This window comes from Melanerpes formicivorus, unplaced genomic scaffold, assembly GCF_026170545.1.
Source record: "Melanerpes formicivorus ecotype bairdi unplaced genomic scaffold, bMelFor1.0.p_v2 SCAF_2, whole genome shotgun sequence".
NCBI lineage: Eukaryota > Metazoa > Chordata > Aves > Piciformes > Picidae > Melanerpes > Melanerpes formicivorus.
In genome coordinates, this window is record NW_027142354.1 from 4,206,821 (window position 1) to 4,350,999 (window position 144,179).

Genomic DNA, 144,179 nt, shown 5'->3' on the forward strand with positions numbered 1-144,179 from the left:
TGGAGTTGACATCCCTGGAGGTGTTTAAGAAGAGACTGGATGAGGCACTTAGTGTCGTGGTCTAATTGATTAGATAGGGTTGGGTGAATGGTTGTACTTGATGATCTTGAAGGTGAGACCCCACCTGGAGTACTGTGTCCAGTTCTGGAGCCACTATTACAAGAGGGATGTGGAGGTGCTGGAACGTGTCCAGAGAAGGGCCATGAGGATGATCAGAGGGCTGGAGCACCTCTCCTATGAGGACAGACTGAAGGAGTTGGGGCTGTTCAATCTGGAGAAGAGAAGGCTGTGAGGTGACCTAATGGTGGCCTTCCAGTATCTGAAGGGGGCCTACAGGAAGGCTGGAGAGGGACTTGTCAGGATCTCAGGTAGTGAGAGGACTAGGGGGAATGGAATGAAGCTGGAGGTGGGGAGATTCAGGCTGGGTGTGAGGAGGAGGTTCTTCCCCATGAGAGTGGTGAAGCCCTGGAATGGGTTGTCCAGGGAGGTGGTTGAGGCTCCGTCCCTGGAGGTATTTAAGCCCAGGCTGGATGAGGCTCTGGCCAGGCTGATGTAGTGTGGGGTGTCCCTGCCCATGGCAGGGGGGTTGGAACTGGATGATCCTTGTGGTCCCTTCCAACCCTGAATGATACTATGATACTATGAAGGTCTCTTCCAACCTGGCTGATTCTGTGATTCTGTGAATGATACAGTCTTTCTTTTGTCCTGCTCCTTGGAGATGGTCTTGTTTCCTTGTCTAATGGCTGAATAACCCTGCCTGCCCTGTTTTGTAGAATAGTAGCTCTCCTGAGATTCTAGATGAAGGAAGTGTTTTTACTTGGAGGCTGCTGCAGCTGCAGTCTGTGCATGGCACTGAAGGTCTCCTCCCAGCCACACCTATAAAAATGTGGCCATAATGCACCTCAATAAGAAAGGTTTAAAATGCCACAGTTGAAATTAATTTGGATGCTAATAAAAATCCAGATAAAAGGGAAGGAGCCAGGAGGCTTGAGAGTTTTACAGCTCTAATGTTCTGTCCCATTTCCCAAAATATATTTGTTCAAGTAATTCAAACTGTCGTTACAATTAACTTACCCTTTCATTTCCCTCTCTGAGTTCCCTCTAAGCTAAACACACAATTTTCTTCTATAAATCTGCATGACAAGTAGAGCAGTAAAATCTCTTCTTTTTTCCTTTCCCCACCTCGTTTATATGCATTTTGCATGGACTGAGTCACTAGGCTCTTTTCCTAAGCTAATTTCTATGGTTGCAAGTGCTCATATCCACGCTCAAAGCCCCCTCTAAAAAACTCCTGGGAGAAGTCCAGTTTGGATAACTGGCCAAAGCAAGTCTTGCATGCTCTCTCAAAGGTAGGAAAGCTTAATAATCAGTCTTCAAATTATCTGCCAAGGGCTTTGTTTCTTGCCCTGAGGAGTGGGCAATGCAGGGCTCTCCTGATTCAGGGGTCTTGGGTGCAATGCAGGCTAATGTCAGAAGATTAGAATAAACCTTTATTAGAATAAACCAAACCAGGTTGGAAGAGACCTTCAAGATCATCACGTCCAACCCATCAACCAATCCAACCCACCCAAACAGCTAACCCATGGCACCAAGCACCCCATCAAGCCTCCTCCTGAACACCTCCAATGATGGTGACTCCACCACCTCCCCAGGCAGCCCATTCCAATGGGCAATCACTCTTTCTGTATAGAACTTCTTCCTAACATCCAACCTGAACCTCCCCTGGTGCAGCCTGAGACTGTGTCCTCTTGTACTGGTACTGGGTGCCTGGGAGAAGAGACCATCATCCGCCTGTCTAAAACCTCCCTTCAGGTAGTTGTAGAGAGTGAAGATGGTGGCATGAGGCACAATTCATGTAAAGAAAGTGTTGTGGATGTCTGGGGGTGCAAATATTGCTTGTCTTTCAAGGTCCCCCATCTCAGACCTGATCTCACAGGCAGCCTAAGCCAAGCCTCCAGCAGAATATGCTTTTTTCTTGCCCAAATCAAAGAGCGCCACATGGTGATGGGTAATGCCCAGGCAGCACCAAATGCCCTGGAAAAGCTGAGTGCTGGGTTCACGCCTGCCTTGCTACAAAAGCCAGAAGTCAAAAGCAGCAGCTTGCCCCTGCTTGTGCCCAGTTCCCCTCTCCATCCTTCTCACTGCACCTGAATTGGTAATTCCTCTGACCAGGAAAGTAATGACCCTGACACATCATTTCTGATATCATTTATACAAGGGAATTAATCAACTTAGTGTGAGACAGGATTACATTTTCATTTTAATTGTGCTAAAGTCTTGCTGGTCTTGCTTCTGTTCCTTGGGGTTTGGAGCACAGCCCTATGAGGAAAGGCTGAGGGAGATGGGGTTGCTTAGCCTGGAGAAGAGGAGGCTCAGGGGAGACCTTATTGCTCTCTACAACTACCTGAAGGGAGGTTGTAGCCAGGAGGGGGTTGGTCTCTTCTCCCAGGCAGCCAACACCAGAACAAGAGGACACAGTCTCAAGCTGCACCAGGGGAGGTTTAGGCTGGATGGTAGGAAGAAGTTCTTCACAGAAAGAGTGATTTGCCATTGGAATGTGCTGCCCAGGGAGGTGGTGGAGTCACCATCATTGGAGATGTTTAGGAGGAGACTTGATGGGGTGCTTGGTGCCATGGTTTAGTTGATTAGATGGTGTTGGATGATAGGTTGGACTCCATGATCTCAAAGGTCTCTTCCAACCTGGTTAGGATAATTCTATTCTATTCTATTCTATTCTATTCTATTCTATTCTATTCTATTCTATTCTATTCTATTCTATTCTATTCTATTCTATTCTATTCTATTCTACTCTACTCTACTCTACTCTACTCTTACATTTCAGCAGGGCAGTATCTGACTTAGACTGTACCTTGCTGTAATCTCTCCATTGTTGAGATGAAGACAGACACAGACAATAGTCAGTGGTCTGGGTATTAGCCTCCCCTATGTGCATTTTCTTTAGTCCTGTTGTCTGCATTAGGGATAATAGCTGAGAATGAGCAGCCAGGACCTCAGAGAGGCTTTATCTTCCATAGGCAAGTATGGAGACAATCTTTCCAAAGGCACAAAGGAGGAATTAAATGACAAGTTCTCATTTACAGCCAAATGGCTGTAGAGACACATACCTGCCATTTGGGTTTTCTAAAACATGCCCTTAAATGTAAAGTAATTACTAACATTTCTCCAGTGAGCTGCAGTTTTCACAAAAGGTCTCTGTAGTTTATGGCTGTAATTAATGACTCAGTTTTTCCACGGAGCTTTGCATACTTCAAAGCACTTGCACACTTCCACTGCGTTTCCTTCACCTTTTGAGATGCTTTTTATTTGAAATCAATTACAGACAAGGTGTTTATTCAAATCCCCTACCCCTGGGCTTATAGGTAGCAGATCTCCAAACAGAATTAAAACCACATTTTGAAGTTCACACTGCTAAATAGACTCTTTCCCACCCTTTCCATCTGTTATTTTATTACCAGATTTGATTACAGCAAGCAGCACAGCGGCTCGCAGCCACTGTACAACAAGTACAACATCAGCCTTTCTTGCAAACTCCTCAACACCTCTTTTTCCAGAAGGAGCATGTAAGAGAACCCATCATTTTTGCCAAGACCTCATTTCTTGGCCCTTGGCTGTAAAGAAAAGCATTTTTTTCCCCCAATTCAACATAGTAAGTCTTCTGGGCACAGTAAATGGCAATTTACACACAATATGTTATCATTTCACATATGTACACTATTTACTGTAGGTACATTGTTCCAGTGTCTTTCCTTTGTTATATGCCACCTGTATCTACATCACACATGTGTACATATCTACATATGCTTTTTTCCAAAGACATGAGTTGGTTAGAAGCAAAAGTACAATGAAGCCAGATGCGGAACGAGCAAGGCCGGCGTGTTCTCTCTTTGCAGTTGGATCATAGAATCACAGAATATCAGAGGTTGGAAGGGACCCCCAGAGATCATCAACTCCAACCCCCTTGCCAAAAGCAGGATCACTTAGGGTAGTCCACACAGGAATGCATCCAGGTGGGTTGGGAAAGTCTCCAGAGAAGGACACTCCACAACCTCTCTGGGCAGCCTCTTCCAGTGCGCTGTCACCCTCACTGGAATGAAGTTTCTCCTCATGCTGAGGTGAAACCTACCTTCAAGTTTGTCCCCATTGTTCCTCGTTTGGAGAACAAAGGAACAGGTTGTTTGGAGAAGGCAAATTCATCACTGGGCTTCTTTTGCCCAAATCCCTCGTGTACTTCTGAAAATCCTGGCCTTCAGTGAGTTATTTGTCGAGACGCTCAGTGCTTCACAGAGTTGGGTTATACCCACCCAACAATATTCAGAGCCTAGCTTCAGGCACTATTTCTCAAGACCAGTTGGGTCTTGCAGTTAAAAGTTAGACAGTGTTCATGGAGTCTCTTGTAATCCAGAGGAGATGAAAAGTAAAATACATTCTCAACACCACTCTTCAAATATCTCTCCCAGCTTCATGCCACTCTCTCCAATAAATACGCAGCAAAATACAATGCATAAGCTGTCTGAGGGAGATGCCTTGGGTTTGTGTGCAGCTGTACTTTCATCTATTGTTTTAATGAATAATAAGTGAAAGTGGTGCCCAAGATAGACCTTTTTTTAATGACTTTTTTTTTCTTTAACAGAAAAAATACCTTCCTCTCTGGTTTTGTAGGCTGTGTAATTGTCCCTGCCAGAAGCAGACATCAATCTCTATCAGCTATGTACACGTGCACATAAAATAACAGTAAATTAGCCTCTCCAAACTCTGTTTATTAGCTGGCATTTAAACTGCAGGCAGTGCTAGGACAAAGACTGTAGGATCTCAGGGACTGTCTCTGTCATCACATAGCTCCTAAGGGAACAGAAGATACAATAAAAGCTTACAGCAAAGTAAAGCTCTAGGACTTTAATTTTTGTGTTCTCAGGAGGCATTATTCATTGACAGTGCTTATTTTTTTTGGCTCTTGGGCTACATTTATGTCTGGTTTAATGTCATTATAATGCAGGGGAGTAATCTGGCTTAATATCATTATAAGGCGGGGGAGATGCCCACTTTCTTCCAGCTGGTCTGATTCAGAGGACACATTTGAAGAGCTCACTGGTAGCTAAGACAAAAAGCCATTTGGATTCCCACTGAGTGACCTGCTCAGAAATCACAACCGTGCCCCACACAGGTGCTGGCTAAGCAAGTTATGCCCTTCGGCACCTCACGAGGTAGATAAATGTTTTGCTCTCCACTTTCCAGATGGAGGAGATGAGGCACTGAGAGGTTGAATGGCACATGCAATGGGTAATGCAGGCAAAACAAGGGGAACAGGTTTCTCACTCCCCACACTGGTGACTTCATGGTGCAGTTCTGCTACTTCTCACAGCAAAGATTCTTTTGTTGCGCTGTCCTGCTGCCAGCCACTCCATTGGTTGCTGGTTTACACTCAAAACTGCTAATGCTGAGGGCTGCACATTCTTTAACCTCTCAAAAGATTCCTTTAATGTTTTTCACATCTTCATTTTAGCCATCTCTGCCTGATGGTGTTAGAACTATGCAGGTTTGAGCTCCAAGAACAGCGATGTGTGGTAAATGCACTGATGTGGTGGCTTAGGAGACAAATGGCAGGCCAGGGTAGAGGGCAATCCTTCCTTTCAGAGACTGCCCTTCCATGGCTCCTCTTCTTGCCAGTGATTGCAGGGCTGTATGTTCTTACATTCATCACAGAATCACCAAGGTTGGAAGAGACCTCAAAGATCATCAAGTCCAACCTGTCACCACAGACCTCATGACTAAACCATGGCACCGTGCCACATCCAATCCCCTCCTGAACACCTCCAGGGATGGTGACTCCACCACCTCCCTGGGCAGCACATTCCAATGGCCAATCACTCTTTCTGTGAAGAACTTCCTCCTCACCTTGAGCCTAAACTTCCCCTTGTGCAGCTTGAGACTGTGTCCTGACACAGCTGACAAAAGAGAAGCACAGCTGTTAATTTTAGTTCCTCTCATCATTTTTTTTCCCCAGTAAATCAGTGCAACCACCAGTGTGACTTAGGCAGCAGTATTTGAGGCACCTGGGTATCATTGGTAGCCTGGAGCTGACACTTTCTTGCCATCCTCTACATCGCTTTAGATTTAGGACACAAGAATTACTGCTATGGTAAGCAGTAATTCTTATGTAACAACAACAGATAGTTAGGATTTTGTTGACATTTTTGTTTGCTCTTCCTTTATTCAGGTGATTTGCCTGAATCTTCTTGGCCCAACCTGACTCAGATGTATAACTTAATCTTATCATTGAGGCAGCTTCCAGCCTCAGCCCTGGGTCTTTACCCTTCAGGATCTGCCCACACTGCTGAGTTTCACTTGGTAACCAAATGTTTTGATTAACATAATTTCTACCACAGTCCAAAAGTCCTTTTTTGCTGTTGTTTTCTTTTTCCTTTCTTTCTAAGAATGAGGAGAACACAAAAGTGGACATCATTGTCTTGTTGTTATCATGTTTCTGCATTTGGGTTTTGTTGTCAGTGTTGTTAGCAAAGGAAAGGGAGGTATCATGGAATGAAAAATGAATTGTCAAGCACAGAAGCTTGTTACAATGCTCTCCAGCAGCTGCAAAGGACTTACATGGACCTTGGATCCAGAGGCCAGACAGGGTCTCATTGAATCCCACTGTACTTTTCCTGGTGATTTAATCTCTGACATGCCTAAGTTTCTTCAAAGTTTCTGGTAGACATCTCTCCCTCTTGATCCAAAATACCTAAACAGAAGGCCAATGTGTGGCCTGGGGGAAGCACATTGGAAGATGCAGTTTTTCTCTATGCTTCACTTTTCTCACATCAGTGAGGAAAACCCTCAAAAGTCACCAGTGCTGCCCTCTACGCTGTTTTCTGCTGCTCAATGAAGTGATGGTCCCAGAGACAAGTGCCATTCACCATGCGCATTCATGTACATGCTACGTGCCAGTTTCCCCTCATTTCAGAGGGCAGGTGATACATATCATGGGCTGTCCTCAAGTTATATGGAGAACTTTCCTGTTTTCAGCATTCTTGTGCCCTGGGAGCCACCTTTTGAGAATCCATGGACTTCTTGGCCCTGCTTCATCCTCACTTCTTACTTCTAGTCTGGAAGAAAAGACCACCAATTCAACCACACCATCTGAACTCTGCAAGTAACCCTGTTGGTCCTGGTCAGTCAACTGTCTTAATGGTATCATGAAGGTCATAAGCAAGAGAAACCAGAATTTAGAATAGAATGGAATCAACCAGGTTGGAAAAGACCTTTGAGATCATCACATCCAACCTATCACCCAATGCCATCTAATCAACTAAACCATGGCACCAAGTGCCTCATCCAGTCTCTTCTTAAACATTTCCAGTGATGGTGACTCTGCAACCTCCCTGGGCAGCATATTCAAGTGGCCAATCACTCTCTCTGTGAGGAGCTTCTTCCTACCATCCAGCCTAAACCACCCCTGGCACAGCCAGGACCCTAAAATGAGGTCTTCATAAACTAATGGAAAGAAACATGATGCTCACATACCAAAGAACAAGGATTTGCTCAAAAGCAGAGATTTTGAAAATCAAAGGCCTCATCCCATCTAGGAGATGCACTGTCCAGACCTCCCCTTGCAAGTTGCAGTTGTCTAATCTCTGACAGCCCATGTGCCCTCTATCTCTGTCCATTGCACAGCAGCCCCCACCAGCCCCCAGCAGCCTCAAATGAACATAGAGCACCTTCTGGGTAAATGGTGAGACCATTTTTTCAAGTACAAGAAACAGCATGCATCATAAAGCCAATGGGAGCTGGGGCATGAGTTGGAGAGCAACTAGCACAGCAGGTTCTTCCACCATGATGCCTCTGGATAGAGTTGTCCCTTGAAGATGTGTCCTCCCCTTTTGCCCTCCAAAGAAGCAATAAATAATCAGTTTTCTGGCTTTGAATCCAGCTTAGGCTGAAAAAGAACTAACAAGAGAGTTTTGTATAAGTCTTCTGCTTCAGTCACTGCTGTGCCAGCGTGCTTAGCTGAAAACAGACCAATATATCAGATTAAAAAATATATAGGTGCCTGGAAATATGAGTCTTGAGTATTTATCAATTGCGTGGCTGTTCTGGATGATGCGCAAGCCCACGTGGCCCTTCAGGCCTCTCCTCCTTGAGGAATTAGATTCGTTGCTCAGAGCTAAGTGCACAACCATCTTTTCTTGTTTTTCTTCCTCTGGGACCATCTGGTTTCTCGTGTACCCTGCCAGGCTGTTGGCATCAGATTCACTGTAGTTTCCATCCAGCATCATAGTTTTCGAGTGAGGTATTCCACACGTACATGGAAACTAGGAACATAAACAAGAAATATAGCTGAGCACTGGAAGAACACATTGGCAGCAGAAATGATGGGTTATTTCTACTCACAGGCAGCTTGTAAACAGCTGAGCTTCATATTTTCATAGTATCATAGTATCAGTCAGGGTTGGAAGGGACCACAAGGAGCATCTAGTTCCAACCCCCCTGCCATGGGCAGGGACACCCCACACTACATCAGGCTGGTCAGAGCCTCGTCCAGCCTGGGCTTAAACACCTCCAGGGACGGGGGCACAACCACCTCCCTGGACAACCCATTCCAGGGCTTCACCACTCTCATGGTGAAGAACTTCCTCCTCACATCCAGCCTGAATCTCCCCACCTCCAGCTTCATTCCATTCCCCCTAGTCCTATCACTACCTGACATCCTGAGAAGTCTCTCCCCAGCCTTCTTCTAGGCCCCCTTCAGATACTGGAAGGCCACAATGAGGTCACCTCGGAGCCTTCTCTTCTCCAGACTGAACAGCCCCAAGTCCTTCAGTCTGTCCTCCTAGGAGAGGTGCTCCAGCCCTCTGATCATCCTCACGGCCCTTCTCTGGACACCTTCCAGCATATCCATATCCCTCTTGTAATAGGGGCTCCAGAACTGGAGGCAGTACTCCAGGTGGGGTCTCAGCAGAGCTGAGTAGAGGGGGAGGATCACCTCCCTCGACCTGCTGGCCACACTTCTCCTGATGCAGCCCAGGATCTGATTGGCTCTAAGATATTGTATGTTTGTCTTGGAACAACAACAAAAATACCACTTGTTTGTTTGTTTCTGTTCCTCAACAAAGAGGCAGGATTTGGCCACAGTTCTTGGGCAGGCATCTTCAGAAAGGATTAAAACAATGCTTTATCAAATATAAAAGCTAACCAAAAGGTTTACTTGGCAAGCTCTGCCCTGCCCTGCTGAATTGAGATTCCTTGGTTTACAGTCTCTCTGTGTTTATAAATATTCAAGGAAAAGATATGATGTTCTCAGTGGAAATGGCTTACTCAGTACATGTTATGGGGGGGAAATGGCCAGTTTCACAGAGAAATACATTTTCTTTGTTGATCTGATTACAAACCAAGGAGAGGAACAGTTAAAAACCTAATGTAAAATCTCAACTGTCTCTGAAGTTAATGTCAAATCTTGCACTGACATCAGCAGCATCAGCAGGCATCCAGCAAGTCTAAAAACCTCAATGAATAGAATTTTGAATATTGAATACTGTCATCTGCTGTTTAAAATCTGTGGCTTTTCTGTCCCCATATGCTGGTATGCAATTTAAATGGACTCCAAAAGCTCATTTCTGCTAGGAGTTCCTGTCTCTGGTTCCTTACTGGCTGCTTTCCTTATCACAGAATTGTCAGGGTTGGAAGGGACCTCAAGGATCATCTAGTTCCAAGCCCCCTGCCATGGGAAGGGACACCCCACACTAGATCAGGTTGCTCAGAGCCACATCCAGCCTGGCCTTAAAAACCTCCAGGGATAAGGCTTCCACCACCTCCCTGGGCAACCTGTTGCAGTGTCTCACCACTCTCATGGTGAAGAACTTCTTCCTACCATCCAATCTGAATCTACCCACTTCCAGGTTTGTTCCATTCCCCCTAGTCCTATCATTACCTGACACCCTAAACAGAATGGCAGGGAATGTTTTACCAGAGACAGTACTAATGCAAGATAGCCACAAACCCTCCCATTTTGCTGGAGGTTCATGACAGTGGCAGTGGAGGTGATATGCTGGCTGTAGCAAAATAGAGGAGTGAGAAGCTTGCTGCCATTCAGTCTGGAGAAGAGAAGGCTCCTTATTCTGTCCTTCCAGTATCTGAAGAGGGCCTACAAGAAAGCTGGTGAGGGACTTCTTAGGGTGTTGGGTAGTGATAGAACTAGGGGGAATGGACAAAAATTAGAAATTATTAGATTCAGATTGGATGTTAGGAAGTTCTTCACCATGAGGGTGGTGAGACACTGGAACAAGTTGCCCAGGAAGGTGGTAGAAGCCCCATGGCTGGAGGTTTTTATAGCCAGGCTGGATGTGGCTCTGAGCAACCTGATGTAGTGTGAGGTGTCCCTGCCCATGGCAGAGGGGTTGGAACTAGATGATCCTTGAGGTCCCTTCCAACCCTGACAATTCTGTGATTCTATGGCTTCATGTACATGTGATGGCAGACAAGGGACAGGGACAAGGGAGCCTAATGTGCTAGAAACCCATCTCCACAGAGTCTTCAATGACACCCATCTTCACACAGACACATACATGCAGAAGCACATTATGTAATTTCACCCTGCAGCAATTTTAGTCTGTGCCTACACCAATAAATTAAACACTGCTAAAGAGCCTCCCTGGGCATGGGGAGTCAGATGATAATACCATTAAAGTGTCAGAAAGCTCTCTGGACTGAATTTTGTCCAGGCCAACAAGCAGCAAAAAGATCCTATGTACAATCTGGGGATAAGCATGGGTCATGGACCATTTGCTACAGGCAGTTCACAGCAAGCACTCTGATTCTAAGGGAAAGAGGGGTTAGTTTTACTACATGCCCATCAGCCTTGGTCCAAGGCACAGTTAGTCTCTTAATGTAGACGTAACATAGATCTCTTCTCTGGGCAGTCAAACATATTTGTATTAGGATTGTTTTGGTCTGTCATAAGGGAGCAGTGTTGGCTGATGTTACAGTTTCAGACTGCATAATTTTGGGTTTTAGAGGTTTCAAAGTTTAGGGATAAACTGTCTTAGGGGTTGGACACAGAATAATGAAAGATGAGTCTATCTAATTCCATTGGCCTGCTGAATATCTTCTGTTTTGTAGCAGAAACTTCTTGTCTCTCTTTCTCTGGGGCTGCTCCTGATTTGCTTCTGGGCTGCTCTATCTCCTCTGACCTTGCATGTGCTTGGCTGATCTTCTGTTCTGACTGTGTATGGTACAAGGGGGAGGGGAGAGGGAGAGACAGCAGGTTGGCTGTTTATGTAGCCCTTTGGGCTGCTCGGGGCAGGAAGAGAACTGAGTTGTTGTCCAAGGGGGTATTTCTGGTGTTGTTGAACTGTGAATATATGTAAACATATACAAGGTGTGTTTGCTGTGTTTTATAATTTCATATTTAGTCCAGACTGTGCAGGGATGCACTAAGACTAAGACCCACCTGGAATTAAATCTGGCAAGAGATGTCAAGGATAGCAAGAAAGGCTTCTTCAAGTACATCAGTAGCAAAAGGAAGACCAGGGAAAACCTGGGCCCACTGTGAAATGAGGTGGGTGCCCTGGTAATGGAGGATACAGAATTACTCAGTGCCTTCTTTGCCTCAGACTTCACTGCTAAGGCCAGGTCTCAAGAATCCCAGTCTCTGGAGTAAAAGAGAATGCCTGGAGAAAATAAGACTTTCCCTTCATCATAGAGGATTGGGTTCCAGACCAATTAGGTAAATTGTGCATCTGCAATTCATGGACCTCAGCACCCACAGGCACTGAAAGATCTGGTAGATGTAACTGCAAAGCCACTCTCCATCATCTCAGAAAGGTCTTGGGGGACAGGAAAGATGCCTGAGGACTGGAGGAAAGCCAATTTCACCCAGTTTTTGAAAAAGGGCAAGAAGGAGGACCCAGGAACCTGCAGAGCAGTCAGACTCACCTCCATCTCTGGAAAGGAAAAGAAAGTTATGAGGAGCAGTCAACATGGAATCACCAAGGAGAAATTATGCTTGACCAATCTGATAGCCTTCCATGATGGTATGCAGTAATAGGTACATACCAGCTGGGTAATGAAGAGAGAGCAGGTGAAGTTGTCTAGCTCAACTTTAGCAATGCTTTTGACACTGCCTTGCATAACATACTCATAGGTAAGCTTAGGAAGTATGAGTTGGGTGAGTGGTCAGAGAACACATCCAGAGAATGATGATCAGAGGGCTGGAGCACCTCTCCTGTGAGGACAGGCTGAAGGAGTTAGGGTTGTTCAGTTCAGAGAAGAGAAGGCTCTGAGGAGACCTTATGATGGCTTTCCAGTATCTGAAGGGGGCCCACAAGAAAGCTGGGGAGGGACTTTTTAGCGACTAGGGGGAATGGATCCAAGCTAGAGGAGGTGAGATTTGGATTAGACATTAGGAAGGAGTTCTTCACCATGAGGGTGGTGAGACACTGGAACAGGTTGCCCAGAGAGGTGGTGGAAGCCTCATCCCTGGAGGTTTTAAGACCAGGCTGGAGGTGGCTCTGGGCAACCTGATGTAGTGTGAGAAATTAGATAATCCTTGAGGTCCCTTCCAACCCTGACAATTCTGTGAATCTGTGATTCTGTGACAGTGAGGTGGATTGGGAAGTGACAGAGTGTTGTGATCAGTGGCACAGAGTCTAGTTGGAGACCTCTAGTTAGTGATTCTCCCCAGGAGATCAGTACTGGGTCCAGTCTTGTTCAATATGTTCATCAATGACCTGGATAAAGGGACAGAGTGTACCCTCAGCAAGTTTGCTGGTGATACAAAACTGGGAGGAGCGGCTGAACACCAGAAGGCTGTGCTGCTATTCAGCAAGACTTGGACAGGCTGGAGAGCTGGGAAGAAAGGAACCTAATGAGGTATAGAAAAGAAAAGGCAAGAGTCCTGCACATGGGGAGGAATAACCCCATCCACAAGTAGAAGTTAAGGGTTGACCTGCTGGAGAGCAGCACTGAAGAGAAGAACCTTGGAGTCTTGGTGGATAACAAGCTAACTGTGAGTCAGTAGTGTGCCCTTGTGGCCAGAAGGGGCAATGGACTCTTGGGGTGTATTAAGAAGAATGTGTCCATCAGGTCAAGGAAGATTTTGCTTCCCCTCTACTCTGCCCTAGTGAGGCCACATCTGGAGTATTGTGTCCAGTTCTGGGCTTCCCAGTTCAAGAGGGACAAGAAACTACTGGAGAGGGCTACAAAGATGGTTACAGGACTGGAGCATTTCTCTTATGATGAAAAGTTGAGAGACCTGTGGCTGTTTAGCCTGGAGAAGACTGAGAGAGGACCTTATCAATGCTTATATATCTAAAGGATAGGTGTCAAGATGATGGGGCCAGACTCTTCTGAGCAGTATCCAGTGACAAGACAAAGGGCAAAGGGCACAAATAGCAACACAGGAAGTTCTGTCTGAACATAAGGGGAAAGTTCTTTACCAGGAGGGCGTCAGAGCACTGGAACAGGTTGTTCAGAGCTGGTGGAGTCTCCTTCTCTGGAGAGATTCAAAACCTGCCTGGATGTGTTCCTGTGTAACCTGCTCTGGGTAATCCTGATTTAGCAGGGATTTTGGGCTAGATGATCCTTCCAACCCCTACCATTCTGTGTTTCTGTGTGGCTTGAAAAGGCCTTGGAGAGAGGTAACATTTTGTCACAAGAGCCTGTTGAACTTACTCCAATTTCTTTACAAACTGTATCTAAGTGAAGGTTTGCTAAGATCATTAGGAAAGGTACTGGGCTGATAGGTGATCTGTTCTGTACTTCAAGGACTTCATAGGAAGAAGTGCAAGGGGCCTCTTAGTGATAGAACAAGAGGGAACGGCTTCAAGCTGTAACTGGGTAGTTTTAGACTGGACATTAGGAAACATTTCTTCATGGCAAGAGTGGTCAGGCATTGGAATGTGCTGCCCAGGGAGGTGGTGGAGTCACCAAGCCTGGATGTGTTTAAAGGTCATTTGGATGTGGTGCTTGGGGATATGGTTTAGGGGTGACCCTTGCAGAGTAGGACTATTGGTTGGACTTGGTGATCCTGAGGGTCTTTTCCAACCTGAATGTTTCTGTGATTCTGGGAAAAAGGACATGCAAAGCCAATAGAGTAGTTCAGAGAGAAATGTCATGGTCAAATCATTAGAAAGATGTCATCTGCACTGACATTCTGAAAGGCTTGCTACAAATTTCTCCTGGAGTTAAAGGCAGTAGAAATGTAGGGACTTCCTAATGAAAAGAAAGAAGATGTAAAACATGGTGGGGTTCTGAGTAGGGGGGTGAAAATTTTTGAACCCAAACTGTGTTCAAAAGGTGTTTTGCTTCATTACAACAAAGGGAGGCTCAGAGGTCTGTAGGATAATTCAGACTGGATTGGATTTCATGAGGTCTTTAGCCCAATCTCCATCTCACAGCAAGGCCAGGCTGGTCAGGGTTGTATCGGATCACGTCTTGAATAAGTATGCAGGATAAGAACTTTCATAGAACATTAAAAAGTACAAGCATAAACCTGGCTGACTGGTGTGTGTGTGTGCATGGTGAGGGGGAACAACTTCACCATTACATCCCTTGGCTCCAGTTTGCTGGATGACTGACTGTAAAGTGAAGAAATAAATATGCTCTGAATGACATCATTAGCTTAAAATATAGCAAATTAGCCTGAGGTGGAGCAGTCTGAATAGATCCAGTTATGCACACATGGATGTCAGTGTCTCCCCATTTACAGACACAAGCCAGCCAATATAAAGACCAGATCAGCTATAAGAAAAAGAGAAAGAAATGGATGAGCAAACCAATTTTTTTTCTCACCCTCTCCTGAAGTTTCCTCTCCTTCCGCTCCTGCACCGTAGTCAGGTAATTCACTGCTGCATATTCCAGTACGGAGAGGAAGACAAACACAAAACTGACCCACAGGTAAATGTCCACTGCTTTGATGTAGGAAACACGAGGCATGGAGGCATTCACCCCAGTGATGATGGTAGACATGGTCAGCACAGTGGTTATCCCTGGAAAGAACCAAGAGAAATGTTACTGACTGATACAGTCCATAAAGCTTTTGTCTCAAGAAAACCAGAAACTACGCTCTACAAGATGCTCTAAGAGATGTTAGATGTGAAAAAAACAAATGTGTTAAGCATCCCTCATGCCAACACAGGACTGTTCCACTGCCTGCACTTTTGTGCACATGAGCAGCTATAGAGCAGCCATCATTTTGCTAGGAATGGCATTTAACTCCCTCCTTAACTTCTCAGCTGTTAGCAGAATTCTTCAAGTTGGGTCTTGTTGTGGGTTTAGGAACTTGGTTGTCTTAAAACCATGTTGTTGTGTAGTGGGTTGGAGGGCAGATCCTCCCTTACCTCCCACCAGGGCAGAAAAATGAGACTCAACACAGAAGCTACAAGCGCAGTGACAAAAGAGATCCCAAAGCATACAGAGTCCCTCACAGCATACCCAGAAGCCTCCCAGCATTCCCCTTCTCCCTACCTGGGGGTATACCCAAAACCCCCAGGGCTCTTTCTTTCCCCCCCTCCACTGATAGGCTAATCTCAATAAGGTCTCCCCTGAGCCTCCTCTTCTCCAGCCATTTCACAGTATCGCCAAGGTTGGAAGAGACCTCAAGGATCAGAGTCCAACCTTCAAAACAGGAAAGACTGTAAACACAGCTACAGGTCACTTTTCATCACCATCTAATTTATTTTCTTTCTAATTACATCCACTGAACACATTCCTTTCAGTGGAGCAGACTCTTGACTGCCTCTAAGCAAGTCAGTAGCTCTCTGACAAACTTGCTTTGGTATTGGAAACCTTATATATTAACATTCACTGATTTCTTTCCTATTACTTTTCTGCCTTCTTCTAACCTGTGCATGGAGTGATAAACAAATGGTCTCTTTCTATGCTCAGCTGGGAGAATTTCTTCAAGTCCCAATGCAGACAAAGCTTCTCTTAATGGGTTTTAGATGTTCAGAGAAGATAAGTGAGTGCAGGATGTTGAAACATCTTCTTCATTGCATTCCCACTATCACAAATGAGGAACTCCCTACCCAATGAGAAGCATTGGTCCCCCAGTGCCATGTACTCATGGGAGAGGAGAAACCCAGCCTCTGCCTCAGCTTGGACTGGTGGCCTCATCCACAGCACTACAGATATGAGAGAAGAACCACATTCACTTCACTGATCTACTGTTGTCTGAGGCCTGATGTTACAGAGCTGCCCTGAGTGTCCCCAAGGAATCACCAGATGGAGGGACACTTAAATCTGCAGGTGCTGACAGGACTAGATCCCTTACTGCCTTTCTCCCACACCTTGGTGAAGGTGTGCCAGGTTGGTGCCCTCCAGGCAGCCTGAAGAAAACAACTGGCCACAGCACCAGTACTGTCTGGGGCACTTGCTGTGGCAGCTGGGACGTGAGGAATCCTGTTCAGGAGAAGCACTCATGAGAACTGTTAGAATGGAATGGAATGGAATGGAATGGAATGGAATGGAATGGAATGGAATGGAATGGAATGGAATGGAATGGAATGGACCAGGTTGGAAGAGACCATCATGAGATCATCATGTCCAACCTATCATCCAACACCACCTAATCAACTAAACCATGCAACCAAGCACCCCATCAAGTCTCCTCCTGAACACCTCCAATGATGGTGACTCCACCACCTGCTCGGGCAGCCCATTCCAATGGGCAATCACTCTTTCTGTGTAAAACTTCCTCCTAACCTCCAGCCTAAACCTCCCCTGGTGCAGCCTGAGACTGTGTCCTCTTGTTCTGGTGCTGTTTGCCTGGGAGAAGAGACTAGAGACCAAAAGAAGCCATTAACTTCCTGTAGGTACTTAAACTCCTGAGAAACTCTACCTTCAGCAGTGGCAATGCGTGCCTCAGAACTGCAGGACTGGACAACAGGGAAAAATCTTGGTTCTCTGACTCAAAAAATACTCTTTTCTCTGCCCAACTTTCTTTTTAAAACCACAGCCCTTTCTGTCCCAAGCTAACCAGGGATTAGAAGGGCTGCACAGTGATGAAGGACTTGAGACAAAGTGCACATTTTACATTATATTACTCATTAGATAAAACAAGCATTTGCCTGCCCAGTATCTTCAACCAGCAAAATGAACAATTTCCTTTCCTGCCAAAACTTTCCCATTCAAAGAGTTTTGCACAGTCATAGCTTGTTGCACTTGTTCTCACCCAAAGAGACTCTGGCAGGAACCGCTCGGTGATCGATCCAGAAGGACACCCAGGAGAGCATGACCATGAGGGTGGCAGGGAAGTAGGTTTGGAGCAAGAAGAAGAAGATGTGTCTGCGTAAAGTGAAGCTTATGTAGAGGCGATTGTACCAACCTTTGAGAGAGGAGAAAAGCCAGAATCAGTGAGAACAGCTTAGATGGTTGTTGTAGGTTAAGGGTTAATTGGTATAACCATGGAGTAGACCTCCAGCGGGGGTGGGGTCCCAAGAGGGAGGCACAGGATATTGTAACATTCGTAGAATCATAGAATCATAGAATCAGTCAGGGTTGGAAGGGACCACAAGGATCATCTAGTTCCAACCCCCCTGCCATGGGCAGGGACACCCCACACTAGATCAGCCTGGCCAGAGCCTCATCCAGCCTGATCTTAAACACCTCCAGGGACGGGGCCTCAACCACCTCCCTGGACAACCCATTCCAGGGCTTCACCACTCTCATGGGGAAGAACTTCCTCTTCACATCCAGCCTGAATCTCCCCACCTCCAGCTTCATTCCATTCCCCCTAGTCCTATCACTACCTGAGATCCTGAGAAGTCCCTCCTCAGCCTTCTTGTAGGCCCCCTTCAGATACTGGAAGGCCACAATTAAGTCACCTTGGAGCCTTCTCTTCTCCACACTGAACAGCCCCAACTCTTTCAATCTGTCCTCATAGGAGAGGTGCTCCAGCCCTCTGATCATCCTCATTGATTTTCCATGCCCATTCCTGCATCTCCCTATATAAGGAGCAGGCTTTCCAGTCAGCTCTCTCTCTGCATGTGGCTTTTGCTTTTGCTTGACGTGTGGGAGGTTTGGTTGGCTGGAGGATATTTTGTGCTGCGTAATTCAGGCCAAGCTTGGGGCCTATATATATCCTTTTACCTTGGTGCCTTTTGTACTTTGTTTCCTTTTTGCAAATATTATTTCTATTTCACTTCCAATTCTATGCGAGTGTTTTTATTTACCCTTTGGGGTAAAATACCTTCTGTCCTCTGTCTGGAGCTATTCCAGCTCAAACCAAGACAATGGTAGGCAGGGAGAGAGATAGAATAGAATAGAATAGAATAGAATAGAATAGAATAGAATAGAATAGAATAGAATAGAATAGAATAGAATAGAATAGAATAGAATAGAATAGAATAGAATAGAATAGAATAGAATAGAATGGACCAGGTTGGAAGAGACCCTCAAGATCATTGTGTCCAACGTATCATTCAACACCACCCAACCAACTAAACCATGCAACCAAGCACCCTATCAAGTGTCCTCCTGAACACCTCCAATGATGGTGACTCTACCACCTCCCCAGGCAGCTCATTCCATGGGCAATCACTCCCTCTGTCTAAAACTTCCTCCTAACCCCCAGCCTAAACCTCCCCGGCACAGCTTGAGACTGTGTCCTCTTGTTCTTGTGCTGTTTGCCTGGAAGAAGAGACCAATCTCAGCCTGTCTACAACCTCCCTTAAGGTAGTTGTAGAGAGCAATAAGGTCACCCCTGAGTCTCCTCTTCTCCAGGCTAAGCAATCCCAGCTCCCTCAGTCTCTCCTCACAGATCCTTGTTTTGATCTTTAATCTCTATAGGGTAGTGAAAAGAGAAAGTTCTCTTTCAAAACATGTATTGTCCAGACCGTGGAGAATACATTGCAGTGAGATATAAACCCAAGAGCTCTCTGACAAGTACTTGATGCAGCATTAAGTTTAGCAGCTGCACTAAATGAGGAAAGGCCAATACCTGTGCTACTGTAGAAAGCCAATCTTGACGTAGTGTGGAACTTCTGTATCAAAAACTGAGACAAAGAAATCTTTTCATCGGTTTTCAGAGACTCATTCCCATTCTTCCAATACAGCATCAGATCTTCATCAGTGTAAGCATCTTAGAGAAAGAGGAAACACAATGTGATGTGACTGCAGCTTGGAAGGGAAACAAAAGTTAATAGAGCCACTCAAAATCAACAAACACAAAGGTATCTTTGGCATGAAGTAACGCCACAAATAAGTTTGCTGTCAACAGTGAGTTTAAAAGTTCTTGCCTTATGATGACAGCAACAAGAGAGACAAAAAAATCCAGGCCATGCCAATTCAGGGGCACACATTCTTATTTTACTCCACACTGGTGAAATTACAGCTAGAATGGTGCTTCTCTGAGCATCACATATCAAAAATCATAGGCAAGGTGATAAGAATAACTCAGGAAGTAGTCATGGGTAAAGCATCTGAGTTTAGAGGAAAGAGGAAACAGAAATACCTCAAACTTCGAATTATAAAAGCAAAAGTGACAGGCTGAAGTTGAAGTAAAAGTCTAGATATAGGTGAAGGCTGTAAATAAAAACCTAAAGAATTAGTTAGCACACTGGGTAGCAGGAATGGGGAAAGAAAAAGCAGTTACCAAGAAGCTCAAGTTGCTGGAGCACATGGCATAAGAGAAGAGGCTGAGGGAGTTGAGTTTGTTCAGCTGGGAGAAGAGCAGTCTATGATGGGCTCCAACTGCTGCCCTACTGGAGGGCACAGAGAAGATGTCTGCAAGCTTTTCTCAGACTCTTCTCCAAGATGCAAAGTGAAAGGACAAGAAACAAGGGATGCAAGTTGCAGCAAAGCATTTTTTCCCAAGCAGGTAAAAGGAACTTTTTTCAGATTTAGGGCTGTCAAACATGTGAACAGGTTGCACAGAAAAAGCTTTGAAGCCTCCATTGCCTTGGAGATGTTCAAAACCCAAGTGGACACAGCCCTGAGCACCTTACTCAACTACAAACCACTCCCTGCTCTGAGCAGGGTATTGGAGCAGCTGACCTCAAGATCAAGTTCAATTACCCTGTGATTCTCTTTTTTTGGTAGAGGAAAATTTAGTTAGGCAGTTTGGAGAACATGAAAGGAACTAGATAGAAACTCATAGAAAGAGTGATTGGCCATTGGAATGGGCTGCCCAGGGAGGTGGTGGAGTCACCGTCACTGGAGGTGTTTGGGAAGAGACTGGATGGGGTGCTTGGTGCCTTGGGTTAGTTGATTAGATAGTGTTGGATGATAGGTTGGGCTTGATGATCTTAAAGGTCTTTTCCAACCTGGTTAATTCTAGTCTAGTCTAGTCTAGTCTAGTCTATTCCTATTCTAGTATTCTATTCTATTCTATTCTATTCTATTCTATTCTATTCTATTCTATTCTATTCTATTCTATTCTATTCTATTCTATTCTATTCTATTCTATTCTATTCTATTCTATTCTATTCTATCCTGTCCTGTCCTGTCCTGTCCTGTCCTGTCCTGTCCTGTCGTTAGTCTTTCAACACCCTGGAGAAAGTTTACAGAACAGCCACCAAAACCTTGCTGTTTACATCACCTTCTCCACTGAACAACTCCTTCCTAAGGAAGCTGAGCCCAGGCCACAGCATCTGCAAGGTCAGAACTGGTGATGAAAGGTGGAGAAAAATCAATGACCATTATAGTTGACCTTTCATTATGACAATTGAAAGCATCACCTTTGCATCAGAAGCCATGCACAGAGCACAGCTTCTCCCCTAGATCTGTCATCCATAAGTTGCTGAGAACCAGTGTATGCTGAACGTTTCAATTGGTGTGGAGTTTTTTTCAGTGTCAGCTACTAAAATCCACGCAAGGATGCTTTCCTTGCAAATTCCCCAGAGTTGCAGCACAAGGGCTAGCTATACCACACAGTCAATCAAAAGACTCCCAGCAACTCTGCTGAACTCCTTTTTCAGACTCTGAAACCAGACTGCATTCTGAAATGTGCCCAGCCTATGTCTGTGCAGCCAGCCATGAAGCACATCTAGCTAGTAACGCAGAGACAACGTACAGCTTTCCAGCTCCAGAGAACATGTCTGGGAGTCCAGGGGGAAACGGCTGAAGTCCATGTTGCACATCGCTGTCACTGTGATCCTAGAAGTCAAAACAAGAGAAAGGCTGGTTTCTATGAGGAGCAATAAAAGGAAAGTATCACAGTATAACTAAGGTTGGAAATGACCTCGAGGACCATCGAGTCCAACCTATCAACACAGACCCCATGACTAGACCATGGCACCAAGTGCCACGTCCAGTCTCCTCTTGAACGCCTCCAGGGACGGTGACTCCACCACCTCCCTGGGCAGCACATTCCAATGACAAATGACTCTCTCTGTGAAGAACTTTCTCCTCACCTTGAGTCTAAACCTCCCCTGGCGCAGCTTGAGACTGTGTCCTCTTGTTCTGGTGCTGGTTGCCTGGGAGAAGAGACCAACCCCTTCCTGGCTACAACCATCTTTCAGGTAGTTGTAGAGGGCAATGAGGTCACCCCTGAGCCTTCTCTTCTCCAGGCTAAACAACCCCAGCTCCCTTAGCCTCTCCTCATAGGGCTTGTGCTCAAGGCCTTTCCCCAGCCTTGTTGCCTTTCTCTGGACATGTTCAAGTGTTTCTTAAACTGAGGAGCCCAGAACTGGACACAGGACTCAAGGTGTGGCCTAACCAAAGCAGAGTACAGGGGCACAATGACTTCCCTGCTTCTGCTGGCTACACTATTCCTAATGCAGGCCAGGATGCCATTGGCCCTATAGGCCACCTGGGCACACTGCTGGCTCATATTCAGACGGCTGTCAATCAGCACCCCCAGGTCCCTCTCTGTTTGGGAGCTCTCAGCCACTCTGACCCCAGCCTGTAGCTCTGCATGGGGTTGCCGTGGCCAAAGTGCAGCACTCGGCACTTGGACTTGTTGAATGCCATCCCATTGGATTCTGCCCGTCTGTCCAGTCGGTCGAGGTCCTTCTGCAGAGCCTTTCTGCCCTCTAGCTGACTAACATCTGCTCCTAACTTGGTGTCATCTGCAAACTTGCTGATGACTGACTTGACCCCCTCATCCAGATCATCAATGAAGATGTTAAAGAGGCTGGGGCCCACTACTGATCCCTGGGGGACTCCACTGGTGCCTGGCCGCCAGCTGGCTGTGGCACCATTCACCACCACTCTCTGGGCTCGGCCCTCCAGCCAGTTCCTAACCCAGCACAGAGTGTAGTCACAGATGACAAATCACAAATGAACCATTTTGCAGCTTTAAAGTCAGAAATTGTGGATAATGTCAGCATAAAATCCCCAGGAAAATGCCTGTCAATTCTCCAAGTCCAATCAAGATGGATTTTACACAGAAATTCAAGAGGAAGCTGTATTTCGGTATCTGTCAAAGAACTGTCTTGGAAGTTACAGTAATCATAATGTCAGTATGGATTCTTCCACTGTGTTTTATAGTCCAGCTATTCACCTACAGGGGAACAACAGAAAGTAGCTTCTCTGTGTACACTTGAACATTCTCTTATGTCCAGTTTAATTAAGGTTTCCTCGGTTTCCACATCACTCATTTCCCTCCACAGACACTCAGTAACCCAAGCCTGAGGAATATGACCATCCTTATTGTATGCCACAAAATTCCTCCAGTACATAAGTCAAAGTGGCTTCTTTCAGTCTTTGATCAAATGCTTTCAATCTGGGGGGTGAGTTTCCGGGGCAGGGGGTGTAAAACAGGTGCAGCTCTTTTTCAGCAGGCGAGATTTGCCGCCGTGAAGTTCATGCCTTAGCTGAAGAGCTGCTGCAATCACAGCTCCAGCTTTTAAACGAGTCCAGTCGTGCACAGCATTACGTAACAAGTTTTCCAGTGGGTCACTGAACTTTCTCTTGTGGACAGATTTGCAGTGGAGCGCCCGATTTACCAGGGGCAGATCAGCTGTGAGTCATCGTTTCAGAGGCCGACTTACGTTGGCTGCGGCCATTTTCTAGATTCATTGCAGATGTTGGTAAAGAACTTCTATTCAAGGGATTGTGAGCCAAATCCCACTCTGACCTACACAGTCATCACTCCTGATAAGCACATGCTGTTCAGTTTTGACTATGAAACTAGAGCAAAATTTTGCCGTATGAGCAAAACGCAAAGAAGCTTTTTGGGGATATGCTCCGGAAGGTGTAGTGTGGCAATGACCTCCCTGAGCTGTGTGTTGGATAGCTCAGTCTCATTGCAATGTGTTCTTTCCTTTGCCCAGGGTCACCTAAACTGCTCCACTGGTCACTAACAATGTGTTAGCCAGGGTCAGCACAAAAACTCTGCTCATCAAGAAGATATTCATAGTATCATAGTATCAGTCAGGGTTGGAAGGGAACACAAGGATCATCTAGTTCCAACCCCCCTGCCATGCCCAGGGACACACCACACTAGAGCAGGCTGGCCAGAGCCACATCCAGCCTGGTCTTAAGTACCTCCAGGGACAGAGCCTCAACCACCTCCCTGGACAACCCATATTCCCCTATTAGAGTGCAGTGTTCAGGTGGCCTTGGAAGTCCAAGGCCCAGGTGAGGAATGAAATGTCCCTCAGCCCAGGGGAAATCCCATGCAGACATTTCAAGACACCTGAGGGCATTTCCAACACAAATAGACACCTATGCTTGGTAAGCCAGATCACATCCCAAGTATCCTAAACACCACCAGGCCTGAATACCATGCAGCTTCTATTTTTCCTTGTGGTTTATGTATCAAATCCTCCATTTAACTCTTGTTCAGCCAGCTGTGGTTAACTCATAACCTTCTTTCTTACTGATAACCTTAGAAAGTCACTTCACCTCCTCCACAGCTTAAAGACACCGTTGAAAGTAAATACTCTGCATATGGGCGAATGAACAGATCTGAACAGAGCCAGGGCTTGCTATTAAAACTACTTGTTCCTTCATTTTGGTCGTTGAGTACTGCTAGTAGGTGGTGTGCAGCTGGTGTCAGCACATGAGAAGTGTGGGGTGGAAACTGATGTTTGGTTACACCGAGCAACACCTGCTCTCCTTCCCTTGGTGCTGACCCAAGCTTACAGCCAACGTCCTTCATCTTGCTTTCTCTTTCCTGTCTCTCCTGCCTCATGTCTCACCTTCATCCTCAACCAGCTCTAACAAAATGCACAGTGTCTCTAGGTGCTTAGTTAAGGCTTGGTTAAGTATGGGTAATCAGATCTTTCATGCAATAAACAGATTTATTAAGTGGATTCAGAATAGGGAAAGTCTTCCTAAGTGTTTGATCAAGATGGGGTTTTCATCACTTAGGCCAGGCAAAATGAAGTGGCCTTATCATGCATATTCTCTTTTAGAAGCTTATATGTTTCTTTAAGGTTTGAGTTGTTTGTCTGGGGAGGAGGGGGGGAAGGGTTAAAATAAGTTCAGTAGATTTCTATTTGGACTATGAGAGAAGTGAACTTTAGAGCTCCCTGGTTTGGTGGGATACTGTCCCTGCTTGGGAAAACATCACCCACTATGCTGACTCTTCAAAGAGAAACAGCCTCCTGAATCAAACTGTAGAGAAAACCTTTCCTAGTTTTTGAGAACTATTTTACCACAGCTGCTGTGAATAACTTCCAGAAAGATCCTAGGGCAGAAATCCTTGGCTACAAAACATCCAAAGGTCACTGTACACTGAAAGCATGTTTTCTGTCCTGGGGGGAAATGTCCTTTTGTCTCTTGAGCTTTCCTTTTCTGACACTGTATTTTTATCCACATCTCTGCATTCTTCTGAAGGCAATGAAATCTGCTGGAATGGTGATGTGAGCAGCCATAAAGGGTGGCCTGGTTTAAAAGGGGAAATTAGTGAGCAAAAAGAAAAGGTCTGCTGAATAATATTGACAGAAAAAATGCCTGCCAGCCTGGGAACCAGGCATGCCCTTCAGAAGCACAGCCAGCCTCTTTAAAGTGCAGAGGCATCTAGAAATTGGAAAAACCCTGAGATGCTATCAATAAGCACAAAATAAACAGGGTGGCAAAGGCAATTTATTGTGTGAAGGGCTGGAAAAGCTCTGGAAAATAAGCATTGTTCTGAAAGAACAGAAAACACTACCCTATATTGTCCACTATCCTACATTGTCCATCACAGGTGAAAAATGGAAATTAATAGCAGGCATGAGGTTGAACACATCCAAATGCCAGGTTCTGCACATCGGCCACAACAACCCCATGCAATGCTACAGGCTGGGGTCAGAGTGGCTGGAGAGCAGCCAGGCAGAGAGGGACCTGGGGGTGCTGGTTGATGGTAAGATGAACATGAGCCAGCAGTGTGCCCAGGTGGCCAGGAGGGCCAATGGCATCTTGGCCTGCATTAGGAATAGTGTGGCCAGCAGGAGCAGGGAAGTCATTGTGCCCCTGTACTCTGCATTGGTTAGGCCACACCTTGAGTCCTGTGTCCAGTTCTGGGCCCCTCAGTTTAGGAAGGAGGTTGACTTGCTGGAACAAGTCCAGAGGAGGGCAATGAAGTTGGTGAGGGGTTTGGAACACAAGCCCTGTGAGGAGAGGCTGAGGGAGCTGGGGCTGCTTAGCCTGGAGCAGAGGAGACTCAGGGGTGACCTTATTGCTCTCTACAACTACCTGAAGGGAGGTTGTAGACAGGCAGAGGTTGGTCTCTCCTCCCAGGCAGTCAGTACCAGAACAAGAGGACACAGTCTCAGGCTGCGCCAGGGGAGGTTTAGGCTGGAGGTTAGGAAGAAGTTCTATACAGAGAGAGTGATTGCCCATTGGAATGGGCTGCCCAGGGAGGTGGTGGAGTCACCATCATTGGAGGTGTTCAGGAGGAGACTTGATGGGGTGCTTGGTTGCATGGGTTAGTTGGTTGGGTGGTGTTGGATGATAGGTTGGACACAATGATCTTGAAGGTCTCTTCCAACCTGGTCTGCTCTATTCTATTCTATTCTATTCTATTCTATTCTATTCGCTACCAAAAGTGGTAGTGTCCTGTAACCTCTTATGTCTCTAAGATAGAAGGTGGTCATAGTTTTTATGGAAAGCAGAGCCTCCTTCTCCAAGGATATCCCATGCTGCCCATACTTTTCCATTCCTAAACAGCTTGAATTCACTGCATGAACTTACTGCCAGCTCTTGGACTCTCACTGAGAAAGCCTGACTGACTCCAGACTCTGTGACATAGAGCATCTCTGAAGTGAAATTCTATCTGTTGGCTCTCTGGCACTATTTCTAGAGTTGTTCCAGTTTGTCTTTCCACCTATGGGATGATTTGTTTCCCTTGATGATGGTATTGCTTGATACCATTATTATACATCCATCCATAAGTATAGCTGCTGTCATATTCCTGATGAGTTGCTCCACTAACAATGTCTGTAGCAACCTGTAATGGTATGTACCTGTTTTGTTATTGGCTGTTCCTGTATGATTAATTGATAATATTGATTGATGGAGCAGGTCCAGAGGAGGGCCATGAAATTTATGAGGGGATTGGAGCACCTCTGCTACAAGGACAGGCTGAGGGAGCTAGGGTTGTTCAGCCTGGAGAAGAGGAGGTTCTGGGGAGACCTAATAGCAGCCTTCCAGTACCTGAAGGGGGCCTACAAGAAGGATGGAGAGAGACTGTTTACAAAGGCCTGTGGTGATAGGACAAGGGGTAACGGCTTCAAACTAGAGAAAAGCAGATTTGGATTGGATGTTAGGAACAGGTTCTTTACTATGAGGGTGGTGGAACACTGGAACAGGTTGCCCAGGGAGGTGGTTGAAGCCCCTTCCCTGGAGATATTCAAAGTGAGACTCAATGAGGCCCTGGGCAACCTGATCTAGTTGGGGATGTCCCTGCTGGTGGCAGGGAGGTCAGACTGGATGACCTTTGGAGGTCCCCACTGGCCCAGACCATTCTATGGTTCTATATATTATTGATTACTGATAGTAATTTGTAACAGGTTAAATATCTACATACTCACTCTGTTTAACTTTGGTATACTTGCTAGTGGTGATCGTGTGGTACTTTACTTGCTAGTGGTGGGGTTTGTGGTATTTTTGGTAATCTATAATAGGGTAGAGAAGTTCTGAGGATTAAGGCCCCATGTCCTTGTGCATTACAGAATCCTGCAAACCCACCATCACGATGTGGCTAACCCTTCAGGTCATAGCAGATGTGCCTCAAGGTTCTGCCAGCCACCAAATCTGCTGGAAAAGCAGCAGAGTCTGTGAGGCACCTTTCATACTGACTTTTCAGTTTCAATGAAAATTCTTAACATCAACATGCAAATGGCAAAAGGAAAACAAAACCAAAAAGTGTTTTCTAGACAAACAGGAAGCAAAATAGGATAATTATAGAGGTCACCATCTGGTATATCAGCAGCTTCCACTTTAATCACACATTGACCCCAGGACGAACATTCCCGCTCAACTAAGCCCTTCTCTGACTGCAAAGAATTAGGGGAATGTTTCCCCTGGGAGGAGATGATCCTGTTACTGCCCACAGCATGTTTGCTTGCAACTTCAAGCATCTTGCACTGGACATGCTGGAAACAGGGCTCTGCATCAGCAGTTGGAGAAGGAGGGTTGGCAGTAGCAGTCCTGGTGGTCGCCAAAGCCATGCTGGGAGTGAAAAATAACAGTGAGGCCCAGGGGTCATTGAGGAGCAGCAGCATTACCTCATGCTGTAGAGGACATGACCATCGGGGAACACTCGCAGCATGATGTTGTCTGTGGTGGTGTCATGAATGAAGGACCGTTTGGAGTGCACGAAGAAGACATCAGGAACCCAGATCTTCTTCACCAGCCTGCCATCAAAGGTCATGCTCTTGTTGGTGGTGCTGGGAAACGAGAGACGCTCGTCCTTCCAGTAGTGCCTTAAGTACAGGGTCATAGTGAAATCCTTCACACACAAAAAAGGGAAGAGAACCAGACAGAACCAGTCAGTGTTGCTTTCTACATCTAGTAAACATCATAAAGAAAACTCTCTCCTACCAGAGAGATGAAATCACAGAAATATTCAGGTTGGAAAAGACCTTCAGGATCACCAAGCCCAAGGTTCACCCTAAACCATATCCACAAGCACCACATCCAAACCACCTTTAAACACATCCTGCATCTGGGTCCTGCATCTGGGTCGAGGCAATCCCAGGCACAAATACAGGCTAGGCAGTGACTGGCTGGAGGATAGCCCTGAGGAGAGAGACTTGGGGGTGCTGGTGGACAAAAAGCTCAACATGAGCTCTCAGTGTGCACTTGCAGCCTGCAAAGCCAATCAGATCCTGGGCTGCATCAGGAGAAGTGTGGCCAGCAGGTCGAGGGAGGTGATCCTCCCCCTCTACTCAGCCCTGGTGAGACCCCACCTGGAGTACTGTGTCCAGTTCTGGAGCCCCTATTACAAGAGGGATGTGGAGGTGCTGGAACGTGTCCAGAGAAGGGCCACGAGGATGATCAGAGGGCTGGAGCACCTCTCCTATGAGGACAGACTGAAGGAGTTGGGGCTGTTCAGTCTGCAGAAGAGAAGGCTCCGAGGTGACCTAATTGTCGCCTTCCAGTATCTGAAGGGGGCCTACAGGAAGGCAGGGGAAGGACTTCTCAGGATCTCAGGTAGTGATAGGACTAGGGGGAATGGAATGAAGCTGGAGGTGGGGAGATTCAGGCTGGATGTGAGGAGGAGGTTCTTCACCATGAGAGTGGTGAAACCCTGGAATGGGTTGTCCAGGGAGGTGGTCGAGGCCCCGTCCCTGGGGGTGTTTAAGAGCAGGCTGGATGAGGCTCTGTCCAGCCTGATCTAGTGTGGGGTGTCCCTGCCCATGGCAGGGGGGTTGGAACTAGATGATCCTTGTGGTCCCTTCCAACCCTGAATGAAACTATGAAACTATGAAACTATGAAACTATGAAACATCCAGGCTTGGGGTCTCAACCACCTCCCTGGGCAGCACATTCTAAGGCCTGACCACTCTTGCCATGAATTTTTTTTTCCTAATGTCCAGTCTAAACCTACCCAGTCACAGCTTGAGGCCTTTCCCTCTTATGCTATCACTAATTACCTGTGAGAAGAAACCAGCACCAGCCTCTCTACAATGTCATGTCAGGTAGTTGTAGAGAGCAATGAGGTCTCCCCTCAGCCTCCTCTTTTCCAAACTAAACAGCCCCAACTCCTTCAGTCACTATTCATCAGATTTCATAGTATCATAGTATCAGTCAGGGTTGGAAGGGACCACAAGGATCATCTAGTTCCAACCCCCCTGCCATGGGCAGGGACACCCCACACTAGATCAGCCTGGCCAGAGCCTCATCCAGCCTGGGCTTAAACACCTCCAGGGACGGGGCCTCAACCACCTCCCTGGACAACCCATTCCAGGGCTTCACCACTCTCATGGTGAAGAACTTCCTCCTCACATCCAGCCCTTCCCCAGCTTCATTGCCCTCCTCTGCACTGGCTCCAGCACCTCCACATCTCTCTTGTACTGAGGTGCCCAAAACTGAACACAATACTCGAAGTGTGGCCTCACCAGAGCTGAGCACAAGGGGACAAAATCCCTCCCCCCTCAACTCCTGTTTCTTCCCTAAACCAATGTTCTTTGTGAATAAAATTGTCCAACAAATATATTTTCGGCCAAAACGAAAACACAAACTCCCACTCAATGTCACCTTTGGTCCTAAAATCCCCAAAGGGATAAAAATATCCCCCCAAGAGAAGCACTGCCCTGTGGAAATGATTCTTCAACCCTGACAAAATTCCCTTGAAGAACTGTGGCATCCACAGGCAAAGAGGAAAAACTTTCAAAGAGAAAGAGGAAAAACTTTCAAACTTAGCTGAAAAGGTCAGGCTGAACACTAAGCAATTTATCCCCAGCCAGTGTTGCAAACAGCAACTGAGGGAACTGTTTTTCCTATTATACAAGGGTATATATAAAGCTCTCTGTGGGGGCAGGAGCTTCAATCACACAAAGGAAAACATCTGTTTGTTGATCCCAACCTGGCAGCTGCTCCTTTCAGAGCTGAATCTACTCTCTCCTGCTGAGAGCCCAAATATATTTGTTTTCCTAATATTCTCAATTAAACAAGTGGTTAGGAGAGCCACAGCTGCCAAGCCCAGGAAGGCAGCAGCACAGGCTGAAATCTCTTCCTAAGCACTCAGCAACTGCTTTCTAAAGCTACCACCACCACCTCATTTTGCTTTGCCAAAGACAAACCATCTGTTAACCTGAATCTCTGTTTCCAAGGGTTGTCCTGGCAACAGGTTTTTCATCAATTTGTTAAAGAAGTCTCCAGTGCAGCCCTCCCCTTACTGCCCTGCATAGGGCAGAGATGCTGGGCACCTCATTCCCCAGAGACCTGCTGGAGGGATGCTTCTGCTCACCCACCTGCAGGTCCCCGCTTTGGTCCCAGCCTTCATCCCTGCTTCCCTGCTCCCCCTAGGGATGCTGCCAGTTCATGTTCCCTGTTGGACACTTCTTACAGCTACAGTCCCAAAGATAACCTTCCAGCAGCTGCTGCTACTGATCAGGCTTAGGCTGCAATCTGGCTGGAGGAGCCTGCTGCAGCCACTGTTCAGAGGGCAGCTGCTGGACACATGCAGAGTGCATGATTCTTTAGCTGACCAATTCCTTAGCATGCTGCCTAGAGCAAAACAATAACATTCCATGTGAGCCAAGAGCAACATCCTCACATTGGCACCCTGGGATTGGAACATGCTGTGGAATGGAATGGAATGGAATGGAAATAGAATAGAATGGAATAGAATAGAATAGAATAGAATAGAATAGAATAGAATAGACCAGACCAGACCAGACCAGACCAGACCAGACCAGGTTGGAAGATACCATCAAGATCATCGTGTCCAACCTATCATCCAACACCACCTAATCAACTAAACTATGCAACCAAGCACCCTGTCAAGTCTCCTCCTGAACACCTCCAGCCACTTCCTGGACATGCTGGCACCTCTTACTGGGAAAATATTTTAGCTTTTATACGTGGTTGGGGTTTTCTGGTTAAGGGATTGACAACAAAGAGTATAAAAACAGCCACTCTGAACTATAAAGTAGATTGGGGGGGTTAGGGCTGCTAGGGACTTCTGCTTCTGTTCGTTCACTACTTCTCCTGGCAAGGGCTTCGGTGTAGGGATGCTGCAAGGGATAGTCTTGGGACTTCTGTTAGCTGCTTCATCTGTTAAGGGCTTCTGGGGGACTCTGAGACACTGTAACGCTGGGGATTCTACAACACAACAATAAAGGACTTCTGGGAGGACTTCTGAGAGTCCCTGTTCTCTGTATTTCTGGAATCTTGTTGCTGTACGGCAGCAGGGTTTGTGCCTTCATTTGTCACCCAATGGCACTCGAATCAGGGGTAGAAAATCAACAGAGCCAGCCTCAGGGGTGGGACATTAAGCTCCTCAGCTTGACCAGAGCTGGGAAAAGGAACTCGAGGAAGAGACATAACGATTTTTTAGGAGTCAGTGCCACTTAGAGTAAAAAGCTAAAAAAGAGTCAGAAAGATCCTGGCTATCCAGGTCATCATGATGAGGCCAGGCAGCCTGAGACTGCAGCTGCAGTATGCATTTGGGCAGCTCCATTATGGGAGCACAGAGGGGACAGGAATCAATGTGACATCAACATGACTTACAGCAGTCATATAGAGGGGACACAGAGACTACCCATGGGGACAGCACAGAAAGAGCCACACTACTTGGGTTGGACACGATGATCTTGAAGGTCTTTTCCAACCTGGTCTGGTCTATTCTATTCTATTCTATTCTATTCTATTCTATTCTATTCTATTCTATTCTATTCTTTCCAACCTTATTGATTCTATGATTCTATGATTCTATTCTATTCTATTCTACTTCCCAGGCTTGGCCTTCCCTATCTCACCTTCAGCACCCTTCTTTCTCCAAACAGGCCTCCAGTGGTCAACATACACAGCACTAAGTGCTGCAAACATCAAGCCCAGGTGGCAGGTGATGGCAGCTTCTAAACACAGTGTTCAACTTCGAGTGTTTCCTCATAGTGTGAGTTAAAGGAGGCAGCTTGCAATCACTGCCAGCTTGCTCCTCTCTGACCAGCACATGCACTAGCTACAAACAAGGGGTTGATTTCACTGCTGGTGAGTAGGAAAATCCCTTGGGGAACAAGTTTCATAACTAACTGAGAGAATGACAGTGGCTGCTGGAGGCACAGCAAATAAGCACAGACAAGTGCCTCCGTTTTGGCAGCACGTTCCACATTTGTGTCAGGCTCTGGGCAGCCTCAAGAGCACCCTGTCAGTGCACACAGCAGCAGCTAGCTTCAGTCTGATGCTTCTCTGGGGCAGCAGATGCCTGATGAAACAGCAGTAGGCAAAGGTTTCCCAGCCAATGGTATCCAACTTCCAAGGCCACTAAAGCCTTCAGAGCAGTTTGAAACAAGTCCTGCCCTGTCTGCAGCTCTCTCTGCCCTGCCTGCAGCAGGGAGCCGAGGAGGGCACCCGGGTGCAGGCACAGCCAGCCTAATTCCCCTGGCTATGCACATAGCTTACTGCCCACTCTCCTCTCTGCTGACACTCACACTGGGACAAACTGCTGAAGAAAACAAACCAGCATGACTCAGACTGACCTGGGAAAGCATTCTTCCGCCCCAGATACAAATCAGCAGCTGCTGTGGAAAGTACTTGTCCCATGTTGGGAAAATAGGACCACGGAGATGGCTACAGCAAAGGGAGAGAGAGCTGCCCTCAAAGCTTTCTGATGGGCAAGATTTTTGTTGAAATCAGATGTTCATGACTAAAAGCACTGCAAGTTACATACTTGCACTAATTAGGTCTTTTTGCTGCCACCATATTATCTTGATATGCTAGAGCCTGAAGCCTCCTTCTGAGGCTCTCTCCCACATGCTTCATTGCACTCATGCCCTCAAACACTCTCTTTCAATACCCAGGCAGGCAAGCTCCCTTCTTTCAATGAAGATGTAATTGCACCACAATAAAAAATGATCAGCCTAAAACTCTTCCTTTAAATTTTCATGTTTTGCCCAGACCACACAAGATGCCCAAAACCAGGAATGCAAAGGCAGAAGGAAAGAATGAAGAACCTTCCTCTTCTCCTCTACATCCCCCTTTCCACCACTCTTTCCTTATTTTTATTCCATTTCCTGCAGTTAAAAAAGAAATAACCCAAACAAAGAGGAAAATGCTTGTGAACACTCCTTTCACTGGGAGCACCTTGAAACCTTTTGAGGGTTAACAACTGCACATGTTTATTCCTCCTTTTTAACTAATTCAAAATTAAAGGTACTAAATCACAGTGGAATTTCATAGTATCACAGTATCAGTCAGGCTTGGAAGGGACGACAAGGATCAGCTAGTTCCAAGCCCCCTGCCATGGGCAGCGACACCCCACACTACATCAGCCTGGCCACAGCCTCATCCAGCCTGCTCTTAAACACCTCCAGGGACTGGGCCTCAACCACCTCCCTGGACAACCCATTCCAGGGTTTCACCACTCTCATGGGGAAGAACCTCCTCCTCACATCTAACCTGAATCTCCCCACCTCCAGCTTCATTCCATTCCCCCTAGTCCTATCACTACCTGAGATCCTGACAAGTCCCTCCCCAGCCTTCCTGTAGGCCCCCTTCAGATACTGGAAGGCCACAATGAGGTCACCTCGCAGCCTTCTCTTCTGCAGACTGAACAGCCCCAACTCCTTCAGTCTGTCCTCATAGGAGAGGTGCTCCAGCCCTCTGATCACCCTCGTGGCCCTTCTCTGGACACGTTCCAGCACCTCCACATCCCTCTTGTAATAGGGGCTCCAGAACTGGAGGCAGTACTCCAGGTGGGGTCTCACCAGGGCTGAGAATGGTGTGAATTTCCTGAACAGTGCCATCAATGACTGTTCTCCCATACCGAATTCCACTTCAGCAGAGACAGCTCAGGCTCTCCCTGGCAGCTGCTACTCCTGTGCCTCAGTGAGGTTTCATAGTTTCATAGTTTCATAGTTTCATTCAGGGTTGGAAGGGACCACACGGATCATCTAGTTCCAACCCCCCTGCCATGGGCAGGGACACCCCACACTAGATCAGGCTGGACAGAGCCTCATCCAGCCTGCTCAGTGATGAGGTTGCTCTCAGTGATGAAGAAGCAGGAGCAGCTCCTTCTCATTTATGTTGCCAAGTTAATTTTCTAATGTGCCTCCCAGAACTGTGCATTTAGAACAAATGGACCCAGTGGTGCGATGGGTTGAAAATTCCCTCCAACATAAAAGTACCACAAAGGAAGAAAACTCATGCAGTGAGTCTGGCTGATGTGAACTTCACCATATGCCTTCAAACCTGTTTCTACTTTTCATCATGATAGATCCTTCATAGCACTGACTACTCTCCCATTTAAGGTCCTTTTTTCCTTCATGTTTTCAGTCTTTATCTGAAGATACAGAGAATAGCCTTTGACCACCTGGTTGTCATCACAGGATCATAGGATCACAGGATGTTAGAGGTTGGAAGGGACCTCCAAACACATCCAGATGGCTCTTGAAAGGCTCCAGAGAAGGAGACTCCACAACCTCTCTGGGCAGCCTGTTCCAGTGCTCTGTGGCCCTCACAGTGAAGAAGTTCCTCCTCACATTGAGGTGGAACCTCCTGTGCTTCAGTTTATGCTCATTACCCCTTGTCCTATCACAGGGTGCAAGTGAGAGAGGCTCCCTCTTGACACCCAGCCCTATCACAGGGTGCAAGTGAGAGAGGCTCCCTCTTGACACTCAACCCTCAGATACTTATGAATATTTATTAAATCCCCTCTCAGTCTTCTCTTCTCCAGACTAAAAAGCCCCAGGGCTCTCAGCCTCTCCTCATAGAGCACATGCCCCAGACCCTTAATCATCCTGGTAGCTCTCTGCTGGACTCTCTTTAGTTCTGAGTATCAGCCTCTTTGAATGTGCCAGATGCTGCCATTACTTTCATCTGACCAATCATTTGAAATCCATAGCTTTCAAGTGTCAGGGATCCTTTTATGACTAGGAATAATTGAGATTTAAAAAGGGGATTACATACCATGTCAACCTCAGAAATACTGTCCAAGCTTTCAACTTGCACATCCACCCCAACAGGAATTGCAGGGCCTGTAGGAGAATCAGATTTAGATGTGTAAACAACTGATCTTTTATATCCTCTGCATTTAATCAGCACTATAAGGTAGCCTGCAAAACATTTCTGAGCTTATGTTATACTTTTTTGCCCATGATTCTTCACAAGGGGGCTGGGGGGAAGAGTCAGTGAATAACCATGCAAGGCCCCTTTTGAAACACTGCATTATCTTCCCCTTAGCATGTGCTGCGATATTGACAGTACCCAGCTAATCCAGGGAGCTTGGATGAAACATTTGCATACATTTCTAAAAGCTAAGCCATCCCATCATCATTTGTAAGGTTTTAGATCGCAAGAATAGGAGACTGAGAAGAAGAAACTACAATCAACAAGCTCTTAGGTTTCTCACTTCTTATCAACCAGGCAAGCTACATCAGGACATGCTGATGGTGACATTATCCACCTTCCTTACAGCTGGCTTCATAGAATTACATAGAATAAACCAGGTTGGAAGAGACCTTCAAGATCATCATGTCCAACCCATCAACCAATCCAACCCACCTAAACAACTAACCCATGGCACCAAGCACCCCATCAAGTCTCCTCCTGAACACCTCCAATGAGAGCGGCTCCACCACCTCCCCAGACAGCCCATTCCAATGGGCAACATCCAGCCTAAACCTCCCCTGGTGCAGCCTGAGACTGTGTCCTCTTGTTCTGGTGCTGGCTGCTTGGGACGCCTCCAGGGACGAGGCCTCAACCACCTCCCTGGACAACCCATTCCAGGGCTTCACGACTCTCATGGGGAAGAACTTCCTCCTCACATCCAGCCTGAATCTCCCCACCTCCACCTTCATTCCATTCTCCCTAGTCCTATCACTACCTGAGATCCTGACAAGTCCCTCCCCAGCCTTCCTGTAGGCCCCCTTCAGATACTGGAAGGCCACAATTAGGTCACCTCGGAGCCTTCTCTTCTCCAGACTGAACAGCTGAAAGAGACAGCATGGTCCCTGCCAGGATGGCTTCACAGCACTATCAGGTTGTGCCAGAAGTGGAAAGCAGTGGTTGCCTGTGGTGCTTCCCACTGTGCCTCCCTGGTGCTGAGGTGCTGCACGCCCAGCACACAGTGGGCAGCCCTCCCCAGATTCTAGACTGCAACAGGCACTGCCTGTGTGTGGATGCTTAATTTAGCCTTGATTCAGGAAATGAGAACCCATCCAAAGTCTATTTACTGCTGCGATTTCCACGCTTGACTGAACACCAAGCACAGATTTTTTGGAAATAGCAACCAAAAACCAAACACAAAAACCCCAAACCCACAAACAGCAGAACACTGCCAAGCTGCTGTTAGTCCTCTCTTCTATTTCTTCCCTCTCTGCTCTTGAAGATAAAATACTACATCCATGTTCTTGCCTTTTTTCCACATTCCTGCACTAAATGCTCCCTTCAGCTCCCAGATAACCTCATTAATGTTTTTAAGTATGGAGAGGGAGAGTGCCAAGAGGATGGAGCCAGGCTCTCCTTGGTGATGCCAAATGACAGGACAGGGGGCAATGGGTGGAAGTTGAGGCATAGGAAGTCCTGTGGAAACAGGAGGAAGAAGTGTTTCACTGTGAGGGTAGCAGAACACTGGAACAGGCTGCCCAGGGGGGTTGTGGAGTCTCACTCTCTGGAGATATTCAGAACCCACCTGGATGCATTCCTGTGTGACCTGGTCTAGGTGAGAAGACTTGACAGGGTGCTTGGTTGCATGGTTTAGTTGATTAGGTGGTGTTGGATGATAGGTTGGACACAATGATCTTGAAGGTCTCTTCCAACCTGGTCTATCCTATCTTATCCTATCCTATCCTATCCTATCCTATCCTATCCTATCCTATCCTATCCTATCCTATCCTATCCTATCCTATCCTATCCTATCCTATCCTGCTCTGGCAGGGGGGTTGGATTGGATGACCTTTCAAGGTCCCTTCCAGCCCCTAACATTCTGTGATTCTGTGAAAAGCCAGTGGGTCCATCCCAAATGTTGCTGGCTGGGAGCTGGTGGCAGGAACTGAACAATCAGCAAGTCCTGCTCTAGGCAGTAAGCATAACTGATAATACAACCATGTATTCACTTGGCCAATAGCTCTTCAATGCTTCTGCTAAGGTCTAGTTTTGCAGAGGCACTTGATGCAAGCAATACTAAATGCATGCAGTGTCTGAAGCAAACCAGAAGTCCTGTAAAGAAATGCCCTCTTTAAACCACAGAAACAAACTCTGGGTGTCCTTAAAGGTTGCCTTGTCCACAGCAAATACCATTGAATGGCTGCTGATCAGTCACAGAAAGATGTCAAGACTTCTTTGGGCTCACTAATCCCTGGAGTAAATTTGGAACTGCGGTCTTTTTAATCTTGGCCCTCTGGAAACTAAACTGATGAACCACTGGGTCTCCAGATGCTTTGCCAAATTCCCCATCAAATGCCACAAGGCATTTGCAAATGCAAACAGAAGAAAAAATCCCTTTGTTGAGAGGGAGCATAATCATAGAATTGTTTTGGTTTGAAAAGACCTTGAAGACCACAGCATCACAGAAACATTCAGGTTGGTGATTCTGAGGGTCTTTTCCAAGTCCAACTGTTAACCCTACTCTACAAGGTTCACCCCTAAACCATATCCCAAGCATCACATCCAAACCACCTTCAAACACATCCAGGCTTGGAGTCTCAACCACCTCCCTGGGCAGCACATTCTAATGCCTGACCACTCTTGCCATGAAAAATTTTCTCCTCATGTTGAGTCTAAACCTGCCCAGTCACAGCTTGAGGCCACTCCCTCTTGTTCTATCACTACGTGTGAGAAGAGATCAGCACCAGCCTCTCCACAATGTCCTTTCAGGTAGTTGTAGACAATGAGGTCCCTCCTCAGCCTTCTCTTTTTCAAACTAAACAGCCTCAGCTCCCTCAATCACTCTTCATAAGATTTATTCTCCAGGCTCTTCCCCAACTTCATTGCCCTCCTCTGCACTGGCTCCAGCACCTCCACATCTCTCCTGTATTGAGGTGCCTAAAACTGGACACAATACTCAAGGTGTGGCCTCACCAGAGCCAACTACAAGGGGACAAACACCTCCCCACTCCTGCTGGACACAGCACTTCTAATACAAGCCAGGATGCCACTGGCTTTCTTGGCCACCTGGGCTCACTGCTTGCTCTTATTCAGCTGCTTGTGATTAGAACCTCCAGCTCCCTTTCTGCCAGACAGCTTTCCAGCCACACTTCCCCCGAGCCTGTAGCATAGGTTGGGGTTGTTGTGACCCAAGAGCAGGACCTGGTATTTGTCCTTATTGAAGCTCATCCCATTAACATTGGCCTATCCATCCAGTCTATCCAAGTCCCTCTGTAGAGCCTCCCTGCCCTCATGAGTCTAGCTCATAGATCATTAACTCCCAAGTCTGGTGATAATTCATGTCCCTTAGTATCACATCTGTGCATGCTTTAAACACCTCCAAGAATACTGATTCAACCACCTCCCTGGGAAGTCTGTTCCAATGTTTGATAACACTTTCAGTGAAGAAGTTTGTTCTAATATCTAACCTAATCCTCCCTGGTGCACCTTGAAGAGGAGGAAAGTGTAAACAGGAAGGGACAACAGCAGCTGAGATGGCACCTGACAGATTGAGCAGGCAGAGAGAGAAGTAACTTATATTATAGAATTAAAAGTAAAAATCAACCAGCTTTTCCTTGTTGTAAACAGTATTTTGTCAGTATTCATTTTGTCTTTAGAGAGAGGGAAAACAGAAGAACCAGCTTGGAGAATTAGAAGCAGGAAAAAAACTTGAGTACTGTGATGCTGGAGAAATCACAAAGCTCAGGCTCCTCTCTAGGATGCTCACTGCTGGAAGAGAAGCTAAACAAATTCATGTGAAGGCTGTGGATTTGGCTGAGAAGAGGAAGCAGTAAGACTGCAGCTCATACTTTAGGGTCTCTGAAAGATGTCAGCCAAATTCATGGAATTATTCAAATTAAACATGAGCTGAAGTATTTATAGATCAAAGTCTAGAGAGAGAGAGATTGTGTAACCTTCCACTGAAGCAGTGCTTCCAGAAACAGCAAACGTGTCAACATCAATTATCTCCATCACTGTCCACATCAGTATCTTGCAGAGCTGAAATCCTCTTCACAGTATCACAGTCTCACCAAGGTTGGAATCATTGAGTCCAATCTGTCACCACAGACCTCATGACTAGACCATGGCACCAAGTGCCACGTTTTGGTCTCTTCTCCCAGGCAACCAGCACCAGAACAAGAGGACACAGTCTCAAGCTGCACCAGGGGAGGTTTAGACTCGAGGTGAGGAGAAAGTTCTTCACCGAGAGAGTCATTCACCATTGGAACGGGTTGCCCAGGGAGGTGGTTGAGTCATCATCCCTGGAGGTGTTCAAGAGGGGATTGGACGTGGCACTTGGTGCCATGGTCTAGTCATGGGGTCTGTGTTGATAGGTTGGACTCGATGATCCTCGAGGTCCTTTCCAACCTACGTTGTACTGTGATACTGTGATACTGTCCAATCCTCTCTTGATCCCCTCCAGGGACGGTGACTCCACCACCTCCCCGGGCAGCACATTCCAATGGCAAATGACTCTCTCAGTGAAGAACCCACTGAGGAGCAGCATGAAAGCTGCAAAGGACCACTCAGTTCCCAGGCACGACTGTGGTTTTTATTTTACAGCAAGCTTTGGAAGATAGAGAGTAGCATGCTACTGTGAAAGTGCCTGGAGTCAGGTTTTCCACTCCAGCTCCAAGACTGAAGCTTTGCAACACCGCTTTAAATTTTTCTCTTTGGCACTGATTTCAAAGGCTCATTGTTCTCCTCTGAGACAGTCTCTCTCTCTGTGTGTCCTCTCTTCTGTCTTTGGAGGAGTGAGGCAGACATAGGCTCTGAGATACAAATGTCTACATGGGAAACAAGCAGGTTTGAGACTTCTGATCTGCCAGATATTTGGTGCATGCCCAGAGAAGCTTGCAAGTGTTCACAAGATACTCCACATCTGCAAGCTGCTAATTGGTCTTCAGTGTTTCTGCACATCTCTCTGTGTGTTTATTGTTTTTAATGGGTGGGTGGACGGATGTTTGGGACCTTGTGGTGGGTTGAAATTTCCCCCCCTCCAACATTAACTTTGCCAGACCAGCTCAGGTGGAAGCAAATGAAAGCTGTATTTACAGGCAAAACTACAATCTACAATGGAATGTGATGGATATGTACAAAATATACAGTGTTTACAATAGTTACAGGTGTTTACAGTTAACAAACAGAACAAGAATTCCCCTTGGTCAAAGACCAGGGGAAACTACTAGCTTCTCCTTCCCTGCCTACCCAGACCCCCCTGTGCAAAAGGGAGAAGAGAAAGGAGCAGAGAAAGATGCTGTTAGACTTAACCAAAACAATGCAGCCAAGGTCAAGCAGAAGCAAGCTAGTATCTCTCCTGAGCAAAGAAGCAAGGAGAGAAGAAGGAATTGTTTTGGTACAACCAATCATATCATAGAATCAATAAGGTTGGAAAAGACCTCAAAGATCATCAAGTCCAACCTGTCACCCTACACCTCATGACTATTAAACCATGGCACCAAGTGCCACGTCCAATCCCTTTTTGAACCCCTCTAGGGATGGTGGCTCCACCACCTCCCTGGGCAGCACATTCCAATGGTAGATATCTCTCCAGTGGGATGGTTTAGAATTACCTTTATTTCCTCTTTTACACCCAAGAGTGATTTGTTTACATTTTACTACTTTTCTGCTCAAGATCTGTGAAAAATTTTAAAGGCATAGCCTGAAACTACCACAGACCTCTAAGGTACAGGCAGCTTCCAGGTGGCCTCTTCCAACCTGGTTGATTCTGTGATTCTTTAATACACTCATCAGCTGCCAGCTGACTGCAGTGAGCTTTGTTCCTCTGCATCTTGCTGATGGTTGGTCATCGAGGGAGAAGCAAGATTTGTTCCAGCCCTTGATGCTAACCCTCAGGGAGGGAGCTGGGGTTGCTTAGCCTGGAGAAGAGGAGGCTCAGGGGAGACCTAATGCTCTCTACAACTACCTGAAGGGAGGTTGTAGCCAGGTGGGGGTTGGTCTCTTCTCCCAGGCAACCAGCACCAGAACAAGAGGACAACAGTCTCAAGCTGCACCAGGGGAGGTTCAGACTGGATGTTAGGAGGAAATTCTACACAGAGAGAGTGATTGCCCATTGGAATGGGCTGCCTGGGGAGGTGGTGGAGTCACCATCATTGGAGGTGTTTAGGAGGAGACTGGATGGGGTGCTCGGTTGCATGGTTTAGTTGATTAGGTGGTGTTGGATGATGGGTTGGATGTGATGATCTTGAAGGTCTCTTCCAACCTGGTCTATTCTATTATTCTATTCTATTCTATTCTATGCTATGCTATGCTATGCCATGCTATGCTATGCTATGCTATGCTATTCTATTCACCCCACTGTTCATTCATCTGAACAAAAACATTGCCCAGAGAGGGCAGTGAGGACCAGCTGACATTTAGCTATTAGGCTATGAAGAAATATAATAAAAGTGCAGCATTAGGCTGTTCCTCAGCAAAGAAAATATAGCTATTTTAAGTCTCAACTAAAGCTGCTTATTTCACAGGCTCCCTCTAAAATAGGAGATGTAATAGATGAAATGCTTAAAATGGATGCTGAAGGAAGGCAGCAAACCCCACATTTACATAATCTTTAAATATTAATATTTGTAAATAATACCTGAACATCTGCTAGCTAGAACAAGGTCACTGACATGGAGCTAACTCCCCAAGGGCCATAATAAACAAGGTCTATTTTAGCTCGTGGAGGCTACTTTCAACATCAGCAAAGCGAAAAATCGTCTTTGTCATCACCACGGTACCCAAGAGCTTGTCTCTAATGGGCTGAGAGCAGGCAAGGCAGCCAGGCTTATTGGGCTGTTAATAACCCAACTTACACAACAGTGGCTTGCTCACTTGCTCATTACAAAGGCACTTTCTTCTTGAAAAACTCTTCACCAGTGCTGCACCTGGGAAAGAACAACCCCACCCCCACCACGGATCAGGAGAGGTTGGGGACTGACCTGCTGGAGGGCAGTGAAGGGGAAAAGGACCTGGGGGTCCTGGTGGATGGAATGTTGACCATGAGCCAGCAGTGTGCTCTTGTGGCCAAGAAGGCCAGTGCCATTCTGGAGTGTATTAGAAGGGGGGTGGTTAGTAGGTCAAGAGAGGTTCTCTTCCCCTTCTACCCTGCCCTGGTGAGGTCTCATTTGGAATATCATGTCCAGTTCTCAGCCCCTCAGTTCAAGAAGGACCTCAGGGAACTGCTTTAGAGAGTCCAGCGCAGAGCCACAATGGGAAAACAAGACAGGAGGGAAATTAAAAGGCAGTAACATTAGGACTGAAAGAGTACCAGGCTAACTCTGTGTGTCTGTCTATTTGGTGTGAAGCATGCACAAAGGTGTTCCTCATAGGTTCTCTGGCACTGATAAAAATAGTAACAACTTGGTCTGTTTACAGAAATACAATGCAGTGGTGACACTGGACACCAAACCCTAAACCATCAGCTCAACAGAATACCATCCCTCAGCTTCCTCAAAAAGCACAGGCATCATGCCCTGACATACATCCAATTAGAATTAAAAACAAAAGAGTCACAGGGGCTCCCCAGATACCTCCAACCAAGCTGAGGGAAGGAGTCCAAATCTTCTCCCAGAGAAGCCCTGTCAACACGGAAGGCAGCAGCTCTTTTGGTGACAGCTGCCCTGGGGAGAGATTAGCACTTCCAGTCTGTCCCCATCAGGCATTCAGAAGTCAGCAGACAAGCTCTAAAAACTAAGGTTGGCCTCAAATATATATATCTACATATTCTGAAAACCAAGCACAGCACCCTAAGGTTTAACAGTTCAAGTTTCTGAGGGTTTTGAGGCATTTGCTTTGAGGCTTTCCTCTGCTACCTGCAAAGATTGCCTCTCCAATGCCGACACTGCTTTTTGGCGGCCAGAGGGACAACTCCAGCTCTTCCCCCTGAGACAGGTAGAATCTCTCACTGACCTCACTGGCTGGGAACAATATTTATCACCAAAACCAACTCTCTGCCACAGAAATAAGGATCTCATATAAGGATCCCATAGCAGCAGTCTCTCCTGAGCTGGCTGGTTTCCTCTGCTTCCTCTATTCCCTTGCATTTTAATATCACAGAACAGAATCACAGAACTGGCCAGGTTAGAAGGGACCTCAATGACCATCCAGTTCAAACCCGCCTGCCATGGGCAGGGATACTTCCCGCTAGATCAGATTGCCCAAAGCCACATCCAGCCTGGCCTTAAAATCCTCGAGCCATGGAGCTTTTACCATCTCCCTGGGCAACCTGTTCCAGTGTCTCACAACCCTCATGGGGAAGAACTTCTTCCTAACATCCAATCTGAATCTACCCATTTCTAGTTTTGTTCCATTCCCCCTAGTCCTCTCACTACCCAACATCTTTAAAAGTCCCTCACCAGCTTTCTCATAGGCCCTCTTCAAATACTGAAAGGTCACAACAAGGTCTCCTCAGAGCTGTTCTCTTATCCAGACTGAGCAACCCCAACTTGCTCAGTCTGTCCTCACAGGAGAGGAGCTCCAGCCCTCTGATCATCCTTGTGGCCCTTCTCTGGCCCTTCTGCTCCAGCATGTCCAGATTCTTTGTGTAATAGGGGCTCCAGAACTGGACACAGTACTCCAGGTGGGGTCTCACCAGAGTGGAGTAGAGGGGGAGGATCACCTGCTGGCTGTACTACTCTTGATGCAGCCCAGGATGTGATTTGCTTTCTGGGTTGCAAGTGCACACTGCTGGCTCATGTTGAGCTTCTCATGCACCAGTACCCCCAAGTCCTTTTCTCCAGGGCTGTTCTCAAGCCAAGCACTGCCCAGCCTATATCAGTGCCTGGGATTGCCCTCACCCAGCTGTTGGAACTTCACATTTTTATTCAGGTACTCTCCTACCTCTGCAGTAATGAGTCTAGAAAGATCAGTACATCTGTGTAACCAGGTATGACAAAAGACAGAAGTGAAGGCCTCTTCTCCTGCTCTGTGGATTGTTTTAGAGAGTTTGAAACAAGATTTCACCTGGACAAAAATACTCCATTTCCTCCTAACAAGAATGGGATGTGATCCACCAAAAGTGTTCTTGACCTTGAAAGCTGATCACATCATCTGGAAAGCTCATCTGAACAATAAAACCTGCAGTGTGTTCATCTTTTCAGCAGAGTGAAACACTTGCTGGGAGAGCCCATCCTGAGCTCTGGGGAACACTAGCCAGGAAAACCAGCCAACTTCAACACCAGGAGGAACTGTAGGAGCTGCTCAGAACTCAGGGGGCTATGAAGTGAAGATGAAGCCTCTCTGAATTGCCTCAAATATCTCCTAAGACCACTCAAGTCCTTTCCTTTCACATCTGCGCAGCTGGCCAGAGGCTTTTTATTTTGTCCTCTTTTTTATTATAATGTTTTTCCTTTTTAAATTTTATTCCCCTTTTTTCATTTTTTTTGCCCTTTTTTCCCCTTTTTCATAGTATCATAGTATCAGTCAGGGTTGGAAAGGACCACAAGGATCATCTAGTTCCAACCCCCCTGCCATGGGCTGGGACACCCCACACTGGATCAGCCTGGCCAGAGCCTCCTCCAGCCTGGGCTTAAACACCTCCAGGGACGGGGCCTCAACCACCTCCCTGGACAACCCATTCCAGGGCTTCACCACTCTCATGCGGAAGAACCTCCTCCTCACATCCAGCCTGAATCTCCCCACCTCCAGCTTCATTCCATTCCCCCTAGTCCTATCACTACCTGAGATCCTGACAAGTCCTTCCCCAGCCTTCCTGTAGGCCCCCTTCAGATACTGGAAGGCCACAATGAGGTCACCTCAGAGCCTTCTCTTCTGCAGACTGAACAGCCCCAACTCCTTCAGTCTGTCCTCACAGGAGAGGTGCTCCAGCCCTCTGATCATCCTCGTGGCCCTTCTCTGGACACGTTCCAGCACCTCCAGATCCCTCTTGTAATAGGGACTCCAGAACTTTTTTCCTTGCTTTCCTTTTCCTTTTTTCTCCCTCTTTTTTCTTTTTTCCCCTCTTTTTTCTTTTTTTCCTCCTTTTAAAAAAACAGATAATTATTTACATAGTTAGACCACTTTTCATGAGACAAGCATGACATCAGGAGAATCAGTTTACTCTCACCTCCAAAAGCTGGCCGCATGGTGAAGTCATGGTCATCCACCCTGAGAAGCTGCTCCGTCTTTCCCTTCCAGGATTTGGTCATGTCACGATTCTTCTTATAGATGTGACTGCAAAGGACAGCAATAGTATTGATCTGAGGCTCAGGGGTGACCTCATTGCCCTCTACAACTACCTGAAAGGTGGTTGTAGCCAGGAAGGGGTTGGTCTCTTCTCCCAGGCAACCAGCACCAGAACAAGGGGACACAGTCTCAAGCTGCGCCAGGGGAGGTTTAGACTCGAGGTGAGGAGAAAGTTCTCCACCGAGCGAATTGTTAGCCATTGGAATGTGCTGCCCAGGGAGGTGGTGGAGTCACCGTCCCTGGAGGTGTTCAAGAGGGGATTGGATGTGGCACTTGGTGCCATGGTCTAGTCATGAGGTCTGTGTTGATAGGTTGGACTCAATGATCCTCGAGGTCTCTCCCAACCTTAGTGATACTGTGATGTCTCTGTGCCCAAGCAGTGCTCTGTGGCTTGCTTCTGCTGACCTGATTCCAGAGCTGCAGAGGCAGCAGCTTTGTGCACACAGCCCCAGGGAGGGAAGCAAGGTTGCTGCTGGCATCATTGCATAGGGCGGAATGGCAGCCCCAGCACTGCTTCTCCATAGCATTAACTCAGACCTGTCCCTCTCTGCAGGCATCTCTGCTATCTCAGCCAACTCCAGGGTGGTCAAAGTGCTCTCTCCACCTTGTACACCATGGCTCCCAGAGCTGCACAAGGTCAACAGCACAACATCTGTTGGAGGAGCCAGGATGAAGCAAAGGTGACAGAGCAAACGACAGCAGAAGGTGACTCTGCCTCCCACGTTACCCAGGCAGGACTTGGCTGGGTCCCAAGGTGACATTATCTCAAGCAAGCTCTTTGCAGGGGTGGTCACGCAATGTCATATGCTATTTGGAGACCATCTGCCCCATGACCATCAGCTGAGTACCAGTGGCTTGTGTGGAGAGAGGGCTCAGTGCCATTTCACTATAACAAAGTCACCAATTTCCCTCGACAGCAGCAGGAAAAGAGAAGGCTCATCTAAAGTCAGCAAGGTCTTCCCTGCAATCCTTCACTTTTCTGATTATTAAAGGGGAAAACTCAAAACTTTTTATTCAAGAGACCATATAACAGTAGAACAAGGGTGGCAACAAACCCCCTGGGGAAAGTGTGAGGGAAGTCACTAAAACGGCCTAAGTGGGTAACTAAACAGCAGAGAGACAGACGCTGCGTGACCAGCACCCCTGCCATTCCTCAGAACTGCAAGGAGGACACCAAGTTAGGGGCAGATGTTAGTCAGTTAGAGGGTGGAAAGGCTCTGCAGAGGGACCTCGACAGACTGGACAGATGGGCAGAGTCCAGTGGGATGGCATTCAACAAGTCCAAGTGCTGAGTGCTGCACTTTGGCTACGGCAATCCCATGCAGAGCTACAGGCTGGGGTCAGAGTGGCTGGAGAGCTCCCAAACAGAGAGGGACTTGGGGGTGCTGATCGACAGCTGCCTAAACATGAGCCAGCAGTGTGCCCAGGTGTCCAAGAAGGCCAATGGCATCCTGGCCTGCATTAGGAATAGTGTGGCCAGCAGGAGCAGGGAAGCCATTGTGCCCCTGTACTCAGCACTGGTTAGGCCACACCTTGAGTCCTGTGTCCAGTTCTGGGCCCCTCAGTTTAAGAAGGACATTGAAACACTTGAACATGTCCAGAGAAGGGCAACAAGGCTGGGGAGAGGCCTTGAGCACAAGCCCTATGAGGAGAGGCTGAGGGAGCTGGGATTGTTTAGCCTGGAGAAGAGGAGGAGTATGAGCAAAGGGAGCTTAAATTACATACCAGAAGAAAGGCCTTTCATCAGAGCATTCTGTTCAGAAAAGAAATGGTAGGACCTAAGGGGGGTTGCTAGCTGCTGCTGCTTACATTGATAACCTGTTTGCTTAAGTAAAGGATGGAAAAAAAGAAGCAACACAATTATTTTTTACTATTAAATTGATGTTTTGAAGTACTACAAGCCCTTGGTCCTCAGGGCACACACTACACAGGAAAACTTGGATCCACCCTCACCTCACCATCATCTCCTATTTAAATCAGAATGTCAGAGCATGCCTCTCTGCCTGCTGGCTGTAAAGAATGAGGCAGCTGGAGCAAATGCACTCCCAACAGGGCTTGCATTCATTTTAACCTAAAAGCAGGGGGATAAATCCAAGCACAACCACGAACGGAAATGATTGGAGGCAAAAGTCTCGTTTTGAGCTGCTTGCTGCAGGGGCAGGTTGTGTTTCTTGGCAAAGTCTGGGTTGCTGACAACAGCATTGCCTCTGTTCCCAAAAAGCTGGCAGTGGAGGTGTGCCAGCCTGACCTTAGCCATCAGGGAAGGGCCTAAGTACCCAGGAGTGTTCAGTTAAACCTCTCTGCTCAGAGAATGGAGGAGAAAAAAGAGAAAATTAAAAATCCAATAAAACTTCATGTTGCATGGGGTCTAAATAGTATGGAACACCCTGATGGTGGTACAAAGTCATCTTGTAAATCAGTGGTACAGCCTCACTGAGTGCCAAGCTCAGATCCATCCATTTGGATAGGATAGGATAGGATAGAATGGGATGGGATGGAATGGAATGGAATTAACCAGGTTGGAAAAGACCTTTGAGATCATCGAGTCCAATCTATCATCCAACACCATCTAAACAACTAAACCATACCACCAAGCACCCCATCAAGTCTCTTCCTAAACACCTCCAGTGATGGTGACTCCACCACTTCCCTGGGCAGCCCATTCCAATGGCCAATCACTCTTTCTATGAAGAACTTCTTCCTAACATCCAGCCTAAACCTCCCCTGGCACAGCTTGAGACTGTGTCCTCTTGTTCTAGTGCTGGTTGCCTGGGAGAAGAGACCAACCCCCACCTGGCTACAATTTGCAAACCATCAAAGAGCAAACAGCACCCAGGAGAGTTGCTAAGAAGTCTGTGAGTGCAGAGGCTTCAGAGGGCTGGCTGGGGACACCGACAATGCCTTTAGACAAAAAAGAGGCTTTCAGGAACTTCCTGAGCCAAGGGATGCATTTCATAGTACCATAGTATCAGTCAGGGTTGGAAGGGACCACAAGGATCATCTAGTTCCAAGCCCCCTGCCATGGGCAGGGACACCCCACACTACATCAGCCTGGCCAGAGCCTCATCCAGCCTGGGCTTAAACACCTCCAGGGACAGGGCCTCAACCACCTCCCTGGACAACCCATTCCAGGGTTTCACCACTCTCATGGGGAAGAACCTCCTCCTCACATCCAGCCTGAATCTCCCCACCTCCAGCTTCATTCCATTCCCCCTAGTCCTCTCACTACCTGAGATCCTGAGAAGTCCTTCCCCAGCCTTCCTATAGGCCCCCTTCAGATACTGGAAGGCCACAATGAGGTCACCTCAGAGCCTTCTCTTCTCCACACCGAGCATTTAGTCAACAGTTCATGCATAATCCTTCAGGTACGTGACAGGCAATACAGAATTGACAGAGAGGGGTCTGACATTTAATTTTTAATCCATTTAATCTATGTACAAAGACTTTGCATGGAGCTATTTTTAATGAGAGGCAGTCCATACAGCCTTTCAAATGTGTGACAATTACTTTTGCCAATTTACTCCAACAGCAAGACTGAGTTTGTTTGAAAAACACCCATCCTTTGCAACAGTGACATCAGGTGTGCTGGTGTCTTCTGATCCCCTCCAGCAGGTGTCTGATGCCACCCCCACCATTTGGTACAGGAGGCATCTCATTATCTGCAGTGAAGGTGGATACAGCCACCCGTGCCTTTGCAGAGTTGAAGGATACAATGACCCCTCCTGCCCATCGGGTGTCTGTGCCCACAATCTGATCATCACTATCCCACAAATCCTCCCTGATATACTTATGGTCTTTAGCACTTCTGATTATAGATTTGTCAGTGTTTCTTTTGGCTTTATGCACTCTCTGAAGCTGACCCCTATTCACTCACAGCCACCCATCTCCTTCTCTCCTTTTCATTTCTTTGTCTTTTTGGTTTTTTGACATGTTTTTCATATATGATTTTCTTGCTGTTTATGCACAAGTGGGATGAGTGTGATCAAACTGTCTTTTCTGAAGACTTGTTCCTCTTTACAGAAAAGAGATGGGGACATCTCACTGAGAATGGAATGGAACGGAACAGAACGGAACAGAACAGAACAGAACAGAACAGAATAGAATAGAATAGAATAGAATAGAATAGAATAGAATAGAATAGAATAGAATAGAACAGAACAGAATAGACTTAACCAGGTTGGAAAAGACCTTCGGCACCATCGAGTCCAACCTGTCACCCAACACCATCTAATCAACTAAACCACAGCACCAAGTGCCTCATCCTGTCTCTTCTTAAACACACACACACAGGGTAGAAAGGCTCTGCAGAGGGACCTCGACCAACTGGATGGATGGGCAGAGTCCAATGGGATGGCATTCAATAAGTCCAAGTGCTGAGTGCTGCACTTTGGCTACAGCAATCCCATGCAGAGCTACAGGCTGGGGTCAGAGTGGCTGGAGAGCTCCCAAACAGAGAGGGAGCTGGGGGTGCTGATCGACAGCCACATGAATATGAGCCAGCAGTGTGCCCAGGTGGCCAAGAGGGCCAATGGCATCCTGGCCTGCATTAGGAATAGTGTGGCCAGCAGGAGCAGGGAGGTCATTGTGCCCCTGTACTCTGCTTTGGTTAGGCCACACCTTGAGTACTGTGTCCAGTTCTGGGCCCCTCAGTTTAAGAAGGTCATTGAGACACTTGAACGTGTCCAGAGAAAGGCAACAAGGCTGGGGAGAGGCTTTGAGCACAAGCCCTATGAGGAGAGGCTGAGGGAGCTGGGATTGTTTAGCCTGGATAAGAGGAGGCTCAGGGGTGACCTCATTGCACTCTACAACTACCTGAAGGGTGGTTGTAGCCAGGAAGGGGTTGGTCTCTTCTCCCAGGCAACCAGCACCAGAACAAGGGGACACAGTCTTAAGCTGCGCCAGGGGAGGTTTAGACTCGAGGTGAGGAGAAAGTTCTTCACTGAGAGAGTCATTCGTCATTGGAATGTGCTGCATGGGGAGGTGGTGGAGTCACCATCCCTGGAGGTGTTCAAGAGGGGATTGGATGTGGCACTTGGTGCCATGGTCTAGTCATGGGGTCTGTGGTGATAGTTTGGACTCGATGATCCTTGAGGTCCTTTCCAACCTAAGTTATATTGTGATACTGTGATACCTCCAGCGATGGTGGTGGAGGGAGTGGGGGGAGGAAGTGAACAGGTCCCCTGGATCTGCCCAGGGGGATCTGAGGAGTTTGTGTTCTTTATAAATTGTAAATAAATAAACAAAGAGAGAGAGAGAGAGAGAGACAGACAGAGACAGAGAGAGAGACAGAGAGACATAGAGACAGAGACAGAGAGTGTACATATACAGTATATTTTGTACATATTCATTGCCTTTCATGTTTCTAGATGGTGGTTTGCTTGTCAAAATAGCTTTGTTTGCTTCCATCCCAAACTGAGCTGGTCTGGCAATTTTATTTTAGGGGTATTTTCTCCAAATTAACTGGGGGTGGGGGAGGTGTAATTTCAACCCACCACAATTACATAAACCAGATCCTTTTTATATCCCAAATAGATCAAAGAAAATTATATTTGGCTAGCATGAGAAATTAGATAACAGCTCAGCAGGACTCAAAAAATAAAGTAAAATAAAACCCCCAGGGATGGTAGAATCATAGAATCAATAAGGTTGGAAAAGACTTCAAAGATCATCAAGTCCAACCTGTCACCCAACACCTCATGACTACTAAACCATGGCACCAAGTGCCATGTCCAATCCCCTCTTGAGCACCTCCAGGGATGGTGACTCCACCACCTCCTGGGCAGCACATTCCAGTGGCAAATCACCCTGTGAAGAACTTTCTCCTCACCTCGAGCCTAAACTTCCCCTGGTGCAGCTTGAGACTGTGTCCTCTTGTTCTGCTGCTGGTTGCCTGGGAGAAGAGACCAACCCCCACCTGGAATTAACCAGGTTGGAAAACACCTTTGAGATCATTGAGTCCAACCCATCATCCAACACCATCTAATCAACCAAACCATGGCACCAAGCACCCCATCCAGTCTCTTCCTAAACACTTCCAGTGATGGTGACTCCACCACCTCCCTGGGCAGCACATTCCAATGGTTAGAGAAAATGGAACACAACACAGTTGCTAATTAAGCAAGTGTTACCCATTCAGCACACTGAGGGAGGTACTGCTCACAGAAAGAGTAATACATTACAGCTCAACATTGATTTAAAATGAGGAGTAATTAAGGGTGCACAGACAACCCTGAACCTGGCATTCCTTAATTTGGGTTCTTAACTCCACAGCCCTAACCTGGCAGTAGTATTTTCCTTTCAATGAAGGCACAGGCTCAGTTTCTCTGGGTACCCTCAGCAGACAGCCAACTTGGCACCTGTAGGACCAGTTCACCTCAGCCCTCACAGCTCTGTGGGCAAGAACCTGTGTGCAACATTTAACCTCTGCGAACAGCTCACTGATGTTCTGTGCTTGCACAACCCAAACTAGCTTCTGGAAAGCAATACAGAAATCTTTAGATCGGGTTGAGGTATCAGCTTAAAAGACACAGGAATAACCTTTCTTGGCCAATGCATTCACTGTAAAATTCACTGTATTTTGTATGGTAAGTCAGCAGGAGAAATGCTAAGCAGCAAGTCTTATGAAATTACTAAGAAGGACAGAAGGACACTGTTTTCATTGCTCTTACATCATTAGCAAACCAGCATAGGGACAGGTCATCATTTCTTTCTCCTACAACAGTCCACTATTCCTTGATGGCTCACAGAGTCACTGAATCATTCAGGTTGGAAAAGACCCTTGGGATCATCCAGCTCAACCACTAACCCTACTCTACAAAGTTCACCCCTAAATCATATGCCCAAGCACCACATCCAAATGACCTTTACACACATCCAGGGTTGGTGACTCCACCACCTCCCTGGGCAGCCTCTGACCACTTTCTGTGAATATTTTTCTCCTCCTATCTGGTCTAAACCTACCCTGTTGCAGTCTGAGGCCTCTCCCTCTTGTTCTATCACTCATTACCTGTGAGAAGAGACCAACCCCAGCCTCTCCACAATGTCCTTTCAGGTAGTTGTAGGCAGCAGTGAGGTCTGCCCTCAGCCTCCTCTTTTTCCAACTAAACTGCCCCAGCTCCTTCAGTCGCTCTGTTCAGCGACAACTACACTTTTTATATGGAACTGGAAAATTCAAATACCCACATTACTGCTCCATAGACTCTTTGCTTTCTTTCAGTATTGCAGAACTCTCTGTGTCTAAATATCTAGATTCTTTGTGTCATTCACATGTGATAGTCATTGGAACTTGATCTTACATGCCTCTTCTATACGTTGCATAGGGAATGCACGTATCTATATATAAAGCACATATCACCAAATCAACCAGGTTGGAAAAGACCTCAGAGATCATCAAGTCCAACCTATCACCTAACACCACCTGACAACTAAACCATGGCTCCAAGTGCCACATCCAATCCTTTTTTGAACACCTCCAGGGACGGCGACTCCACCACCTCCCTGGGCAGCACATTCCAATGGCCAATTCCTCTTTCTGTGAAGAACTTTCTCCTCAACTCGAGCCAAACTATGTAGTTAAAATTCTACCTGGCTGGAAATCTCTTCATTAAAATCATTATTCCATAGCAAACCAAACAGTGTCAGTTACTCTTTACAGTAAATTAATTTCTATAAGTAATTTTAGCAGTACTTTGACTTCCACTCAATCACAGGCTCAGAAAAAGAGCAGCGCTTTAGAAACTGTTCATTATTGTCCCAACAGGCGTTTAACCCAGAGACTGAGACTACTTTTGTGCAAAGACATGCTTGAAATATGGATTAATGTTGTTCTTACAAAGTAGATGATGTCTACTGCATGTGAACAGTTTGCAGGAAAATGCTGCTGTTGAAGCCACCACATTTCCCAGAACTTAGACTTGGAAAACTTGGATTTCAGAGTTAATTGAAAGACCTCACTCAGTAATGCAGATGCCATGGAAATCAGTGGTAAAACTTCAGTTGGCTTTAGGATTCCAGCATCAGGCCCTTGCTGTTTCAGCTTTATAAGCCCTATGAGGAGAGGCTGAGGGAGCTGGGGTTACTTAGCCTGGAGGAGGCTCAGAGGACCTGCAACTACCTGAAGGGAGGTTGCAGCCAGCTGGGAGATGGTCTCTTCTCCAGGGTGATCAGCACCAGAACAAGAGGACACAGTTTCAAGCTGCACCAGGGGAGGTTTAGGCTGGATGGTAGGAAGAAGTACTTCACAAAGATTGCCCATTGGAATGGGCTGCCCAGGGAGGTGGTGGAGTCACCATCAGTGGAGGTGTTCAGGAAGAGACTGGATGGGGTGCTTGGTGCCATGGTTTAGTTGATTAGATGGTGTTGGATGATAGGTTGGACTCGGTCTCAAAGTTTTTTTCCAACCTGGTTAATTCTATTCTATTCTATTCTATTCTATTCTATTCTATTCTATTCTATTCTATTCTATTCTATTCTATTCTATTCTATTTTCCATTCCATTCATTCATTCTATTCTATTCCTAGTCTAGTCTAGTCTAGTCTAGTCTATAACATTTATGTCCCTGAAAGTGTATGCTATTGTATTTTTTTCTATCAGCACACAGCTTTGCTCTTTGCTTTCGATTATTCTATCACAGTATTTCTTTGTAAAGCCTCCAAGTAACAACGCTCCCTAGAAACGCGTTGAGTGTTACACCAAAACCCCAAGAAACTCAATGATAAAATGAAGGTTTCCAGCCACGGTGAAGCCACTTAGTAAGATGGATTAACCCAATTTTCTTTTTGAGCCCTCCAAACAACAAAGATTCTTGTAAGATATAATTGCCACTGGATGACATAACTACAAACAGGGATAACATCCTTTGGACTGCCTGACAGGTTTGGAAGATTATCTTTTCTAATGTAAACCTCTGGTCAAATCTCAGCAACACTAAATCTAATAGGCTCTGCTAAGACCTTTAACTCTTTCCCATGCCTTTGCTTCATATATATTTGTTTTCTTTTCCTAAAGTTTCCATGTGTTTCTTCAAAACAGATGTTAATTCTACAAGCCCTGGGTAACTTCCAGCGATTTGTTACTAATAGGCGTAACACAAGCCAATCCATATCCACACATCACACTTGTAGAGAATAAAATGCAGCTTCAAGTGAACACAAGCAGCACGGATGTTCCAGCAAGCAGGGTAAATAACTCGCTCTTAAAACAGTGCAGAAACAAGGAGATTTAAACCTCTCTATTAACTGTGAATTCTCTGAACTTTCTCAGTAATTCCTACAGAAAGCTAAGATTATTTCTTCCACAATCCATGCTGAAATGGTAAACTTCTCTGCACAATTTGCCTTGTTAAGAATTAATTAACACCAGTGTTAAATGTGCCTTATTTACAGTTAAAACTGATTACACTGCCAGAAAGCGATAGGAAAACCCTACCTGGAAAGCTGTTTGCCCACAGATGATACACAAAGACAATGGCACAGCAGACTTTTATGTCTAACACATCTGTAGAACTCCAGGGAAGCAAATACAGGTGCTTCAGCAACCCTTACCTTGCCCTCTGCACCTCCAGCTGGTTTGTCCACCTCCTCCTCCTGTGTTTTCTGCTTTCCACGAGAAGAACTAAGCAAAAGATTAGCAAAAGGAGTTTTGCAAAATAAGGCATCTCACTGGGCAGAGGAGCCGGGCACTCAGAGCTCCAGTAACCTCCTGTAGCACGAGTCCCCCCGGGTTTGAACATTGAATCAACTCCAGCTCCGCCGGCGGCTGCTCATCAGTGATGGGTGGCAGAAACGCTGCTTTCCCGACGTGGTGTTTGACACAGGCTTTCACCAGCTTCTCACTCAAAAGCTTTTCCCTCATCACCGCTTAATGATTGGCCATTACTCAGGAAGTTTGCCTCACCAAATGATTCTGCTGGCTCCTAAAGGATATTTACTAAAGCCATTATATAAAAAGCCGCAACTCCGCGCGCCGGCTTTCTGCTCAATCCCCTAATCTCAGGGCAGCGCTACCCCTCCTGCCAGACTGTGCAAAACCAGGCTGTCCCTCTTCATTAGGCTTTCCAGATTTTCTCTTCTTTCACAGGGCATCTTTCCCAAGGGGAAAGGGCCCGTGCTGCGTTTTCAGACACGCATGTCATCGTAGAACGCACCTATTTTGATGGCATTACAGCCCTTTTGATTTTCTGGTGTAGCCTGGTTCTTTGTACTCTTGAAGATAAAAGATGAGCTATTCCCTCTGAAATTCATGACTTTATTTACCATTAACCTTTAGAGGAAACATAAAACACAGTCACCCCCCCCAAGCATCCCTATACATGTAACTGACTCTTTACATCAGCTAAAGCCACTGTTCACACTTACTTTTCAAATAGGTATTTGCACAATCAGGCATTTTAACTTTGATTTGAAAAATGCTTTGGGGGTGGGGGAAAGAAAAGCAAAGCTACAAAGGAGATGTTTATTTGATCACAAAGAAGAGCCACTGGAAGCTTATTTTTTCACAGCCTATCCAGAGGGCAGTACAGACTGCCTCTTTGCAAAAGACTCCACTGATTCACCAACAGCCAGCATAGTGTAGAGGTAGGAGAACAAAAGTTTGAGAGTTTCTAGGAAAAGGATAGAACACTCAGAGCAAAGCTTCCAGACCAGCAAGCAGGTCAAAATCCAGCAAAACTGTCTTTTGGGTCGCACCTCTTTCAAAACTCTCTTCTGTGAGCCTGCAACACTGGATGAGAACAAGCATCCAAGCAACGCAGCAGCTAGGAAACACAGCACTTTGGATTGTAGAAACTACAGGATCTGGAAAGGGTTTCTGTGGTTTGGGGATGGGGGTTGTGTGTTTGGGAGCTTTAGTTTTAATTCTTTCTTTTTTGTAAGTTTCTAATGAGTAGAGTAGAGTAGAGTAGAGTAGAATAGAGTAGAATAGAATAGAATAGAATAGAATAGAATAGAATAGAATAGAATAGAATAGAATAGAATAGAATAGAATAGAATAGAATAGAATAGAATAGACCAGACCGGAAGAGATCTTCAAGATCATCGCATCCAACCCATCAACCAATCCAACCCACCTAAATAACTAAACCATGGCACCAAGCACCCCATCAAGTCTCCTCCTGAACACCTCCAATGATGGTGACTCCACCACCTCCCCAGGCAGCCCATTCCAATGGGCAATCACTCTCTCTGTATAGAACTTCTTCCTAACCTCCAGCCTAAACCTCCCCTGGCACAGCCTGAGACTGTGTCCTCTTGTTCTGGTACTGGCTGCCTGGGAGAAGAGACCAACCTCTGCCTGTCTACAACCTCCCTTCAGATTGGATTGGTTGATGGGTTGGATGCGATGATCTTGAAGGTCTCTTCCAACCTGGTCTGGTCTATTCTATTCTACTCTACTCTACTCTATTCTACTCTACTCTGTTCTACTCTACTCTGTTCTATTCTACTCTGTTCTATTCTACTCTACTCTATTCTACTCTACTCTATTCTATTCTACTCTACTCTATTCTACTCTACTCTACTCTATTCTACTCTACTCTCCTCTATTCTACTCTCCTCTATTCTACTCTACTATCAACTGTAGGTCTAATTGCTGGTGTGTGATTCTACAGCTTTCACAGATATTGCCAACATTTTGGTTTTAATAAACTAATAATGCAGGAAGCCTGTGGGACCAATACTGATTGTGGCTTTAAAAAAACCCAACCCCAAAACCATGCCACAAAACCACCAAACAGAAGACCATAGGATACTTCAAAGACAGCTACAGACTGGCTTGGATTTATTACTACCAAGGTTTTAATAAATATTTCTCTTTAAGCACGTTCATACATACAAGAGTTTTAACTATAGTAAGGTTTAAGGTTTTCTGTCGTAAATAAAACCCACCTATGAAACGTTCAGTTTAACACATTACATAGATTTCTGGTATAATTAAAAGACAATAGCTCTGGGTAAATAATTATCTTACATATTTATAACTGCTGCAAGAATATGTTTTATATAACCTTCAAGTTACAAAACAAAGCCCCCAAACAACCAGATATACAATCGAGAGCATGAGAAGACGACATTCAAATCTTGACAAAGATTATCCAATCTCTCTTCCAAAAAAAAACAAAACCCAAATGAATGCAAGTAGTTTTCTGGCCCCTTTTCCCCCTCCCCTACTCCTTTGCCCCTGTCACATACCCCGAGCAGTGTCACAGCCCCTTTGTGTGTGTTCCCCCTCTAAAAACGCAGCACGGTAAAGAAGAAGTGGTTACAAAACCGTAGCCCCTCTAAATTAGAGCTCACTGGACACCAACACATAGCAGTGTTTCAGGTTACAGTTCCTTCTCCAGTGTCAAACCTTACACTAACTTAGAGGGGGTGATTAACTGCATTTATGTTCCATAAAAAAAGTGAGTTGGACACTTATTAAAAAAAGTCTTTTTTCTAGTTGATCAATTACTCAAACTGACTCCCACCCCCTCCCACCCCCACCCCCACCCCCCCATGCCTTATTGTTGCTATTCCACTGCACTGGTTTTCCAAGTATCCAGTGGATACTCAATGAACACTTGTCATAGCTACATGACCAACTTTGATTTTTCTCACAAGTATTCTATGGGTAGGTACATGAACATTCATAGGGATTTGAGCATAAATACAAAAAAGGAATCTTTGTAAACAGTTCTGGTGTCACACCCCATACAGAGCGCTCAGGGAAGCGCTCCGGTCACCGCCGTTACGACTGACAACCTTATAACTCAAAAATGTACTCATTAGCCAAATATATTCTACGGAATATAAGAGCTGCCAATGCAAAAGTCAAAAGGACAATCAGAACAGTTGATCCAGTGTGGTTCATGTTGACTCTGGGCTGCTGTACTCGATTGAAGTCAGCTGAAGAAGGAGCCCGCCTCTGACTCTGCTGCTGGGCACGGCGCTGACGAGGACTCATGGAGGTGTTAGTGGACACGGGCGTAGCATGCTCTTGACCAGCTGCTGCACTGCTAGTCTGAGTCTCAGGCTAAAAAAGAAACATGGAGAATTGTGAGAATAGAATAGAATAGAATAGAATAGAATAGAATAGCACAGCATAGAATAGAATAGCACAGCATACAATAGCATAGAATAGAATAGCACAGCATAGAATAGCATAGCATAGAATAGAATAGCACAGCATAGAATAGAATAGCACAGCACAGAATAGAATAGAATAGCACAGAATAGAATAGCACAGAATAGCATTAACCAGGTTGGAAAAGACCTTCAAAATCATTGAGTTCAACCTATCACCCAACACATCTAATCAACTAAACCATGGCACCCAGCACCCCATCCAGTCTCTTCCTAAACACCCCCACTGATGGTGACTCCACCACCTCCCTGGGCAGCCCATTCCAATGGCCAATCTCTCTTTCTGGGTAGAATTTCTTCCTAACATCCAGCCTAAACCTCCCCTGGTGCAGCTTGAGACTGTATGCTCTTGTTCTGGTGCTGGTTGCCTGGGAGAAGAGAGGATCTAAGATTAGCAGGGAATAAAATGATTAGGACTCAAACACACTCTTCAGGTAATTGTTACTACTTGAAAGCCTGATAAGACAAGTCACAAACAGATAGGAGGTGATTATAGTCATCATTTTTGTCCATACACTGTCTTGAGAAGCCTACTTCAACCTTCAAAACAGCAGTTCTGATGACAAGCAAAGTCTCAAAAAAGGTCCATCAAACAGTATTTGAGTTCTAGATTGGTTCCCAAAGCAAGAGATTTCAAATATCTTTGCTTAACACTTCACAGCTCAAGAAACTTTAATGATCCTCCAGACAGTTAAGTCTCTGAGGATTTGTAATGTTACCTACACCAAAAGGGAAAAAAGTTGGGGAGGGCAAGAAAGAAAGGAGAAGAGTCCAGGGAAGTGTAACTAAGCAATGCTGCACTGCCTCCTGTGGACATCTGGGTCAAAAAATCTACTCTCATCAGTACCAAGCATACTGGAAAACAACAAAATAAAACAAAACCCCTGGATACAAAACCCCTAAGTAACTGCAGCAGGAACGGCCGAGCACCACACTGAAGCCTGCACAGACTTATTGCCCTCTACTGGTCAAACCTTGTTCTGCCATTATAAGTAGTGGAAAAATAAACTTCCACAACACAGGTTCACCTCAGGAGAGTATTATACTGAAGAAAATAATTTTCTAGCTTGTAAGACTGAAACTATGGGTTCTGATACTCCACCAGCCCAATCCTGACTGCAACAGTAAAAGGCTCAAACTTCCAGCATTTAAATATTTTAAAGAGTGGCAGAGCACAGTTGTGGGAAACAAGCGTTCTGACAAGGTTACATGTTAAAGTGGGTTTAAAAGGTAGCTCTGACAAAGTTATTTTCTTTTTGAAGTCATCTTTTCACTTCTTGGCACAGTTTGCAGGCAGTCCCACTTAAAGGAACCTGCAGCTCTTTTCCAGAGTCAGTTTCTCCAGCAGGAGCAGGGAGGTCATTCTGCCCCTGTACACTGCACTGCTTAGGCCGCACCTCGAGTACTGTGTCCAGTTCTGGGCCCCTCAGTTTAGGAAGGAGGTTGACTTGCTGGAACGAGTCCAGAGAAGGGCAACAAAGTTGGTGAGGGGCTTGGAACACAAGCCCTATGAGGAGAGGCTGAGGGAGCTGGGGTTGCTTAGCCTGGAGAAGAGGAGACTCAGGGGTGACCTTATTGCTCTCTACAACTACCTGAAGGGAGGTTGTAGACAGGCAGAGGTTGGTCTCTTCTCCCAGGCAACCAGCACCAGAACAAGAGGACACAGACCCAAGCTGCACCAGGGGAGGTTTAAGCTGGATGTTAGGAAGAAGTTCTTCAAATAAACAGTGATTGGCCATTGGAATGGGCTGCCCAGGGAGGTGGTGGAGTCACCATCACTGGAGGTGTTTAGGAGGAGACTTGATGGGGTGTGCTTGGTTGCATGGTTTAGTTGATTAGATGGTGTTGGATGATAGGTTGGACACGATCTTGAAGGTCTCTTCCAACCCGGTCTGGTCTATTCTATTCTATTCTATTCCATTCCATTCTATTCTATAAGCATGGTTATCATTACAGCAGGTCAAACTACAATTCTGGACATTAATATTTTCTTCCAAGCAAAAGCCTTTTGATGGACACTATATCCATAATCCTAAACACTGTTCTGGCCAGCTACTATATCTACAAAAGATGTCCTTTCCACGTTGCCAGATAGGGAACATCCTGAACTGTGTACCAGGTTTGACCACCTACAAGACAGTAAGTAACAATTTCTCCCATGACTTTTTGGCCACATATTCTGTGCGTGGGAGAAGAATTCCAAGTTCTGACCTAGTGATTTGCCTAGGCTGTGGAAGAGACCCTCCCTTTCTGACCTCCTCATCATTACTGTTTCCCTATTTACTATCAGCAAGGAAGTACTGATGCAACTGCTGACCACATTTGACAGCTTGCCCATTGACATGCATTTCTTGCCCAAGCAAGCAAGCAGCTTGGTTAGCTTCAAAGAAAAAATGTTTGTAAAACATTTATTTCATCAGCAGAGACAGCCAAGAACACCATTAGCAGCTTGCCACAATTCCCATTACACTGCACGAGAAAGTCATTCTGATTCATACTGAACCAACTTGAATGCTCCTCATGCCAACGAAAATAAAAGACTGAGGGAAGCTGAACCTTTGAAAACGAAGTTCCCAGATTCATCTACATTCCCATCTTTCACAGAAGGGGAGAGGAACAGAAGTAAAATCAGGAAGCAAGAACTGCAAACTCAGCAGGCAAAATGCTCTTCTTTTTAAAGTAGCTTTACTTAAAAAAGGGGAAAAGAAACTCTGGACATATTCCTGCTCCTTGGCACTTCCTAAAGTCACTAGCACTAGCTGTCACACCCCCGGGTTTCTTTATGTTCAGATGAACATAATACCTCACATGACTATTTCATAGTTTCATAGTTTCATTCAGGGTTGGAAGGGACCACAAGGATCATCTAGTTCCAACGCCCCTGCCATGGGCAGGGACACCCTACACTAGATCAGGCTGGACAGAGCCTCATCCAGCCTGCTCTTAAACACCTCCAGGGACGGGGCCTCGGCCACCTCCCTGGACAACCCATTCCAGGGTCTCACCACTCTCATGGTGAAGAACCTCCTCCTCACATCTAGCCTGAATCTCCCCACCTCTAGCTTCATTCCATTCCCCCTAGTCCTATCACTACCTGAGATCCTGACAAGTCCTTCCCCAGCCTTCCTGTAGGCCCCCTTCAGATACTGGAAGGCCACAATTAGGTCACCTCGGAGCCTTCTCTTCTGCAGACTGAACAGCCCCAACTCCTTCAGTCTGTCCTCATAGGACACCAATTTTCCACCCAATTTTAAGTCATTTTCTGCCAAACCACACTGGAAATGTTGGGGAAGAGGGTTTAATAGACTAAAAGTATCTACTTAGAGCTGCATTATAACCACCTTTAGCACCTGATCTTTACAGTCATGTAGGACTAGGAACTTCATGTGTCGTATTTCTGAAGCTTCTGAAACTGTGGAGACTGGTAGAAAATTTTGCTCTAAGGCCATGTGAATTTGATCAAGCACAGCATCACAGAATGTTAGGGGTTGGAAGGGACCTTGAAAGATCATCCAGTCCAACCCCCTGCCACAGCAGGATCACCTAGACCTGATCACACAGGAATGCATCCAGGCAGGTCTTGAGTATCTCCAGAGAAGAAGACTCCACACTCCCCCTGGGCAGCCTGTTCCAGTGCTCTGTCACCCTCACAGGGAAAAAAATTTTCCTATGCCTCAACTTCCACCCACTGCCCCTTGTCCTGCCACTGGGCATCACCAAGAAGAGCCTGACTCCACCCTCTTGGCACCCACCCTTTAGATCATTATAAACATGAATCAAGTCACCCCTCAGGCTCCTCCTCTCCAAGCTGAAGAGCCCCAGCTCCCTCAGTCTCTCCTCATAATGAAAATGTTTGTAGCCCGTTAATAATTTGTGTGGCTATGCATTGGACTCTTTCAAGCAGTTCCCTGAGGTCCTTCTTGAACTGAGGGGCTAAGATCTGGACACAACCCTGGAGATGAGGTCTCACCAGGACAGGGTAGAGGACAAGAACCTCTCTTCATCTAATAACCACACTCCTTCTAATACACCCCAGAATGGCAGTGGCCTTCTTGGTCATAAGAGCACATTGCTAGCTTAGTAAATCATACATATATTAGAAGTAACAAAAAGTTCTACTGTGGAACAAAATGCAAGTAAGGAAACTGACACCACGTGCAGCCTACTGAAGGGCAGCATTCACCACATCACATCTCCAAGCTGTTACTCTTGACATTTGTATCAGAATGCTCAAGGTATTTAAAAGAAAAAAAAAACCAAACATCTTGGAAGGGATGTTAAATAATACAGCAATCTCTGGGAACTCAGAATCATATACATGAGCAGGGAGGTCATTCTGCCCCTGTACTCAGCACTGGTTAGGCCACACCTTGAGTACTGTGTCCAGTTCTGGGCCCCTCAGTTTAGAAAAGATGTTGACTTGCTGGGATGTGTCCAGAGAAGGACAACGAAGCTGCTGAGAGGCCTTGAGCACAAGCCCTAAGAGGAAAGGCTGAGGGAGCTGAGGTTGTGTAGCCTGGAGAAAAGAACGCTCAGAGGAGACCTTATTGCTCTTTACAGCTACCTGAAGGGAGCTTGTAGCCAGGTGGGAGTTGGTCTCTTCTCCCAGACAACCAGCAGCAGAACAAGAGGACACAGTCTCAAGCTGCACCAGGGGAAGTTTAGGCTCAAGGTGAGGAGAAAGTTCTTCACAGAAAGAGTGATTGGCCATTGGAATGTGCTGCCCAGGGAGGTGGTGGAGTCACCGTCCCTGGAGGTGTTCAAGAGGAGACTGGACATGGCACTTGGTGCCATGGTCTAGTCATGAGGTCTGTGGTGACAAGTTGGACTCGATGATCCTCGAGGTCTCTTCCAACCTTAGTTATACTGTGATACTATGATGGTCTAAAAGCACAGCTTGTTTGCTCTCTCTTTTTCTTGCTTCTTTCCCTCTGTCTCTGTTTTCTGACCTTGCTTGCTTGGCTTGATCATTTCAGTTTGGGTTATGGTAAGAAACAGTGGCAGGGACAAGATAGTGATAACTTGCTAGCTAGTACACAGCCTTCTGGACTTTGTCCTGGGGGGTCTGTAGAGGGGGCTGGGCTATTGTCTAGTTGTATATGTACCTATGTATTTGTATATGTTTATTACCTTTTATATTTTGCCTACTTCAGTAAATAATACCTTCATTTAATTTCCAGTAGCGTGGTAGGTTAATCCTTGGGGGAAATTCCAATTTGTACAGTGGTGCAAAACCAAACCACCACAGTGTGGCATCAATACACTGGCTGTTGGTCTGGCAAAATGACAAGAGAAGGTTGGGAGGGAAGGAAGTAACTTACAAGATGAGGTTGGGCAGGGAGAGACCAAAAGTCAAGAACATCATTGGAGGTGTTTAGGAAGAGACTTGTGCTTGGTGCCATGGTTTAGTTGTTTAGATAGTGCTGGATGATAGGTTGGATTCAATGATCTCAAAGGTCTTTTCCAACCTGGTTAATTCTCTTCTTATCCTAACACTGACTCTCCAGCAGTACAGACATAACACATGCAACAATTACATCACACATTTAAGTCTCTCCACAGGCAAAAATCTGCAAGATTAAAATAGTGACTAACAGAACAGTTCACATTATGATTGCACTGCTGTTAATAAAACAACTGTCATTACCAAACCACAAACTACTACTTCAAACCTGGAAATGCTTGACTGAAGTGCTGTGCTTCTTTAGTCAGTCAGGCTGCATTTTTTTTCTCTCAATGAGAGCCAACAGAAGGCAAGGTTAATTCAAAATATCTTTTCTTCTGAAGGAAGAAAAAGATCCTTCAGCAATAAGGATCCATGTGGAACAGATGCAAAATGATGTCAGGCCAGAGACCCATTTCATTGTGCTCTTCACAGAAGAGCTCAGATAAACCTATCATGGGAAGGCCATCACTGTGCTCACAAACACCTTGCCATTAATACACTGCAAAAATCTCTGTCCTTTCAAGCAGTGAAAGTCATGGAATGGACAATTGCTGCTGACTAACAAAATCATCCATGAAGCAGTCTGAAGCTTTCTTTTCTCCTCATTGTAAACCATAGCCAACAGACTCCCTCCTCCTCACCTCCAGATGACCCTTTCCTTAGCACTTGTTTGCCATCACGATTCTAATGAAGACTGGTTACAACTGCTCCAACTGGAGGAGGAGAGTAACACTTTGTTCTTTCTGCATGACCACTGCTTTTTTTCTTCCTCTTTACTGAGTAGCAGGACATACAGTCCCATGACTTCAGAGTCAGGTACATTAAATCTGTCATCCCAGAAAGAATTATGCAAGCTAATACAAGGGATTAACACTGAGTCTAGCTAGGCCCTTTTTATTCTCAAAAGGCATAAAGTTCACAACAGCTCATTTTCTAGAAGAGCTTTTAATTGAACACACATTTGTAGGGTAAATGATACACATTTTATCCAAGAGCAGAAAAATCTAGTCTGTTGCCCACATCTAACACCACTTAGTAAGGCAGAATTAAGTCTTTACACAGAGAGAGGGGTTTAGCAACCTCCTCTGCCAGTTCTCTCAGTACCCGTGGGTGTATCCCGTCGGGTCCCATGGACTTGAACACTTTCAGGTTCTTCAGGTGATCACGAACCTGATCTGCACTTACAATGGGCAGTTCTTCCTCCCCGTCCCTGGCATTGTCTTCCATAATAATAATTAATTTTCATCAGGCTGCTGCCATGCAAGATGGGAACTTTCAATGCATGAATGTATGTCCAAATATTTGTGATAAACTGAATGCTGCAGAACAGATTCATGTTTTAGGGGAACAGACTGTCACACACATGATCTCTAGCTGTGAGTTTGAAGCAACACCTCTGTTTCTGAGCTGCCACATTTGGAGTGTTAGGAATTTTCTCAAGCCACTGGGGAGTGAAAACTTACATCCACACAGTGGAAGAAAGAATTGTGTATCAGGAAAAGACTGTGCTAAAGAATCTGAGCTTGTTATTTCTGTGTTCTTATTCATATAAAGTCAATAGAAATCTTTGATGTAGGAGGCTGGAGGCCTTTATCTCCTAATAGGCATGAAAGAGATCCATGCAAACCTCAGATCCTTTCTAATCAACTGATCTTACCACGTGTTAAATCAATTTGTTGTTTCATAGTTTCATAGTTTCATAGTTTCATTCAGGGTTGGAAGGGACCACAAGGATCATCTAGTTCCAACCCCCCTGCCATGGGGGGCCTACAGGAAGGCTGGGGAGGGACTTGTCAGGATCTCAGGTAGTGATAGGACTAGGGGGAATGGAATGAAGCTGGAGGTGGGGAGATTCAGGCTGGAGGTGAGGAGGAAGTTCTTCACCATGAGAGTGGTGAAGCCCTGGAATGGGTTGTCCAGGGAGGTGGTTGAGGCCCCGTCCCTGGAGGTGTTTAAGCCCAGGCTGGCCGAGGCTCTGGCCAGGCTGATGTAGTGTGGGGTGTCCCTGCCCATGGCAGGGGTGTTGGAACTAGATGATCCTTGTGGTCCCTTCCAACCCTGACTGATACTATGATACTATGATTAAAGCAGCATAATTGATTAGAAGAAACAGAACTGTGATTAATAACCAAAATCAGTCTCTTTTTCCTTCCAGAAAATGCCAGCAATGCCTTGGTATCTTGGCTAGTTCTACTCTATTAGCCAGGATTTGTAATAAGAAGAATAAAATAAAATGGTTTATTAAATCCTGAACAATCTGGAGAAATCCTTCATGGGGTTGGGGAGGGGAAGTATGCTATTAGCATGTTTAAATTTCTACATAGCTGGAAAATATGTTGCAAACACGCAACAGATGGTCTGACGTTATCTGACGTGGTTTAGGTTTTTCCAAACCATCTGCAGCCCCATCCCCTCTAAAAAAGAAAAAAAAACACCACAGCTTAGCTGGGATTTGCCTGCAATTTATCAGTGAATTTAGATTGCATTTGCCACAGTCACAGCAGCAGCAGCTGCCTTGGCCCACCACCAGGTCTCGGTCACTTCCGAAACAATTATGTAAGCCCTGTACTAAGAGTATGGAGACAGAAGAGTCACACTTCAAAGGGGAAGAATATTTGAGTCAGAATTACTTAAGTGGTTACAAAGCCCAAGAAGATAGCATTAATTGATATTTAAAAGTAACAAATTACCACTGAAATGTGGAGGGGGGGGAGGGTTGCCTCTGGCTACAAATTCTGTTGCAAAAACCCTGTGATGTTATTATGGGTATGACGAATTGCAGTGCTTCACGTAATGAACTGCTAACCCACGGATTAAAGGAGCTGCTGGAAACAAGAGCTGCTAGAACACATTTATTAGGAGAAGGAAGTGAAAGCAAAGAGATCACTATTTCTCAAAATGATGCAGAACTCTGTTGGCTGAAGTTTACACATTGACTTTATAAAAAAGTATGCAGAAATTCTAGAAGAAATGTAGAACACAGAATTGACCTCTGAGATCACCGAGTCCAACCTATCACCCAACACCATCTAATCAACTAAACCATGGCACTAAGTGCCTCATCCAGTCTCTTTTTAAACACTTCCAGTGATGGTGACTCCACCACCTCCTCGGGCAGCCCATTCCAATGGGCAATCTCTCTTTCTGGGAAGAACTTCTTCCTAACATCCAACCTAAACCTCCCCTGGCGCAGCCTGAGACTGTGTGCTCTTGTTCTGGTACTGGTTGCACGGGAGAAGAGACCAACCCCCACCTGGCTACAACCTCCCTTCAGGTACTTGTAGAGAGCAATAAGGTCTCCCCTGAGCCTCCTCTTCTCTAGGCTAAGCAACCCCAGCTCACTCAGTCTCTCCTCATAGGGCTTGTGTTCCAAACCCCTCACCAGCCTTGTAGCCCTTCTCTGGTCACGTTCCAGTGACTCAACATCCTTCCTAAACTGAGGGGCCCAGAACTGGACACAGTACTCAAGGTGTGGCCTAACCAGTGCAGTGTACAGGGGCAGAATGACCTCCCTGCTCCTGCTGGCCACACTGTTCTTGATGCAGGCCAGGATGCCATTGGCCTTCTTGGCTGCCTGGGCACACTGCAGGCTCACATTCAGCCTACCATCGACCAGCACCCCCAGGTCCCTCTCTGTTTGGCAGCTCTCAGCCACTCTGACCCCAGCCTGTAGCACTGCATGGGGTTGTTGTGGCCAATGTGCAGAACCCGGCACTTGGATGTGTTCAGTCTCATGCCCTTGGACTCTGCCCATCTGTCCAGCCTGTCGAGGTCGCTCTGCAGCGCTCTCCTACCCTCTAACAGATCAACTCCTGCCCCAGCTTGGTGTCATCTGCAAATTTACTGATGATGGACTCAATGCTCTCATCCAGATCATCGATAAAAATATTGAACAGGATGGGGCCCAGCACTGATCCTGGGGGACTCCACTACTTACTGGCCGCCAGCTGGATGTGGCACCATTCACTACCACTCTCTGGGCTCGGCCATCCAGCCAGTTCCTAACCCAGCACAGAGCGCTGCTGTCCAAGCCATGGGCTGACAGCTTGGCCAGCAGTTTGCTGTGGGGGACAGTGTCAAAGGCCTTGCTGAAGTCCAGGTAGACCACATCCACAAGCCTCCCTACATCCACTAGGCAGGTCACCTGATCATAGAAGGAGATCAGGTTGGTCAGGCAGGACCTGCCCTTCCTAAATCCATGCTGGCTGGGCTTGATCCCTTGGCCATCCTGTAAGTGATGTGTGATTGCACTCAAGATGAATTGTTCCATAATCTTGCCTGGCACTGAGGTCAGGCTGACAGATCTGTAATTCCCTGGCTCCACCTTCCGGCCCTTCCTGTGGATGGGCATCACGTTGTCCATGTTCCAGTCATCTGGGACCTCTCAAGTGAGCCAGGACTGCTGAAAAATGATGGAGAGCAGCTTGGCCAGCTCATCTGCCAGCTCTCTCAGCACCCTAGAATGGATTCCATTTGGTCCCAGGGACTTGCGGGGATCCAAGTGTCTGAGCAGGTCTCTAACTGCTTTATCCTGGATCACAGGGGAACTCTACTGCTTCCTGCCTCCATTTGCCAGCTCAGGCAGCCAGTTGTCTGGTAGACAACCTATCTTGCTATTAAAAATTTAGGCAAAGAAGGTATTAAGTACCTCTGCCCTCTCCTCATCTTTTGTTACAATACTCCCCTCCATGTCCACTAAGGAGTGGAGGCTGTCCTTGCCCCTCCTTTTGCCATTAATATATTTACAAAAGCATTTTTCAGTCCTTCACAGCAGAGGCCAGTCTAAGCTCTAAATGGGCTTTTGCCTAACTTTTTTCCTGCATGACCTAGCAACATCCTTCAGCATTTCATGGGTTACCTCTCCTTTCTTCCAAAGATGATACACCCTCTTTACCTGAAATCGTTCAGAAGCTCCTTGCCCATCCAGGCTGGCTGTCTGTCCTGGCACCTCACCTTCCAGCACCTTGGCACAGCCTGTTCCTGCGCCTTCAAGAGTTCTCTCTTGAAGTAGGTCCAGCCCTCCTCGACCCCTTTGTTTTTAAGGGCTGTTTCCCAAGGTACCTTCTGAGTTAGTTCCTTAAGTATGAACTGCAGACTCTGAATGAAGCCTTTAATTGGCTTAACAGCAGAGATTTCATGCTCAGACTGTGCCTGTACCTGCAGTGACAAAGCCCAAAGGCCAACCATACCTTTGTGCTTGCTGGATCCTGCAGTGTTCTAGCCGCACCATCCTGCTGGGGCTCCCGGGAAGTCCCGGAGTGGTTCGATCCTGACACGTTTGAGGGTCCAGCATCAGACTTCCTGGATGAATTGACTTCTGCCTACAAGAAGCAGATATGTAGGCCTCAGAAACATGATCAGAACCGCTCCAAGATTTGGCTTATTTTGGAATGCGAGTTTTTAATGTATGGAGAACGAGAGACTTGCTGAACTATCACCATCAATACGCCAACTGCAGCGCAGTGACACAGCAACAGGCTCAAGAAATTCTCATTCTTCAGAGATAAGATTATAGCTGTGCAAGCATCAGCTCAAACAACAGTTTTGTTTGCACGTCAACAGGTACAACATTCAAAACACACAGATGTAAAGAGCAAAAAGGAACATTCTTCAGGGGATCCAGGACAACAGTATGGCAGGAATAACATCAGAGAGCATTCACTCAAGGACATTAGGAATAGATATTTTTAAGGAGTGGTGTTACAAGTGAACTGATAGGTTTCAGCAGGGATAACCAACCTATGGTGTTAATTTAATGTGGCTAGACCAGGTCTAGTACCAAAGCTGCCTCACAGCCAGAGTGGGCACAGACATGTGGCACTACACTGTCTCAGTCAGTTCCCAGGATTTCAATTTAAGCACAAGCAAAGCAAAAGAAAAATACAGGTCTCAGGATGCTGCTTTTTGTATGCATTTGTAACATGTCTAATGAGAATCAGCTCTCACAATTCAGGTTTCATGCTTTTGGAAACTTAGGATGATAAGTCAGTAGTGACATGTAAGATATGACTAACAAACCTTTTGTTAATATGGTGTATATATACCTGCAATAGTCCCTTGGGAATGGAAGAGGACATAGCCCTGACACGAAACTCTTTAAAGTTTATACATAGATTGAAGCAAAAAGTTATGACCAGATCAATTTTTACCATCATCAAGCAAGTCACCTCCAAAGTCACATATCTTAGATTTCAATTGATTATACATATCATAGTATCATAGTATCAGTCAGGGTTGGAAGGGACCACAAGGATCAGCTAGTTCCAACACCCCTGCCATGGGCAGGGACACCCCACACTACATCAGGCTGGCCAGAGCCTCATCCAGCCTGGGCTTAAACACCTCCAGGGACGGGGCCTCAACCACCTCCCTGGACAACCCATTCCAGGGCTTCACCACTCTCATGGGGAAGAACCTCCTCCTCACATCCAGCCTGAATCTCCCCACCTCCAGCTTCATCCCATTCCCGCTAGTCCTATCACTACCTGAGATTCTGACAAGTCCCTCCCCAGCCTTCCTGTAGGCCCCCTTCAGATACTGGAAGGCCACATATGACAATTTCAAATCCAATACCCATCTTCAAATGCAGTTATAAGTAGTGGTAGTAGGAGTAGTAAAAAATACAAAGCAGTGTCATAGAAACCAACCAGCTATGGTGACAACAAGCTGTAAGATCACAAGATAATAATGAGAAAATTCAGTTCCCTCTTTGTTGATGTATATAATCTCAGGAGAATCCAAAAAAAATGTGTCACTGAAACAACTTGAAGATGAGTTTGAGATTTAAAACCACTTACAATCTGACATCCCTGTACTGGACTATTATGAACCCTAATACTAGATTGGGCAGCTTATGACTCAAATATGAACCAGCAACAAACACAGGATGATTAATAATTTAGGCTGGAATCACAGAGTGGTAGGGGCTGGAAGGGACTTCTGGAGATCATCAAGTCCAACCCTGTGGCAATGCCAGCAACGAGCAGTGTGAGCAATCTGGCAGTGCAGGCCTAGAGCCTGACATGGTGGTAGGCCATGCTCAGCATAAATGCAGAGACAGCTAGCAGTGGAGCAAAACAGTGCTGTGCCTGCAGTATGTAACTAAAACAGGGCACTGGTAGCTATAAACATGGACAGTTATCTTGGGACAACAGGACATGCACCTGCATCAACAAACCTTGCATGTTGTTAGTAGTTGGACCAATAATCTGTAACAGTGCAATGTGTGGTCACTCAGAGGGAACCAATGGAGCTATGCCAACGAGGCACTCTGAGTCTATATAAGTTGTAGCAGTTCCCTTGCTATGCACTTCTGCCTTTCCTGTCTCCTCCTCTTCTACACTTTACTGTGCTATACCTGCACTACAGGCCTCCACCTCAAGTCTGCACCATAGGCCTGCAACACTGGAACAGTAAAGGAACAATACTCGATCATATTGGTCAGCTGTATTGATTCCAATCTCCGTCGCCATTATAACCCCACTGGCCAAGATAGGTTCACCTAGAGAAGGTCACACAGGAACATGTCTAGGTGGGTTTTGAATGTCTCCAGAGATAGAGACCTTTTTGTGCTGGAATGGACCTCTAGATGTTACCTAGTCCAACTCTCTCCTCAAAGCAGAGTCATGTTCAGTCAAGTTTGAAGCATCTCCAAAGCTGGAGATTCCTGAGCCTCTCTGGGTAGCCTACTCCAGCATTTCACAATCCACAGGATGAAATTTCCCTTTCCTGTACCCACTGGTAAGTTCCTTCCCTGGAACCTGTGACCACTGCTTTTCATACTTCTGCTTTTTCCAAAAGGAGCTTCTTTCATCTTTACTATCAGTCTTTACAAAGCACATACACCATGAAATGCACATTTGATTTATTTCACTTTAATCAAGTACTAAGTTTAGTGAGCTAGACTGAAGTCAGACTAACGATCAAAAAAAATTAGAGCACTTCAAAGGTCCCAAACATGAAATATCTTCTTTGTCACCTCGTCTCTCTTCTCCAGCCCTTACCTTTGCTTCCAGGCAAGCAGGTGAGAATACAGACATCAAGGACAGAAGATCACCGTATTTAAATGTAACAGAGAGTGGAGAATTAATTTGACTGCAAAATATCTCTTGTGATGGCAACATGTAGATAAAATCCTTTTTCTTTCCCCTTATATTAATGTATATACTATCAATCATCTATCTCTCCTTTAAGCATTATTACACACAGACACAACCATGTCAACGAGTTGAGATGCAAGATCACAGAATCACAGAATTGCTAGGGTTGGAAGGGACCTCAAGGATCATCCAGTTCCAGCCCCCTTGCCATGGACAGGGACACTTCACACTAGATCAGGTTACCCAGAGTCACATCCAGCCTGGCCTGTAGGCTGGATCCATTGCCCCTAGTCCTATGACTACCCCACACCCTAAAAAGTCCCTCACCAGCTTTCTTGTAGGTCCCCTTCAGATATTGGAGGGCCACAATAAGGTCTCCTCGTAGGCTTCTCTTCAAACTGAAGACCCCCAGCTCTCTCAGTCTGTCCTCACAGGAGAGGTGCTCCAGCCCACTGATCATCCTTGTGGCCCTTCTCTGGACACATTCCAGCACATCCAGATCTTTCTTGAAACAGGGGCTCCCAAACTGGACACGGTACTCCAGGGGGGTCTCAAGAATGGGATCACATGGGAATACTCATGTCCTGCAAAGCTGACAGTAATCCTCAGTGGGAGACAATCTTCAGCCTCATGGCACATAAAAAGCGTCATTTCTAGGACAGTGTTGGAAGAACACTGGTGATAAAAGGGCACATATTAGCATCCCTGATCTTAGTGAGGATGTATTCTGTACCAGTGCCACATTACAGTATCGGCAACAGAGACTGGAATCAATACGGCTGACCAATATGATCGAGTATTGTTCCTTTATTGTTCCAGTGTTGCAGGCCTATGGTGTGGGCCTGTGGTGCAGGCCTGTAGGGCAGGCCTGTAGTGCAGGTATAGCACAGTAAAGTGTAGAAGAAGAGGAGACAGGAAAGGCAGAAGTGCGTAGCAAGGGAACTGCTACAACTTATATAAACTCGGAGTGCCTTGTTGGCCTGGCTTCATTGGTTCCCATCGCACTATTACAGATTATTGGTCCAACTACTAATGACACAATGAGGTTGTTGATGCAGGTGCATGTCCTGTTGTCCCAAGATAACTGTCCATGTTTATAGCTACCAGTGCCTTGTTTTAGTTACATGCTGCAGGCACAGCAATGTTTTGCTACACTGCTAGCTGGCTCTGCATTTAAGCTGAGCATGGCCTACCCCCATGTCAGGCTCTAGGCCTGCACTGCCAGATTGCTCACACTGCTCGTCGCTGGCATTGCCACGTTACCCATTTCAGTGTAGTTCTCCATCCTCATGCACAGCAATCTTCCTTAGTGGCTGATCTAAGAGTTTAGTGGAAAACCCAGTGAAAAACACCACTGTGCAGGCAAGACATGCAGTTTTCTAAGGCATGTATTTGGCTAAACAAACCTTACTTTCACTGAAACACAAGCTAGAGAACACATTTTTGGGCAACAGCAACTTTCATACCAGAGTTCAACTTCCAGTATCTTCAGCTGCAGAGCAGTTCAAAAGAATTTGCAACCATTTTTCAGTAGGAATATGTTTTATTCCTTCCATAAGCCAAAAGAAAAGGGGGGAAAAAAATCACAAAGGAAAGTAAAAAAAGCCCTTCAGGTTAGCTTTGCCCAAACTTTCCTAACACCTTTATGACAAACTAATTCTAGAGAATTTAATCAAGTCATTAGTGACTGCACACATGAAAGTAACATCAACAAAGCTAGGCAGCTCTTACCAGAGTGCTCAACACTGAAATTCAGACTAATCAATTGGTGCTGGAGAGGCACAATTTATTGACTGGCATCTTGCCAGAGATCCACTCCTCTCTTCCCCTTTCAGGCTGCCCTAAAAAACCAGGTTTTCACATAGTGATTGACTGCACTTCACAAGTTCTAAATCAATCTTTTCTTTTCTTTCTTAGTTCAATACAACAGAGATAACAGTTTGATCAGTGACCTCACCTTGAAGCTAATTTGTCTGGCAAGTTCTTTAGCCTCCTTGTCTGCTTGGCTTGACACACTTCCGGATGTCAGCGGTAAGAGGGCTGTCCTCAGAGATGTGCCACATATTTCACAACAGAAGTCTTGTGACCTGGCCACAAACGACATAGGTCAGAAGAACATGTTCTCATAATGTCAGCATTTGCTTGCATACACAAACTACTTGCAAAACAATCCACAGAAGGACAAGGCGGGGGGGGGGGGGCGGGGGGTCAACTACCTGAAGGGAGGTTGCAGACAGGCAGGGGCTGGTCTCTTCTCCCAGGCAACCAGCACCAGAACAAGAGGACACAGTCTCAAGCTGTGCCAGGGGAGGTTTAGACTGGATGTTAGGAAGAAATTCTTCACAGAGAGAGTGATTGGCCATTGGAATGGGCTGCCCAGGGAGGTGGTGGAGTCGCCATCACTGGGGGTGTTTAGGAGGAGACTGGATGGGGTGCTTGGTGCCATGGTTTAGTTGATTGGATGGTGTTGGATGATAGGTTGGACACAATGATCTCGAGGGTCTCTTTCAACCTGGTTTATTCTATTCTATTCTGTTCTATAACCAGTAGCTTGAAAGTATTTCTCTCCACCCCAAATCACAATAGCTTGAAGAGGAATGTTGAGAACAACTTTAGAATAGAATAGAATAGAATAGAATAGAATAGAATAGAATAGAATAGAATAGAATAGACCAAACCAGGTTGGAAGAGACCTTCAAGATCATCGTGTCCAACCCATCAACCAATCCAACCCACCTAAACAACTAACCCATGGCACCAAGCACCCCATCAAGTCTCCTCCTGAACACCTCCAATGACGGTGACTCCACCACCTCCTTGGGCAGCCCATTCCATAGCACAATCACTCTCTCTGCATAGAACTTCTTCCTGACGTCCAACCTGAACCCCCCCTGGCACAGCCTGAGACTGTGTCCTCTTGTTCTGGTACTGGGTGCTTGGGAGAAGAGACCATCATCTGCCTGTCTACAACCTCCCTTCAGGTAGTTGTAGAGAGTGATAAGGTCACCCCTGAGTCTCCTCTTCTCCAGGCTGAGCAATCCCAGCTCCCTCAGTCTTTTCTCACAGGGCTTGTGTTCCAAACCCCTCACCAACTTCTTATACAACAGACACCCATTCTGTCATGTCACTTAGGAAAAGACTAACAAGTGGCTTACATATTGCTATTATACTTCATTAATAATTTGATACAGCTTTAAATGTTACAATTTTCTTTTATCTGCAGCAAATTAGAATTGCAAATTATAAAGACTTAACTATTATTACAAGTATTCAACTGGGCCCAGCCACTTGTGCCTCAAAGGAAGAAGTAGGAACAAGTTCTTTACCATGAGGGTAGTGGAATACTGGAACAAGTTGCGCAAGGAGGTACTTGAGGCCCCATCCCTGGAGATACTCAAGGTGAGGCTCAACAAGGCTCTGGGCAACCTGGTCTAGTTGAGGAAGTCCTTGCTTACAGCAGAGGGGGTTGGACTAGATGACCACTGGAGGTCACTTCCAACCCAAACCACTTTGTGGTTCTGTGAAATCAAGGCATTTCAGCTTCTGCAAGAGCATCTCCTTTCCTCTCTAGCACTCATTATTTGTCTATAAGGCACAGAGCAGGCAGCTCTGCAATGGGAAACCACACAGCCTTGGTCATACAGCATTGAGAACCCACTAAACCCTACCTCTCAGCTAGGTTTATTAGCTTTGACTCAGTGCCATGCTAACAGGAAAGCTGTAGAGAATAGAATAGGATTAACCAGGTTGGAAAAGACCTTTGAGATCATTGAGTCCAACCTACCATCCAAAACCATCTAATCAACTAAACCATGGCACCAAGCGCCCCATCCTCCTAAACACCTCCAGTGATGGTGACTCCACCACCTCCCTGGGCAGCACATTCCACTGGCCAATCTCTCTTTCTGTGAAGAACTTCTTCCTAACATCCAGCCTAAATCTCTCCTGGCACAGCTTGAGACTGTGTCCTCTTGTTCTGTCACAGGTTCCAGTTGGCTCACAGTACAGACAGAACAAGCTCACAGCTGCCCACAAAATAAGGTACTAGTTACAATTTGGAATACACTAGCTTTGCTTAGATGATAGGATTGTGGTCTTTCCAGTACCTTCTCCTCCCCAGACAGGGAAAGGAGAAAGACCAAAAACCACCCCACAGATGTAAGATTTCACTTAAGGATAATCACAGACTGCTTGGGGCTGGGAGGGACCTCCAGAATTTGTTTAGTCCAATCTCCTTGGCTTTAAGCATGGTTAAGCAGAACTTGTTGATCATGTCTGTTTCCAGACATATTTTTAATGCCTTCAAGGACAGAGACTCCACCACCTCTCCGGGCAACCTGTGCTACCACTTCAACCATCCTCACGACAAAAAAAGCATTTCCTTGAACTCAGATTGAATTTTGTGAGTTTCAGTTTGTGCCCATTGCCTCTGGTTGTGTCACTGGATGCCACTGAGAAGGGCCCAGCTCTGTCTTCTTTAACTCTTCCTTTCAGATGTTTGTACTCATAGATAGGATCCCCTAAGCCTTCTCCAGGCTAAACACTCCCAGCTTTCTTCACCTCTCTCTGTATGAAACATGTTCTAGCCCCTCCATCACCTTCAAGGCACTGCACTCCAGTAAATCCATATATTTTCTTGTACCCTGGCCTGGGTGTCCAGCCCCAGCACTCCAGATGTCTCACTGGTATTGAGTATAGAGCGCTGGTTGTGAACACTTCCCTCAACCCGCTGCCAATACTCTTCCTAATGAAGTCCAGGACACCATTAGCCATACTTCCTGCAAGGGCACACTGCTGCCTCATGATCAGCTTGCGGTCCACCAGCACCCCCAGGTCTTCCCCTTCCAAGCTCCCTTCCAGCTCGTCAGCTGTCATCATTCCTCCCCAGGAGGTCTTGCTTTTCTCTCTGTTGAAATTCCTCCAGCCCATTCTCTGGGGGATTTCTCTGGATGGCAGCACAATCTTCTGGAGTGGCTGCTACTTCCAGTTTTGTGGTGTCTGCAAACCTGCTGAGGATGCACTCTGCCCCATCACCCACATCATTATCAACACTGAATAGCACTGGGCTCCAATACCATCCCCTGGAGTACACCAGTAGTGACCAACCTGCAGCTGGACTTTGTGCTTCTTACCACAATCCTTTGAGCCAGGCAGCTCACATAAATGCAAGGGAGCAGACTAATGTGACTTTCTACTCAACACCTTACTCTAAAAGAGAGTAGATATATGTGCAATTACAGTAACAAACTCAGAGCTTACTTCTTTGCAAGAGCTCTTCTTTCTTCAGGTGTATAATCCAGAGATCCTATTGCTCCTTCACCTTTGGTTGGCATAAATCCAATAATGGCCAGCAAAGCTGTTCTTACTAAAACAGGAAAGCAGAGATCCAAACAAAGTTGCAGAAACAGCTATTACTTCATCTCATCCTACATTCCAGCCTCAGAGCTCAGTTGTAGTTCTGCCTGCACGACTTCATGTAGTCTGAATTACATAGAAGCAGCACTGTGGGTTTTTTTTTGGTACACAGCAAGGCCTTCTTCATTTCTTTGGAACTTGACATTATAAATGAAAGGTAAGGCCTCAGAGATGAGTTGTCACAAAAATGCTACATCAATAGGAAGATTAGAGTCCCAGACTTCAAAAATGAGCTCTGAATTAAAAAGGCATGGCAAAAATAATATACAAATAGAGGGGGGAGAGAAGGATTCATAAGGCAGCCTTCTTATGCATGCTATTAGGCATGAATTTTGCCTGGTCCTGCACACGAGCTCAGTGGTTTTCTTTTATACAATGCACCATGACATTTCTTCCCTTTATGTCACCATGTTGGGAAAGAAGCTTATTTCAACAATAAGGGCTCCTAACAGCACTGTCATCTAAAGCATGTCTTTTGACAGTATCTTTTTATGTAGTCATGAAATTTAAGGATTACAACACTTTGCTAGTAGGTTCACTAAATAAATATCACATGAATAGAAGTACCATGCAACAGACATATTCACACCTGCTTAGGAGACAGTATTTTCTACTGTCTAGATTTTTTTTTGAAGGGACATTACAAAAGTTGAAGAGTGGTCTGCTAGAAAATTCTGAAGCTCTTAACACTGACTGGACAGATGGGCAGAGTCCAATGGGATAGATGGCATTCAACAAGTCCAAGTGCCGGGTGCTGCACTTTGGCCACAGCAACCCCATGCAGAGCTACAGGCTGGGGTCAGAGTGGCTGGAGAGAATAGAATAGAATATAGAATAGAATATAGAATAGAATATAGAATAGAATACAGAATAGAATACAGAATAGAATATAGAATAGAGACCAGGCCAGACCAGACCTTCAGGATCATTGTGTCCAACCTATCATCCATTGTCATTGTGCCCCTGTACTCAGCACTGGTGTTCTGGACCCCTCAGATCAAGAAGGACATTGAGACACTTGAACGTGTCCAGAGAAGGGCAACAAGGCTGGGGAGAGGCCTTGAGCACAAGCCCTATGAGGAGAGGCTGAGGGAGCTGGGGTTGTTTAGCCTGGAGAAGAGGAGGCTCAGGGGTGACCTCATTGCTCTCTACAACTACCTGAAAGGTGGTTGTAGCCAGGAAGGGGTTGGTCTCTTCTCCCTAGCAATCAGCACCAGAACAAGGGGACACAGTCTCAAGCTGCACCAGGGGAGGTTTAGGCTTGAGGTGAGGAGAAAGTTCTTCACCGAGAGAGTCATTCATCATTGGAATGTGCTGCCCAGGGAGGTGGTGGAGTCCCCATCCCTGGAGGTGTTCAAGAGGAGATTGGACATGGCACTTGGTGCCATGGTCTAGTCATGAGGTCTGTGGTGACAGGTTGGACTTGATGATCCTTGAGGTCTATTCCAACCTTAGTGATACTGTGATATTTCAGAAGTGTAACTGACACTCAAATGGATGTACTGTAGTCAGCAAAACTAAAATTACATTAACACAGAAACACTGTCTTGGATGAGTTTGGCCAGCTCTCCATTTTTGTGATAATGAAACCACTTGAAAAGGCAGAAAACATTCAGCTGTTCTTAACTCAGACCCAGGGTGTCTATCCTCTTCGTTTTTTCAGAGGTACAGCATCAGAATTAAATGCTGACCACACCTCACTATCAACATTCAAGCTGATTTTAGGAAAATGGAGTAAAGTAATAGAATTTAAAGTATAAAACACAATGTAAAAAATAGTTTAAGTCATTGAGACTTCTTAATGCTTGTACATCCCATTAAATTATAGCTTACCATCACCCTTCAGCTTCCTGCCTCATTCACCCTACATTTGATACCATTCCCAAACTCTCCTATGCCACTCTTTCATGACTGCATTTCTCAAATTCTCCTATACTCCCTTGAAATCTGTCTCCTCTTCCACTATAAACACTCTTTGTGAGGTTATTTTTTCACATTAAAGACCCAGTTGCTTGATGAGGGGGAATGCTTTCCAAATAGCTTGTTACTTACTACTCCACGAAGGCTGCCACGTTTCAGGATGATGCCCGGAGATGCTTAAACAAATCTTCTTCCCCACTTCAAACCTGCCATTGGCCTTGAAAGGAAGGAGACGGATATAATAAACCATGCTGGAGGTCAATTCTTGGGTTTTCATATAAATTGTAAAAATCATCAGCAAACAAATCTACATGCAAACCATCCTTTATATTATCACAAGCCTCACCAATATGGTATTAAGCTTTCTGAAGTCATCTGCCATCTGCCTCTATTCTTGCATAACAAAGCCCATAACTGATACCTTACATATGATAGTATAATTTGGTGGTGTGCCTATAGCTCCTGTAACCCACACACCACAAGCAGAGAGCCAGAATAGAATAAACCAGGATGGAAGAGACCTTTGAGATCATCATGCCCAACCCATCATCCAACTCCATCTAATCGACTAAACCATGGCAGCAAGCACCCCATCAAGTCTCCTCCTAACCACCTCCAGTGATGGCGACTCCACCACCTCCCTGGGCAGCCCATTCCAATGGGCAATCACTCTCTCTATGAAGAATTTCTTCCTTACAGTTATAGCTCTGTGAAACTATGCACAAATGTGAACCTTTGCCACAAACCATAGGTCTGCCTTACTACATTTGACCAATGTCTCCAGAGACCAACAGGGCCCATGGAGAGAACAGAATCATAGAACTGTTTGAGTTGGAAGGGATCTTAAAGATCATCTAGTTCCAAAGCTCCCTGCCAGGTTGCTCAAGGCGTCCAACCAGGCAACCAGTACCAGAACAAGAGGACACAGTATCAGGCTGTGCCAAGGGAGGTTTAGGCTGGAGGTTAAGAGGAAGTTTTACAGAGAGTGATTGCCTATTGGAATGGGCCCTGAGGAGGTGGTGGAGTCACCATCACTGGAGGTGTTCAGGAGGAGACTTGATAGGGTGCTTGGTTGCATGGTTTAGTTGGTTGGGTGGTGTTGGATGATAGGTTGGAGGTGATGATCTTGAAGGTCTCTTCCAACCTGGTGTATTCTATTCTATTCTATTCTAGTCTAGCCTAGTCTATTCTATTCTATTTCTGTTCTATCCTGTTCTGTTCTATCCTGTTCAGCTCTATTCTATTCAACCTGGCCTTGAAAACTTCCAGGGAATGGGGCATCCACAACCTCCCTGGGCAAACTGTTCCGGTGACTCAACATCTTTACTGTGAGAAAATTCTTCTAATATGTAGTCTAAACCTGCCCTCCTCAAGATTCAATCCATTCCCTCTCCTCCTATCACAGCAAGCCCTTGTTAGACAATCTCACCAGGAGAAAGCTTCTGTTTATTAGGTGCGAAGCTTCATGTAATTACAGAATACCAGAGCCACCTTGGAAGACTTCTTGTCTTGAAGTGGCATTAGCTGGACTACACCGCCTTTCGTACAAAAATAATGTTACCTTTGATGCCAAGAATCCCTCTCTCTCAGACAACTACACTTCAAATGACCAGTGTGGGAAAGGAAAAGCCTAGCAGACATGCTTACCGTCAGCAAAATAATGCTGGGGGGTTTCATGGGGTATTCAGGGGGCAGCACGATTCGCCCGTGGTAAATCCCTCCGTCGAAATCTGAATCCGGAGGGCCTCTAACAGTAAAGTGCCATTCAAAAAGATTATCCTGAAACGCCCCCACCAAAGGGAGAAGAAAGAAAGAACAAAAGAGTGTGTCAAAAAAAAGTAGACAACTACACACCAATATTTGAACAAGGAACAGTGCCCAGCAGGAGTTTCAAGAATTCACAATCAAGTGGGGAGTAAGACAACCAACAGACTAAAAGATTCTGGTTACAAGGATAAAATACTGTAGCTTTCTGCTAATTTTCTTACCCAAGGGTTTTACTGAAACCCTCAAATTCATTGTTCAAGCTCTTCACTGTAGTCGTAGCTATTATGCCCAGAGTTTCACTGCATGACAGGGGGAAAGTTGAGTCAGCTAAGGGAAAACTGGGTCTTAGCCCCAGTGAGTAATAGTTTCTGGAGAACCAAGAGGAAATCCACCCCAAGAAAGAACATTAATGACAGCCTCCCCAGGGCCCCTTCCATGCTCAAGTCAACAGGGAGACTTGACTAAGTACCCAGAGAATTGCCAATCTGTTTTGCCTCTCCCTAAACAACTTTGAAACAGCTACTGTGCCTTACTGCACACAGCAGGCAGACTTGGAGATCTGGAATGTTATTTTCATTGGATATAAAAATAACCTCTATGTAAGCATTATTTCTTTTGAGTTCTGTGCTTGGCTTTGTGTGTCAGACCTCGTGATGACCACAACTTCCTGAATATTTACAAGCAGAACAACTCCTACTGCTAGGACAGGAGTCCAAATGAGGCTTGCTGTCAGATCTCTCAGCTAATGCTGAACACAGGGCTGTGACTGTCTACCTAGTTACAATTATTTCAAGGATGAGAGGTAACAACATTTTCAGAATTCCCTTTCATTTGCCATTGTTCTCCTCCCTGTGAGTCACTGAAAGTAGGTTACAAGTAGTAGCATGGATTAAACCTTACATTTTGCCATTGGATAGGGAACATGAAGTAGAGACAGATACTAGCTGATCACAAGGTGTATTTTAGAGCGCCCAGGAACATGCTATCTTCTGTTACAGAATCACACAGAATCACAGAGACATTCAGATTGGAAAAGACCCTCAGGATCACCAAGTCCAACCAATAACCCTACTCTACAAGGTTCACCCCTAAACCACATCCCCAAGCACCACAGCCAAAAGGCTACACATTCCTGTGAAGAGCTAAAACAAGCCCCTGAACTGAATCCCACAAGCATTGCCATTTTTATTGTTCCAGCCAAATCAGAAGAGGTTTCTGTTTGAGCTTCACCACCCTCTCAGTCCAAGACCATAACTTCAAGACGACTCTATTTAAGCAGAATATAAACATTCCCTTGTACAATGCAGGTCGAATTGCATCTGTTTCCATTTTCACAGGGGTTTTGCAAGCAGAATCCTCGTAGGTTGCCTAAGATGAAGTGTTTTGTTGAGAAACTCAGCAGCTCAGCCAGATGTCAGATTTGGAAGCAAAAGCTTAGCCTAAGCATAATGCATTTATTTAGTGTCAGGAAGGAGGAGAGAGAATAAACCTTTTATACCAGTATCAGTATCACTAAGGTTGGAAGAGACCTCAAAGATCATTGAGTCCAACCTGTCACCACAGACCTCATGACTAGAGTAGGGAGGACACTGCGTTCAGTACTTGAGTACTGCATCCAGTTCTGGAGCCCCTATTACAAGAGGGATATGGAGGTGCTGGAAGGTGTCCAGAGAAGGGCAGTAGTGTCATAGTATCATAGTATCAGTCAGGGTTGGAAGGGATCACAAGGATCATCTAGTTCCAACCCCCCTGCCATGGGCAGGGACACCCCACACTACATCAGGCTGGCCACAGCCTCATCCAGCCTGGCCTTAAACACCTCCAGGGACGGGGCCTCAACCACCTCCCTGGACAACCCATTCCAGGGTTTCACCACTCTCATGGGGAAGAACTTCCTCCTCACCTCCAGCCTGAATCTCCCCACCTCCAGCTTCATTCCATTCCCCCTAGTCCTATCAGTACCTGAGATCCTGACAAGTCCCTCCCCAGCCTTCTTGTAGGCCCCCTTCAGATACTGGAAGGCCACAATTAGGTCACCTCAGAGCCTTCTCTTGATAACACTGCCTAATTACAGCGTCTTGCAAACGTGAAGAGAAACAAACCTCCAAAGGCTGTGCATGATAATGATCTGTAGGATCCTTCAGTTCTGCAGCCTCCTTCATCAAACGTTTGACAGCTGAAAAAGAGAAAGCATAAGGCATGAAAGTAAACAAATGAATAAACACTGCCTACAAAAATACACAAACATTCCTCGAAGCGCCCCTTTCAGCAAACTAATCTTTCCCAGCACTTCCCAGCTTCTTCACTGCAGCTAATAGTCCAAGACTCAATATAAATTACTTATGCTGAATAAATCTTGAATGAGTTATACAAGCACAAAGTTATGAGAAACCTTTCAGGTCACAAAGTTTCTCAACACTGACTGATACGGAGCTACTGAAGCTGACTTGACAAGATGTTATTGTCCCTGTTCCAGATTGTACCTGAGGCTCCCAGGATTCCGCTGGAGTTAGGTCCCTTCAGTACCTAAACTGTATTTTTCTTCCAGGATTTCACATAAACTAAACCAGGTTGGAAGAGACCTTCAAGATCATTGCATCCAACCCATCAACCAATCCAACCCACCTAAACAACTAACCCATGGCACCAAGCACCCCATCAAGTCTCCTCCTGAACACCTCCAATGACGGTGACTCCACCACCTCCCCAGGCAGCCCATTCCAATGGGCAATCATTCTCTCTGTATAGAACTTCTTCCTGACATCCAGCCTAAACCTCCCCTGGCGCAGCCTGAGACTGTGTCCTCTTGTTCTGGTACTGGCTGCCTGGGAGAAGAGACCAACCTCCGCCTGTCTACAACCTCCCTTCAGGTAATTGTAGATAGCAATAAGGTCACCCCTGAGTCTCCTCTTCTCCAGGCTAAGCAACCCCAGCTCCCTCAGCCTCTCCTCACAGGGCTTGTGTTCCAAACCCCTCACCAACTTCGTTGCGGGTTTGCATTATTAACTGCACCGAAGATGTGAGATAAAAACAAGAAGTGTGTCATTAACAGAGCTTCAGGATGTGCAAGACTAACAACCTCAGTATTTTATCATAATGGGTGTCACATACATCTTTAAGCAACTCCTAAAAAGCTTTATCCTGACAGCCTCCATTAGTACTATAGTGTAATAGTTAAGGAAGTAGTATAGGGGGTCACAAAAGGACTTGAGAGAAACCAACACACTGGCAGTTATGAGGTGAAGTTTTACACTCCATTTGAAAACACACATGCACAGTTACTCAGGGCCTTTGTAATTTGAACCTGCTACTGAGTGTGGACACAGGTATTTTTCTCTTCTAAATTAAGGGTAGTCATTATTTACCCTCTCCAATCTCCTGCTTCAGAACCACCACCATCCTCTGTATTTCTAGCATCTCCCTTTCTTTCCCTTTTAGTAAGCTGTGTTGTATCACTTGTCCTGCCAGGTACCATTACATGCATCATGTATTAATGCCTCACTCAGCCAAATTAAAGAGCAGAATAATTATAAGAACTATAGACAAGAAATCCAAGGATACTGCCTCCTACTTACTGAAAACAGTGCAAATACCAGCTACCTTTTCAAGGACCTAGGAGCTTTAATCATAGGAACAGGACCCCTTTATCCATCCTCTGTACTCAGATCAAACCACAGGTGTCCCTCCCACTCATGTAATTATCTAACTACAAACCCCAAGAAACACTGCCCAAATTCTTACAGTGCAAGCATAAATATACAGTGTATCACAGTATCACTAAGGTTGGAAGAGACCTCGAGGATCATCGAGTCCAACCTGTCACCACAGACCTCATGACTAGACCATGGCACCAAGTGCCACGTCCAATCCCCTCTTGAACACCTCCAGGGATGGTGACTCCACCACCTCCCTGGGCAGCACATTCCAATGACGAACGACTCGCTCGGTGAAGAACTTTCTCCTCACCTCGAGTCTAAACCTCCCCTGGCACAGCTTGAGACTGTGTCCCCTTGTTCTGGTGCTGGTTGCCTGGGAGAAGAGACCAACCCCTTCCTGGCTACAACCATCCTTCAGGTAGTTGTAGAGGGCAATGAGGTCTCCCCTGAGCCGCCTCTTCTCCAGGCTAAACAATCCCAGCTCCCTCAGCCTCTCCTCATAGGACTTGTGTTCAAGGCCTCTCCCCAGCCTTGTTGCCCTTCTCTGGACACGTTCAAGTGTCTCGATGTCCTTCCTAAACTGAGGGGCCCAGAACTGGACACAGTGCTCAAGGTGCGGCCTAACCAAAGCAGAGTACAGGGGCACAATGACTTCCCTGCTCCTGCTGGCCACACTATTCCTAATGCAGGCCAGGATGCCATTGGCCCTCTTGGCCACCTGGGCACACTGCTGGTTCATATTCAGGAGGCTGTCAATCAGCACCCCCAGCTCCCTCTCTGTTTGGGAGCCCTCCAGCCACTCCAACAGTGAAAGTGAACCACAGTTCTTTGATTTACAAAGTCTGGCATCACCAGCTGACTGTAGGCTGTGCATAATGCTCAGAATCTAGGCCTTTACTCACTGTCATGGTGCTGTGAGGGAAGCCACACTAACCTTCTTGCAGAGCAATACTGATTTCAGTCTACTGTGAAAAGCTATTTTCCTCCTTCACACTTCTTGACAGCTATAAACAACAGCTCCAAGTTTGAGACTTTCACTCTTTACAAGCCAAAACGCAAACAGACTACGTGGAAATTTGCTACTGCCAGTTGTCCCAATTCTGCTGCTGCCAGGGGGAGGTGTCAATTAAACATCCTGCAGAGCCCACGAGGTCCTGATCACAAGCAGCAGTGTCAGAGCTCTGCTGAAAAACAGTTCCCCTTTCAACTGCATTGAGGTTTAACAGTTCATTAGCAAGGAATAACAGGAATACCAGCCTAGACCAGAAAGGGCTTTGCAGCCAAGAAGCCTGGACACTTGCCTTCAGAAGAAGAGTGGCATGCACCAGGAGAGTGAATTCAGGGGTGAACACCCCAAGAAGGAAAAAGTTAACCATGAGAAAATCTGAGAACTTAGATAGCAAAGCCTGAAGACAATAGAATGGTTGTGGACAAGGCAGACAACTCTGTTACTCAGATCTGCCAATCAAAGGACCAAGATGAAAAATAAATGCAGGCCCACTGTACCAGCATCATGTGCACTCACCCACATTAACTAATGGAAAATGATAAGACCAAAGAAGATAAATCAAAACCATTCCATAGAAGTCTGTTGACACTCAGAGCAAGGCTTGTATCTAGCCCACTAGGCCAAAATTGGGTGCAGGATCTTTGGCTGTGCACCTGGGCCCAAAAGGAACCACCTTTTGGTGGAACCACTTTAGCTCCAAGGCTGTCCCTTAGGTGTCCCCTCAGCAAGTTTGCTGATGACACCAAGCTGTGTGGTGCAGCAGACACGCTGGAGGGAAGGGAGGCCATCCAGAGGGACCTTGACAGGCTGGAGAGGTGGGCACAAGCCAACCTCATGAAGTTCAATAAGAGCAAGTGCAGGGTCCTGCATCTGGGGCGAGGCAATCCCAGGCACAAATCCAGGCTGGGCAGGGACTGGCTGGAAAGTAGCCCTGAGGAAAGAGACATGGGGGTGCTGGTGGACAAAAAGCTCAACAGGAGCTTTCAATGTGCACTTGCAGCCCGCAAAGCCAATCAGATCCTGGGCTGCATCAGGAAAAGTGTGGCCAGCAGGTCGAGGGAGGTGATCCTCCCCCTCTACTCAGCCCTGGTGAGACCCCACCTGGAGTACCATGTCCAGTTGTGGAGCCCCTATTACAAGAGGGATGTGGAGGTGCTGGAAGGTGTCCAGAGAAGGGCAACAAGGATGATCAGAGGGCTGGAGCACCTCTCCTATGAGGACAGACTGAAGGAGTTGGGGCTGTTCAGTCTGCAGAAGAGAAGGCTCCGAGGTGACCTCATTGTGGCCTTCCAGTATCTGAAGGGGGCCTACAGGAAGGCTGGGGAGGGACTTCTCAGGATCTCAGGTAGTGATAGGACTAGGGGGAATGGAATGAAGCTGCAGGTGGGGAGATTCAGGCTAGATGTGAGGAGGAGGTTCTTCACCATGAGAGGGGTGAGACCCTGGAATGGGTTGTCCAGGGAGGTGGTTGAGGCCCCATCCCTGGAGGTGTTTAAGACCAGGCTGGATGAGGCTCTGGCCAGCCTGATCTAGTGTGGGGTGTCCCTGCCCATGGCAGGGGGGTTGGAACTAGATGATCCTTGTGATCCCTTCCAACCCTCACTGACACTACGGTACTACTATGATAAGTGCCAGCAACTGGCAGGTAGAAAGAGAAGCCAAGGGTTTGCACTGCAAAGTAAGAGAGACAACAGCCAAGTGGAGCCAAGCAGTCAGTGAGCTCCTGAGAAGCTGAATTTTAAATGCAAGCAGTTCAAAGCATTTCTTTTGAACATATTTTTATATTTAACAGTGACACTGTATATTTTCCAACAATTACTTTATTATCAAAAAGCCACATCATGGCTATTTTAAGAAGCCAGCATAAACCACACTGCCATAATGACACATTATCCCAGTTCTGGAATGTGGAAAAATGGTAAAAAAGTCATTGAGTTCTTGTATACCACAGAGGTGATCTGCTTATAAGAGGTTTTCAGTATCAAACAGCCTAGGATATCTTAAGAATTACATGTATATGAAGGAAGGCTGAAAAGCCAGGAGAAGGCTCAGGGCAGACCTTACTGTGGCCTTTCAACACTTGCAAGGGGCTCACAAGAAAGAGACAGATGTTTTAGAATAGAATAGAATAAACCAGCTTGGAAGAGACCTTCAAGATCATCGCGTCCAACCTATCATCCAACACCACCTAATCAACTAAACCATGCAACCAAGCACCCAGTCAAGTCTCCTCCTGAACACCTCCAATGATGGCGACTCCACCACCTCCCCAGGCAGCCCATTCCAAGGGGCAATCACTCTCTCTGTGTAAAACTTCCTCCTGACCTCCAGCCTGAACCTCCCCTGGCGCAGCCTGAGACTGTGTCCTCTTGTTCTGGTGCTGGCTGCCTGGGAGAAGAGACCAACCTCTGCCTGTCTACAACCTCCCTTCAGGTAGTTGTAGAGAGCAATAAGGTCACCCCTGAGTCTCCTCTTCTCCAGGCTGAGCAACCCCATCTCCCTCAGTCTTTCCTCATAGGGCTTGTGTTCCAAACCCCTCACCAACTTTGTTGCCATTCTCTGGACTCGTTCCACCAAGTCAACCTCCTTCCTAAACTGAGGGGCCCAGAACTGGACACAGTACTCGAGGTGTGGCCTAACCAGTGCAGTGTACAGTGGCAGAATGACCTCCCTGCTCCTGCTGGCCACACTGTTCCTGATGCAGGCCAGGATGCCATTACAGCCTGTAGCAATGGAACAAGGGGTAGTGGTTCGAAACTGAAAGATTTAGAGTGGACATAAGGAGGAAATTCTTTACAAATGAGGATGGTAAAACACTGCAACAGGCTGGCTAGAGAAGTTGTAGATGCCCCCTCCCTGAAGTGTACAAGGCCAGGTTAGGGGGGGCTTTGAGCAGCTTGGTCTAGTGGAAGGTGGCCCACCCATGGCAGGGGAATTGGACTAAATTATCCTTGAAAGCCCCTCCTAAAGGCAAACCACTCTGTGGTTCTATCTCCATACTGCTGGAAAATGCTAACTGACAGGCTGCAAAGAACAGTCTGGCCCACTCCAGGTGCACAACACGTGATCTAGTGAGGAAAACATTGAATTGTCTTTTCTTTCAGCACAGCTGCAGCACTCATGAGCACAGCCCTCCTCTGGCTGCGGGAAACTGCAACGGCAGACAGAAACCCATCTCACAACGTCTGCCTGCAACAAGGACATAACATGTTTGCCCAAACTTCACATAAAGGGGTTAATGCAAATAGGGTATATCAACCCACTTCAAAAAAAATCACACTGAGTAAAACCAGAACAAGAGGACAGAACAGTAGAACAGAGAGTTAACCAGGTTGGAAAAGGCCTCTGAGATCACCGAGTCCAAACTATCACCCAACACCATCTAATCAACCAAACCACAGCACTAGGTATCACAGTATCACAGTATCACCAAGGTTGGAAATGACCTCGAGGATCATCGAGTCCAACCTATCAACACAGACCTCATGACTAGACCATGGCACCAAGTGCCACGTCCAATCTCCTCTTGAACACCTCCAGGGATGGCGACTCCACCACCTCCCAGGGCAGCACATTCCAATGATGAATGACTCGCTTGGTGAAGAACTTTCTCCTCACCTCAAGTCTAAACCTCTCCTGGCGCAGCTTGAGACTGTGTCCCCTTGTTCTGGTGCTGGCTGCCTGGGAGAAGAGACCAACCCCTTCCTGGCTACAACCACCTTTCAGGTACTTGTAGAGGGCAATGAAGTCACCCCTGAGCCTCCTCTTCTCCAGGCTAAACAATCCCAGCTCCCTCAGCCTCTCCTCACAGGGCTTGTGTTCAAGGCCTCTCACCAGCCTTGTTGCCCTTCTCTGGACACGTTCAAGTGTCTCAATGTCCTTCTTAAACTGAGGGGCCCAGAACTGGACACAGGACTCAAGGTGTGGCCTAACCAATGCAGAGTACAGGGGCACAATGACCTCCCTGCTCCTGCTGGCCACACTATTCCTAATGCAGGCCAGGATGCCATTGGCCCTCTTGGCCACTTGGGCACACTGCTGGTTCATATTCAGGTGGCTGTCGATCAGCACCCCCAGGTCCCTCTCTGTTTGGAAGCTCTCAGCCACTCTGACCCCAGCCTGTAGCTCTGCATGGGGTTGCCGTAGCCAAAGGGCAGCACTCGGCACTTGGACTTGTTGAATGCCATCCCATTGGACTCTGCCCATCTGTCTAGTTGGTTGAGGTCCCTCTGCAGAGCCTTTCTACCCTCTAACCGACCAACATCTGCTTCTAACTTGGTGTCATCTGCAAACTTGCTGATGACTGACTCAACCCCCTCATCCAGATCATCAATGAAGATGTTAAAGAGGATGGGGCCCAGCACTGATCCCTGGGGGGACACCACTGGTGACTGGCCGCCAGCTGGATGTGGCACCATTCACCACCACTCTCTGGGCTCGGCCCTCCAGCCAGTTCCTAACCCAGCACAGAGTGTAGTGGTCCAAGCCACGAGCTGACAGCTTAGATAGCAGTTTGCTGTGTCTCATCCAGTCTCAAGCTGCGCCAGGGGAGGTTTAGGCTAGAGATTAGGAAGAAATTCTACACAGAGAGAGCGATTGCCCATTGGAATGTGCTGCCCAGGGAGGTGGTGGAGTCACCATCACTGGAGGTGTTCAGGAGGAAACTTGATGGGGTGCTTGGTTGCATGATTTAGTTGATTAGATGGTGTTGGACGATGGGTTGGACTTGATGATCTTGACAGTCTCTTCCAACCTGGTTTATTCTGTTCTATTCTAACATGAGTATGCACTTGGCAAAGGTAATTCAGAAAAATGAGAATGGTTTCAGGCTCATTCAAAATAAAGAACTGCAAACTGTCAATCAAGTCAAGAAGTGTCCCTAACTTGGTCACACAAAAATTCAACTCAAGACCTTCAATTTGTGGAAAACAGGTCTCAGAGAAAAATGATCACATTAATTTTAATGAGTCATGTCTGGAAGCCTGAGAAAGAGCTACACAGGTAACACTCAGCAATAATTTGTCATTATGTTCACTGAAATTAAATACTGAGGAAGTGAGTTTCTGGGATAAAGATAAAGAGCAAAGGAAAAAGCAAGTGCTAAGGACCCCAGGTGCTGCCTGACAACCTGCTCCTTGTACTATACTGAACTCAAACAGAATTCCTCTGAGAAGCAAAATGTGGCTGCTAAAAAGCTGGACGTGGCACTTGGTGCCATGGTTTAGTAGTCACAAGGTGTTGGGTCACAGGTTGGATTTGATTATCTTTGAGGTCTTTTCCAACCTTATTGATTCTATGATTGTGAAAATAGAAACACTCTTAATTATGTTTAGCCTTACAGAGCTTTGTTTTTCTTAGTAGACTTCTGTATTTAATAAGGAACAATTTTAGCTCATTTTTACCTTATCAGTGAACAGCACACGTGGCAATCAAATGAGCCAAACAAGGTTACCTTAATGCAAACACACATACAACATGGCAGTAGAATTTATTTCAGCATAACAAGGGTGCTTATCTTTTGCTCACTGGAAGCTCACACAACTTAGTAAAACTTCCAGCTCTCTCCAACACTCAAAAATCAAAACAATTGCAAGCTTCCTGAATATCTGCCACAACTTGTACCTTAACACAATTGCCCTTTGTGGACAAGAGCTCAACAAAAGGAACAGACCTGCACAAGGTGAGAGGTAGAGGGGAGATGAGCAAGACTGTAAGCAAACAGTTTGAGAGAGATGTTGACTCGCTGGAACGTGTCCAGAGAAGGGCAACAAAGTTGGTGAGGGGTTTGGAACACAAGCCCTATGAGGAAAGGCTGAGGGAGCTGGGGTTGCTTAGCCTGGAGAGGAGGAGACTCAGGGGTGACCTTATTGCTGGCTACAACTGTGACCGTTTGAGGCGGTGCCTTTAACAAAGGGACACCACGGCCAAATGTTTTATAAACAAGACAGGTCTAAACTAATTTTCTTGTTGGAGAAGCAGAAGCACTGCCTTCAGTTTTGATTCCCAGGGGGACTTGTCTCAGTTCAGTCTTGCACTTTCTCCTTCCCGCAGCTCACAGCTTCTGGGCTTTCGGCCAGACTGACCTTGGAGAAAGATAAGGCCTCTGCTAGCACACTTGCTCTAACCATATTTCTGCTTTTAATTAACAAAGTATTCCTTTTTCTCTCTTTCTAACCCTCTTTGGGGAAAAAGGGGAGAGAAGGGGGTACAGGGGGAAACCCTTCCCCCAGACAGGGGGAAGGGAATCTCATTCTGTGTGACTTTGTTGTATATTTCTGTGTATATATTGTAAATATTGTAAATTCTGTATATAAACCTGCATTCCCTAAACTGCTTTGTAAATACAGCACACAATCCTTTGCTAATCTGGCTGTGGGTTTTTTTCCTTTCAATTTTCCTTCCCTTCACTTTACAGGAGGGGGGAGAAGGCCGGGCCTTCCCCTCGACCCTCGACAACAACTACCTGAAGGGAGGTTGTAGACAGGCAGAGGTTGGTCTCTTCTCCCAGGCAGACAGCACCAGAACAAGAGGTCACAGACTCAGGCTGCACCAGGGGAGGTTTAGGCTAGAGATTAGGAAGAAGTTCTACACAGAGAGAGTGATTGCCCATTGGAATGTGCTGCCCAGGGAGGTGGTGGAGTCACCATCACTGGAGGTGTTCAGGAGGAGACTTGATAGGTGCTTGGTTGCATGGGTTAGTTGGTTGGGTGGTGTTGGATGATAGGTTGGACACGATGATCTTGAAGGTCTCTTCCAACCTGGTTTATTCTATTCTATTCAAAGCAAAGACAGGAAGCACAGGGAGGGTAAGGTCTCAGTGCAGCAAGACTCAGCCCCTACTCCATCACATGAAGAGCCAGCATTGTGTGTACAAAAAGATGACTACAGGATCATCAGTGACACAAATTCATATTTAAGTGATATGGGTTGTGTGTGACAGTATCATCTGCAGATGGATAGCAACCATTCTGTCTGATCAATTTTCAGGCTTTGTGGTTGAAAAAGTACATAAACAACAAATAAAGGAACCCAAAACATCTGGCATAAACCCAGAGATTTTCCAATCTTGCAAGTTGACTTATGTGCACTGGGAAGAGCAAAACCAAAACAGGATGTAACAACAGCTTTCCACTTCCCCTCCATTTTAAGATTTGGAGGTCTGCTCAGGTGTAGTAAATTCTTTCCAATAGCTCTGCTGATCATGACACCATAAGTAAGGATGCAATGTATTCAATGAATCCAGGCTTTCCAATGAATTTGTAAAACCCTAAAAGATCCTAACCCAAGGGTCACTGGGACTCATGGTGCAGCCATCAAGTGACTTCAGAGCTCACAATGAAGCTTTACCAGCTGAACCACACCACCACCAGTCCCCTCAGCAGCCCAAAGCACCTGGAAACCCACTCACCAAGTCTGCCTGTATCCACATTCAAAAGAACATCCTGTTTACTAAGGGTAAGTTTATATTTCATGGAACAGGACAAATCACAGTCAGTCAGTAGCTCAACTGCACCAAGGCAGGATGACACAATTACAGAGACAGGACTAAATTTGTGTGGAAAGAATAAACCTTTATTTAGAATAAACCAAACCAGGTTGGAAGAGATCTTCAAGATCATCGTGTCCAACCCATCAACCAATCCAACCCACCTAAACAACTAACCCATGGCACCAAGCACCCCATCAAGTCTCCTCCTGAACACCTCCAATGATGGTGACTCCACCACCTCCCTGGGCAGCCCATTCCAATGGGCAATCACTCTCTCTGTATAGAACTTCTTCCTAACATCCAACCTAAACCTCCCCTGGCACAGCCTGAGACTGTGACCTCTTGTTCTGGTACTGGCTGCCTGGGAGAAGAGACCAGCCTGTCTACAACCTCCCTTCAGGTAGTTTTAGAGAGTGATAAGGTCAACCCTGAGTCTCCTCTTCTCCAGGCTAAGCAACCCCAGCTCCCTCAGTCTTTCCTCATAGGGCTTGTGTTCCAAACCCCTCACCAACTTTGTTGCCCTTCTCTGCACACATTCCAGCAAGTCAACCTCCTTCCTAAACTGAGGGGCCCAGAACTGGACACAGGACTCGAGGTGCAGCCTAACCAGTGCAGTGTACAGGGTTTATTGTAAGACCATTGTAAGGTTTATTGTAAGACCATAACATTCAATGAGCTTTGACATTTTAAGTGAAGAACAAAAAAAAAAAAGTCACTTCAAGTGAAGTGGTCACTAAAGCATGCAGGAGTCATTGCAGGCTGGGGAGTTACGAAACACTTTTACCACAGCTCTTGGAGATGGCATTTTGTGCTCTCCACAGAATGGTTTATTAAATCTAAACACACAGAGACTCTAACAGGTTCACAGTGACCTCAGTGGAGATGATTTTTCTGGACAGGTTAGTGCAGAGTGAGTGCTGCACTTTGGCTATGGCAACCTCATGCAGAGCTACAGGCTGGGGTGGGAGTGGCTGGAGAGCTCCCAAACAGAGAGGGACCTGGGGATGCTGATCACAGCTGCCTGAACATGAGCCAGCAGTGTGCCCAGGTGGCCAAGAGGGCCAACGACATCCTGGCCTGCATTAGGAATAGTATGGCCAGCAGGAGCAGGGAAATCATTGTGCCCCTGTACTCTGCTTTGGTTAGGCCACACCTTGAGTCCTGTGTCCAGTTCTGGGCCCCTCAGTTTAAGAAGGACATCGAGACACTTGAATGTGTCCAGAGAAGGGCAACAAGGCTGGGGAGAGGCCTTGAGCACAGCCCTGTGAGGAGAGGCTGAGGGAGCTGGGATTGTTTAGCCTGGAGAAGAGGAGGCTCAGGGGTGACCTCATTGCCCTCTACAACTACCTGAAAGGTTGTTGTAGCCAGGAAGGGGTTGGTCTCTTCTCCCAGGCAACCAGCACCAGAACAAGAGGACACAGTCTCAAGCTGTGCCAGGGGAGGTTTAGGCTCAAGGTGAGGAGAAAGTTCTTCACCGAGCGAGTCGTTCGTCATTGGAATGTGCTGCCTGGGGAGGTGGTGGAGTCACCATCCCTGGAGGTGTTCAAGAGGAGATTGGACGTGGCACTTGGTGCCATGGTCTAGTCATGAGGTCTGTGTTGATAGGTTGGACTCGATGATCCTTGAGGTCATTACCAACCTTAGTTATGCTGTGATACTGTAACATGTATGTAATCATTAGTCAATTAAAAACAGTAAAAGGCGGGGAAAGGAGCCTGAGACAGAAGTACTCAAATATAAACAATCCTTTTGCAGAACAGTGTCAAATTGTATCTGCTCTAGAAACAACCCCCTTACCACACTTTCAAGTGAGCTCCATGCTATTAATGCTCTTCTCTACCTCTGCATTCCTTGTGTTTACTCCTTTTCACCCCACCTCTCTTAATCATTCCAAGCCTATGTTTGTCTTTAAGTATTTGCTTTCATTCCTGCACATGTTCTTGCATGCTATTTCACAAAAAATGACTTTTTTATACAAATTTGCATACCATTTTATAATAATTTAATTTCTAATCAAGGCCACATTAATTGAAGGTTCATTAAGACTGAGATACCTGATCCTTCTTCATAAACAACTTCACCTCCCTGTATCATCCATCCAAAATAACAAGACAGATGAAACTTTCAATTGGGCAAGTCCTTGAACCCCTGATGAGGAGAAGCCACTACATAATCATAGAATGTTAGGGCTGGAAGGACCTCAAGGATCATCTAGTTCCAACCCCCTTGCCATGGGCAGGGACACCTCACACTAGATCAAGTTGCTCACAGCCACATTCAGCCGGCCTTAAAATCCTCCAGCCATGGGGCTTCTACTACCTCCCTGGGCAACCTGTTCCAGTGTCTCACCACCCTCATGGTGAAGAACTTCTTCCTAACATCCAATCTGAATCGACCCATTTCTAGTTTTGCTCCATTCCCCCTAGCCCTATCACTACCTGACACTGTAAAAGGTCTCTCCCCAGCCCTCCTGTAGGCCCCCTTCAGATACTGGAAGGCCACAACAAGGTCTCCTCATAGCCTTCTGGTCTCCAGACTGAACAGCCCCAACTCCCTCAGTCTGTCCTCATAGCAGAGGTGCTCCAGCCCTCTGATCATCCTCATGGCCCACCCTTCATTTAATAGGGGCTCCAGAACGGGATGCAATACTCCAGGTGGGGTCTCACCAGAATGGAGTAGAGGGGGAGAATCACCTCCCTCGACCTGCAGGCTGTGCTTCTCTTGATGCAGCCCAGGATGTGATTGGCTTTCTAGGATGCAAGTGCACACTGCTGGCTCATGTTGAGCTTCTCATGCACCAGCACCCCCAAGTCCTTTTCTTCAGGGCTGCTTTCCAGCCAGTCACTGCCCAGCCTATATAGGTGCTGGGGATTGCCCCAACCCAGATGCAGGATCTTGTGTTTGGTCTTGTTGAACCTCATGAGGTTGGCTTGTGCCCACCTCTCCAGCCTGCCAAGGTCCCTCTGGAGGGTATCCCTTCCCTCCAGTGTGTCTGCTGCACCACACAGCTTGGTGCCATCAGCAAACTTGCTGAGGGTGCACTCAATGCCACTGTCCCAGCATTCTCTACTACCTTTGTCCATGGTGGCACAGAGGACTACACAGATACTTGCTCTGACAACTCAGCAACAGAAATACACAGAAACAGTCACACTGCAACAGACCATGCTAAAATTGCCAGATTTTTCAGTCTTCTGGAACTAGAAAGCCAGCTGCAGGAGCAACCCATACTGATAATGGTCCTCCCCATACCACCAGTGACCACCTTCATCAAACCTACATCCTTTGGTGCTAGAGGAATGGGCAAAATGGTGAAGAATTAAAACTGCAGTCTCAGGTGGACAGCATCACCATTTTAAAGTCATTTCTAGCAAAATGTACTATAGATTCAACATTACCCCAAACATCATCATCTGCATAACACTACTTCTCCATGCTAATCACACTTCTCTATAGAAGTAAAAGCAAATTAAGACAATGAAGTGACTCATCGTTCACTGCTTCAGTGACATTCTCCCCTAGTCAAGTGTCCCTTTCAGGCTGATCTCATGTAACAAGACAAAACCAAAATGAGAAACTGCAGAACTACAAAACTGTCTGGGGCAGCCACAGGTTCAAAGATTGCTTTTATTTCAACATCTAATTTGACAGTTCCTGTGGTTTCTGCCACAAAACAAATGTAAAAGCCATTTGTCAAGAGCTGGGTCTGATTCTTTCCATCCAAGTCATCAGACACATCCTATGCAGAAGCCCATAAGCCTCCTGAAAAGCTGCTTTACATCTTCAAAGCCTCTCACATATCCTTACATAAGGCTCACAAACGTCCTGTACTCATATGAAGCACTGACAACTGTTAAAAAGAAATAAAATCAACTTTTAGTCAGTCTGTTCTCTGTCCTCTCACCCTCAGAAATGGACCTTTTAGTCCTCATGTCCCTCAGAGCAGCAGGTAACTGCAGGAAGAGTACCGTCTTTCATAGTATCAGTCAGGGTTGGAAGGGACCACAAGGATCATCTAGTTCCAACCCCACTGCCATGGGCAGGGACACCCCACACTACATCAGGCTGGCCACAGCTTCATCCAGCCTGGGCTTAAACACCTCCAGGGACTGGGCCTCAACCCTGGACAACCCATTCCAGGGCTTCACCACTCTCATGGGGAAGAACCTCCTCCTCACATCCAGCCTGAATCTCCCCACCTCCAGCTTCATTCCATTTCCCCTAGTCCTATCACTACCTGTGCATTTCAATTCAAAACAACTGCTCAGTCAACACAAAGAGAAAAATCAAATGTAAACTACTTGCTGAACAAACTAAGATCCATCAAGGTCTTCAGTTTTAACCAATTTCTAACATCCACTCAAACTTCTTGTTTTTAAAACACTCTGTATTTCATGCATGGAAGGTACAAAGCAGCACAGAGCCTACTTTCTGTTGTCTGTTAACAAAGAACTGATGCATGTTTGTTGACAAGAAGCACTTCCTGTACAAAGTACAGAGTGCAGAAAGAAGCACAGTTTGTAGGGAAAATAGCAAATGAATTGATGGTAACAGCTAAGAGAATCACTATCTCTGCACGTTGCGTTCCCTGTGAGTCCAAGCTCCAAAAGCACTGTCCTTGGGCAGCAAACAGGACACATGCACCATGCCTCCCTCCACGTGCTCTCCCCAGATCTCCAGTGCCTTCACCAGTCACATTCTAGAGGAGATCTGCTGAAAACAAGCCAAAAGCCCCACCCAAAACAAAATGAAAAGCACTGTTGTTTGTGGGCTCTACAGGAGCCAAGGGAAGTAACTGTTCAGAACTCTTTGTGTCTGTGCTAACACTTGCTCAGAAGACTGCTAACTTCCTGCATGAAAGGGGGAGACTGCCACTACAAAAACAATGACCACAAGATTTTGTGACTGATCTGGCAGCAGACTAAGGGTCACAGCCCCCAGGGGAAAAAAAATAATTGTAGAGATTATTCCAAGTGGCTGTCTTATACATTTCAGAAAATAGGGATGCTCCTGAAGCACGGAGAGGATGAAGTCTGTGCTTTAGTCGGCTGAGCTTTAATATCGATGAGAGAGGTTTATCAGCCATATGGTAGCAGGCTTATATACATTGACTAATCCAGTTTGAAATCCTAAGACAGAAAATAGCTTGCCCTTTTACAAGTGCCAAAACCAGACCTACAAATATGAAGCAAAGGCTCTGAAGGCTTTGCCTTATTGAAGCAAGACAAAGAAGTCTGAAGTGTGAAAGTTCTTCCCTTCCAAAATGAATGGTCTTTTGGAGAAGAAATCGTTTTCTAAAGAAAAAACACTGCTGTGAGAGTGTGAGGAGAGCTTCAGGTGAACACCCCCATACCTTCTTGCCCTTATAGAGGGCAACTGGAATGAAGCTGGAAGTGGGGAGATTCAGGCTGGAGGTGAGGAGGAAGTTCTTCACCATGAGAGTGGTGAAGCCCTGGAATGGGTTGTCCAGGGAGGTGGTTGGGGCACCGTTCCTGGAGGTGTTTAAGAGCAGGCTGGATGAGGCTCTGGCCAGGCTGATGTAGTGTGGGGTGTCCCTGCCCATGGCAGGGGGGTTGGAACTAGATGATCCTTGTGGTCCCTTCTAACCCTGACTGATACTATGATACTATGAACTGATAGGAGCCAGCAACAACTTAGCGCATGACTCTCACCATGGCCAGGCCTGCAGTGGGCACGACATGGACGTATGGTAAACCAAAGGCTGTCAGAGCACCACTTTGCACTACCTCTCATCAACAGTGATTTAAGTGATTGGCAGACTTTTAGCACCCATATGGAAAGGAATAATTTAATACATTAATATAGTATGTTTAATTTGGGAAAGCAGTACTGACTCACTGGATGGATCATTTATCTTTGCCATGTAAGGTTCATTTTGCTAGGGAGCAACTCGGGTGCCAAAACCCAACTCCAGTAAGGGTAATTTCCCCTTGAAAACAAAAGGAGCTCGCAAACAACAGAGGGGAAGAACATTTCTAAGTTAAACCACAAACATTTGCCCTCTCCACCCAGAGCCCAGGAGAACGTCATGGAGCACACCACCACTATTTTCAGTGACGTGGCACATCACAACCAGCGAGTGTGTTCATGTGGCCCTGCAAATTCCCTGATGCAACACAGCCAGTATATCTCCCTAAATAAAATAAAGTCTTCCTTCCTGACAGTTTAAGCTACAACAAGTACATAATTTGCTTTGTGATCCTTCTTCCAGTTATGCAACTTGGGTGTGAAGGTGAGGGACATAATTTAGCAATAGATACATCACCCACTTGAGATGTGTTTTGTAAATAGTCCTCTCATTTACATTTGTAAGGTACAAGTCATCACAATGTGAAGCTTCTCTCCACCTCCCAGGCTGACAATAGGACAGCACGGTTAAGGAATAAAGCCACGGTTCATCCCCACCATATGACGCTGCTAATACCTCCTTCCTAAAACCAGAACACAGTGACAGGAGAAAACAGTGGCAGGAAAGTGACCAACACACAAACTCAGTAACGCCTTACAATCTATGGAAGATGCTTTCAGTAGTGACAGGTTTGCCACGTCAGTGGAAATAGTGATGGTGTGCTCTATGACATGCTCCTGGGTTCTGGGTGGAGAGGGCAAATATTCGCTGTGTGTCCAGCTCCAAGGAGGAGAAGCTCAGCAGAGCTGGTGATGGGGCCACTGTTCCAACACTGCCATTCTGGAAAGTCCTGACCCATCCTCAGTTTTACGTCCTAGGTGGCAAAACCTTCCCCTCCAAGAGCTGTTTCTAAGACATTTCCACATCTCCAGACGTCCCTCTCGCCTCCAGGAGTCAAAAAGAAAATCCACGAGTTATAAAGCATTAATTTTTAACGTGGAATTTCATAAACAAGCACACACATCCGTGTAAATACAGAGCGTACGTTAACACCTGTGTAAAGCAATCTGAGGCCACGCAGACCGGCCTGACCCTGGCACTCTGTCCCTCGCATGCACCGACTGGGAAAGGGGGCGATGCCCAGGAGGAGAGCCGCCCGACCACGAGTTCGAAGGTACGCTTCCACGAGCCAGCGAAACAGTGTGGGCGGGCGCACCCACACACCAGGCAGCCAGGGTGTTGTGAGCCGAATTACAGCTCGGAGAGAGTTTTCAACACCATCGCACAAGGAAGCAGATGCGACGGTGCCGGCCTCCGCCTGAACGCCTCCCCGTCCCGGCGCGCAGCTGACTCGCACCCGCGGGCATCGCCGCGTCCCAGGACCCCCGTCCCTTCTCCCCTCCGCGGCCTCGGCCTGGCCCCTGCACCTGTCCCACCGCGCCCCGGGGGACGACTGCCGGCTCCGCCACCGCCGCGCCCCGGCAGCGGCTCCCGAGCCCTCCACGAGCCGCGGCAGCCCCGGCTCTGACGGGCACGACCGGCCGCTGCGAAAAGCCACGGCCTGGGCAGCCTGCGAGGCGCGGCCGCGAACCCGTGCCCGGCCCCCCGCCCCCCGCCTGGCCGCGGCCTGCAGGCGAGGCTGCCGCACGCCTCCCGGGCGCCCGCCGGGGGCTGCCGCGCCGCCTACCCGGGCTCTTGAGGTTGTAGCGGCCCTCCATGGCAGCGGGCACCGCTCGCTCGCTCCGCGGCGTCTGTGGGAGCTGGGGCTGGGGCGGGGGGGGGCGGAGGAGGAGGAAGGCCGAAGCCGGCCCAACCCGCCTCGCCTCAGGAAACTCCCCTGACGTGGCAGCGGCGCCGTGACCGCGGAGGGAGGCACCTGCCGCGCCGGCACCGCCCCCGGGACTCGGCGGCACCGCCCCGCGGCCTGGCTCACGGGCAGGGCCCTGAGGCCGGCAGGCAGGCGGCTGGGGCGTGGCAGCTGTTGAATACTTGTATGGTTGTGTTGCACAAACTAAAATTCACAAGCTGCCTGTCCGCCTCTATCCTAGCGTGAAAAAAGGAGCCCCCAGGCTCTCGCAGCGATGGCTGATGGCCTTTGGGCCCCACAGCAGAGCGGTGGTCCCAGGTGCAGTTGGATGGGACACGATGCTGCAATCACAGGATCATAACATCGTTTTGGCTGGAAAAAGCCTCAAAGATCATCGAGTCCTATTCTGCCGCAGTTCTTCCTCGGTGGCTGCAAGAATGAAAACGCCTCTCACATCCTTCTCTTGCCTCTGCCTTGAACCACCAAGGCCATGGGCTAAGATCCCGCAAGACCGCACAGCATGAGCAGATTGGTTTGAAAATGAGAGGCTTAGGGAAGAGGCTTCCAGCGCCCCGCAGACCCACCACCGCCTTACCCAAAAGACTTAACCGTACTTAATACTTAGCAGCATCTTGAGTGTTAGGATGAAAGACTCAAATTGTGTCATACCCCCAAGGCAACAATGATCAGCAAGAGGTTGACTTAAGGGAGAGATCACCTTTTCCGTGCCACAATGCCATCATTGCAAGTGGTCATAATCTCAGTAGTCTCAGTACAAGCTGTAAGTAGGAAACGCCTGAGCTTGTATGCGCTTGTCTTCAACACCATGGGCTTGAAACTCCTGCCTTGTGAATTCTCCTTAACTGTTCTACTTTTATATTCTTCCTGATCGTTTTTAATGTTTTCATGTCTTAGTTCTCTTTCTATCTTTCCTTCTTTGATCGACCAGCAATGGAAAACAGTTGTAAACAAAAAGTATTTGAGCAGGGTTTTTTTCACCCCCTCATGTTCTCAGAATTGCAAAACAAGGCACTACTCTTTCCCCGTTCAGATGCACAGAGAGGTTGTGGTATCAGCAATAAACGAATAAAGCAATTTTGCTCCACCTTAACAAGTATATGATTATTTTTTTAAGGGGCAAAATGATCTTCCTTCTTCCAGGATAAAGCGCTCTGAATAATTTAAAGCATAAATAATATATACAGAGGAAGGGAAGAGATGGTTGTTAAGAGATATTAGTTGTTTAGCTTAAATAAGTAAGTTTTAGATAGATTGAATTGGTTAAAAATTTAATGTTGTGTGCCTCAGCCTGCCGTTTGATAGCTTTATTTACTTAGCGTGAGTAGCTAAAGCTGTTGAAGCCTTAGGGTGCAAGTTGTGAATTTCCACTAGAATTTCATAGTTTCATAGTTTCATTCAGGGTTGGAAGGGACCACAAGGATCATCTAGTTCCAATCCCCCTGCCATGGGCAGGGACACCCCACACTTACATCCGCCTGGCCAGAGCCTCATCCAGCCTGCTCTTAAACACCCCCAGGGACAGGGCCTCGACCACCTCCCTGGACAACACATTCCAGGGTTTCACCACTCTCATGGTGAAGAACCTCCTCCTCACATCCAGCCTCAATCTCCCCACCTGCAGCTTCATTCCATTCCCCCTAGTCCTATCACTACCTGAGATCCTGAGAAGTCCTTCCCCAGCCTTCCTGTAGGCCCCCTTCAGATACTGGAAGGCCACAATTAGGTCTCCTCGGAGCCTTCTCTTCTGCAGACTAAACAGCCCCAACTCCTTCATTCTGTCCTCATAGGAGAGGTGCTCCAGCCCTCTGATCATCCTTGTGGCCCTTCTCTGGACACGTTCTAGCACCTCCACATCCCTCTTGTAATAGGGGCTCCAGAACTGGACACAGTACTCCAGGTGGGGTCTCACCAGGGCTGAGTAGAGGGGGAGGATCACCTCCCTCGACCTGCTGGCCACACTTCTCCTGATGCAGCCCAGGATCTGATTGGCTTTGCAGGCTGCAAGTGCACACTGAGAGCTCATGTTGAGCTTTTTGTCCACCAGCACCCCCAAGTCTCTCTCCTCAGGGCTACTTTCCAGCCAGTCACTGCCCAGCCTGTATTTGTGCCTGGGATTGCCTCGACCCAGATGCAGGACCCTGCGCTTGCTCTTATTGAACTTCACGAGGTTGGCTTGTGCCCACCTCTCCAGCCTGTCCAGGTCCCTCTGGATGGCCTCCCTTCCCTCCAGCGTGTCTGCTGCACCACACAGCATGGTGTCATCAGCAAACTTGCTAAGGGTGCACTCAATTTACTGAACTGTAGCTAGTTAGTCAAAACAGGGCCTCCAGAACTAGCGTAAATCAGACAATAAGGAGACTTCAAGGCTGCAACCATCAGCCGCGGTGGCAACTACTCAAGATAACAACCTGCTTGGAGGCAGTGAAGGAATCCAGTAAGAAGTCAGAAATGTCAGGGGATCTTAGGCTGTTATTGAAGTGAAACTGAGTAAACGCCTAGGTTATAATGACGCTATTTAAGTTAGGGTTAACTATACTGCATTGGTCTTCTAAAGTGGACCATTGATCAGGGGCTTTAAGTACAAAGCTGTTCACTGAATAAACAATGCATGTCTTGCTGGGACCTTTATCCTTGAAGAAGAAAGAGCTGAAAGATTGATGATGCCTAGCTGTCTGCTGGAAATTCCCCTCACAGTAGAACAAAAGGCTATAAGAAGACACCAAGGACATCAAGACATAAAGAAACAAGAACTTGTCAGTAGAAGAAATAATCTATCAGCAAACTCTGGAGGTGTAAAGCTGTTGCAATTTATGTTCCCAATGAGTTAACTTTTCTCATTAACATATTATTAAAATACCAAACCACACACTCCCTGAGCTGAGCAGCCCCTTGCCTACAAGACCACCCCCCTCACAGCATGCTCTGTCAATTTTGTAGATACTGTTGCTTTAATTGAAGGCAAAGAAGCTGTTTGGAGATAAGAAATCGTGTGTAATGGATGGGGAAATGTTGGGACGTATGCTAGCTTTTGCAGGCAACTGCCTAGCACCCAGTCTTGTGCAGTTTCCTCAATAAATCAGTATCTCAGCTCTGGTGTGTATACACCAGGATGAAATAATCCATTTTTTAAACAAGGCCAGAACCACCATTGGATCAAAGGGCATGTGAAAGGTGAATGAACATTGCATACAGTGTGCCCAGGCAGCCAAGAGGGCCAATGGCATCCTGGCCTGCATCAAGATCAGTGTGGCCAGCAGGAGCAGGGAGGTCATTCTGCCCCTGTACACTGCACTGGTTAGGCCACAACTCGAGTACTGTGTCCAGTTCTGGGCCCCTCAGTTTAGGAAGGAGGTTGACTTGCTGGAACAAGTCCAGAGAAGGGCAACGAAGTTGGTGAGGGGTTTGGAACACAAGCCCTGTGAGGAGAGACTGAGGGAGCTGGGGTTGCTTAGCCTGGAGAAGAGGAGACTCAGGGGTGACCTTATTGCTCTCTACAACTACCTGAAGGGGGGGTGTAGACAGGCAGAGGTTGGTCTCTTCTCCCAGGCAGCCAGTACCAGAACAAGAGGACACAGTCTCAGGCTGCGCCAGGGGAGGTTTAGGTTGGATGTTAGGAAGAAGTTCTATACAGAGAGTGATTGCCCATTGGAATGGGCTGCCTGGGGAGGTGGTGGAGTCACCATCACTGGAGGTGTTCAGGAGGAGACTTGATGGGGTGCTTGGTGCCATGGGTTAGTTGTTTAGGTGGGTTGGATTGGTTGATGGGTTGGACGTGATGATCTTGAAGGTCTCTTCCAACCTGGTTTATTCTATGTATTCTATTCTATTCTATGTATTCTATGAAGGGCAGACAGGCAATAATGCTTGGGGATTTCTTTGTTCTGGGTCCCTCTCAGGAGGCACCCAGGGCAAGATGACCCTTCTGTGGTACCATTCTATTAAACTCTTATGCGATTTTATGCCTGAGACTCTGCTTTGGGAAACCTAGGGTTCAAACTGTGCTTCTTCAACAGTTGTGTCAGATTTTGTGTTTCCCTCTTACACTGAAGGGTATATTTAATGGCCATCAACTCTTGATGACATCTCAGCACTTCTGGCTAACAATTTGACTGCCTGAGGTGGTGAGCTGCAGGCACGGGGTGTCATGTTTACAAACTACTTTAAAAAGGCCCTGTCATTCCCCATTTAATGCAGCCATCTTGCTGTGCAGCAAGAGAAGGGCTCTGGGATTGTGTCTAGATCTTGCCTTTACCCAAAGGCGAGCACTGTTTTGAATTTGTAAGTCTGGATCTCAATGGGAAAAAATCTGGGACCTGTTCTGGTAGAATATAACTTTTAAAATAGTATTGTAATGTGAATAATGGCATGAATCAAAAAGTGGTAATTATTATGAACTAGAGCAGTATGACATTCCAAATAGAATAGAATAGAATAGAATAGAATAGAATAGAATAGAATAGAATAGAATAGAATAGAATAGAATGGACCAGGTTGGAAGAGACCTTCAAGATCATCGCGTCCAACCTATCATCCAACACCACCCAACCAACTAAACTATGCAACCAAGCACCCCATCAAGTCTCCTCCTGAACACCTCCAGTGATGGTGACTCCACCACCTCCTTGGGCAGCCCATTCCAATGGGCAGTCACTCTCTCTGTGTAAAACTTCTTCCTAACCGTTAGCCTAAATCTCTCCTGGCGCAGCCTGAGACTGTGTCCTCTTGTTCTGGTGCTGGCTGCCTGGGAGAAGAGACCAACCTCCGCCTGTCTACAACCTCCCTTCAGGTGGTTGTAGAGAGCAATAAGGTCACCCCTGAGTCTCCTCTTCTCCAGGCTAAGCAACCCTGCTCTGGCCTTTGACTCTGCCCACACTTAAAATGCCATTTTATGTTCAAGGAGGAAGCACCTGCAGTTCACATGAAACTTGGGCTTTTAGCTAAAAAAAGACAGTTGCACAGACACTGTAACCACATGACAGCTAAGAGCTATTGAAAATAAGCTGAATAGACTTAAAGTAACAGAAATTCATTGATAGGACATATACATTGTCCCCCTTCAAATATGCTGCATGGTGGCCTGGCTGGGTGTTGGGGTGATCCCCAAGTGAAATTGTGCAGAGCTAGCAGTACACCAAGTTAGGAGCAGATGTTGGTCAGTTAGAGGGTAGAAAGGCTCTGCAGAGGGACCTCGACTGACTGGACAGATGGCCAGAATCCAATGGGATGGCATTCAACAAGTCCAAGTGCCGAGTGCTGCACTTTGGCCACAGCAACCCCATGCAGAGCTACAGGCTGGGGTCAGAGTGGCTGGAGAGCTCCCAAACAGAGAGGGACCTGGGGGTGCTGATCGACAGCCGCCTGAATATGAGCCAGCAGTGTGCCCAGGTGGCCAAGAGGGCCAATGGCATCCTGGCCTGCATTAGGAATAGTGTGGCCAGCAGGAGCAGGGAAGTCATTGTGCCCCTGTACTCCGCATTGGTTAGGCTGCACCTTGAGTCCTGTGTCCAGTTCTGGGCCTCTCAGTTTAAGAAGGACATTGAGACACTTGAATGTGTTCAGAGAAGGGCAACAAGGCTGGGGAGAGGCCTTGAACACAAGCCCTGTGAGGAGAGGCTGAGGGAGCTGGGATTGTTTAGCCTGGAGAAGAGGAGGCTCAGGGGTGACCTCATTGCTCTCTACAACTACCTGAAAGGTGGTTGTATCCGGGAAGGGGTTGGTCTCTTCTCCCAGGCAACCAGCAGCAGAACAAGGGGACACAGTCTCAAGCTGCACCAGGGGAGGTTTAGACTCGAGGTGAGGAGAAAGTTCTTCACGGAGCGAGTCGTTCATCATTGGAATGTGCTGCCCAGGGAGGTGGTGGAGTCACCATCCCTGGAGGTGTTCAAGAGGGGACCGGACGTGGTACTTGGTGCCATGGTCTAGTCATGGGGTCTGTGTTGATAGGTTGGACTTGATGATCCTCGAGGTCATTTCCAACCTTAGTTATACTGTGATACTGTGATAGGGTGATACTGTGATACAAGACTGCCTCCATTTGCAGCTGTATCATTAGTTAAAAGGCAAAGCTGCAGGAGGTAAATGCTGCCAGATGAAACCACCAAATCCTGTGAGGTAGCCAGCCTATGGGTAGAAACCTGGAGATTAATTTGCAGCCCCACACGTCAGCAGCAGCTCAGGGCAGGCAAGGAGCAGGCACTCTTGTACAGCCACTGTTGCCAGTCTGGAGAAGAAGCCTCCCTCCTCTTCCTGCCTCAGGTAAAACGTGCCCTTTGGATTGTGTTTTCATCTGCCTCTTGTTTAGGCTTTTGCACAGAGAAGCCATCTTGTGCTAGAACTTGTCATGTTTTAAAAACCAAATGCCAAATATAGTAGCAAAATTGCAGTCAGATCCTACATGCTGGCAGCACTTCATGTATCTTGTGTATCCTGTCACATGATTTAACTCGGTGAAAAACAAACATGCTCGGCTGAAGCGTATAGAAACTGAAAGTTTGCCTGAACACTGCAGCAACGAGAATTTGTTATTTAATACCACACTGAATCCTTGCAAGAGAAGTTTTGTACAGCTCCACCAACCTCATTACAGAACAGCAAGAATTTTGACAGCTCAAAACATTACAAGTCTTCGTGTTCTGTCTCATTTTGCTTAGAAGAGACAATGTCACAAGTGGAAAAACTTGTCCAGAGAAGTCTGGACAGTGTGTAATAGAACTGTCTTCATTAAGCATGTTTGGCATGTGTGGACTCTGTGGAGTAGTGGTTTTTCAGTTGCCCTGATTATTGGAGAAGAGGGGACTCAGGGGTGACCTTATTACTCTCTACAACTACCTGAAGGGAGGTTGTAGACAGGCGGATGATGGTCTCTTCTCCCAGGCAACCAGTACCAGAACAAGAGGACACAGTCTCAGGCTGCGCCAGGGGAGGTTTAGGTTGCATGTTAGGAGGAAGTTCTATACAGAGAGAGTGATTGCCCATTGGAATGGGCTGCCTGGGGATGTAGTGGAGTCGCCGTCATTGGAGGTTTTCAGGAGGAGACTTGATGGGGTGCTTGGTGCCATGGGTTAGTTGTTTAGGTGGGTTGGATTGGTTGATGGGTTGGACACGATGATCTTGAAGGTCTCTTCCAACCTGGTCTATTCTATTCTACTCTATTCTATTCTATTCTATTCTATTCAAATTGTGTGGCTTTAGCAAGTGTCTCACATCGAAGTAAGACTTCGGTGTGAGCCCCCAACAAATCATTCATAATTTCTGATGGTTTTTGTTTAATTTCCAGTTTCTGGTGAGATGGTTTTGTTTATGTTTCTATGCAGTTTTCTGCAGCTATGGCATGCTGGTTTAGTTTTGGGTTTGGGTTTTTTCCCCTTTTTTACTTTTAGATGAGAACAGAGACCCTGATATGGTTAATTAGCTTTAGAGCAAAGGGGTGTTGTGTGGGTTTAAGAAGTGAGGCAGGCTCTCTAACTCAAAGTAGTTAAACTCCTCACAGGATTGGGTAGAAATGCAGGGTATTATTGGAAGTTTAAATGGAAGTGCTGTCCATATACTACATGCTACAGCACAAAGCATATAAAATACACAAGATCCATAGTCTCAGCTTAACACAGAAGCCCATGAAGCCAAAGCTTTCCCCAGCCAAACTGGGCCAAAAATCCAGGCCTCAAATGTCCCTCTGCCAAGGCTGTTCTAGGCCTCACTTTCCTGCAATCACAAAGATAAAGGGAGCAGCATCAGGAAGGAGAGAGAGGGAGGGGGAAAAAAGGGCCAGAAACTAACTCTGCAGTCAGTATTATGGAATGGAATGGAATGGATCATGTTGGAAGAGACCTTTGAGATCATCAAGTCCAACCTATCATCCAACACTATCTGATCAACTAAACCATGGCACCAAGCACCCCATCCAGTCTCTTCCCAAACACCTCCAGTGATGGTGAATCCACCACCTCCCTGGGCAGCCCATTCCAATGGCCAATCACTCTTTCAGTGAAGAACTTCTTCCTGACATCCAGCCTAAACCTCCCCTGGCGCAGCTCGAGACTGTCCTCTGGATGTCTGTAGCTTTATGGTTTTTAAAGGCACCCAGCCTCAAACCATGACAGGTGTATAGGGCCCTCTTGCAAAAAAATATTGCAAAATGAGTGTCAATCATAAGGTTTGATAAAATCCCTCATTCTTCAATTTCAGCCATTTCTACTGGGAAAGAAAAGCCAAGTCAGAGTAAACAAGTGGACAGGATTCTGCTAGACAGCTGCTGACTATGGCTATACATTTCTGAGCTTATTACCAGGGGCTCACTTTATAGCTCATGGAGAGAACCAGGAGTTTCTACAGCAGAGTTCATCTTGCCTGGAATAGATCTAAGCTGTAGATCCAACAAATCATTCTTTAAAAGGTCTGGATTTCTCCATTAGTTGCAAAGGGGAATCAGGCTAAGTCATCTGTGTGCTGAACTGTTCTAGTTAGTTATTTTCATATGTACCTATGGTTGCATTTGATATATAGCTCTCTGTATCTGACACAAACATATCATGCATTGCCTCCCAGTTTAAAAGAATTAGAATATAGAATAGAATAAACCAGGTTGGAAGAGACCTTCAAGATCATCACGTCCACCTCTTCAACCAATCCAACCCACCTAAACAACTAACCCATGGCACCAAGCACCCCATCAAGCCTCCTCCTGAACACCTCCAATGACGGCGACTCCACCGTCCTTGGGCAGCCCATTCCAATGGGCAATCACTCTCTCTGTATAGAACTTCTTCCTAACATCCAACCTAAACCTCCACTGGTGCAGCCTGAGACTGTGTCCTCTTGTTCTCGTACTGGCTGCCTGGGAGAAGAGACCAACATCCACCTGTCTACAACCTCCCTTCAGGTAGTTGTAGAGAGTAAAAAGGTCACCCCTGAGTCTCCTCTTCTCCAGGCTAAGCAGCCCCAGCTCCCTCAGCCTCTCCTCATAGGGCTTGTGTTCCAAACCCCTCACCAACTTTGTTGCCCTCTCTGGACATGCTCCAGCAAGTCAACCTCCGTCCTAAACTGAGGGGCCCAGAACTGGACACAGGACTCGAGGTGTGGCCTAAGCAGTGCAGTGTACAGGGGCACAATGACCTCCCTGCTCCTGCTGGCCACACTGTTCTTGATGCAGGCCAGGATGACATTGCCCCTCTTGGCTGCCTGGGCACACTGCAGGCTCATGTGCAGCCTACTATCAACCAGTACCCCCAGGTCTCTTTCTACCTGGCTGCTCTCCAGCCACTCATTAAAATGCTTAATGAAGGGATTTTAGAAGTCCAAGTGGGGTAGCTCAGCAGGTAGGAATGGGAACCACAGAGCTGAGAATGTGGAATTGAGGAGTTGGATACCAAGAAGCCTCCATGAGGAAGCTTACAGCAGAAGCCCCTGAAGAGGGAGTAACTCCCAAACCCTCCCCTTTCTCTTAGAGAGAGGACACCTGTGTGACACATGGGTTCATTTCTTGCACTTGGATCTGATGCATCACTGTAGAATCTTGTAGATCAGGGGATTAAGCTAGGCAATGGGACACTGCATTATTATTTACTTCTCTTTGCAGGTCATGTCATTGTGTGAGGTAAGGTACATTTCAACAGTGTACACAACACATTGCATGATTAACTCAAGTCAGTTCAGAGGGGTTTGTATGGTTTGTAGGCTGTCTTAATGAACTCAGCTACAAATAATTTCTAGAGAAGATTTGAGGTCACAAAAGCTTATGAAAATACAATAGTTCTTTGTACAAAGCATTCACACCCTGCTTTCAACCAATTCACAAAATGTGGAGCAGTTTGCTTCATTTGTAATGCTGCCCTTTCGATCCAGACAGTTGACTGCAGAATTAAACTCTAATGGAATTAAATAATTTAATATTAATATGCCTGTACAATCAGTAGCAACAGCTATGACTCACTTGGAAAAGAAATTGTCATTGTGCATTGGTGACTAATACTGTCTCAGCTTTTAAAATCCTTTATGTGCATTCAGACCTGCTAAATCTGGATTCAACAAGTGTACCTCCTCCTCACTGATAAAAACAAGCAGGGCATTGTGTAACCTTTTGTGTAACCAATGCCCTGTAGCAAATGCACAGATGCAGAGTGCTCAGGAAAGCTTAGTTCTAAAGCAACTCTCTCACAAAACAGGCAGCTTTGCCAGATGACTTTTAATTAGCATTATTTCAGAAATGGAGGAAAGAGAATGAGGGAAGAAGTTGCCAAATTGCTATAACCATCCAAGCAAGAGCATACCTGATCTGGACCATCAGTGTAGAATTCGTGGAACATCTTGTAGCAGGCCCCACAGAGCAAAGTCAAAATAAAGGTACATCTCTTTCATGGCTTTTCCCCCCTGAAGAGTGGGAAGGTTGACGCTGATCACTTGAGTCAGTCTCCTCTGGCATCACGGTTGTGATAGTTCAGATGGTTTCCTGGTTCAGAAGAAACATGCACAAAGGCACGGGTCAAAGCTGAAGCTGCTGCCCAAGGGACAGCTGCTCATGAGTGGACTTCCCTGATGTAGTTACTCTTTCCTTAGCAACTACAGATAATGGCAGAAATGTTCTCTGGTGCATATCCTGCACTGGGTACAGTGCAGAGAGAGCTAGATAGTTGGAGAATAGTTGTGCACTACTCTGGATGTAATTTTTTTTGCTCTTGTGACACCATTTAGGGAGAAGATACCAGACACAACTTTTGATTCATGCAGCCAGCTTTTCGTGGCCCTCCCTCTTGAAGGCTTCATGCTCCAGATTTCCCTTTTGTCACTTTTTCCTTATGTGAGCTGTTCTTCATAACCCCTTCACTTTAACTTACTCCCATAAGCTTCCTCCTGGGAAGGGATTGTCTGTCTTGACAATTACACACACCTTGGAACCAGAGAATCAGTGTGGATTACAGCTGTTAGACTACCATCAAGCAGTCTTTCCAGCTCATCCATTCCAAAAAAGTTACTCATGACACTAACATGAACTTGTGTGTACCTGCCTGCATACAGCCACAATAATAAATAAAGAAGGATAAAACTTGGGTAAAGTATTTATGAGCAGGCTCTTCATTTAAAGCTCCTCAAAAAGTGTTTTACAATTGTCACAAGGACAGTTAAAGCTTACTGTGTCATTAACCAATGTATATTGAGTTATCAGTCATCTCCACCAGCCCCTTGTAGATAGCTGGGACACCCAGGAGTCTCTCAGACAGGGGAAATTTAGGGCTTGATTCAGGAATAGTGTGGCCAGCAGGACTAGGGATGGAATTCTGCCCCTGTACTCAGCACTGGTGAGGCCTCACCTTGAGTACTGTGTGCAATTCCATGCCACTCACTTCAGGAAGGAGATTGAGGTGCTGGAGCAGGTCCAAATGTGACCCATGAGACTAGTGAAGGGACTGGATATAGAATAGAATAAACCAGGTTGGAAGAGACCTTCAAGATCATCGTGTCCAACCTATCATCCAACACCACCTAATCAACTAACCCATGTAACCAAGCACCCTGTCAAGTCTCCTCCTGAACACCTCCAGTGACGGCGACTCCACCACCTCCCCGGCCAGTCCATTCCAATGGGCAATCACTCTCCCTGTGTAAAACTTCCTCCTGACCTCCAGCCTGAACTTGCCCTGGCGCAGCCTGAGACTGTGTCCTCTTGTTCTGGTGCTGGCTGCCTGGGAGAAGGGGCCCAGAACTGGACAGAGTACTCGAGGTGTGGCCTAACCAGTGCAGTGTACAGGGGCAGAATGACCTCCCTGCTCCTGCTGGCCACACTGTCCTTGATGCAGGCCAGGATGCCATTGGCCCTCCTGGCCACCTGGGCACACTGCAGGCTCATGTTCATCCTACCATCAACCAGCACCCCCAGGTCCCTCTCTGCCTGGCTGCTCTCCAGCCACTCTGACCCCAGCCTGTAGCACTGCATGGGGTTGTTGTGGCCAATGTGCAGAACCCGGCACTTGGATGTGTTCAATCTCATGCCGTTGGACTCTGCCCATCTGTCCAGCCTGTCGAGGTCCCTCTGCAGAGCCTCTCTACCCTCCAGCAGATCAACTCCTGCCCCCAGCTTGGTGTCATCAGCAAATTTACTGATGATAGACTCAATGCCCTCATCCAGATCATCAATAAAGAGACAGTCTGATGAGGAGAGGCTGAAGGAGCTGGGGTTGTTCAGCCTGGAGAAGAAGAGACTTAAAAGGGACCATATAATTCTCTACAACTACCTAAAAGGAAGTTGTAGTCAGGTGAGGGTCAGGCTCTTCTCCCAGGCAACTTGTGACAGGACAAGAAGGCATGGTATGAAGCTGTACCAGGGGAGGTTTAGGTTAGGTATTACAAAGCACTTCCTCACAGAAAGGGTAATTAGGCACTGGAATGAACTGCCCAGGGAGGTGGTGCAGTCACCATCACTGGAGGTCTTTAAGAAAAGATGGGATGTGGCACTTGGTGACATGGCTTAGCTGATGTGGTGGTGTTAGGTCATAGGCTGGACTTGATGACCTCAGAGCTCTTTTCCAGCCTCAATAATTCAGTGATTCTGTAATTGCATACACATAAACATCTGGTGCTGTCCATATGAAGCATTCCAAATAATGCCAGACAGCCATATAGGAGCATAAAGATATGATATGGGATATTGGTGCTCTTCTGAAGGCCAGATGGAGGGCCTAGAGCACCTCTAATGACACAAGGGACTCATGTGGGCAACTGAAGTAAACCCCTATTCACAACAGTCAAGAGAGCCTAGAGAGTGGCTCTACTGGGTGGACGTGTCTACCCTCTGGAAAACTGCATTGCTCTCTAGGTTCATCAACCATATTAACCCAATCTCCACCCCCTGCTAGCAAGTCACCTTCCTCTGCAGTTTGGGTCCAGCCTTGTAGTCTTTGTACAGCACACTCAGGTGATTGTTGTGCCATGGGAAGGGGCTGCACAGCAGAGCAAGGTAAGGCAGAATGAGAGATGAAGGTAGGGTTATTGAGATGAGGTCCAGGGAAAAGCACCAATGTGAAAAGGTATAAAAAGCTAGAAGGAAAAAGCAAAGTCAGAAGATGGCAGTTTGACAACATTGGCCAATGAAGACTCATCTGGTGTCTTGCAGAGGGAGGTGAGCATGTTGATGCTTAGTCTAGTAGCTTGCTAGTCATAGTTAACTGTATCAACCAATGTATTTTTACTTACTTCTTAAATTGGACCTGCTTGCAGGGTGTTTTTTTGCAGTTGGTGAAATGTGCCTACCAAAGTGACTCATGGAGGCGTAGACTGGCAGGGAATGCAGGGTGCAGAAGAATTTTGTTACTCTGAAAGAGGTAACAAGGGCTGAAAACAATTGTGCAGTCTGGTGTTGTCATAACTACTCATACTAGAGCTTTATAACTTGGGCTTTATGGGGACTATTAATAGCAGCAATATAAAGAGGGGAGACAAGAAGGAATTAAGCTGCTCCCATCCTGAAGAACTTTTAAGGATGCACTCAGCTTAGGGGAACAGGAAGCTTTAATGGGAGAGGATGCATTGAGAAAAGCAGGAAAGCCATAATCTGACATGAGAACCATACATTTCAAGCCAAGATTCAAGTTTCTGCATAATGGAATCAATGAAGAATTGCAGAACTTGGGATGATGACTCCTGCTTTACAGATAAAAAATGTGGACTTGAAATATGAAACTACTGAAGGAACAGAACTGGAAACGGTGCTGAGCAAGGGGGGCAGGACTGGTGGGAGTGAGCTGATTTGTGTGTGTCTGCTGCTAAGGTTGCATTCAGCACTTAGGATGTGAGAGCAGACAGCGTGATGAATGGCACACTGGCAGATGAAAACAGTTTGAGGCAGCTGTGAAGAGAGTATTGAAAGAGAAGCAATTTGTGGATCAGGCCATTTGGCTTGCCAGAAGATGATTCAGTCTTTGAAAAGGGCACTGCAGAACAGCAGATTATGGTTCCACCTCTCACTGCAGGGTTTAGAGAAGAGATGTTGGCTGCTAAGACCTTTTGATTTGGGTCAATGTTTTTGATTTGTCTCTACTAGATTTCCCAGAAGACACATTCTGTCCCCATTTGCAAAAGGAGTTCTGACAGACTGTTTCCTGTGGCTCAGATGGCTCTGTTTGCTATCAGAGTAGTCCCCAAAACTGATGTGGGGAAATTTAATCAATAGTTGACTTACCCTCAGGACAAGTATGGAATGTATCACAGATGTCAGGTGCCTTGAATGATACTGCTGCAAAGTGGATGGTGGTGGCTTCTAGAAATCCTTGGAGCACTGGTTAAAGATTTTACCTCTGTTGCTAGGATATCCACCACGCCATGTGATCAGGCAGTTCCAGCAGCAGCATTCCTCTGAACCCCAGCTGAAGAGAACTTGCAGAATTGGGTGTGAGAGGCTTCAAAAACTGCCTGCTAAACTCTTGGATGGTTGTTTTACCTGGCCTAATAGAAAGCTAAGGAAGGCCTAGGGCAGTCTTTATGAAGGAACCACATTCTAGGTACAAGTCTCAGGTTTTGTGTAGGGAGGAGCAAGGAGACAGAGCAATTAGGAGAACCAAGATCATAGAACTGCAGTGATGAATGTCTAGCTACTACCTGAGTGGACACCCACCTGACATATAAACACCTACAAGCAAACATGAATTCTTCTGTTACAGAAACTTGCAGTGCTGGTGAGAAAGTGAGTTAGGACCATAGTATTCCCTGATGCTAGCACTCTTTGGTACTTGGCATGCTCACAATTTGCACCCCTTCTCCCAGGTAAGTTTTCTCTTGGACCTAAGCAGGCTCTTTGCTCTCCCCTGCACTGAGGCTCCAGATCACTGCTGCGCTCTTGCTTTAGAAAACCATTTCCAGTTTCCAATGTGAATGTGTTCATGCCTGGTGTGTACTTATATTTGTACTGACACTGTGCTTTGGTTCAGCAGAGTCCAGAATGGCTTTTAGTTTGCACTGACTGGAGATTAAAATGTATGCAAAAGGTAAATCTTGCTATAGTAGCAAAGGCAGCTCCAATACTGTCTGGCAACTCCCTCCCTATGCAAGCCTTTGAGGTGTAACTGAGCTCATCCAGACCACCTCACCATGGTTCAACACACATGGATGCACCTTGCTGTGATAAGCCCAGCATCTTCTGTTGGCCTTCATTGTGTGAAAGCAAGCAGCTTGCAATACACTATGAAATGTTCTGGCTTACACACTAGGCCAACTAAGTCTCTTACATTTGCAGACATCTATGAGGTATTTAATCCCAACCCTTCTAAATTTAAGGCCATGATTAGCTGTTGGTTTGTTTGATATTGTGGTGGTTTTTTTAAAAGGACATCAGTGTTTTCTAAGTACTGTACTTACCAATCATGAAATAAATAATCCCTCCTTCTTGTAGCAGCTCCTGGAACTAGCATTAAGGAAAATACTCAGTAGAGTTTCTCCTCTGACTAGTCTCCTGGAAAGCTTCTACCTTACCAAAAAATATGTTAGTTCAGTCCAAGAGACATTGTGACAGACTGCTGCACTAGATAGTTTTTTACCCCAGAGGTACTTAGCTCTATGAATCTTTTCTTTTAAAGTATGTTCTGGAGATGAGTTATAAATATTTAAACCTGACTGCCAGCAGAAGCTGTAACTTGAATATGAACATGTATTTCATGGTGTACATACATAGCAATATTATATTAGTATCTTGTAACTTTTAAAGGACCAAGTGCAGAGTCCTGCATCTGGGTGGAGGCAATCCCAGGCACAAATCCAGGCTGGGCAGTGACTGGCTGGAAAGCAGCCCTGAGGAGAGAGACTTGGGGGTGCTGGTGGACAAGAAGCTCAACAGGAGCTCTCAGTGTGCACTTGCAGCCCACAAAGCCAATCAGATCCTGGGCTGCATCAGGAGAAGTGTGGCCAGCAGGTCAAGGGAGGTGATCCTCCCCCTCTACTCAGCTCTGCTGAGACCCCACCTGGAGTACTGCCTCCAGTTCTGGAGCCCCTATTACAAGAGGGATATGGAGGTGCTGGAAGGTGTCCAGAGAAGGGCCACAAGGATGATCAGAGGGCTGGAGCACCTCTCCTATGAGCACAGACCGAAGGAGTTGAGGCTGTTCAGTCTGGAGAAGAGAAGGCTCCGAGGTGACCTAATTGTGGCCTTCCAGTATCTGAAGAGGGCCTACAGGAAGGCTGGGGAGGGACTTCTCAGGATCTCAGGGAATGATAGGACTAGGGGGAATGGAATGAAGCTGGAGGTGGGGAGATTGAGGCTGGATGTGAGGAGGAAGTTCTTCACCATGAGAGTGGTGAAGCCCTGGAATGGGTTGTCCAGGGAGGTGGTTGAAGCACCATCCCTGGAAGTGTTTAAGCCCAGGCTGGATGAGGCTCTGTCCAGGCTGATGTAGTGTGGGGTGTCCCTGCCCATGGCAGGGGGGTTGGAACTAGATGATCCTTGTGGTCCCTTCCAACCCTGACTGATACTATGATACTTTCTATAATTCAGGTATTTGTGTACTCATTATTTTGCTCAAGACTTAGCCTGTAGCTCATCATGCTTATAACTCAAACAGAGCAGGCTAGCAGGAACCAAGGAGACTGGGTATCTGACCTGTATCTGATGCAACATGTATAGAAAGAAAGCAATCTGAGAAATGTGAAGCAGAAGATATCAGGGAGAGGAGAAAAATAGGAAAAAAAAAAAGGTCTTTAAAAAATGTAGCCATTTGAAGGTATGTGCATGAGCTCATGTGCAAACACTAATACAGGGGGAAATCAAGTGGGATGTCAACCATCTGTCACCGTATCAGAAGAGCCCAAAAGAATTTCCCAACCAGCTTATTTCTCATTTTTCACACAGCTGAAATGGGTGAAGTTGCTGTGTTTGTCTCTAACTGACTAAATTCACATGTGGCTATTGATAAATATTTAGAATCTGAATGTAAAATTTTGGTGTGAATCATAGAATCATAGAACCAATAAGGTTGGAAAAGACCTCAAAGATCATCAAGTCCAACCTGGCACCCAACGCCTCATGACTAGACCATGGCACCAAGTGCCACATCGAATCCCCTCCTGAACACCTCCAGGGATGGTGACTTAACCACCTCCCTGGGCAGCACATTCCAATGGCTAACAGCTCTCTCTGTGAAGAAGTTTCTCCTTACCTCAAGCCTAAAGTTCCCCTGGCACAGCTTGATCTGATTCCCCCATTGAACATGGCAGAGATGAAGCCATGGCAAGGAAAATCACTATGTAGTAATGGCTGTACCAGAACAAGAGGACACAGTCTCAGGCTGCGCCAGGGGAGGTTCAGGTTGGATATTAGGAAGAAGTTCTATACAGAAAGAGTGATTGCCCATTGGAATGGGCTGCCCAGGGAGGTGGTGGAGTCACCATCATTGGAGGTGTTCAGGAGGAGACTTGATGGGGTGCTTGGTGCCATGGGTTAGCTGTTTGGGTGGGTTGGATTGGTTGATGGGTTGGACACGATGATCTTGAAGGTCTATTCCAACCTGGTTTGGTTTATTCTAAATGGTTTATTCTAAATGGCATGCACATCATTCAATCTAAAAATGGGACAGTCTCAATGTTCCATTTAAGAAAATCATATTCTGCCATGCCTACTGCAAATGACAGGGACAAGTTAATATGGCATTAAGGCAAACAGGAGCTACTGTGACTGATGGCCTGTTTAAGGGCTATTTTGTTTAATCCTTCCACTTAATATGATGATGCACATAAAAATGCAGGGATCTTACAGGTTCTTTTAAAAATTGCTGTGCTTCCAGAGAATGAACTCCCATCATATAAAACTTTATCAGAGGAGTGCATTTAGAATAGAGTAACAGAATAGAATAATAAACCAGGTTGGAAGAGACCTTCAAGATCATGTCCAACTGATCAACCAATCCAACCCACCTAAACAACTAACCCATGGCACCAAGCACCCCATCAAGTCTCCTCCTGAACGCCTCCAATGATGGTGACTCCACCACCTCCCCAGGCAGCCCATTCCAATGGGCAATCACTCTGTATAGAACTTCTTCCTAACATCCAACCTAAACCTCCCCTGGCACAGCCTGAGACTGTGAGAAACCCCAGAATTTGGTTTAATGAGGGAAAAAATAGTTCCACCACAAAAAAGGAGATTGGAAATGGTCTGACTTATGCTTTATCAGAGTAGTTTACTTCCACCCTAATGCACAGCACATCTGCAACAACAGAATTTCAGCAAGGCATTCCAAGCACTGTCATACTATAAATAGCCATATTTCAGTGCATGCTTAAGGATGCATTGTAACTTTTCAGAAAATCCATTAAGTACTCTGGGCAGCAGCCTACTGAATTACTTGAGAGATTTCCTCAACTATAACAAGTTGTTGGAACTAACACTTTATAATTACTTAGCTCCTGACTTCCAAGTGTCTATGGGGTACTAAATCACAGAATTACAAAATGTCAGGGGCTGGAAGGAACCTCAAAAGATCATCCAGTCCAATCCCCCTGCCAGGGCAGGATCAGCTATACCAGATCACACAGGAATGCAACCATGCAGGCTTTGAATATCTCCAGAGAGGGAGGCTCCACAAGCCCCCCCGGGCAGCCTGTTCCAGAAATTTTTCCTTATGTTTCCATGGAACTCCCTATGCCTCAACTCCCACCCATTGCCCCTTGTCCTGTCATTGAGAGTCACCAGGAAGAGCCTGGCTCCAGCCTCTTAGCACTCACCCTTCACGTAAACATTAATGAGGTCATCTCTCAGTCTCCTCCTCTCCAAACTAAAGAGCCCCAGCTCCCTCAGGCTCTTCTCATAAGGAAGATGTTCCACTCCCTTAATTTTTGTGTCTTGGACTTGCTTTAAACATGTTTTAAATACAGATGGCAAATCGAATCGAATCGAATCGAATCGAATCGAATCGAATAGAATAGAATAGAATAGAATAGAATAGAATAGACCAGAGACCAGACTAGAGCAGACCAGACCGGGTTGGAAGAGACCTTCAAGATCATCACGTCCAACCCATCAACCAATCCAACCCACCTAAACAACTAACCCATGGCACCAAGCACCCCATCAAGTCTCCTCCTGAACGCCTCCAATGATGGTGACTCCACCACCTCCCCAGGCAGCCCATTCCAATGGGCAATCACTCTCTCTGTAGAGAACTTCTTCCTAACATCCAGCCTAAACCTCCCCTGGTGCAGCCTGAGATTGTGTCCTCTTGTTCTGGTACTGGCTGCCTGGGAGAAGAGACCAACCTCTGCCTGTCTACAACCTCCCTTCAGGGAGTTGTAGAGAGCAATAAGGTCAGCCCTGAGTCTCCTCCTCTCCAGGCTAAGCAACCCCAGCTCCCTCAGCCTCTCCTCATAGGGCTTGTGTTCCAAACCCCTCACCAACTTTGTTGCCCTTCTCTAGACACCTTCCAGCAAGTCAATATCCTTCCTAAAACTGAGGGGCCCAGAACTGGACACAGGACTCAAGGTGTGGCCTAACCAATGCAGTGTACAGGGGCAGAATGACCTCCCTGCTCCTGCTGGCCACACTGTTCCTGATGCAGGCCAGGATGCCATTGGCCCTCCTGGCTGCCTGGGCACACTGCAGGCTCATGTTCAGCCTACCATCAAACCAATAGCCCCAGGTCCCTCTCTGTCTGGCTGCTCTCCAGCCACTCTGACCATTGGCCCTCTTGGCTGCCTGGGCACATGATCCCAGCTCTGATGATATATAAAAAGGGAGGCTGACAGGTCAGGTAGTTTGGAAATATTGCACTGTTTTGGAAGTGATTACTTCCTGCATCATTTCTAGGTTTGTTGGTTTTTTTTAAAGGTATCTCAAGATTACCTTGTCAGAATGGTCTCTTCTAGCACATGGGGTATTTCATCCCTTTTCAGTAAAATTGAAAAGAAAAAGCAAGAGATTTTAGACAGCATGCTTCTTAAAAGCAAACAAACATTCAAAACCCACAACACCTCCTAAAAAAAACACACACAAAAAAATAATAAATAACCCCAAGCATCAAACCCCACCAAACCCCTCAAAACCCCCCAAAAATACCCACACCAACGTTTCATGCCTCTCTGAGTGCTCAATCACTGCAGCCAGAACATGAAAATCTGAGGTACTAATTAGAAAATTATCAAAAGCCAGCCACCTAAACTGAAAACACCAAAGCTCAGAAGGTAAAACTGTGATGAATCTGTGGAGCTTCTGAAGAGCTCTGGTGAGGAGTTCAGTATTGAAAACATCACTGTGTTCCCATGAGAAATTGGAAACTCCCTGGACTGGATGTTGGAGGATGAGAAACCGCGAGATAAGATAGGAGGCCACCTGGACTACAGTAACAAGTAACTATAGCAATGCTATCACTCACCCATGAGAATCCTGAGCAGAGTCTGTTAACCAGTCACATGCAGCCATACTAACAAGATAGATACACAATGTGTGTTGCTTGCTGGAATAAAGGAGGTCTTTTGTCTTTCTCTCTGCTCTGCTGGTGTTTTATCTTCGTCGCTTTTGATGGTCACCGTATCCCTACAGTAACATAAAACTAAGGCACTTTAAACATTCTTTCCATTTTAGACTGAAATGTATTTGAAACATAAGTAACCTGCGAAAAAATGTGCTTACTCTGATAATTGATAATTGAGTGCACCCTCAGCAAGTTTGCTGATGACACCAAGCTGTGTGGTGCAGCAGACACGCTGGAGGGAAGGGAGGCCATCCAGAGGGACCTTGACAGGCTGGAGAGGTGGGCACAGGCCAACCTCATGAGGTTCAATAAGAGCAAGTGCAGGGTCCTGCATCTGGGTCGAGGCAATCCCAGGCACAAATCCAGGCTGGCCAGGGACTGGCTGGAAAGCAGCCCTGAGGAGAGAGACTTGGGGGTGCTGGTGGACAAAAAGCTCAACATGAGCTCTCAGTGTGCACTTGCAGCCTGCAAAGCCAATCAGATCCTGGGCTGCATCAGGAGAAGTGTGGCCAGCAGGTCAAGGGAGGTGATTCTCCCCCTCTCCTCAGCTCTGGTGAGACCCCACCTGGAGTACTGTGTCCAGTTCTGGAGCCCCTACTACAAGAGGGATGTGGAGGTGCTGGAAGGTGTCCAGAGAAGGGCCACGAGGATGATCAGAGGGCTGGAGCACCTCTCCTATGAGGACAGACTGAAGGAGTTGGGGCTGTTCAGTCTGCAGAAGAGAAGGCTCTGAGGTGACCTAATTGTGGCCTTCCAGTATCTGAAGGGGGCTCACTTCGTCGGGCAGCTTCCTCGAGGCCTACGGGAAGGCTGGGGAGGGACGTCTCAGGATCTCAGGTAGTGATAGGACTAAGGGGAATGGAATGAAGCTGGAGGTGGGGAGATTCAGGCTGGATGTGAGGAGGAGGTTCTTCCCCATGAGAGTGGTGAAGCCCTGGAATGGGTTGTCCAGGGAGGTGGTTGAGGCCCTGTCCCTGGACGAGGCTCTGGCCAGCCTGTTCTAGTGTGGAGTGTCCCTGCCCATGGCAGGGGGGTTGGACCTAGATGATCCTTGTGGTCCCTTCCAACCCTCACTGATACTATGATACTCTGATAATATCCTATTAGCAATTTTCTCTGTTACCTAAATTCACCTTCACTTAATTATGCCACAAAACCTTTCTGGAAGGGACAAGAAGAGCTCACTTAATTGTCTCCAATAAATTGATAGTCTCTAAATCAGGCCAGATATATGGAAACTATGTTCTTCAGTTGTGATTCATACCATATATCTATGGTATCATAACATACTTTATTAACAAATACACAAAACCCAACAGTGTCTGGTCCAGCCCAGTAGGTGTTCTTTGCCTCACAGTCACCTATACCCGAAGGAGTGAAGGAAGAAGGACAGAGATTTTGACCCAGTCCTGAGTCTCAACAACATTTGTAACAAATATGTGGCCAGAAATTATGGCAGCCATTAAATGCTAGTCTTGTGGACTGGAAAGCTGTCAAAAGGTGACCCTTACACACCAGTGATGTGGTGAACTTTGAAGACAGGTTTGTGTTACTTTAAATGAGGGGCTGGTCAGAAGATGACCTAAGGTGACAGGTGGTGACAGTACTACAAGGAATTTTGAAGAAATTAAGTTTTACTTCTGTTTAGGCTTTAGAGTGCTCTGCTGTCCTGGGTAATCCTGTGGCAAGTCTGCTCATGTTCAACATTAAGTTAACAAGTAGCGATGTATGCTGATCACAGCAGCAGGTAAGATTGTCCAGTCCTTGTTTTAATTGTCTCCTTTTTATGTCAGCCACAAAAGAGCCCCTGTTAGAGGGAATCAGAACACAGTGCTCATATCCTTAGGACCTCCTATTGGTAGATCAGAACATTAGACTGGAAATACACACAGCTTCTTCTCCGTGCCAACTGCAGGTGCGCAGGCTTTCCAAACAGACTTAGCTGTGTAAATTCAACCTTTCAGATACCACATCCTCCTCTGAAGCTTTACAAAAATACCAGTGCAACATAGAGCCATTTTACAAAACAATTATATTTATAGAAAGGTATTTTAGTGGTATATGTTGAGGTAAATAACAACAACAGACCCAACAGAGGGCACGACCAGTGTTATGGAGAACTCTGGATGAAATCTGGCCAACAGCCTGTTTTATAAAAGCTAATATTTACCTACCAGATATGATCCCTGGCCAGGTGCTTATTGCTGTAATACTTCAAAATCATTCTTCAGTTTACAAATTGAAAAATATACGAAATTAGATCTGTATGAATGTTAGGTATTAGCTGTCACAAATTTTAAAAGGCCTTGTACCAAGTTTTCTTCGTTGTTTACTAACCAATTTCGATTGTTGCAGGTAAAGAAACTACAGCATACATTTTTACCTGACACCATGCATCAAAAAATCACCATAAAAAAAAAAACTTAAGGTTATCAAAGTCCAACTCCACAAGGAAAACAGGAAAAAGTGCAAATTATGTACCCAGTATTTCTGTCACAGCTGGTTGAGTTGTTTGGTTTTTTTTCTTCCTTAATATGGCATGAAAAAGGTTTACAGCATATATTAAGAAAATTCTTACAATTGCTCACCTCAATGCTTATATATACAACATTTTGTTCAAAGTGCTCACTATATGAAAAAAAAAAACCCCAACCAAAACAAAACCAAAAAACCCAAAAACCAAACCCAAACTTGATTGGATTAAAAAATATTTAAACAGTGCTTCCTGAATGTTCACGGAAAATTCTTACAACGCAGCAGTCCCGCTTGCTCTCCTCCTCTTCGCTCAGTGCAATGAGATGCAGAAGTCACATCAGCTTCGTGAAACTTGCTTGCCACAAGGCCAGAAAAAACACCTCTGTTACAGTGGCATTCTTGGTGTCCCATTGGGAGTGGGTCTTTTGTTTTTCTGCAGGTGGCTTTGATGTTTTCGAGATCTTACTACTTTCATTCTGACTTCAAAGACTTCCTGTATGGCTTTTCGAAAGCAATGGAAATTGTAGTCTATTAACCCTACAGAGACAGAAATATTTCCCATGTTAGTGAAGACAGTTACACAAAGTTTCACAGTATCACCAAGGTTGGAAGAGACCTCAAAGATCACCGAGGCCAACCTGTCACCACAGACCTCAGAACTAGACCATGGCTTCAAGTGCCACATCCAATTTCCTCTTGAACACCCCCAGGGATGGTGACTCCACCACCTCCCTGGGCAGCACATTCCAATGATGAATGACTCTCTCTGTGAAGAACTTTCTCCTCACCTTGAGCCTAAACTTCCCCTGGCACAGCTTGAGACTGTGTCCTCTCGTTCTGGTGCTGGTTGCCTGAGAGAAGAGACCAACCCCCTCCTGGCTACAACCACCCTTCTGTGGTAATGGTTGTAATATGCAGTGTGAGCAATCTGGCAGTGTAGGCCTAGAGCCTGACATGGTGGTAGGCCATGCCCAGCATGAGTGCAGAAGTGGCTAGCAGTATAGCAGAACAGTGCTGTGCCCGCACTGTGTAACCAAAGCAGGGCACTGGTAGCCATAAACATAGAGAGTTATCTTGGAATAACAGGACGCACACATAGATCAACAATCCCGCGTGTTAACCAATAATTCATAGTGTGTGGTCACTCGTGAGGGGCCAATGAAGCCATGCCAGCAATGCCCCCCAAGCTTATATAAGTTGTAAAGTTTTTCTTAACAGGCATTTCTTCTGTGCACTTCTTACTAGCCTGTCAGCTCTACTGCCTGCTCTGTACTATGCTTGCCTTATAACGGAACAACGCCGAAGCAGTAAAGGAACAATACTAGATCATACTGATCAGCCGTATTGATTCCTGTCTCCATTGTCCACACCCTTCAGGTAGTTGTAGAGAGCAATGAGGTCACCCCTGAGCCTCCTCCTCTCCAGGCTAAACAATCCCAGATCCCTCAGCCTTCTCTCACAGGGCTGTGCTCAAGGCCTCTCCCCAGCCTCGCTGCCCTTCTCTGGACATGTTCAAGAGTCTCAATGTCCTTCTTAAACTGATGGGCCCAGAACTGGACACAGGACTTAAGGTGTGGCAAATTGTTTGTATTCTATATCTAGTGAAATACCACACTTTCTATCTGGAGGTCATAATCAGTGAATTTTCCAGGCATTTTTTTTTCTGTGCTAAGCAAAAGCACATTTGGTAAACACATACAATGTCCAATATTAGATATACTTATCAGTCTTAAGAGAAAACAAATAGGACTAGGGGGAATGGAATGAAGCTGGAGGTGGGGAGATTCAGGCTAGATGTGAGGAGGAGGTTCTTCACCATGAGAGTGGTGAAACCCTGGAATGTGTTGTCCAGGGAGGTGGTCAAGGCCCCATCCCTGGGGGTGTTTAAGAGCAGGCTGGATGAGGCTCTGGCCAGCCTGATCTAGTGTGGGGTGTCCCTGCCCATGGCAGGGGGCTTGGCACTAGATGATCCTTGTGGTCCCTTCCAACCCTGACTGCTACTATGATACTATGATAAAATATGGTGTCGTATTAGAAATTTGGTTTACAGGACAACTGTAAAAGAGTTAAGTAGTATATAGTAATCAAATCAATTTCATGTTTTTTTGGCAATGCATAAGCTTTGAAATAGATACTTGATAGAAACATTACCAGGGAACAGGCAGCTGTATTTCAACTTGCATTGCAGTTGAAAAATAACACAAAAGACATGTTGCTATGTTACATACACACGTAATAGGTAGACAACATCAGTGTGTGAGTGGGCTGAATGTGATCCCACAGCTGTATTGGTAGTCAGTTGGAAGACTTACTGGGTGCTAGAACTGTGTAATACTGCAACAGAACTTTAGAGTTTTGGTACTGAGCTTATGACCTCACCCAAGCTTAGTGTCACAAGCTTTCTTAACCCCTTCCCCAGAGTTCAGACAAAACCTTATATGGAAGTCAGCAGGCACCAAAAGCTAATCTGTAATACTAAAATTGTGCTGTTAGAGCACAGGCTACAGCACTCGGTGTTCCCAGCTCTGCAGACAAAACAGCCTGATACATTTGTGGACCAACCCCAATGTGTGTTTACTCAACATGGTGTCTTTCCTGAAAGAGTTCTTAGTAGGTATGTAAAAATAACACTTTTTCTGCTTAAAGCAAAACCAGAAAGTGACTACATCTAACATGCACAGACAATAAAGGTGGTACAGGTAGTAAAGGGAAATTTAATAGGTTGAAGTTCTATAAAATAAAAAGCTAACTAGCCTGTCAAACAGCCCAGCAGACATGGTACAAGTACTGCATTCACAAACATGTAACACTGCAGAATCAGTACCACAAGATGAGGATATGAGACCAGATGACAGCTCATTCCTCTACTGCTCAGTTCTGGTCTCAGGCCATTTCACTAAGACCTGTAACTTGGTGAGCATCGTGCTACTGAGCAGAGGGATCATGGACCAAGCTTTCACTAGTGACCTTCAATAGGGTCAGAGACAACAAGAAAATGTTATGCACTAACTGCAAAAGGTGAAAGCCATCCAGTTCCCAAATACACGTTTTCAAAAGCCTGCTTTCAGAGTTGAGGAAAGCAAGAACCTATTTCTTTCTGTCAGCCAGTTTCAGTAATTTTCTTTTTGATATGGCACAGAAGCTGTTCCAAACATGTATGCTGGTGCCAACAGGTACAAACCAACATCAGCCAAGATAAACATTTGACTGTTGCAGATGGAGGCTTTACTGTGCTGGATGTGAACTTTCCTATGCATTCATATCAGAAAGTTGTTAAACACATTTGTGATTTCACCTTATCTTAATGCTAGCACAAACACCTCATGCCTTTAAATTCATTATGCAGGCTCTATCAAGCTGTACTTACCTTTAACAGTCTCTAGCTATATCACAAATGCTATCAGCTGACAGCAACCACAGTTATTGTTAATGTAAAAGTAATGAACTAACTAGCAAAAATACCTTTTCTCTCAAAGCTTTCTTCTCTGACAAAACAAACAAGAGCAAGGAATTTTGTCACCTCTTTTAGATAAAGGACAGTTGTATTGTTCAGTTTTATGATTGCCATTGATTCTTTGTCATAAGGAGTTCCAGTGCCATCATCTTTAAGCCTAGGAGGCAATATTCAAACAAACAAATAAGAAAAGATAAACCACCACATGAGTTAATGAAAGTATTTCCACATTGGTTCTTTCCCCCCAACAGCCTCAACCTTCAAGAAATTTTCAGCCTTTCAGAGAGGCTCTTGTCCAAACTACACACTATAAACACCAAGAAGACATGGAGATTAGATCATTTATCCAATTACACACCAGATCCTAGATCTGTGGATAGAATTCAGTTTGTTTAACTGCCAAGTACCTGAATTGGAGCCTTATTTTCCTCTGCTGGCTGCCAACCACTTAGTACAAGGTTGTCTGTTTTCCTTTAATCAATGCACTGTATATGGGCTTTTTATCTAAAACATGTGAACCAGTAAGTCTGTACTGGTAATTGCAAATCTAATCACCTTGCTTGAACCAGTGGCAGCTGGTTGATAGTTTAAAGCCATCATGAGACCCTCCTCATGAGATGTAGGCTTTTTCAAGACAATCACATGAAAACAGATTTTCTCCCTCACAGATGATATGTCATGATGATCACTATTAGTTTTATGCCTTGCAATTTTACCCTCATTCCTGAATGCACAAAGAGATCTTATTAAATGAGTAGTTATCACCAACCTACTAGAACTATTAGTATCAGTAATTTACTAAGGTGACAAGTTCCACAGATGCTCCAGAAAAAAGAGGGTAAGAAATGCATTCCTGTGTCATGTCTTCAGGCCACAGCTGAAAACATGGCAAACAGATTTCTGGTGATAAATGTTAAATGGTTACACAAAGACAGTGGCAGAGTGACATTCTGTGAATAGAGAACCCCACAAGTGGTGGTGGTCAGATAATAAAGGAATGGTCTTTTAACTACAAGCAGCATCCTTCTCTTTTTAAGTTAGTGCACATTTAGTGCACATTTGTACTAGGGTTCTCTCTCATACCTTCTCCCAAGAGCACAAGAAGTCTACCAACAGGTAAGAATGCAAGGCTACTAAAGACTACCACACTCAAAGCATGCCTTTCTTAGGAAGAGCTGCTATTACATTCAAGCCATTTAGAACATAACTTGCAAGGAGATGGACAAGGCATGCCAGGAGATCTCCAGCTGTTAATGTATGAGGATGGGAAACTGAAAAAACGCACTCAAAAAGGTCATGGAGGGAGAAGTGGATGAACAGAGAACTGAAGCAAGAGTGAAGCCGCCCTCTGGGGCCAGTAGAGGCCACTAGATATTAAACACAAGTAAATGGGGCCCCACTTCTTTTTTTTTTAATTGGGAGGAATCATTCTGTTCAACTCCTCCATGGGGAACAAAAAGATAATGTTAACATCTCAGTTTCTTTCAAGGTTGGTTACTTCCCACACCTTCCTCCAAATAGAACTACTAGAATTGAAAGAGGAAGGTGTTCACAAAAGCAGGGAACAGTGCTTGCTGCTGGCAGGGGATCAGTACGTCAGAGGCCTGCCATTGCCTCTTTCTCCCCTGTCCTGACAAATCACTCTGGCAAGTAACACATTCTCATCATTGTTTATACTCACATCATTCTAATTTTCATAGAATCAATAAGGTTGGAAGAGACCTCAAAGATCATCGAGTCCAACCTGTCACCCAACCCCTCATGACTACTAAACCATGGCACCAAGTGCCACGTCCAATCCCCTCTTCAACACCTCCAGGGATGGTGACTCCACCACCTCCCTGGGCAGCACATTCCAATGGCTAACAACTCTCTCAGTGAAGAACTTTCTCCTCACCTCCAGCCTAAAGTTCCCCCGGTGCAGCTTTAGACTTATGGACTTATGGGCTACCCAAGGAGGTGGTGGAGTTGCCATCATTGGAGGTGTTCAGGAGGAGACTTGATGGGGTGCTTGGTGCCATGGGTTAGTTGTTTAGGTGGGTTGGATTGGTTGATGGGTTGGACGCGATGATCTTGAAGGTCTCTTCCAACCTGGTTTGGTTTATTCTAAATAAAGGTTTATTCTAAATAATGAATGTGTGTTGACAATGGCAAAACAATTCAAAATGCTGTCATTCTAAAAAGAGTTGGGGGGAAACCAAACCAGGACAGCTAGAAGTGCAGCTAGGAGCATCTTCTGAGACCGTGTCCTCCCGTTCCAGTGCTGGTTGCTTGGGAGAAGAGACCAACCCCGCTCCTGGCTACAACCACCCTTGAAGCCATTCAGGTTCTAGATACACAGTTTTATGCAAAGCATTAACAATTTACTTACCCATATATACAAGAGATGTCAATCACAACATCTATCATATCACAGCAGAGCTCGTAAGTCTGCATATCCACTGGAGTACTGTCCGTTGCAATGTAGATCTTACTGACTACATCAAACAAAAATGCTTTTTCAATCCCAGAATTCTATTTAAGGGGGGAAAAAAAAAGAAAGAAAAACAAAGTGGAAGTCATATCTTGAAAAAATTAATACCAAGCTTTTTTGTTCCTCTATTTGCCTGTTCTACTTAAAAAGCTAGGTTCAAGAAGTGGAAGCTAAACTGGAATCAAGCTCATTTGGAAAGAACTGTGCATACAGCTCCCTTGCTTTTGGAGTAAACTGTCATGCTCAGGTACTTTCCACCTTTCAAGTTGCACTCCCCAAACTCCCCTCTCTGGAATAACCTCTGGACACACTGCATTTATTTTCAATGGAAAAATGCGGGGGGGGGAAAAAGTCTTTCAAGAACAGGATTTTTAGACTTTTCATTGTAACAACGGATACAGAGAGCTGCAATTTGAAGTTGTTTTAGCTGGGCATGTTAATAAGATAGAAACAAGGAAAAGAAAAAGTTGATGGACAAAAAGAAGGCAGTAGAGTTCAGGAATTAATAATCTCCGTGTAATTGAGAGTTTGTTGGGGTCTGTAGCTCCTTTAACATCTGGTTCCTTAGAAGATCTTGTTAGGATCACAGGAGAAAGACCAGTATTTTGCTGGTGCTCTTTCAGTTTCCATGGAGCACTGATGGTTAAAAAGCCACGTTTATAATGCTAAGGCTTGCTAATGTGATGACAGTCATGCTCTTGTCACCTGGCCAAGCTGATTAAGACTCTCCATATTGGAGATGTATTGTATTCACAGCCCTCAGAGGCTAGCCAGGAATGCTAGCTTGTACTCAACATAGACAAACTGCCTGGGGAAAAAAAAGGGGAGGGGGGAATGTGTACTGCTGCTGAACTAAAAATAGTAGCTTTGCTTGCTGCTATCAAAGGATTGCACCTGGGCAACTGTTGCAGCATGAACATAAAGGGCAATTTCCCAGTAATGCTAAAGCTCAAGTGTGGGGGTTTTAGGCTATGCCTTTAAAATTTAGCTGTAGATTTCAAGCAGGAAAGTAGGAAAGTATAAATAAATCACTACTGGGTGTAAAAAGGAAAAGAAAATATTATTCTAAACAAATGCATTGGATAAATGTCTGGGATAAGAAGAGCTGTACTGTAACAATTCTGTCACATTTCCCATTCCTTTTCTCTTCTCTTCTGATCTTGGCTGTTTTGCTTCACTTGCGAAAGAGATAACATGCTTCTGGGTGGCTTTGGGGTAAGTCTAACCCACTGCTTTCTCTCTCAACTCCTCTCTATCTTGGCACAGGAGGATTTGGGGGGGCAGTGGAACAGCTCTCCTTGGTCTTTTTGACCAGAGGGGTTTTTCATGTTGTTTGCTAATTGTAAACATCTGTGCGATATTGTACATCCTGGATATTTTGTACATATTCATTGCATTCCATTGCAGAGTGGAGTTTTTGCTTGTAAATACAGCTTCATTTGCTTCTAACTGAGTTGGTCTAGCTAAAAGGTAATGCTGGGAGGTAACTTCAACCCACTACATTCAAGCTTCAATGTGCTTCAGATCTGTTTAAAAATCCACTTATTCAAGGAAGACACCACTTTGTCCCCACAAAACCCAAGTTATCTTCATATGGGGGCTTCCCTTTTGATATGGTTGGGGATTGCTGCTGCAACAGTTTTGTAACTACCAAAACAACATACTGAAAACCCCTAACAAGTTTGAATAGCCTCACCTTCCACTGGGATTACACGTTTCCTTTTCATTGAACCATAGAATCAGTAAGGCTGGAAAAAACTTCAAGGATCATCAAGTCCCACCTGTCACCCAAGACCTCATCATGACTATTAAACCTCAATCAACTACTTAACACATACTTCAGAGACTATATTGACCCTCCTGCTTTCCAAGTTTCCCGAATGGGTAGGAAACTCTCAACCCTAGATGTGCTGTTGAACAGTTGCCAGCCATATTTTGGATGTTTTTCTTCTTAAAGAGGCTCAATACTTCCACTGTTGCACACACAGCTAAGACTGGAAACATCCATCAATAACAACACTGTTAGAGGTGAATTTCTGGCACTTCATTATGAAAAGAATAGAATAGAATAGACCGGACCAGGTTGGAAGAGACCTTCAAGATCATCGCGTCCAACCCATCAACCAATCCAACCCACCTAAACAACTAAACCATGGCACCAGGCACCCCATCAAGTCTCCTCCTGAACACCTCCAGTGATGGTGACTCCACCACCTCCCCAGGCAGCCCATTCCAATGGGCAATCACTCTCTCTGTATAGAACTCCTTCCTAACATCCAGCTTAAACTTCCCCTGGCGCAGCCTGAGACTGTGTCCTCTTGTTCTGGTACTGGCTGCCTGGGAGAAGAGACCAACCTCTGCCTGTCTACAACCTCCCTTCAGGTAGTTGTAGAGAGCAATAAGGTCACCCCTGAATCTCCTCCTCTCCAGGCTAAGCAACCCCAGCTCCCTCAGCCTCTCCTCATAGGGCTTGTGTTCCAAACCCCTCACCAACTTTGTTGCCCTTCTCTGGACTCGTTCCAGCAAGTCAACCTCCTTCCTAAACTGAGGGGCCCAGAACTGGACACAGTACTCAAGGTGTGGCCTAACCAGTGCAGTGTACAGGGGCAGAATGACCTCCCTGCTCCTGCTGGCCACACTGTTCCTGATGCAGGCCAGGATGCCTTTGGCCCTCTTGGCTGCCTGGGCACACTGCAGGCTCATGTTCAGCCTACCATCGACCAGTACCCCCAGGTCCCTCCTCCACCTGGCTGCTCTCCAGCCACTCTGACTCCAGCCTGTAGCTCTGCATGGGGTTGTTGTGGCCGATGTGCAGAACCCGGCACTTGGACTCAAGAGTGGCATATTTCAGTCAATAGTTAATAAATAACCAATATTCAAACCCAAGTATATGCTATGGATACCTTTGACATGTAGGCTGAAGCTCCCAGTGTACAAGAAGAGTCTCAGAGAACTGACTTTGTTCAGCCTGAAGAAGAGGTTTGCTGCTATCTAAAAATACCTAATATAAGTGCGTGCAGAAGACAGAGCCAAACTCTTCACAGAGCTACACTTTTGAAGGACAAGAGGCATGAACTGGAATTTTGACTTGATATGAGAAAAAATAAAAATAGTATGAGAGGGGTGAAGCACTGGGAGCACACTGGTCTGAGATTTTGTAGAGTTTCTTTCCTTGGAGGTAACTCAAAGCTGGACTGGACCCAGTCAAGAGCAACCTGCTCTAGCGAGCCTGACTGAGCAGAAGCTGATCCTTAAGGTCCCTTTTAGCCTACATGGCCCTATGAGTCTATGTTTTTTGAGCACTAAGAACAAAAATGCATGCATATTTGTTTTGTTTATTCAGGCCAAATCTGATAGGTTTGTAATCTTAATTTTTAAGTAACAATTCTGACAGCATCTCACATCACAGTATCACAGTATAACTAAGGTCGGAAAGGACCTCGAGGATCATCCAAGTCCAACCTATCAACACAGACCCCATGACTAGACCATGGCACCAAGTGCCACGTCCAATCTCCTCTTGAACCCCTCCAGGGACGATGACTCAACCACCTCCCTGGGCAACCTGTTCCAATGACGAATGACTCGCTCGGTGAAGAACTTCCTCCTCACCTCGAGTCTAAACTTCCCCTGGTGCAGCTTGAGACTGTGTCCTCTTGTTCTGGTGCTGGTTGCCTGGGAGAAGAGACCAACCCCCTCCTGGCTACAACCACCCTTCAAGTAGTTGTAGAGAGCAATGAGGCCTCCCTTGAGCCTCCTCTTCTCCGGGCTAAACAACCCCAGCTCCCTCAGCCTCTCCTCATAGGGCTTGTGCTTGAGGCCTCATTGTCAAAATACAAGTCATTTTAAACAGAAGAGGTTGGAACTTGAGCCCTGTAGTGTCATTCATGAGGAATCAATTTTAGATGTATGTGTTATATAAAGAGAGATTCAGTGACAATTTCAGCTCTACAGGTAAGATGTACTTTAAATTATTAAGATGCCAGTGATAATATAATAAGATTTAACAACCAGAAGTCATTTTTCTCTCTTAGAACTTTAGCTGCTGCAGCCTGCCCGTACTTGCAGTGATGGACTAAAAAATTTTCCTTGTGAGATGTTTGCCATGCCAACCAGTTATGCATGCTGGCAAGGGCAGAGCTTGGTGTCTTAACTTAAACCATGCTTGTTTTCCATTGAGACTAATGCACCACTGTAGGGCTTGCTGAGAAACTGGCATGTGTTTGTTTCTGTCAAACTCTGTTTGGTGACAGAAGCCTCTGTAAAAGGTAGGATGGACTGCCAGGAGGAGTAAGCACTGAACTGTACCCACATTTGCCGACTGAAAAAAGTAAAGGATGCCCCAGAATGTTTGCAAGGAAATCAGAGAATCATTTTGTCCAGAAAAGACCTTTAAAATCATTGAGTCCAACCATTATCTAACTCTATCAGGGCTGGGGCTAAACCCCAGCAGCCTCAGCGCCATCTCTGCATCTTTCAAACACCTCCAGGGATGGGGATCCAACCACTTCCCTAGGTAGCCTATTCCAGAGTTTGATGACCCTTTCAGTAAAGAAGTTTCTTCTAATACCCAATCTAAACCTCCCAGGTGCAGCTTGTGTTACTGGGGAGAAGAGACCAAGACCTTACCTTACCAAATTACTCAACTAAAAAAAGCCCCAAATTAGTACAAACAGCAATTGCAATCACCAAAATACCCAGGAAAGAGAGGATAATAAGTAGTATTCAAAAGAGATGTTACATCATTAAAGCTCAGTCAGGGAAAATGACAATAAGGAATCAAATGTTTCAGTAGTAGCGCAGAAAGGTTCCTTCTGAGAGAAACAAAGGCCAACAGCTGCCTTATGGCAGTGAATGAAATGCTGCCACTGATCACAATGAGAGCAGGGTCAGAATAAGCAATCATCATCTCTGACACAAACTACAGCCTGGGAGGAATTTGCAAGTAAGCTAGAAGCTCTATCAAGCACTCTGGATCAATGTAAGAGTATTCCATGGCTAATCTGAACCAAGGGAGTCAATACAAAAAAAACCTTCTGTGATGAATGCATGAGATTTTTCTTCTGGATAGGTAAAAACCATGAGGTAGTTGAAATTCAAACCATATTTCCCAACTACAATGCATGTGATAAAACAGAAGGCAGTTTCTAATTGTTAAATGGAATGGGTTCAGTAAATCTGGCAGTATTAACCCAATTCCTAGCTTAGGTAAAGTGCCCTATCTTTTTCCTTCTTGAAAGCATGAAAAGCCCTAAAAGCTTGACCCTATACAATAATTTTTGGAAGAACTTACAGGATATCACCAGTCACAGCTGGAAATGAATGTTGGATTGTTACTTAAACAGGTCTTGTGGCAAACACCAGGTTGGGTGAATGAATTTTAATTTTCAATATTACATATGAATTTCACAGATTATAAAATCTAAATGATTAAACACACAAAACTGTGATTAACTTTATTTCTACTGTGATAACTCCTTGCTTGGTTTTAATACATACTTCGTAACATGCCTCAAAAGTACCTCAACAGCCCTGGGGTTGGAGTGGCTGGAGAGCTCCCAAACAGAGAGGGACCTGGGGGTGCTGACTGACAGCCACCTAAACATGAGCCAGCAGTGTGCCCAAGTGGCCAAGAAGGCCAATGGCATCCTGGCCTGCATCAGGAATAGTGTGGCCAGCAGGAGCAGAGAAGTCACTGTGCCCCTGTGCTCAGCACTGGTTAGGCCACACATTGAATACTGTGTCCAGTTCTGGGCCCCTCAGTTCAAGAAGGACATCGAGACACTTGAGTGTGTCCAGAGAACGGCAACAAGGCTGGGGAGAGGCCTCAAGCACAAGCTCTATGAGGAGAGGCTGAGGCTTCTCTCAAGCAACCAGCACCAGAACAAAAGGACACAGTCTGAAGCTGCGCCAGGGGAGGTTTAGACTCGAGGTGAGGAGAAAGTTCTTCACTGAGAGAGTCATTCGTCATTAAAATAGGCTGCCCAGGGAGGTGGTGGAGTCCCCGTCCCTGGAGGGGTTCAACAGGGGACTGGATGTGGCACTTGGTGCTATGGTCTAGTCATGAGGTCTGTGGTGACAGGTTGGATTTGGTGATCTTTGAGGTCTCTTCCAACCTTAGTGATACTGTGATACTGTAAAATGTAAATCCACATTCCTGTGTCACATAACTTGATTGCTTGGTAATGACAGAGTAGTTTAAAAGACAACATCTTTCTACAAGAAGCTGAGTGTTAGTCACATAAGATTTACACAGGGTTTGAATGCAACTGTTATTTTTATGATTTACAAGCAGTTATGTTAAAGAATGTAGAAGCAGTAGTATCACATTGATGGCTCCTCAAACACACAACCTAACACACTGTGTCACCATAAAGTTAGGCAAAAACCCTTCTGTGAACTAAAGAATCATCACAGATCTATTTTTGCAGTCATCAACTTCTCATGTTTGAAGTCTTCACAGTGTAAATGAAAGCACATCTTCATGAATATTACTGCAAAACCCAAACTAGAACACCAATACACCCACACTTTGATATACAACACACTGGCTTGCTGAGATAAGCCATGACCAAAATCCATGTCAAGATTCGTTGTCACAAAGTTGCTAAAGTAAAGCACCCACTAATTCTATGCCAGAGAAAAACGTTTAGTCTTCCTGTGAGAGTCATTTGGAATCTTCTGTTTACAGACAGAAGATACTTGTAAAAACAGACAGCAAGCATGCTGAGGACACTGATGCAGCTACACCTTGCTCCAGGTCATTAACAAACTCTATTTGGGACTAAGAAACAGTCTGTTTCCCCTACCGAATAGGAGAAGTAGCATCTTTCTCACTTTTTTCAGCTTCCCATTCATTTTCTTCCTTACAAACCACACTTGTTGCTCTAGACATTATTCTGGGTGTTCTAGACACACAAGCAACTGCCATCAGACATTCAGGAAGCAGCTTGTGTTTGATTCATCTGGTGGTTTGGTGCAAATTTTTCACCAACTCTGAAGAGTGAGGAGACCCCAAACAGAGATCTGACTCACAGTATCACAGTATCGCTAAGGTTGGAAGAGACCTTGAGGATCATCAAGTCCAACCTGTCACCACAGACCCATGACTAGACCATGGCTTCAAGTGCCACATCCAATCTCCTCTTGAACACCTCCAGGGATGATGACTCCACCACCTCCCTGGGCAGCACATTCCAATGACCAATGACTCTCTCAGTGAAGAACTTTCTCCTCACCTGAAGCCTAAACTTCCCCTGGTGCAGCTTGAGACTGGGCCCCCTTGTTCTGGTGCTGATTGCCTGGGAGAAGAGACCAACCCCTTCCTGGCTACAACCAACTTTCAGGTAGTTGTAGAGGGCAATGAGGTCACCCCTGAGCCTCCTCTTCTCCAGGCTAAACAATCCCAGCTCCCTCAGCCTCTCCTCACAGGGCTTGTGCTCAAGGCCTCTCCCCAGCCTTGTTGCCCTTCTCTGGACACGTTCAAGTGTCTTAATGTCCTTCTTAAACTGAGGGGCCCAGAACTGGACACAGTACTCAAGGTGTGGCCTTTTCACACCCTAAACTGAGGAACTGTGAGGTCTACTTTTACCCTACAGGCCGTTGAATGATATTAAATAATTTCATTAATTCAAAAAAATCACAAAAGAAGACCAACAAAATACCTTGTTTGGAAATTGAAATTAATGCTAGAGGTGCAGAACTAGAATAGTGTGAGAAAGGGTGCAGTTTCAAGAGCCACTATGACTTGACCTAATGACCACCCAAATGGGGAGTTCACACTTTTCACGACTTAGGCAACGTGTTTCCCTTTGCTCATGGCCAACATTTTCCCATCTCTTACCTCGTGCCATAACAAGAGCATGTTGCACTCTCCCACACCTTGCTTTTAACTAACTTTAAAATTGCATCAATGTTGTCACAGTGGCTCCATGAGGGAACAGGTGAATGTCAGAACCAGTATAAAGGAGAGGAAGAGGTCACAGGAACAGTGGAGCAAGCAATTATCCCCACAGTGATAACAAGTCACTAGATACACAGAGCTCCCTACATGGACTCTGCTTCTAAACATTTCAAGACAAGAGACAATTTCATGTGAGGTAAACTTTGATAAAAAGAGTTAATTCTAGGAAGCACTACAGACAGGTCTACATAGGGAGTCAGACTCAATGATGTCCCTTTAAGAATGTACTTACAAAAATGTTAAGTACTACTTAAACAAGTGCATGCAGCACAGGCCTTTGCAGCACTCAGATTAATGTAGGAGCAGGAAAGTGATGACTGCTAACCCACTTCATGTGATTCAGGAAATACTAACAATATTAGGCTGTGCCAGGGGAGGTTCAGGCTGGAGGTCAGGAGGAAGTGTCACACAGAGAGAGTGATTGCCCATTGGAATGGGCTGCCTGGGGAGGTGGTGGAATCACCATCACTGGAGGTGTTCAGGAGGAGACTTGACAGGGTGCTTGGTTGCATGGGTTAGTTGGTTGGGTGGTGTTGGATGATAGGTTGGATGCGATGATCTTGAAGGTCTCTTCCAACCTGGTCTATTCTATCCTATTCTATCCTATCCTATCCCATCTCAGCAGCTCAGCAATGCTGTTCAATAGGCAAGGAGGTGAGACCAAGCTGCACGTGGGTGCATTTCAACTAAGTTCTGATAACTTCTCAGAGAGTTCAGGCTGCTCACCATCTCCTAGAAGGCAGCGAGCAGAGTATCTGAGCGCGCAGGTTGGACAGTTGGATCTACAGACAAAGGATGTAACAAGTACTTACTGAAATAAAGATGTTAAGCAGGTTCTCCAGGGTTGGGAGCTGCGGAATCAGTTTCTGTACCACTTTGCTAAACGCTTCAAATATAGAATGATCATATATGCTTGTCAGATAAAAGCTGGAAAAAAACGTCACCACATTTTCCTTTTAGCCACACACTGTGAACATGATGTACCTTTCATAACATGAGTGAAATGATGAAATATTGTCAAACAGCAAGTGCCTACACTTATGCAATTACCCCTTGTGATTAAAAGTCACATGTTTTGGTTGAAGCACGGGACTTCATCTTTACACACCCCACAAAAACTCCTAGACACTGCAAATTAGATCTTGGTGTAGAATTTCATGATTCAAATCCCACTTTGGTGTTCTTAGAAAACTACTTGTCAAATTGTAGGAGAGGAATGTTACTGAGTGTGTCTGTTGTGATCTCCTTTCTGAAAGCTGTGGACACATTTATCCATGCACTGATGCATTAAGAGCTCTAGAAAGCTGGCGCGTTCACAGAACAGGCCCTCTCTTCTAAGTGTATTTGTTCATGGCATTAAGTAATAAAAAAGCCATGACAGCTTGATGTCCTCTAGCTCCCAGTCTGCAGAAGTCCACTATTTCTCATTATTTGCTAGAATAATCTGCTTTATCTGCAGACATCTGGCAAAGACACAGCACCACTCTTCCCAAGTGACTCCAAACAGACTGCAGCTGTGATGACTAGTAATTGGGAGGGGATTGTGAGGCAGACAGGTTTCAAAGGAGGCAAAAGCTATGTAGGTGCTGGATGGAGCTCTACTGGATGGAGCTCTAGCAGTTGCTGCCATTGTCCACACAACTTATTTCAAGACAGCAGCTGCAGCAAAAACTGGCAGGACCTCTGACGTATTTGTCTTCCGTTTCTAAGCGCACCTCTCCATCTTCCCCTCCAAGACAGAAATCAGAAATAAGACAGTTTGTTTGGCACAGGTCATATGCAATGTCTCTGATTATCCTGTTCCATCATGTATCAAAAGCTTGCTGCCAGCTACTTCAAGAGAACAGAAAATGCTAACATGTCAGTCAAATAAGCTCCCCTCCTCTTTAGTGTTCTCTGCACAGCAGCTTTTCTCACCTGAGGTGAATCTTTTCCAATCCAGCATCTGCAAGGTCATCATTTGCCCTCTGGTGAATATCTCTTTGTGTTTCAATCTTGTGATCATCAGACAAACCATCCACTTTATGGATAAAGATTTCAAAGTTGATATCTGGATTCACTTTATAGGCTCTGGTGACGGTAAGATGCAACCGAGCTAATGCTTCCATATAGTCATCCTAACAAAAGGAAAAACAAAAGCTACAACTCTCAGAAAGTTCTGAAAAACACATATAAAATTTTATAACATTTATGGTAACATCAGCAACAGCCCTTTTTTGGTTTTTTTAAAAGAAAAATTTATCATGAAATGCATTAATAAAATCCTGTGTGACTGTATGGTCCTGCTCTGGCAGGTGGGTTGGACTCAAAGACCTCCAGAGGTCCCTTCCAACCCCTCACATCCTGTGATCCTGTCAATTTTGGTTACATACATAGAAGCTGACAGGCTGGAGAGGTGGGCACAAGCCAACCTCATGAAGTTCAATAAGAGCAAGTGCAGGGTCCTTCATCTGGGGCGAGGCAAGCCCAGGCACAAATCCAGGCTGGGCAGTGACTGGCTGGAAAGCAGCCCTGAGGAGAGAGACTTGGGGGTGCTGGTGGACAAAAAGCTCAACATGAGCTCTCAGTGTGCACTTGCAGCCCGCAAAGCCAATCAGATCCTGGGCTGCATCAGGAGAAGTGTGGCCAGCAGGTCAAGGGAGGTGATCCTCCCCCTCTACTCAGCTCTGCTGAGACCCCACCTGGAGTACTGCGTCCAGTTCTGGAGCCCCTATTACAAGAGGGATATGGAGGTGCTGGAAGGTGTCCAGAGAAGGGCCACGAGGATGATCAGAGGGCTGGAGCACCTCTTCTATGAGGACAGACTGAAGGAGTTGGGGCTGTTCAGTCTGCAGAAGAGAAGGCTCCAAGGTGACCTCATTGTGGCCTTCCAGTATCTGAAGGGGGCCTACAGGAAGGCTGGGGAAGGACTTCTCCTCCATCCCTGGAGGTGTTTAAGCCCAGGCTGGATGAGGCTCTGGCCAGGCTGATGTAGTGTGGGGTGTCCCTGCCCATGGCAGGGGGGTTGGAACTAGATGATCCTTGTGGTCCCTTCCAACCCTGACTGATACTATGATAAGCCTGAGCCTACATCCAGCATGTACACCAATCCATGCTGTCAGCAATTAGGAAAGTTTCAGATGTTAAAGAAAATTAGTTAATTATTATTAGTTAATTACAGAGGGAGATGAGAAACAAGCAAGCAGCTCTTCAAGTTGGAATGACTTTCTCTTAATGTATGTTTTTGATGAAAACTACTTATTGGCTTTGAAAAAAAACTTGCTTTCCAACCCATTTGTCTGCTGTTGAAGGAAGAAAAGATGGTAGCCTAAAGCCCCCTTTTTATTACCTGAGAATCAATAACAAATATCAGTGCTCCAGTGCCTCTGAAAATCATCTCGTAGTCAAATGTAGGGTCAAAGAAGTCAATTTGCCCAGGAAAATCCCATATCTGAAAGTTGACAAAGGAGCTGTTGGAAACATCCTCTCTGCAGATCTTGTTTGTGCTCTCCAAGAACAGAGTCTCATTCGGTGACATTTTGTGAAAGACAACTTTCTGAATGGAAGATTTCCCACTTCTTCTTAATCCCATGAGCAGGATTCTTGGCTTCACTTCAGTACTGAAGGGATCATTGAAATCCAAAACTGAACAAAATCACACAAGAAGAAAAGTAATACACTAAGGAAAGATAATTAGTAACAGCCAGATAACATGCATGTGACATTTATCTTCATGACATTTGTAGTTGGATCTATGCAAATGTTGCCAACTTTTAAGCTTAGGGAATAGTGCTACAGGCATTTCATTTAAATTATTTGCCTCTTAGGCTATACTACCTGAATACCTACCTCTCACCTGTAAGAAACATACATAAAGCTTCATCATTCTGTATGTGAAAAATCCTGTGGCACACAGACATTCTAAACCACTTAATTTTGTTCCAATGAACCCTAGCCCACATACATTGTGTAACCCAACTTTAAAGAAGTATCCTCCAGTAACAAAAAACCTTGTTGCTACATCACACCACTGGAAAAAAGTTTGTATTAGGTACATCTGTGTGACAGATTTCTTAAGGCTACACAACTGTTTATTTGTATATAATAAAATCCTAATATGTAAAATAAAAGTCATACATCCCAGGAGCTATAGGAAGAGGACAACTCAACATGCACACAATTCCTCTATGTTGAGACTTGCAGCACACTACTGAGCACAACAGGAGTCCTTTTTTAAGGTGGTTAGGATTCCACCTGCTGTCGAATAACTTGTTTCACTATCTGTGAAAGTTTGTTATCCAGTAATAAGATTACAGCCTATCCCCTGCCTATTTGCAAAACAAAAGCCTGGAAACACAGCGATCTCATTGTGCTGCCTACCCCTGTTGAAACTGGCACCTCTAAAGCACATTTTCTAGTGCTGATGTGTTGTACCAGCATAAAGATAGTTATGGGAGTAAACTACAACATTATATCTGTAAGGACATCAATGCATAGCTATCCACACCTGTAAGCTATCCACACCTGTAAGCAATCCACACCTGTAAGCACACCAACTTCAGCTTCAGGTATCTCTAATCAAAACAGCTGCAACAGTCTAAATTAATGCATTTAGTTGGCCTAGAACTTGAAATGTCCCTTGGTGCTGAGCTGAAAACTGGACTGTGTGCAGATGTAAAAAGCTTTCAAACACCTCTGTGATCACCTGTCTTAAGTGTCAAACAAGCAACTCAAAAAAAAATGAGCTGTCACTGCTAAATATGCAGAGTGAGGCTCACAGCACACAGTGGTCACGTTAAAATCCTGGTCAGTCACCAGGCTAAACACACTAGTTGTCAGGCAGACCCTCTCCCACCCTTTGCAGTACAAATTGTTCAACATAACTCAGAGTATCACATCACTGCATCTCTTTTCCTGCTGGATAAAGTCTGAATTGCAGAGAGCCATCACACATTTGTTGATATGCATCCTTCTTGCTTATGCTTTTATTCCAAAAGCTCAAAAATGCAAAGCAAGAAACCTCAGCAACAACAACTTAAGCCTGTCAATTTATTACACAGCCTCATGGGCCAAAACCCAAGGATAGCTTGAAGGAATTATTTGCCTGAGAGCATGTTTTACACACAGGGGGGGTGTGTTCCTCAAGCCTCACTCACAACTTTCAGAAGCAAGACGGGATGGGCCAACCAGGAGGGCACAGAATGTTTCTCATGTTTGTTTGTGCCTCCTGAGCTCCAGTTATATAGAATTAGGGCTTCTCAAAAAAAGGTTTGGTGGTGTTAGTATTAAACATCCCCTGGCACCATCTACTGGCTTGTGAGTGCTTATGCCTCTCAGTATGGGTTCATGCCAGCACAGTGACTGAGAGGAGTTGAAAAATCATTATCGGTGGAATCCTATCCATTTACAAAACATCTGAAAGGCCTTGACAGGTACTGCCACTTACTGTGCTCATCAGCTATCACACGTGCAACACTGCCAGGCTGAAGCAGTGAGCAGATGAAACTCCTTCACACAGAACAGCAACTTGGGGGTGCTGATCGATGGTAGGCTGAACATGAGCCTACAGTGTGCCCAGGCAGCCAAGAGGGCCACTGGCATCCTGGCCTGCATCAGGAACAGTATGGCCAGCAGGAGCAGGGAGGTCATTCTGCCCCTGTACACTGCACTGGTTAGGCCACACCTTGAGTACTGTGTCCAGTTCTGGGCTGGGCCCCTCAGTTTAGGAAGGATGTTGACTTGCTGGAACGAGTCCAGAGAAGAGCAACAAAGTTGGTGAGGGGTTTGGAACACAAGCCCTATGAGGAGAGGCTGAGGGAGCTGGGGCTGCTTAGCCTGGAGAAGAGGAGACTCAGGGGTGACCTTATCACTCTCTACAACTACCTGAAGGGAGGTTGTAGACAGGCTGATGATGGTCTCTTCTCCCAGGCACCCAGTACCAGAACAAGAGGACACAGTCTCAGGCTGCGCCAGGGGAGGTTCAGGTTGGATGTTAGGAAGAAGTTCTATACAGAAAGAGTGATTGCCCATTGGAATGGGTTGCCTGGGGAGGTGGTGGAGTCGCCGTTGTTGAGGGTGTTCAGAAGGAGACTTGATGGGGTGCTTGGTGCCACGGGTTAGCTGTTTGGGTGGGTTGGATTGGTTGATGGGTTGGACACGATGATCTTGAAGGTCTCTTCCAACCTGGTTTGGTTTATTCTAATAAAGTTTATTCAGTTTAAGAAGGACATCGACACACTTGAACGTGTCCAGAGAAGGGCAACAAAGTTGGTGAGGGGTTTGGAACACAAGCCCTATGAGAAGAGACTGAGGGAGCTGGGGTTGCTTAGCCTGGAGAAGAAGAGGCTCAGGGGTCACCTTATTACTCTCTACAACTACCTGAAGGGAGGTTGTAGACAGGCGGATGTTAGTCTCTTCTCCCAAGCAGCCTGTACTAGAACAAGAGGAGACAGTCTCAGGCTGCGC

At 46.1% G+C, this 144,179-nt stretch overlaps 3 protein-coding genes across 3 annotated transcripts in view; all 3 read right to left on the reverse strand.

The window, feature by feature from the left end:
* Positions 1 to 2,748: 2,748 nt before the first annotated feature.
* LOC137446623 (gamma-aminobutyric acid receptor subunit rho-2) lies at positions 2,749 to 57,798 on the reverse strand. The gene is made up of 9 exons (XM_068149420.1): positions 54,862 to 57,798; positions 45,200 to 45,306; positions 34,957 to 35,024; positions 27,609 to 27,832; positions 21,023 to 21,105; positions 18,950 to 19,090; positions 17,183 to 17,335; positions 14,803 to 14,999; positions 2,749 to 8,327 (listed from the first exon to the last, which is right to left on the reverse strand). Exons 1-9 carry the CDS (start codon positions 55,047 to 55,049, stop codon positions 8,019 to 8,021), a joined length of 1,470 nt encoding a protein of 489 aa, XP_068005521.1. The 5' UTR covers positions 55,050 to 57,798; the 3' UTR covers positions 2,749 to 8,018.
* Positions 57,791 to 100,902, reverse strand: UBE2J1 (ubiquitin conjugating enzyme E2 J1). The gene is made up of 8 exons (XM_068149433.1): positions 100,795 to 100,902; positions 83,187 to 83,260; positions 80,965 to 81,096; positions 79,450 to 79,534; positions 77,242 to 77,347; positions 73,940 to 74,069; positions 69,073 to 69,204; positions 57,791 to 58,327 (listed from the first exon to the last, which is right to left on the reverse strand). Exons 1-8 carry the CDS (start codon positions 100,823 to 100,825, stop codon positions 58,058 to 58,060), a joined length of 960 nt encoding a protein of 319 aa, XP_068005534.1. The 5' UTR covers positions 100,826 to 100,902; the 3' UTR covers positions 57,791 to 58,057.
* A 22,481-nt stretch (positions 100,903 to 123,383) lies between these two features.
* RRAGD (Ras related GTP binding D) overlaps positions 123,384 to 144,179 on the reverse strand; it is a 26,463-nt gene continuing 5,667 nt past the window's right edge. The window contains exons 2-7 of the mRNA XM_068149446.1: positions 141,064 to 141,359; positions 139,653 to 139,852; positions 138,548 to 138,662; positions 129,671 to 129,813; positions 127,308 to 127,456; positions 123,384 to 124,382 (exon numbers count right to left, since the gene is read on the reverse strand). Of these exons, the coding sequence (XP_068005547.1) occupies positions 124,231 to 124,382; positions 127,308 to 127,456; positions 129,671 to 129,813; positions 138,548 to 138,662; positions 139,653 to 139,852; positions 141,064 to 141,359 (1,055 nt within the window). The 3' untranslated portion in view covers positions 123,384 to 124,230. The remainder of the gene's footprint in view (positions 124,383 to 127,307; positions 127,457 to 129,670; positions 129,814 to 138,547; positions 138,663 to 139,652; positions 139,853 to 141,063; positions 141,360 to 144,179) is intronic.

Excerpts from the sequence above, each read along its gene's own strand:
- LOC137446623 (XM_068149420.1), bottom strand. The coding sequence starts at position 55,049 with ATGTTCAAACCCGGGGGGACTCGTGCTACAGGAGGTTACTGGAGCTCT. Across the intron at positions 21,106-27,608 it reads CATGTCCTCTACAGCATGAG|GATCACAGTGACAGCGATGT; the intron begins GTAATGCTGCTG and ends TTTGACTTCTAG. Across the intron at positions 17,336-18,949 it reads GGCTTTCTACAGTAGCACAG|GTTGGTACAATCGCCTCTAC; the intron begins GTATTGGCCTTT and ends CCTCTCTCAAAG.
- UBE2J1 (XM_068149433.1), bottom strand. The coding sequence starts at position 100,825 with ATGGAGGGCCGCTACAACCTCAAGAGCCCGG. Across the intron at positions 83,261-100,794 it reads CTACAACCTCAAGAGCCCGG|CTGTCAAACGTTTGATGAAG; the intron begins GTAGGCGGCGCG and ends TCTCTTTTTCAG. Across the intron at positions 69,205-73,939 it reads CCAGACAAATTAGCTTCAAG|GCAGAAGTCAATTCATCCAG; the intron begins GTGAGGTCACTG and ends TGCTTCTTGTAG.